The sequence below is a fragment of the Microcaecilia unicolor genome, chromosome 3 (genome assembly GCF_901765095.1).
Source record: "Microcaecilia unicolor chromosome 3, aMicUni1.1, whole genome shotgun sequence".
NCBI lineage: Eukaryota > Metazoa > Chordata > Amphibia > Gymnophiona > Siphonopidae > Microcaecilia > Microcaecilia unicolor.
The window spans coordinates 371082726-371217714 of NC_044033.1; the positions used below are offsets into that span (position 1 = coordinate 371082726).

A 134989-nucleotide genomic window follows, 5' to 3' on the forward strand; every position below is an offset into this window, starting at 1 on the left:
TTTAAATGCTCCCAGGTTCCAATCTAATTCATGTTTGATGTGGAATAAATTAGTAAATTTATTTATTTATTGCATTTGTACCCCACATTATCCCACCTTTTTGCAGGTTCAATGTGGCTTACAGAGTGTTGTAATGATATAGTCGTTACATGGTTTGAAATACAGTCAGTAGTAAGCTGAAGGTAAAGAGGGTTTACATGGCAGGTGTTAGGTAAGGTCTTGCAAGAGGTGTTTTTTGATGTACGTAGGTGGTTTAAGGAATGATTTGTTTCATTAAGGATGTTTATTGTAGGCTTTATTGAAAAGATAGAAACTATGAATGTTGAGCACCTGATTCTCATAACATGATGTCTGTTTTAGAAGCCCTTTACCAGGAGAAAAAAAAATCTCTGCAGCACTATAACAGGGATAGGGTATCCCTATAACCAGCCCCTCCAAATGACACACTGATTACAATTTAAAACAAATTACTACTCTACCTATGAAAAGTTATTATACTTCCTCTGTGTACATCCATATGCACAAGCTGGCATGTTTGAAAATATATATTTTTTTAAACAGTATCCTTCCCACGGCCCCTACCCCACCCCATCCCACCTGTTCCAGGGCTCCTCCCCGGTCCCCCTGAGCCACAGGGTCCCAGCACATACCTGAACGCAGCCACGCTGGTGGTCTAGTGGATTCTTCAGGGCAGGAAAGATCCCCAGTCTTTCCTGCCTGCTGTCGACCCTCCCGCTGCCGCATCACTCTTTCAAATGGCTGCCGAGACTTACAAGGGCGGCCTTGCAAAACTTCAGCTGAAGTCTCGCGAGACCACTGCTGGAAGTCTCGGCAGCCATTTTTAAAGAGCAATGCGGCAGCGGGCAGGAAAGACTGGGGATCTTTCCTGCCCCGAAGAATCCACTAGACCACAAGGGTGGCTGCCTTCAGGTATGTGCTGGGACCCTGCGGCTCAGGGGGAGGAGAGGCAAACCGGCTTGTTCTGCCTCAACAACCGGCTCGCAAAATGTCACAAAAATTAACATCCGGCTGTTGCAAGCCGGTGTGAGCTGGCTCCAGCACACCACTGGCTGCAGCCCAAGGGCTCACTATCCCCGAATCTGTGACACTGGAATTACTAAATGAATTCTCATCTATGAACAAAAACATAGCTGTTACTTCATGGTACTTCCTTTTGTTCGTGCCATGAAAAAGCAGATCCCAGATCAAGGTCCCACAATAAAATTCTTTATTAAAAACAAAAAACTGACATGTTCCATGTTTCGCCTGCACATACTGCATCAGGGGTACATAACCAAAAACATCTATCAAAACAATATCACCATAAATATCCACATAAAATATATACCGATTAAAAACTTACAAAATATGAACTGTGAGAGATCCAGATAATATATGTACACATACAATAAAGTTTGTAAAATATATAAATCTTAGGTCCCTGTTTATTAAGCTGTGATGTTGGAGTGCTAACCTTTTAGCGGGCGCTAACACTTAAGACACCCACAGGAATATATGGGTGTCTCTAGCATTAGCATGCACTTTTTAGCATGTGCTAAAATGTTAGCGCTTCTACAGCGCAGCTTAGTAAACAGGTCCCTTAATATGCTAGCATAAAAACATCAATAATAGCGGAAGGGTGGGAGGGAGTTGGTTGGGGGAGGATGGGGGGGGATTTCTTTTTGGTATCTTGTACCTTGGTGTATTCTAGGGCGTTTTGGAAGGTGTTTATATTGGTTTGCATTTCTTGTTCAATTTTACAATAGAAATCTATTTTTAAAAAAACCGACATCAACAGTCATGCAATTAAAATGCAACACAAAAATATTAAACATTTAGACATGTCTGTGCAATAATATAAATAGAGATGTACATGACTCTCAATAAAAGCAGTGAGAAAATACAATGTATCGAGTGCAACATTACCAATTCAAGCTTTGTGTGTTATTCAGGTGCAAAGCCTTACTCAAAAAAGAAAAAAAAAGAAAATCAACAATGTACATACCAAAAGGTGAGAGCACTAAAGGCTCCCACTCAAGCTATACCAATGCTCACCAACACTAAAGGAACCAAAAGTAAACATGCTACTCAACTATTCATAATGTTGAGTAGCATTTGCCTATCTGGATTAAGATTTTATTTTGTGAAGTACATTTAACTAGTTCACAAAATAAAATCTTCATCCAGATAGGCAAATGCTACTCAACGTTATGAAAGGACAATCTATACATTAATCAGATTATCAAAAAGGACACTAATGCCTCCAAAAAAGTTAAATGCTTACTCATGCTGGCAGCAGCATGTCATAAGCTTCTTTCTCTCTGAACAGCAATGTAGAAACCGAACAGTGTTGGAGCAATTTTATATAACGCTCCCTGTTTGACTTCCCAAATAAATAATTTATAAAGACCAATATAAAATAACATTAAAATAATTATAAAACTCTATATAACCACCAAAGCAAATGATTAATTGAAGTTGCTCCATGACTCCAACACCGGAATGCATATGCATTCCACTGATGTCATATCGCGGACTGCTGAATCAGCAGGCTAAAAATGGCTAAAAACAGGAAAAAGATCTTAAGTTTTTTTGTTTTTTTTAACCACAATGTTTTAGTATCAGCTTGCACCTTGGATATCAATTGAACCACTCATGAAAAAATAAAAAAAAAATAAAGAGGACTAAAAACATTATGAATCCCTCACTGGCGCTATTTAAGCACTTGATAAATTCTAGCAGATATTCAGCATTATTTAACCAGCCAGGAATGGCTCCTGGACAGTTAAATAGCATTTAGCTGGCTAACAGCTAATATTCAGCAGGAAACAGCTAGCACACAGTGGCTCATCAGCTATATCATGTGATATAGCTGGCTATCCGCGAATATTCAAGCTCTAAGCTAAGATTAATGGCCAAATCAGAACACCTAAATAGCAGTCCTATCTTTGGCCACTAAAAACTTAACAGGCCAGTGCTGAATATTCATTTAGCCGGTTATTTTTGAGCCAGTCCAAAAAAAAAAACCCTAGATATTCAATACCAGTCACTGGAAACAGCCCAGCATTGACTATCCGGGTCAGCGCTGATTGCTGCACATGTAGGCTGCCTCCCACAGTCTGAGTATCGGTCCCATTGTATTTTCAGAGCAATATGTTCTCACTACATTTTATTGAGAGTCACGTATACCACTATTGATGTTGACTGTATTGCACAGACATGTCTAAATGTTTAATAATTTTATGGTGATATTGTTTTGATGGATGCGTTTAGTTATTTACCCCCTGATGCAGCCCATGTGCAGGCAAAACGTGGACCACGTCAGGTTTTTTTATTATAAAATAATTTTATCTTGGGTCCTTGATCTGGGATCTGCTTTTTCGTGCTATCTTTTCTGGTGCAGATCTGAAGAACTTCTCTGGTGTTTACTATTATTTTTAATACAGTTAACACACATTCCATTTACAGTTTCACTTTTATCAGTGTTCATTGGTTTAAATGGCTCTAATTTAAACCAAATTCATCTTGCTTTCTGGGATTCTTTCTTCCTCAGGAATACATTGGCATATCAGTTTTGCAGGCTTCATGGATTTTGAGACACTATTTTTGGATACCCCAGGAGTTGTTCTGTCCTGTAACTCTATGTAGTAATTACACATTGCCTTTCAAAAGAACACGCAGAAGCAGTCAAATATAAAATATATAGGTACATATATATTTTATTACAAACTACACAAATCAAAATTAGATGTCACAATGTCAAAGCAGGTTTGAAGGAACAGATCAGGTTACTGATGCACTCTGCTCAAAAGAGCACACCAAGAGCACAATCTTTTGCCTATTCCTGTGTCTGCCTGCCTGCCAGATCTTATATTCATATAGTGCTTTTCAATAACAATGAGTCAGCACATCTTTGGGCGGCACACAGCAAATGAGCAGCTCCGAGCAAGATACAGGCATTCTTCATTCTTGAGTTGACATACATAATGACTCTGGGTTGAATTTGTCCAAGAAATGAAGTCTATAAATATACCCAACCAATGAAAACCAGAAGCAAATGAAACTTGAAAGCAGACTACATTCAAGTTTCCACATGAATAATTTACAGAAAGACTCAACATGCAGAGACCTGCCAAGGTTCTTGAAACTTTTTCATATTTGCAACACACTGTACACCAGACACTGCCACCAGTGACTGGAAACACTCCAAGGTGTCCTTAAAAGAAGGCTGCTTGGTGCTCCTCCATCTACAGCTTGGTCATTTCCAGAACTAGCACATGCCAGAGAGCCTGAGTGTTCTACTGATTCTTCATTCAGCAAGACTTATCTGTTAGTCTGCCTTTCACTTCTTGCTGCTCCTGCTCTGGTATTGTATTTTGGTCTCCTGTAGAAAGTTCCTGAAGGCTGGTTCCTCATGGCTTTCCTCAGTTGCTGACATGAAAGAAAAAGGATAAATAGTCACAATAAGAAATTAAGAGGGAATCAAATTCTCAACAACAGGTTTCCTCAGCTATCAAGCATACACTCAGCAATAAGACACGTCACACAAGGAGTGTCACAAATCCTTGTTTTTTCAGTGCTCTCAGGTTCAGTAAACATCAAATTTGCTTGAATCACAGTATACCAAATCATCACATAAATATTGGAATAAAAATGCTTTAAGAAATAGAACCATAAAATTCCCTCAATACTGCCAACTCTTGGCAGTTGCCAAGTTTTCTGAAGACCATAATCTGCAAAATTCAAACCTGAAAACTACTAGTTCAACAACTGCTGTGTCTCAACATCAGTCCCTAAATCCTAGTCTGCCCAAATCTTTTGTAGTCTGCCATACAGTAGTCTTCACTCAAACAGTTTTGAGTAACAGTTCTACATTCCTGCCTACATAGTAACAAGTTGAATTTCTTTAACTCCACACAAACACATGCCAGCAATCATTGTCTCTATTTCATTTTTCTACTGATAGCACTTTTCTAGTACATGGGAAGGTACTCTAGAGGAAATGTGGAGAAAAAAAAATGGTAACTGAAATTTAAAAAAAAAAAAAAGAGCTAAACAACAATCATCTCTACTGGCAAAAGTATGATTATGAAGTGCTGGAATGACCTGCATATAATGGCAGTTACAATCCTACATAGCAATGATGTAATAAAATCAAGCTTTCAAGAAAGTTAGGATGACATGTATGAAATGATCATGAATCAAACACCATCTTCAATTAGCATGGGGAAGCCTGATCTGTCCAAATGAAAACCTCACTAACTTTGGTAGATAGGAGGTTATAAAACTTGGTAATAGATAGCAAAGAGCCCTGGTGTTCACTTAAGTATTGGTCTTTTTAGAACCACGGTTGAAAGTGGCAAAGCTTAAAATAACCTAGCGGTAGAGGTGGTAGCGACTACAAGCTTGAAACAAATGCGGAAAGCAGTGGTAGGACAAGGTTAGAGCACCAGGCTAACAACCAGGGAAGCACAGTTCAAATCCCCTGCTGCTTCTTCTGATCTCGGGCAAGTCATTCACCCCTCCACTGCCTCAAGTACAAATTTATCTCCCTGTTTACTAAGCTACGCTAGCACACAGCCCATTCAAAGTGAATGGGCTGTCGGCATATGCGCATGGCAGCAGCTAGTGCAGCTTAGTAAAGGGGGGGGGGGGTTAGATTGCAAGCACTCCAAGGACAGGAAAACACCTCGTGTAAGAAGTTGTGCTGCATATGGTAAAATTATGTATCATACCTGATAATTTTCTTTCCATTAATCATAGCTGATCAATCCATAGACTGGTGGGTTGTGTCCATCTACCAGCAGGTGGCGATAGAGAGCAATCCTTTTGCCTCCCTATATGTGGTCATGTGCTGCCGGAAACTCCTCAGTATGTCGATATCAAAGCTCCATCCGCAGGACTCAGCACTTAGAGAATTACACCCACAAAGGGACACTCTGCCCAGCTCACCACCGCCGAAACGGGGGAGGGGAAGTAACCCAGCTCATCCCCACACAAGTGGGGGAGGGGAATCCGTCCAGCTCATCCCCGCGGAGCGGGGGAGGGACAACACACCCGCCGATGCGGGGGGATCTGGCTTAACCTGCAACCGCGGGAGGAGCTGACTGACCCTAACACCGCCGAAGCGGGAGGGGTACAAAGCTGCCCTACAGCCGCACGAAGCGGGAGGGAGTGCCGGCAGAATTTAAATCTCAATCCAGCCCCGTAAAACGGAGGGGAGAGGAATGCAGCAGCTCACTGTAACACAAACTCGTCTCAACTCTTGAAGAATCCAAGTGACAAAATAACTTGAACACGAAGTCTTCCTGAACAGGAACTGAAGACTAAACTTGAATCTGAAATGCAACCAGAATATAAACAGTACAGATATCTGGGAGGGACTATGGATTGATCAGCTATGATTAATGGAAAGAAAATTATCAGGTATGATACATAATTTTACCTTCCATATCATCAAGCTGATCAATCCATAGACTGGTGGGATGTACCGAAGCAGTACTCACCCAGGGCGGGACATAGAAATCCCTGACCGCAACACTGAAGCTCCAAACCGGGCCTCCGCCCGAGCAGCCACAGTCAAGCGGTAATGCTTGGAGAATGTATGGGCCGAAGCCCAAGTTGCCGCCTTGCATATCTCTTCCAAGGAGACGGAACCGGCCTCTGCCATCGAGGCCGCCTGAGCTCTTGTGGAGTGAGCCTTCAGCTGGATAGGCGGCACCTTCCCCGCGGCCACAAAGCCGCTGCAATGGCTTCCTTGACCCATCTTGCCACTGTAGGCTTAGCAGCCTGCAGACCCCTACGAGGACCTGCAAACAGGACAAACAGATGATCCGATTTCCGGAAATCATTGGTCACTTCCAAGTATCTGATGATGACTCGTCTCACATCCAGACATTTGAGAGCAGAGTATTCCTCTGGGTAGTCCTCCCTACGAAAGGAAGGGAGACAGAGCTGCTGATTCACATGGAAGCGAGAAACAATCTTGGGCAGGAAGGAAGGCACTGTGCGAATAGTCACTCCTGACTCAGTGAACTGCAGAAAAGGCTCTCGACATGAGAGCGCCTGGAGCTCGGAAACTCTTCTGGCTGAAGTGATAGCCACCAAAAAGACTGCTTTCAATGTCAGGTCTTTCAGAGATGCCCTCGACAAGGGTTCAAAAGGCGGCTTCTGCAATGCTCTTAGCACCAGATTGAGATTCCATGCAGGCACCACAGAGTGCAGAGGAGGGCGCAGGTGATTAACTCCTTTGAGAAAGCGCACCACATCTGGCTGTGAAGCCAGGGAAACACCCTTCAGGCGGCCCCTGAAGCAAGTCAGAGCCGCTACCTGGACTTTAAGGGAACTGAGCGACAGGCCTTTCTCCAGACCTTCTTGCAGGAACGCCAACACTGAAGAAATTGGAGCAGTGAAGGGAGAAAGTGAGCCTGCTTCACACCACGCTGCAAAGGTACGCCAAACCCTGGCGTAAGCAGTTGCCGCTCAATAGCCAGGCCGTAAGACCAAAGGGGGAGGGATCCTCCATCACCACGGGACCCTGATGTAACAGGCCCTGCTCCACTGGCAGCCGCAGAGGATCGTCGACTGAGAGCCTGATCAAGTCCGCATACCAGGGACGTCTGGGCCAGTCCGGACCCACCAGGATTATCCGGCCCGGATGCTTTGCCACCTGGTCTAGCACCCTGCCCAACATGGGCCAGGGCGGGAACACATAGAGAAGCTCTTGTGTTGGCCACTGTTGGAGAAGAGCATCTACTCCCAGGGATCGAGGGTCCCGTCCTCTGCTGAAAAAGCGCGGCACTTGGCAATTGGCCGATGACGCCATCAGATCTAGGCTCGGCTGGCCCCAGCGCTTCGTGATGTCCAAGAACGCCTGAGCAGATAGCTGCCACTCTCCGGGCTCCAAGGTATGGCGACTGAGAAAGTCCGCCTTGACATTCATGACTCCGGCAATGTGGGCCGCTGACAGCTGTTCCAGGTTCGCTTCCGCCCACTGGCATAGATTCATGGCCTCCTTGGCTAGAGGGGCGCTCTTGGTACCTCCCTGGCAGTTGACATAGGCCACAGCAGTGGCATTGTCCGACAGGACCCGTACTGGCTTCAACGCCAGTACCGGGATGAACTCCAAAAGCGCCAACCGAATGGCTCTGAGTTCCAGGAGGTTGATAGACCACTTTGCCTCTGCAGGAGACCAGAGCCCCTGCGCTGTCCTTCCCAAGCCATGGGCTCCCCAGCCCGTCAAAGAGGCGTCCGTCGTGACGACAATCCACTCTGGGGTCACCAGAGGCATTCCTGCAGACAACTTGTCTGTCTGCAGCCACCAGCTCAGCGCCTTGCGCACTGCTGGGTCCAAGGGAAGGCACACAGCATAATCCTCCGACATCGGAGTCCAGCGCTGCAACAGAGAGTGTTGTAGTGGTCTCATATGAGCCCTGGCCCAGGGCACTACTTCCATCGTGGCCGTCATAGAGCCCAACAGCTGCACATAGTCCCAAGCCTGAAGAGGAGAGGCTACTCGGAACTGGTCCACCTGAGCCTGAAGTTTGACAATCCGATTGTCTGGCAGGAACACTCTGCCCACTTGGGTGTCGAATCGAACTCCCAGATACTCCAGGGACTGAGTCGGGCGCAGCTGGCTCTTCTCCCAGTTGATGATCCACCCCAGGGAGCTCAAAAGAGCAACTACCCGGTTCACAGCTTTGCCGCACTCTGCATAAGAGGGGGCTCGGATCAACCAGTCGTCCAGATAAGGATGGACTTGTACTCCTTCCTTTCGCAGGAAGGCCGCGATGACCACCATTACTTTGGAAAAGGTCCGCGGAGCAGTAGCCAACCCGAAAGGGAGGGCTCTGAACTGGAAGTGTCGTCCCAGGACTGCAAAACGCAGGCAGCGTTGATGAGGAGGCCAGATGGGAATATGCAGGTACGCTTCCTTGATGTCCAAGGAAGCCAAGAACTCTCCTGCCTTCACTGCCGCTATAACAGAGCGGAGATTCTCCATGCGAAAGTGCCGCACTTTCAAGGCCCGATTGACCCCTTTGAGGTCGAGGATAGGCCGGACAGAACCTCCTTTCTTTGGTACCACAAAGTAAATGGAGTAACGTCCCTTGCCAATCTGATTTCCTGGCACCGGAACGACCGCACCCAGGCGGATCAGGTTGTCCAAGGTCTGCTGCACTGCCACAGCTTTGACCGGAGACTTGCAGGGAGAGAGTACAAACCCGTCTCTTAAGGGTCGGCAGAACTCTAGCTTGTAGCCGTCTCTGATGACTTCCAGCACCCAAGCGTCTGAAGTTATTGTGGTCCACTCGCCCCGAAACGAGGACAGCCGTCCTCCAATCTGCACTGGGGCGTGGACCAAGGCCCCGTCATTGGGTACGAGACCCTGGGGGAGGACCGGAGGGAGCACCTCCGGGACGGCGGTCTCTGCGAAAGGAATGCTGCTTGGGGGAGAAAGTCCTCTTGAAGGAAGAGGGGGCAGAGGAGCCCGACCTGCTCGGGCGGTACCGACGGGCTTCCTGAAACCGTCCTCTGGAGGTACCGGAACGAGTACTAGCCCGAGCCCTGACCTCTGGTAACTTCTTGCCCTTAGACGTGCCGAGATCGGTCACGATTTTGTCCAGCTCGACCCCAAAGAGCAGCTTGCCTTTAAAAGGCAATCTAGCCAGGCGGGATTTAGAGGCGTGGTCAGCAGACCAATGTTTCAGCCAAAGCCACCGCCGCGCAGAGACTGTCTGAGCCATGCCTTTAGCTGAGGCTCTCAAGACATCATACAGCAAGTCTGCCAAATAGGCTAAGCCCGATTCCAGGGCCGGCCAATCAGCCCTCAAGGAATGATCCGAGGGGGAAGCCCGCTGCACCATAGTCAGGCACGCCCTGGCCACATAGGAACCGCAAACCGAGGCCTGCAAACTTAAAGCAGTCGCCTCAAAGGACGACCTTAAGGCCGCCTCCAATCTTCTGTCTTGGGCGTCCTTTAGGGCCGTGCCACCTTCCACCGGCAAAGCCGTTTTCTTAGTCACCGCAGTGATTAAAGAATCCACGGTAGGCCACAGATAGGCCTCACGTTCACTTTCAGGCAAAGGATAGAGGCGGGACATAGCCCTAGCCACTTTGAGGCTCGCTTCCGGGACATCCCATTGAGCCGAAATTAAGGTGTGCATGGCATCATGCACGTGGAAGGTTCTAGGCGGGCGTTTCGTCCCCAGCATAATGGCAGAGCCAACAGGGGCTGAGGGAGAGACGTCCTCCGGAGAGGAAATCTTCAAAATGCCCATGGCCTGCACTAACAGGTTGGGCAAATCCTCTGAGCTAAAAAGCCGCGCTGCAGAGGGGTCATCCGCTCCAATCGAGCGGGGATCCGTCTCCTCCAAGGAATCCGCAAAGGACCGTTGGGAGAACTCAGATACGCTGCCCTCATTTACATCGGAGGAGACAAGGTCCTCCAAGGCCTGGGAATCAACCCGAGGGCGTTTACCTCCAGGGACCTCAACCTCTTTACCAAACGAGGGAGCAGGGGTAGCGTTTTGCATAAGGAAGGCCTGATGCAGCAGCAAAACAAACTCGGGGGAGAAACCCCCCAGACTGTGCACTTCCGCAGCCTGGGCTACAGCCCTAGACGCACCCTCAACCGGCGCTCGCAAGAGCGGGGGAGAGACATGCTGCGCATCCAAAATGGCGTCCGGCGCGACACTCCGTGAAGGAGCCGCGTGGGAAAAACGGCGCTTAACTTTAGCCGCTTTGGTGCTGTCGCCCAAATTAAGGGCGTCCATGGCATTAATGTCTCCCTCAAGGGCGGCCCACGAAGAAGCCGTCCGAGCCGCATGGCCGGCCAAGATGGCGGAGGCGAGCAGCGGGGGATGGGCGTTTATGGCGGGAAAAACCGCCACGCCGGAGGAAGGACCGGGACACTCATCGGTCACAAAACTGTCACCCAACAAGGGCGAATCAGATTTTAAGACCCCCGCATCCCCTCTAGAAGCGCCTAAGCGATCCGGGGAGCGACTCTTTGCGCCCTCGCCCTCCGACGCCATATGCCACGTGGAGATCAATCGGGGAACCCCCTGCCCGCTATAAAAAGGTAAAAATTACCTGCTTTCCGCTCCGAGCTGTAACGACCTGGTGTCCCAGTGAGTAGCTGCAATAAACGTTTAAATAAACGTCGAAATAAACGCCTTTAAGGACGTTCAAAATTTTTTTTTTTTAACGGAGCCAGCGGGAGGGGGGAGAAAAGGAGGGACCTGGCGCCACCAGGTTTGCACTTGCTCAAGAAGAGCCCTCAACCCCAGGCACTCAACAAAACCTAAAAATTAGGCTTGGAGGCCTAGCCAGAGCTGATGCTGTGTGTGACCACCACCTGCTGAGATAGAGAACATACTGGGGAGTTTCCGGCAGCACATGACCACATATAGGGAGGCAAAAGGATTGCTCTCTATCTCCACCTGCTGGTAGATGGACACAACCCACCAGTCTATGGATTGATCAGCTTGATGATATGGAAGGGAATTTATATGTGCATCTTTCCAGTGTGGATGAATTTCAATAAGATGGCTCATCCAGTCTATTCTGGTCTTTACCTATTGTCTGTTAGTATTTTACTATAAACTTGCTCTAACATGTTTTTTGTGAATAGATATCTTCCTTACTCTGATGATCGATATCATCTGTATCACTGTCTATTTCCTCTTCTTCCACATCTACATTTCCTCGTGTCAGGATGAGGTCAGAGGGGCCCAATTCTAGATCATCAGAGCCTAAAACAAGACAAAGAACACAAACTAAAGTCATAATACCCTCTACTTTCTTCTGCCTCTATACCCGTTGCCAGACCAGTACCACCATAGGAGGTGGGGAGGAGGAGGGAGAGGACAGCAAGTATACGCTAGACTACCCAACTTGCAAAATACAGAATTTGCCCATACATCTCCGCTCCCGATATATTAGGAGAAAGGATGAATGCAGGGGTTATCGGAGCCTAAAAGCAGAGATTGCAAACACAAGCAATGGCATATTGTAATTTCTTAACATCTCACTTTTCCCCAGTACCAGATACAAAAGGTTCAATTCAGAATCAGAAAAGTCAGTGGTGCCAGCAATTTCTATTCATCATATGAGACACTCCCCCCCTTAACAGACTTTGGTGTATCATACCCTCTCTCCCTCTCTACTCTGCATGTTTCCTGCTTCCACCAACCCCTTCCTTCACCACAGAACACCTGCCTATTGTTGAGGCAGTATAAGTCTCCTTCATGCTCACATGTCATTATCAACACCTTCTGCCTAGAATATGTACCTGTTGAATCAGGTTCTAGTGCAACAGAACCCATGTCTTTCCGCAGACGGTCCAGCTGCTCCTTCTGCTGCTTACTCTGAACTTCAGCCTACACAGGAATAAAGAAAAATTTTTGAATGCTGCAATGTGTAAGAATCCTGAGAAGCCAGTAGTACTGGACTGTGAACTGTACAAAGGGGCTACACGAAGCTCCATGGAAGGCCTTGAAACTTCAGGTGCAAGAAGCAATGTATCATGCTAAGTCAGTGAAACAAGACACGCACTTTAAGTAGTAAGACTCCCATAGAAAAGTCAAGCAGGAAGACGGGGACAGAAGGAGCCAAACTCCACAAGTCTATGTCAAAAGCAGGCTCAATTTATTTGCAAATAGACAATCTTCCACAAATACAAGTCTTTTTGATATGATTTATATATGTGCTCTCTCTTTCTCTCTGCACTTTTTATCACTCTTTACAGTTGTTATATTTTAAATACCATATTTTTATGCTTCTTTTCTAAGGTCCCCTGAAGAAGGCAATGTTTTTGCCGAAACACTGCAGTGTTGAGTCATCTATTTATTTTGAGAACCCATTGTACGCTGCTTGTCCTGTATTTGTGGAAGATTGTCTGTTTCTAAATAAATTGAGCCTGCTCTTGACATCCTGACTTGTGGAGTTTGGCTCTTTCTGTCCCCTGTCTTCGTCCAAGAAGTATGGCAGCAGGTGAAGCTCACCTCCCTGATAATCCTAATGTGCCTTCCCAATCATGACACAGCAGCAATAGTAGCATGGGCAACTCTGAGGAAACAAAGAATAGGGATACAGGGCTGCCAGGAAAGGAAGAAGTTCATGCCTTTTCTATGCATATAAACAACTTCTCTTATTAAATGAGGGGAGGGGAGTATGTGATGTGTGGCTCATGTAAATTCTCTCAGACATATTTTGAGAGTGTGTCTCTCTCTCTCTGATCTGAAGGGAAGGGGGATTGGATGGTTTGAATACGGTGGTATCCAAACATTTTGTTGGTTTGGAAAGAATAATGAAATAGAAACAAAGCATGGTAATATATCTAACCATTTGATGTTACCATAAACATATTTCAAAGGATAGATTTAACAGTTTAACCTTCTAATATAATTTACATTGAACTACACTGGGCCTCAGGTGTCCACAGTCATAACCTCAGACACTTTCTCCGTTTATCAGTATTAGGTCTAGTGCTGCCTTGCTAAGAGCGGACTCCCCAGCCAGTTGCTTGGGAAATGCCTCTTGGGAGTGCACCTATATTCCACCATGGGATGAGATGACTGATGAACACGTTTTGAGCCTCATATAATTTAAGCATGATTTATGCAGTTTATTTTTGCTGTATCCTTTGGATTTCTTCTAAGATTATGAAGTTTGTGCCCCTTTAAATCCAAATGGCTAACAGGCTGCCATGTGTTGCAGACTAACAGCACTTCAGAACTGCACTGTATACTTATAGCAAGTTTTAATAAGCTAGAAACTATACCGCCTCAGCTAACTGGAAGATCTAGGTGGTTTACAACTTTAAATTAAAAAACAGAAAGTAGGAAAACAATGCTTTTAGCAGCCTACAGCAATTTAAATATTGGTCACAAAAATCATCTATGAACAAGAACACAACTGCGTTTTTGAACCACAGCTAATGAAACAAGTGTGGTTTGTGCTACAAGGTGGACACTTTTACCTCATAAAACAGAGTCAGAGTCAGCTGCACTTTTACAGCTTATTTTAATTTTGTTATATTTACCTCCATGCTTTTGCTAGCAAGTCTGTGTAAAACTTGCTGGCAGAATTTGGACTGTGGTGGAGGACAGAGTCAATCTTGTGGTGCTACAGTGCTGACTCTCCAGTCACACTATCTTTTGCCACTTGGGTTACCAAAAAGGAAAAGGAACTCATAGTGTGGGAAAAAAAAGAAATCTGCATGCTTGAACCTGGCAGTTTAAGCACACTACAAGAATAAAGGGTATCATCTGATGGTTTCACTCAGGAATAACAGGTTTCTCCTGTGAGAAACCTACTGAGCAACAGGTTAACGCCCAGCAAATTTTAAGAGCAACTATGCAATTTTTTTCTTGGACTGTGATTAGTTATTCATTGTTGCATTGTTCCCTGAAAAACAGGATGCTATAGGGGAGGAAAGGGGTTCTAAATCCAACCTAATCTCAGTTTAGGTGTACCTTTCAATAGAAAAGCTGCCCTCCACACACATTACAAAACATTAGTATAAAAAGTACATTAAATAAATCGAAGAGATTCATAAGAGAATTCAGCAAATAGCAATTCAATACAAAATGCACAAATATCAAGTATATATATATATAAGATTACAAGTACAAATCAATATTGTTATGTCATATGTTTCTATGAGGACTGGTAGTGATTGGCAAATACAAATGTTTTTAAATAAATACATTAATCTGGCACAGGGACCCAAAACACCCCAATTTCACTCAGATGCAGATGACCTTGAGCCATTTCACAGACTGGAGGAGCAGCAAGATGAGAATGATGAAAGACAAATCCTGCTTCTCTTACTAACACTTCTTGTGACCCTGGGCAAGTCACTTCACCTTCCACCGCCTCAGGTACAACTTAGATTGTAAGTTCAATTGAACAGGAAAATAACTCATGCACCTGGCTCATAGTAACTCATCTTTAGCTTGGATTTGGAAAAGAGAAGCAATTCAATATAAAACCTGAATCCAAATCCAGTCAATAAAAAAAAAAGACAATACCACCCACTTGATATTTTATGGCCCAGTATGAGCCCTTTTCAGCTGCTTCTGAAGACCTACCTACCTACCTGAGAGGCCCTAAAAGCTTGGGTAGATTACATTAATATGTATGCGGTAAAATCTAGCCTTCTGTTAATTTCCTTTCCTCAAGTGCTACTAAACCAGTGCAGATGAATAGGTTTATACCTCCTTGTCAGCAGATGGTACAGACAAAGAACACAGCTTTGTAGTCACATCATCACTGCCTCTAAGAAGCTATATTACTAAGAGAATTGCCAGTATTCACTACCTCTACAAGATGGTGGCATGTGCTGTACTGGTGAAATAGGACTGAGCTCCCTGGTCCTGTCTCAGGTCTGCAAGTCTAGCAGTCCCTGGCCCTACCCCAACCAGTCAGGTTTTCATGATATCCATGAAAGAGATTTGCATGCACTGCCTCCATCTCATGCAAATCTATCTCATGAATATTCATTGTGGATATCCTAAAAACAAGACTGGCTGGGGTGCCTCCAGGATCAGGTTTGGGAACCACTACCCTTAATCCCTGAGCAGCAGTTTGACAGCCATTTCTCATGGTTGAGGACTCCCAGGGCACCAGTCTCTAAAACCATCTCCCCTGATGGAGCGGTGACCAAAGTTGACTGCGAATAGGCTGAAGATTTTGCTGTGATTCCATTCCCTCTGAAGTTTTGGTTGAGCCAGGGAGGGGGCCCAGCGTGAGACCTCTGTGTCTCTGGTGTGAAGCTTAGGACACATTGTGGATAGTTTCCCCGCTTTCACTAGTGTGTTCAATGAGTGTATGATTGTCTGTCAGCTCTTCCCCCCCACCCTTTACACATTCTGCATGAGACAAAGTTTGCAAACCAAAAATTAAACAAAGTAAACAGCATGTGAGAACTTACTCAGGGGAGACAGTGCAAGAGGCAGAGTAGGAGCTGCAGCCTGATTACTCCAGGCTGGTGGAGAGGAACCAAAGCCCAAAGCCTGATCAGTTCTTCTTCATCTTGATCCACTGTCATCTTCTACTGCTAAGGGCTTCACGCATATCTCCTTGAGCCGGTTAGGCCAGTGGTAGGCTATTTATGGCAGAGATAAATATTTCCGGTCAGGAAATATTTGAATAATCTGACAATAGTTTTTGTTCTTTCTAAAGTAATCTTTTACTACTATAATTTTATCCAGCTCGGAGAAGGTGACTGTAAGGGTGGCAACAAGTAGTGGTATCTTGAAATTTTTCCAAGCTGATGAGTCGTAGCAACTGAATGAAATCTCTATAAACCTGGTGGATGTAATGGGGCAATTTGACAAATTTGAAGAGTAGCAAATCTCCTGGACCGGATGGTACTCATTCCAGTGTACTGATAGAATTGAAAAATGAACTTGCTATCTTTAAAACTGAGCGTGGTACTGGAAGATTGGAGGGTGGCCAATGTAACGCCGATTTTTTAAAAAGGTTCCAAAGGCGATCCAGGAAATTATAAACCGGTGAGCCCGACATCGATGCTGGGCAAAATGGAAGAGACTATTATGAAGAACAAAATTACAAACCATATTCAAAAGCATGGATTAATGAGACAAAGCCAACATGGATTTAACATAACATAGTAACATAGTGAATGATGGCAGAAGGGAAATCTTGCCTCACTAATCTATTACATTTCTTTGAAGGAGTGAACAAACATGTGGATAAAGGTGAGCCAGTTCATATTGTGTATCTGGATTTTCACAAGGCATTTGACAAAGAACCTCATGAAAAACTCCAGAGGAAATTGGAGAGTCATGGGATAGGAAGTAATGTCCTATTGTGGAATAAAAACTGGTTAAAAGATAGAAAACAGAGAATAGGTTAATGGTCAGTATTCTCAATGGAGAACAGTAGTTAGTGGGGTTCCCCAGGCATCTGTGCTGGGACAGCTGCTTTTTAACATATTTATAAATGACCTAGAGATGGGAGTAACTAGTGAGGTAATTAAATTTGTTGACAACACAAAGTTATTCAAAGTTGTTAAATCACAAGAGGATTGTGAAAAATTACAAGAGGACCTAACGAGACTGAGAGATTGGGCGTCTAAATGGCAGATGACATTTAACGTGAACAAGTGCAAAGTGATGTATGTGGGAAACAGGAACCTGAATTATAGCTACGTAAGGCAAGGTTCCACGTTAGGAGTCACCGACCAAGAAATGGATCTAGGTGTCGTCACTGATGATAGGTTGAAACTCTCTGCTCAGTGTGCTGCGGAGGATAAGAAAGCAAATAGAATGTTAGGTATTATTAGGAAAGGAATGGAAAACAAAAATGAGGACATTGTAATGCCCTTCTATCGCTCCATGGTGCGACCGCACCTCAAATATTTTGTTCAATTGTGGTCACCGCATCTCAAAAAAAGATATAGTGGAATTAGAAAAGGTGCAGAGAAGGGCAACATAAATGATAAAGCGGATGGGACGACTTTCCTATGAGGAAAGGCTAAAGCAGCTAGGGCTCTTCAGCTTGGAGAAAAGACGGCTGAGGGGAGATATGATAGAGGTCTACAAAATAATGAGTGGAGTGGGATGGGTAGACGTGAAGCGTCTTGTTTACTCTTTCCAAAAATACTAGGACTAGGGGGCATGCAATGAAGCTACAAAGTAGTAAATTTAAAACGAATCTGAGAAAACATTTCTTCACTCAACATGTAATTAAACTCTGGAATTTGTTGACAGAGAATGTGGTAAAGGCGGTTAGCTTAGCGGGGTTTTAAAAAGGTCTGGACGGCTTCCTAAAGGAAAAGTCCATAGACCATTATTAAAATGGACTTGGGGAAAACCCACTGCTTATTTCTGGGATAAGCAGCATAAAATGTTTTGTACTTTTTGAGATCTTGCCAGGTATTTGTGACCTGGATTGGCCACTGTTGGAAACAGGATGCTGGGCTCCATGGACCTTTGGCTTTTTCCCAGTATGGCATTACTTATGTACTTATCTCTGAAGACTCCTTCTCAGGCAAAATCATGGCTCACAGTGCCCAGAGGAGTAAAAAAAAAAAAAAAAAAAAATCTTGGATAGCTTGTTAACCCCTTTCAAAATAGGATCTTCATCTACCAGCTACTGACCTGCTGGCTCAGAGATCCACAGGGCCTCTAAAATGTGAGAAGAGAGCACCACCTTATGAAATAGTGCAGCCGTCCTCCAGGAACCCTGATGGAAAGAAGTGGTGTTTCTGTGAAAAGTTGATCAGCCAGTCCAGGTCACCCCTTCCTGTTAGCCTCCAGCAAGGCTGGCCCTGAAAAAAGGGACCACTGCTTATGCACAAAGCCTCTGAATCTGACAAAAAGCCTGCTGCATGACCAGCACAAACTCAGGAGAGGCGCCCCACCTCCTGATCCCTGAAGGCACTAAACTACCCCTGTGCCAATGCCCCCCTCCCTCCCAATGTCCACAGTTTCTGTACCAACAATGGAAGACAAGAGAAAATATATAGCATCTCCAAGGAAGGGCTGACCTGATGAGAACCAGAAGTTCATGCCGGTCATACGAAAGGAAAGGGTTTCCTGCCTTTAAGGATTCCCCAGTGAGGGCAGTAAGCTCCACCTGCTTTGCCTGACTTCCACATGCAGGAGACGTCAAGGCTTGACCATCAAAAAGCATCAGTGCTACAGGTTCCACGCCCCAATCACACTCCAGGCATGCCCAGGCTCCGTTGATACCACCACAGTTCCTGCAGCACCTGCTGCATTCAGAGGCAGCTGACACTGTTTCAGCCCCAGATCACTACTTCAATCAGGCCTTGCTCCCCCCTCCAGTAGCCCAGAGCAATCGGGCAGCTGCTCCTATTGCCACTTCTTACAGTTACTCTCTCTCAGATCATCTCTCACTAATTCTTAGGGGTTTTGATTTGGGTTTGTGAAACTGTAAAACAGCACGTGCAAAGGAGGGAGGAAAGCTAACAAACATACTCACTAAACACAGTGGTGGATGCAAGTCAACCATCCAGAATCTGCCTCAAGCTGCTCACGAGACTGGTCTCTTTCCCTATTCAACTGAAACCCCAGAGGGAATGGAGGCACAGCAAAACCCTTGGCCCAACCCAAGGAAAATATCAGAAGAAAGGAGGTGATGCCCCTGTACAAGTCGTTGGTGAAGCCCCACTTGGAGTATTGTGTTCAGTTTTCAAGGTCGTATCTTGGTAAGGATGTAAAAAGACTTGAAGCAGTTCAGAGAAAAGCGAAGAAAATGGTATGGAATTTGCGCATGAGGAGAGACTTGAGGACCTGAACATGCATACCGTGGAGGAAAGGAGAAACGGGTGTGATATGATACAGATGTTCAAATATTTGAAAGGTATCCATCTACAAACAAACCTTTTCCAGAGACAGGAAGGTAGTAGAACTAGAGGACATGAATTGAGGTTGCAGGGGGCTGACTCAGGAATAATGTCAGGAAACAGTATTTCACTGAGAGGGTTGTAGATACCTGGAATGCCCTCCCGTAGGAGATGGTGGAGATCAAAACGGTAGCACAATTCAAAAATGCATGGGATAAACACAAATGAATCCCGTTTAGAAGGAATGAACCCATAGACGATTAGTAGTGATTAGATGGCAACACCAGTAACTGGGAAGCAAAGCCAGTGCTGACCACACTTCTAGGGTCTATGCCCTGATCTTGGCTGGAGGGATTCAGATGGGCTGGAGTGGGGCTTCGATGACAACTTCAGAAGTTAAATTGTTCCACCAAATGGAGAAGTCTGGAAACTGGTGCCCTGGGAACCCTTGAATAGAGGAGACAGCTCTCAAGCTGCTGCCCACTTGACCTGAAGTCCCGAGACAGGCCAAGAAAGCACAACCCTGCTTCACCAGCACAGAATGTGTCAACATCTGCTGGAAACAATACTGGCAAGACTTCTCTTATAGGCAGTGATGTCAGTTCTTTCTCTCCACTAACTCTTGGCAGGGAGGCATAAACCTATTGGTCTGGACTAGAGAATGACACAGGGAGAAAATTTGCCCCCATCCCCGCAGGCTCTGCCCTCATCTGCAGAAGCCTCAAACTTTTTATTAAGGTAAAAAAAGGAACAATAACAATGAGCAACTGTTTATAAATCACAAATGGAAAACAGTAACAATGAGCAACTATAATAACCCCCTCTACCCTTCCAACCCAACAATAGCTGACTTCTACTACCCCAAGGAACCCTAATCCACCCTGTTAAAATGTCCTGCACATAAAGATAACGCAAGAGGTAACCATCTTTCGAAAACTACTGAAAACTGACTTATTCAAGAAGGCATACAACAACCGTCCTAATTACCAAACAATAAGAATGAAGATTAAGATTGGCCCGACCCAATCACGCGACCGAGCAAATTCAATGACCTTAACGAACAAATAATACTACTTCTAATCTAATATCGTCTACTATGCAACCACAAAATGACGATTAACCTCACCGCCATACACTAACACTCTCACCCTAATGTCCTCACCTGAGCAACTACATAATGCCGACACCTACACAAGATCACAATGCATTCCTCTACCATGTATGTACGCACTTGATTGTAAAACCATGTACTAATATGTACGCAAGATCACAATGCATTCTTTCACCATGTTTGTACACACTTGATTGCAAAACCATGTGCATATTTGTAGTCCGGAATGGCAATCGCCATTACGGCAAATGTAAGCCACATTGAGCCTGCAAATAGGTGGGAAAATGTGGGATACAAATGCTACAAATAAATAAATAAATAAATATACCCTGGCAGGGGAGAAATATGCCAAAGAACTGTTATGATTTTTTGATCAGTGGATGAATAAAAAGTCATTATTCATCTCAGAATTCAATTTAGCTCTCCTGTCTTCCATAGAACTTCCTGCAATAGAAAATGTCTTCTCAGAAGATGTGCAAGTAGCAGGAATGCACGGGATCCCCCGTGCAAGTTTTGCAAGTACTTTTGCTTGTTTTTCTAAAAAATCTAAACATTGTCATGTGCATCACTCAAACATAACTGTCCAATTCATTAACAACTTTCAAAATAGAGAATGATATAGGGACAAAGTTTGTCCCCGTGGGCTCTGTCCCCACAGTTACCACGGGTCCCCGTACCTCTGCCATTCTCTAGTCTGGACTAGTCTACCAAAACAATAAAGAATATTTTTTTTTTAGTGCAACCCTGAAGAATGCTACCAAAACACTGCTCAAGCTTGACTCACAGGAATTGCCAGCACCTTCTCCAACTCCTTCTGGCTCTTACAGTGCCACTGCTCCAGTCTGACAAGGAATGAAGGGTAAAAAATATCTAGATATTGGGAACCTATCAAAATGTTTATGCACCAAGGCTTTTTGCTTATAACTGAAAAGCACTTTTCCAAAACTCACTCCATTTTTTGACAGATTAATTATGCAATTAATTTTGTTCACCAAGGCAAGATTACTATAGCTTATTCCTGTGCCAAAACTCATACACAGTGAATTTTGGCTCAGGATTAAGTTACAATAAATTAATCTTGCCTTTGTGAACAAATTAATTGCATAGCTCAAAACTGACAAAAAATGGAGTGAGTTTTGGAAAAGTGATCTTCAATTTGCTTTGTTTGTGTTCATTTTTTCCATTTATTTACTGTATATTGCTTGCTTTCTTTTGCTCCCCTTCCTCTCTTTAGCCTCTTTCCCTCTGCGCCCTTATTTGGCAGTCTGACCCTAGCACTAGTAGTGTGGGATCAAGTGCTGCAATTTTTGCAAAGACAAGTGCCATGGCAGGGACGCCTGCCACCACGCTCCCATGTACCTTTTGGGATGAGCCAGGGTCTTAAGATTGTGGACAGGATAACCTTCAGAATTACTTATGTAAGGGATCAGACTTTGGGGATGGCAGGGGCAGAATGATTTTTTTTGTGTTGAGGGGCCCAAGCTCCAACCTAACCCCTTCCCCAGTTCCCTGTCCCCTTCTCCCAGGTCTGGAATTAGATCCCTTCTCGAAAACCCTGTTCCATGTTACCTCTGAGCCCCCTTCTCTCAAGCCTTTGCACCAGGCCCCTTCTGCCACCTCCATGCAGCATCAGACTCCTTTCTGCAACCACATCTACTAGCACCTCCCCTGTCCATATCCATCCCCCCTTTGTCCAACATCACCTATGTCCTTATTCCCCCTCATGCATCCAGCATTGCCCCTCTATGTCCCTACCCCCTCCCCATGTCCACCTTCTTCTCTCACTCTTTCCTTCCTTTGCACCGCACCGCACCCCTCCTCATCTCAGGGCAAGCATCTGTTCATTTCTTTTCCTTCCCTCCTGTATTCCTCAAGCCAGCTTATCTTCCATTCTCTTCCCTCTCTCCTCATGGATCCCAACAAGTTTCTCTTTTCCCTCCCTTTTGTACCTATCCCCCACTCCCCATGAGACCTGCATCTCCCCTCTTTCTACTTTCCCTGCAGTTCCCGCCATCCCTCCCTCTGCCCCCCCCAACCTCCCCAGATAGTTCTTTAAACTTACCTTTATGTCCGCCCCTCCCCCCAAATGCCTATGGGAGAGGGAGTCTTACATCTGGGTTGGAGGCACCAGGGCCCTGTGTCACCAGGGATCAGATGTCCCCCTGGGGTAAAGTATCTCCAATGGGGATGGGGGTGGTCTTCAATTCAGGCCAGTGGGTCCTTTAATTTTATAGTGTTTCTGCATAAAGGGCCTTCTTCACTAAGTGGCAAGGCCTGAGCTTGCCACCTGCCACAGCACTCAGTAGGGGGGGGTGGGGGTCACTTTTGGCAGGCCAGGCCTATCTTCCCTGCCTACTTATCCTGTCCTCACTTCTGTTTTGGCCTGAAGCACCCCGCCAGCCCAAGTCTACTAACTGTGCACCACGGAAACTGCCACTTTTTATGCCAGCAGGTAATGAGGATCCTCAGTAGCTTGTAAATCATCAGGCTGAAGAGAGTTGTCTCTTCTTCTGGTGCTCATGAAGACTAGGCCTCTACTAGCAAACAAGTATCATTGCTTTGGCTCTTTTTTTTTTTGTGTCCTACAATTATTCTTTTTATTTAACTGGTATACACGTTTACTTGCATAAGCACAAACGCACATATGCTTAAGGATGGACAGACTGAGCCTCAACAATGGGTGTTTTCTCTCTTTTAAGAAATATACCAGAAAAGGGTGCTCCCCAACATATAGCTAGTTCTTCACTTCCAAGAAGAATCACTATTTTTACCCTTGTATTGTCCCAAACACTATCCTAACAGACAGAATTTTACAGACTTGCCAAGTGTTCCAGAACAGTCATCCCTGCTTCCTTTTCTCCGTTACTCAACAAAAGGCTGGTGTCATGCCACCACTCTGTGCTCCTCTGGCATCCTCTTAACTTCTACATCATTCCATCTTCTCCCTACCACACTTCCAGGTTTTTTTTTCTTTTTATTGCTCATTCTCCCACCATACTTGGCCCTCTACATTACCATTTACACCCTCTCCCAGCAAAACACAGCCACATACTTACTAGTGTCCTCCTCAGGCGCTCATATTCTGGACGATAGTCCCTAGAGAAAGAGAAAGAGAGATTGAAAAGAATCTCCAAAATATTTTAAAGTATCTCTCAAATTGTGGGTTATATCCCTCACAGAAGGATCATGGTACGTTGTCAAAAGCAAGCAAAAACATTTAAAATGTAGAGGGAAGAGAATTAGTCTGGTGACTCTGTGGCAGTACTGAGAAATGTCATACAGACAGACCTGGGGTGATTCCTGGGTCAGGTCATCTGTTCCTGACCAGCTTTCATACAAATTTACACCGGTTACAAAAGGAACCCTTGCTCTAGGCACTGCTGAGATCCCGAATGGAAGCACTCGGTACCAAGAGTGTTGAAGACGCAGTGTAAACATTACACATTTTCTTATAATTCAAGTGGAACACTAATGTGTGTAGACATCTTTCAAATCTGACAATCATAGTCAGTAATTCTGTTTAGATGAAAAACTGTTTGGTGGAAAAGTAAAGAAGACAAATGGGTTTTATAAAGGATCACTGCACCATTTCCCAGACTTCATAAGCAGTTACTGTAGTTCAATCTAGACATCAGAGATCTCAAGTAGTTATTGAAAAAGGCAAAATTCAAAACATATTCTTTTAGGACAATTATGCTTCTATAGACTATGGTCTATAATTGTCAGCCTTGAAAGATGCCTAAATATTCTGTAGTGGAACGCTCTCGGAGGCATCCTCATGCATACTAAGCAATTTGGGACGCCATGTGATGGGCCTAAGCAACGAATACAGACCATGTGGTAGTCTGTAACTGAAAACAAAACAAAAACAGACCACCACCATCCTTCCGCTGTACCACATAGGAGAAGAAGCAAGGATGGCCAAAAGGAGATAAGGATGTCACAGGAGCTACCCTACTGGAACCAGTTTATTTATGTGTAACATAAGGCTGGCTCCTCCGTGTATATCTCCAGAGTATTGCTTGTATTATATTTTATTTTTGTTACATTTGTACCCCGCACTTTCCTACTCATGGCAGGTCAATGCGGCTTACATATTGTATACAGGTACTTATTTGTACCTGGGGCAATGGAGGGTTAAGTGACTTGCCCAGAGTCACAAGGAGCTGCCTGTGCCTGAAGTGGGACTCGAACTCAGTTCCTCAGTTCCCCAGGACCAAAGTCCACCACCCTAACCATTAGGCCACTCCTCCACTCTATACTTTCCGTATGCCTGAAAGACAAGGAAAAGTAAGGGCAACCTAACCCAATACTCCACCACCGGGTCAAGTTTTGATTCGGCAAAATGTTTTTTTATTTTAGGAGCAAGCCAGAGGGATCCTTGCTGCCCTCCCAGTGCAGAGAGAGCCGGGGAGTGGGGGGTATGAGGACAGCGTTTCACTCAACCCACCTGCCCGAACACCTCCACAGCTGCTGGTGTGTAGTTCACCAACTTTTATGGAGGTACTGACTAACATAGAACAGGCATCAGTCAGTGTCCCAACTACAGCTGGAGTTGGTGAACCCTGGTTCGTTCTGGAGAGAGTGAGGAATTATTGAGAGGAGATAACATCAGAGTTCAGTCCAGTGGAGGGAACTCAAGCAGTTCTAGAGATTACCCTTGTCACAATTTGGAAAGCAACCACCAAACTGACTAGAACTGTGAGTAGTAAAATGGATCAAATGGAAAAATCTGCTGAGAGCATGTCGGCATAGGTTATGAAGACTGAGACAACTTTAGAAGATCATTCGAGGAGATTTGTTGAGATGGAAAGAAATGTGAAAGAAAAGCAAGGAGATTCAGTCAATTAAGAGTTTTACAGATACTCAGTGAAGGATCACATGAAGAGTTGAGGAGAGGTGACGTGTTTCTGTTCTTCTCTGGGGCTCCCGCTCCTTACCGGCGCACATTCCAGCAAAACACGCAAGCAGTCTACATCAAATTACAGCCCACTGATTCCTCAGTGTATGTATGGACTCATTTGTGACATGGTCCAAGGCAGCAATATAGGGGAAATCCACTAAAAAAGACCCTGAAAAAGCATAAAATGATGGAGAATCCAATATGGTGCAGGCTATAACTACCACTTTCATGCTTTTCACTGCTACTTATTAACATATTTATAAATGATCTAGAGATGGGAGTAACTAGTGAGGTAATTAAATTTGCTGACGACACAGAGGACCTTACGAGACAGAGACTAGGAGGCATATTTTCAAAGCACTTAGCCTTCCAAAGTTCCATATGGAACTTTGGAAGGCTAAGTGCTTTGAAAATATGCCTCTTAGTGTCTAAATGGCAGATGACGTTTAATGTGAGCAAGTGCAAAGTGATGCATGTGGGAAAGAGGAATCTGAATTATAGCTACGTAATGCAAGGTTCCACATTAAGAGTCACGGACCAAGAAAGGGATCTAGGCTTCATCGTTGATGATATGTTGAAACCCTCTGCTCAGTGTGCTGCAGCGGCTAAGAAAGCAAATAGAATGTTAGGTATTATTAGGAAAGGAATGGAAAACAAAAATGAGGACGTTATAATGCCTTTGTATCGCTCCATGGTGCGACTGCACCTTGCATATTGTGTTCTATTCTGGTCGCTCCATCTCAAAAAAGATATAGTGGAATTAGAAAAGGTACAGAGAAGGGCGACAAAAATGATAAAGGGGATGGGACAACTTCCCTATGAGGAAAGGCTGAAGCGTCTAGGGCTCTTCAGCTTAGAGAAAAGATGGCTGACGGGAGAAATGATAGAGGTCTATAAAATAATGAGTGGAGTGGAATGGGTAGATGTGAATCATTTGTTTATTGTTTCCAAAAATACTAGGACAAGGGGACATGTGATGAAGCTACAAAGTAGTAAATTTAATACGAATCTGAGAAAATTTTTCAAAATGTGGTAAAGGCAGTTAGCTTAGCGGGGTTTAAAAAAAGGTCTGGACAGCTTCCTAAAGGAAAAGTCCATAGACCATTATTAAAATGGACTTGGGGAAAATCCACTGCTTATTTGTTGGATAAGCAGCATAAAATGTTTTGAACTCCTCAAAACATTTTATGCTGCTTATCCCACTCTTTCAGGATCTTGCCAGGTATTTGTGATCTGAATTGGCCACTGTTGAAAACAGGATGCTGGGCTTAATGAACCTTCGGTCTTCCCACTTCTCCCGTCTCCGCTTTTGTGAAGAGGAACCATATCAGCTCGTCTCTAGTCCCGGGGAACTTCTCCCATCTTTAAAGATCTACTAAATAAATCCTTAAGAGGTTGCACCAGGACTTCTCTGAGCTCCCTCAGTATCCTGGGATTTATCTTATCCGGCCCAATAGTTTTTGTCTATGTTCTTTTTCTCAAGCTGTTTATAAACGCTTTCTTCCATGAATGATACAATATCCTCTCCATTTCCAGACACTTTCTTGGTAAACAACCATGGTCCTTCTCCAGGATTTTCTTCTGTGAACACCGAGGAGAATTGTTTGTTTAGCACGTTCACTTTACCATCATTATCCACTTGTAATTTTTCACAATCCTCTCGCGATTTAACAACTTTGTGTTGTCAACAAATTTAATTACCTCACTAGTTACTCCCATCTCTAGATCATTTATAAATATGTTAAAAAGCAGCGGTCACAGCACAGACCCCTGGGGAAACACTATCTACCCTTCTCCATTGAGAATATTGACCATTTAACCCTACTCTCTGTTTTCTATCCTTTAACCAGTTTTTAATCCGCAATAGGACACTACCTCCTATCCCATGGCTCTCCAATTACTACTGAGGTACTTTTGAAAATCCAGATACACAATAATCAACCAGGCTTGCCTTTATCCACGTTTGTTCACACCTTCAAAGAAATGTAATAGATTGGTGAGGCAAGATTTCCCTTCAGTAAATTCATGCTGGCTTTGTCTCATTAATCCATGCTTTTGAATATGCTCTGTAATTTTGTTCTTTATAAAAAAGTCTCTATCACTTTGCCCTGCACCGACGTCAAGCTCACCAGTCTATAATTTTCCGGATCACCTCTGGAACCTTTTTAAAATATTGGCGTTACATTGGCCACCCTCCAATCTTCCGGTACCACACTCCATATTAAAGATAAATTACATATTATTAACAATACTTCCGTCAGTTCATTTTTCAGTTCTATCAGTACTCTGGGATGAATACCATCCAGTCCAGTTGATTTGCCAAATTGCCCCATTACATCCTCCAGGTTTATAGAGATTTCATTCAGTTTCTCTGACTCGTCAGCTTTGAATACCATTTCTGGCACCAGTATTTCTCCCAAATCTTCCTCGGTGAAGACCGAAGCAAAGAATTCATTTAATCTCTCCGCTATGGCTTTGTCTTCCCTGATTGACCCTTTTACCCCTCGGTCATCGAGCAGTCAAACCGATTCTTTTGCCGGCTTCTTGCTTTTAATATATCTAAAAAATTTTTTACAATGTGTTTCTGCCTCCAATGCAATCTTTTTTTCAAAGTCCCTCTTTGCCTCCCTTATGCTGTTTCTTATTATTTTCAGTCGGTTCCTTCTTCCATTTTCTGAAGGATTTTCTTTTAGCTCTAATAGCTTCCTTCACCTCACTTTTTAACCATGCCAGCTGTCGTTTGGTCTTCCTTCCTCCTTTTTTAATACATGGAATACATTTGGCCTGGGCTTCCCGGCTGGTATTTTTGAACAGCATCCACGCTTGATGTAAATTTTTGACCCTCGCAGCCGCTCCTCTGTTTTTTTTTCACCATTCTTCTCATTTTATCATAGTCTCCTTTTTTAAAATTAAATGCTAACGTATTTGATTTCCTATGTATACTTACTTCAAAGCTAATATCAAATCCGATCATATTATGATCACTGTTATCAAGCAGCCCCATCACCATTACCTCCCGCACCAGATCATGCGCGCCACTAAGGATTAGGTCTAGAATTTTTCCTACTCTTGTTGGCTCCTGTACTAGCTCCTCCATAAAGGAGTCCTTGATTTCATCATGGAATTTTACCTCCCTAACATGCCCCGCTGTTGCATTTACCCAGTCAATATCAGGGTATCACCCATTATCATTATGTTGCCTAGATTGTTAGCGTCCCTAATTTCCGATAACATTTCTACATCCGTCTGTTCATCCTTGCCAGGCGGACAGTAGTACATTCCTATCACTATCCTTTTCTCCTCTACAAATGGAATTTCAATCCATAGGGATTCCAAGATGTGTTTTGTTTCCTGCAGAATTTTCAATCTATTTGATTCAAGGCCCTCTTTAACATACAATGCTACCCCTCCAACAATTCGATCCACCCTATCACTACGATATAATTTGTACTGCAGTATGACAGTGTCCCACTAGTTATCCATCTTCCACCAGGTCTCAGAGATGCCTATTATATCTAATTTTTCATTTAGTGCAATATATTCTACTCTCCTATCTTATGCCTTAGGCTTCTGGCATTCGCATATAGATATTTCAAACTGTTTGTTGTTCCTATTTACATCACACTCAGTACTTGACAGTATTCATTTGCAACCTTTTGTCTGATTTTTATTTAAGGACACCTGATGTACTATGGTCTCTTTTGCAACCTCACTATCGGGATATCCTATCTTCCCTGTGTTGGTGATATCTTTGAAAGATACCTTATTCCGAACCATGCGCTTTTGAGTGACTGTCGGCCATCCCCCAGTTTCTAATTTAAAAGCTGCTCTTTTTCCTTCAGATACGACTATGCAGACTCAAGCCACCCACAAAGCTCAACTAGGGATCAGCTGACCAACTGGACCAGGAGCAAATCACTCAGAACAAGAGGCTGAAAAGTGTGTCCTTCCACTTGCACCCTTCTCCTCCATCGCTAACTCCAGACTCCGCTCCTTTTATCTCGCCACACCTTATGCCTGGAATAGGCTTCCTGAGCCGTTATGTCAAGCTCCATCCCTGGCCGCCTTCAAATCTGGGCTAAAGGTCTACCTGTTTGATGCTGCTTTTGACTCCTAACTTGTCACTTGCTCGTAACCTTTATCTTGTCTTCCTCTCTTCAATAGTCCCTTTCCTTACGTGTCCTATCTGTCTGTCCTACCCTTATCCCTTATTTGTCCTGTCTGTCTGTCCTGATTTAGATTGTAAGCTCTTTTGAGCAGGGACTGTCTTTTCTTCATGTTCAATTGTGAAGCGCTGCGTACGACTGGCAGCGCTACAGAAATGATTTATAGTAGTTATAGTAAAGAGCTGGACTGGATAGTGAGACATATGTGTCAGCTCAGTTTTCAGTTCTCTATCTCCATCTGCTGGTTGATGGACACAACTATTCCACAGGTTCTGGAATACTGGGAAGCTACGTAATGGAAATTACAGTACAGTAAAACAATTGAATGTGCATGGGAGAGGGGAAGGAATGCTTAACGTACACAACAGACAGTAACTTTACAGTTCCCAGTGCAACAGAAGCTCTTAATTAAAAATCATACATAAGGTTCAACATGTGGGAAAATATTACATTTTCTCTTAATAATAATACTATTATATATTACTTAAATTAAAAACACAAAATGAAAGGTATTCCAGACTTGTAATGGAAAGTTAATTGAGAACTGTATACTTGTAATATTACCCCCTTCTCCTCCCCACTCCCCCCAATTTTTTTTTTTAAACTCTCACGTCAATACTTTTTAAAAGAGAATCACACAGCTTACAGGAAACATTGTTACAATTTAATAATGAGAGTGTCACCAGCTATGATTATTATTACAGCACCATCCTATGGACAGGACTGGAACAGTCAACTTAGGAAGGCACCAATCTCAGCTGCTAGCATGAGGCAAATAGCTGTTTCCCTGTGCTGCTTTCTAATAACTAATTAAAATATGTATTATATTTTATTGTGCTTTACTTTGCTGTTTGTGTAGGATTCATGCTCTGTATGGTGCACACATGTGCTTAGCTTAGAGAGAACCCAGAGCAAACTCCACTGCTTTTTTCACAGACCTGAGAAAGGTAAAATTATGTATCATACCTGATAATTTTCTTTCCATTAATCATAGCTGATCAATCCATAGACTGGTGGGTTGTGTCCATCTACCAGCAGGTGGAGATAGAGAGCAATCCTTTTGCCTCCCTATATGTGGTCATGTGCTGCCGGAAACTCCTCAGTATGTCGATATCCAAGCTCCATCCGCAGGACTCAGCACTTAGAGAATTACACCCACAAAGGGACACTCTGCCCAGCTCACCACCGCCGAAACGGGGGAGGGGAATTAACCCAGCTCAACCCCAAACAAGTGGGGGAGGGGAATCCGTCCAGCTCATCCCCGCGGAGCGGGGGAGGGACACCACCCCGCCGATGCGGGGGGGATCTGGCTTATCCTGCAACCGCGGGACGAGCTGACTGACCCTAACACCGCCGAAGCGGGAGGGGTAAAAAGCTGCCCTACAGCCGCACGAAGCGGGAGGGAGCGCCGGCAGAATTTATGTCTCAATCCAGCCCCGTAAAACGGAGGGGAGAGGAATGCAGCAGCTCACTGTAACACAAACTCGTCTCAACTCTTGAAGAATCCAATTGAAAAAACTTGAACACGAAGTCCTCCTGAACAGGAACTGAAGACTAAACTTGAACCTGAAATGCAACCAGAATATAAACAGTACAGATATCTGGGAGGGGCTATGGATTGATCAGCTATGATTAATGGAAAGAAAATTATCAGGTATGATACATAATTTTACCTTCCATATCATCATGCTGATCAATCCATAGACTGGTGGGATGTACCGAAGCAGTACTCACCCAGGGCGGGACATTGAAATCCCTGACCACAACACTGAAGCTCCAAACCGGGCCTCCGCCCGAGCAGCCAGTCAAGCGGTAATGCCTGGAGAAGGTATGGGCCGATGCCCAAGTTGCCGCCTTGCATATCTCCTCCAAGGAGACGGACCCGGCCTCTGCCATCGAGGCCGCCTGAGCTCTAGTGGAGTGAGCCTTCAGCTGAATAGGCGGCACCTTCCCCGCGGCCACATAAGCCGCTGCAATGGCTTCCTTGACCCATCTTGCCACTGTAGGCTTAGCAGCCTGCAGACCCTTACGAGGACCTGCAAACAGGACAAACAGATGATCCGATTTCCGGAAATCATTGGTCACTTCCAAGTATCTGATGATGACTCGTCTCACATCCAGAAATTTGAGAGCAGAGTATTCCTCTGGGTAGTCCTCCCTACGAAAGGAAGGGAGACAGAGCTGCTGATTCACATGGAAGCGAGAAACAATCTTGGGCAGGAAGGAAGGCACTGTGCGAATAGTCACTCCTGCCTCAGTGAACTGCAGAAAAGGCTCTCGACATGAGAGTGCCTGGAGCTCGGAAACTCTTCTGGCTGAAGTGATAGCCACCAAAAAGACTGCTTTCAACGTCAGGTCTTTCAGAGATGCCCTCGACAAGGGTTCAAAAGGCGGCTTCTGCAAGGCTCTTAGCACCAGGTTGAGATTCCACGCAGGCACCACTGAGTGCAGAGGAGGGCGCAGGTGATTAACTCCCTTGAGAAAACGTACCACATCTGGCTGCGAAGCCAGGGAAGCACCCTTCAGGCGGCCCCTGAAGCAAGCCAGAGCCGCTACCTGGACTTTAAGGGAACTGAGCAACAGGCCTTTCTCCAGACCTTCTTGCAAGAACGCCAGCACTGAAGAAACTGGAGCAGTGAAGGGAGAAAGTGAGCCTGCTTCACACCACGCTGCAAAGATACGCCAAACCCTGGCGTAAGCAGTAGAAGTAGAGCGCTTCCTCGCTCTCAGCATAGTGGCGATGACTTTGTCTGAGAAGCCCTTCTTCCTCAGACGCTGCTGCTCAATAGCCAGGCCGTAAGACCAAAGGGGGAGGGATCGTCCATCACCACGGGACCCTGATGCAACAGGCCCTGCTCCACTGGCAGCCGCAGAGGGTCGTCCACTGAGAGCCTGATCAATTCCGCATACCAGGGACGTCTGGGCCAGTCTGGACCCACCAGGATTATTCAGCCCGGATGCTTTGCCACCCGGTCTAGCACCCTGCCCAACATGGGCCAGGGCGGGAACACATAGAGAAGCTCCTGTGTCGGCCACAGTTGGAGAAGAGCATCTACTCCCAGAGATCGAGGGTCCCGTCCTCTGCTGAAAAAGCGCGGCACTTGGCAATTGGCCGATGACGCCATCAGATCTAGGCTCGGCTGGCCCCAGCGCTTCGTGATGTCCAAGAACGCCTGAGCCGATAACTGCCACTCTCCGGGATCCAAGGTATGGCGACTGAGAAAGTCCGCCTTGACATTCATGACTCCGGCAATGTGGGTCTCCGGCAATGTGGGCCGCTGACAGCTGTTCCAGGTTCGCTTCCGCCCACTGGCATAGATGCATGGCTTCCTTGGCTAGAGGGGCGCTCTTGGTACCTCCCTGGCGGTTGACATAGGCTACAGCCGTGGCGTTGTCCGACAGGACCCGTACTGGCTTCAACGCCAGTACCGGGAGGAACTCCAAAAGCGCCAACCGAATGGCTCTGAGTTCCAGGAGGTTGATAGACCACTTTGCCTCTGCAGGAGACCAGAGCCCCTGCGCTGTCCTTCCCAAGCAGTGGGCTCCTCAGCCCGTCAAAGAGGCGTCCGTCATGACGACAATCCACTCCGGGGTCACAAGAGGCATCCCTGCAGACAACTTGTCTGTCTTCAGCCACCAGCTCAGCGCCTTGCGCACTGCTGGGTCCAAGGGAAGGCGCACAGCATAATCCTCCGACACCAGAGTCCAGCGCTGCAGCAGAGAATGTTGTAGTGGTCTCATATGAGCCCTGGCCCAGGGCACTACTTCCATCGTGGCCGTCATAGAGCCCAACAGCTGCACATAGTCCCAAGCCCGAAGCGGAGAGGCTACTAGGAACTGGTCCACCTGAGCCTGAAGTTTGACAATCCGATTGTCCGGCAGGAACACTCTGCCCACTTGGGTGTCGAATCGAACTCCCAGATACTCCAGGGACTGAGTCGGGCGCAGCTGGCTTTTCTCCCAGTTGATGATCCACCCCAGGGAGCTCAAAAGAGCAATCACCCGGTCCACAGCTTTGCCGCACTCTGCATAAGAGGGGGCTCGGATCAACCAGTCGTCCAGATAAGGATAGACTTGTACTCCTTCCTTTCGCAGGAAGGCCGCGATGACCATCATTACTTTGGAGAAGGTCCGCGGAGCAGTAGCCAACCCGAACGGGAGGGCTCTGAACTGGAAGTGTCGGCCCAGGACTGCAAAACGCAGAAAGCGTTGATGAGGAGGCCAGATGGGAATATGCAAGTACGCTTCCTTGATGTCCAAGGATGCCAGGAACTCCCCTGCCTTCACTGCCGCTATAACAGAGCGGAGAGTCTCCATGCGAAAGTGCCGAACTTTCAAGGCCTGATTGACCCCTTTGAGGTCGAGGATAGGCCATACAGAACCTCCTTTCTTTGGTACCACAAAGTAAATGGAGTAACGTCCCTTGCCAAGCTGATTTTCTGGCACCGGAACGACCGCACCCAGGCGGATCAAATTGTCCAAGGTCTGCTGCACTGCCACAGCTTTGACCGGAGACTTGCAGGGAGAGAGTACAAACCCGTCTCTTAAGGGTCGGCAGAACTCTAGCTTGTGGCCGTCTCTGATGACTTCCAGCACCCAAGCGTCTGAAGTTACCCTGGTCCACTCGCCCAGAAACGAGGACAGGCGTCCTCCAATCTGCACTGGGCCATGGACCAGGACCCCGTCATTGGGTACGAGACCCTGGGGGAGGACCGGAGGGCGCACCTCCGGGACGGCGGTCTCTGCGAAAGAAATGCTGCTTGGGGGAGAAGTTCCTCTTGAAGGAAGAGGGGGCAGAGGAGCCCGACTTGCCCGGGCGGTACCGACGGGCTTCCTGAAACCGTCCTCTGGAGATACCGGGGCGAGCACTGGCCCGAGCCCTGACCTCTGGTAACCTCTTGCCCTTAGACGTGCCGAGATCGGTCACAATTTTGTCCAGCTCGACCCCAAAGAGCAGCTTGCCTTTAAAAGGCAACTTAGCCAGGCGGGACTTAGAGGCGTGGTCAGCAGACCAATGTTTCAGCCAAAGCCACCGCCGCGCAGAGACTGTCTGAGCCATACCTTTAGCCGAGGCTCTCAAGACATCATACAGTAAGTCTGCCAAATAAGCCAAGTCCGATTCCAGGGCCGGCCAATCAGCCCTCAAGGAAGGATCCGAGGGGGAAGCCCGCTGCACAATCGTCAGGCACGCCCTGGCCACGTAGGAGCCACAAACTGAGGCCTACAAACTTAAGGCAGCCGCCTCCAATCTTCTATCTTGGGCGTCCTTTAGGGCCGTGCCACCTTCCACCGGCAACGCCGTTTTCTTAGTCACCGCAGTGATTAAAGAATCCACGGTAGGACAAAGAAAGGCCTCCCGTTCACTTTCAGGCAAAGGATAGAGGCGGGACATAGCCCTAGCCACTTTCAGGCTCACTTCCGGGACATCCCATTGAGCCGAAATTAAGGTGTGCATGGCATCATGCACGTGGAATGTTCTAGGCGGGCGCTTCGTCCCCAGCATAATGGCGGAGCCAACAGGGGCTGAGGGAGAGACGTCCTCTGGAGAGGAAATCTTCAAAATGCTCATGGCCTGCACTAACAGGTTGGGCAAATCCTCTGAGCGAAAGATCCGCGCTGCAGAGGGGTCATCCGCTCCATCCGAGCGGGAATCCGTCTCCTCCAAGGAATCCCCAAAGGACCGTTGGGAGAACTCAGATACGCTGCCCTCATCTACATCAGAGGAAACAGAGTCCTCTAAGGCCTGGGAATCCACCCGAGGGCGTTTACTTCCGGGGGCCTCAACCCCTTTATCGGACAAGGGAGAAGGGGCAGCGTTTTGCATAAGGAAGGCCTGATGCAGCAGCAAAATAAACTCGGGGGAGAAACCCCCCAGACTGTGCACTTCAGCAGCCTGGGCCACAGCCCTAGACGCACCCTCAACCGGCGCTCGCAAGAGCGGGGGAGAAACATGCTGCGCATCCAAGATGGCGTCCGGCGCGACACTCCGCGAAGGAGCCGCGCGGGAAGAACGGCGCTTAACTTTAGCCGCTTTTTAACCGTCGCCCAAATCAAGGGCGGCCATGGCATGAACGTCTCCCAGCTCAAGGGCGGCCCAAGAAGAAGCCGTCCGAGCAGAGTGGCTGGCCAAGATGGCGGAGGCGAGCAGCGGGGGATGGGCGTTTATGGCGGGAAAAACCGCCGCACCGGAGGAAGACCCGGGACACTGACCGGCCTCCGAACTGACACCCGCCAAGGGCGAATCAGACTTTAAGACCCCCGCATCCCCGCTAGAGGCACACACGCGGTCCGGGGAGCGATTCTTCGCGCCCTCGCCCTCCGACGCCATAGGCCACGTGGAGATCGATCGGGGAACCCCCTGCCCGCTATAAAAAGGTAAAAATTACCTGCTTCTCGCTCCGAGCTGTAACGAACTGGTGTCCCAGTGAGTAGCTGCAATAAACGTTTAAATAAACGTTGAAATAAACACCCTTAAGGACGTCCAAAAAAAATTTTTTTTTTTTTTAACGGAGCCAGCGGGAGGGGGGAGAAAAGGAGGGACCTGGCGCCACCAGGTTTGCACTTGCTCAAGAAGAGCCCTCAACCCCAGGTACTCAACAAAACCTAAAAATTAGGCTTGGAGACCTAGCCAGAGCTGCTGCTGTGTGTGACCACCACCTGCTGAGATAGAGAACATACTGAGGAGTTTCCGGCAGCACATGACCACATATAGGGAGGCAAAAGGATTGCTCTCTATCTCCACCTGCTGGTAGATGGACACAACCCACCAGTCTATGGATTGATCAGCATGATGATATGGAAGGAAGTATTGCTGTTGAAAGCTTGTCACACCTAAGCCCCCATCAACTCCACTTCTTTCAGTACTTTTTTTTTATTTCTCACTTCTTTCTCTTTAATTTGTACTACATGTGCAAAGTTCTCATTCAGAAGGTTAGTTATGTGTGCAGCTGGGTTAGCAACACAGTTACTAAGTCCTACGGACCACACTGAGCATCTGCCCCACTCTAACTGGACGCTCATATTGCACTGTGGTTTGCCTGAACTGACACATGCACTCTATAGTCAATATACTGAACTGCAGGACTGCTGTGCACAGATCTTTTACTATCTGATATGCAACCTGCAACAATGTTTGGGTTTCCACTTGCAACATTGGGCTCACATCCTATGTAAAGTGTGGTAGCGTAAGTCTCAGCATAATACTTCAAAAGATACCTTTGATATTCTTCTGCTGCCTGAGACACTTGCACAAAAAAGTCATCCAACCCAGTCCCAGCCACTGCAGACACCCCCACCACCTGCAATATATGACAGATAAGAGAGGCATAGCATGAACATGGAGGACTTGTGATTCCATGAAGATGACCAACATCACTGCAGCACTTTTAATATACAGCAAGGGATAAACAGACAGATTCAGCATGTGCACCATGAGAATCTGTGATCCTCTGAAAAATCCAACTTCAAAGGGACAGTTCTAACATCTATATACCTGAAGACCTCCCAGTTTCATAACAAATCCTACTTTTTCAGTGCAGATACCCACTACAAGTCATGAATAAAATAATAAGATAGGCAAACCTAACAGGACTGTGAATTTGGTACAAAAAACCTTCGACTCCAAGTCCAACTCCTACTGATACTAGGCTTTAAATTTTTTGTTGTGGATCTGAAGTACTGGTAAATGTAAGTTATATTTCTCAGTATTTTATATCCAGGACAAAGATATACCCGTATATACTCTAAGTCAAGAAATTCTGACTAAAAAATGCCACTTTTTTTTCTTGTCAAGATTAGGAAGATATCTGTGATTGTATATATGATTTTACCATTTAGATATTATTTTCTATATTTTTCCTTAATTGCATATTTTTGTTACATTTTTTTTTTCATTTTTCAAAATGGTTACAATATCTTTAACCAAAACAACAAAAACAAAACAAAACAGGGTCATCTTTATCTGTGAGGCTGAAAAAAAATTAAGCACCCCAAACCCTTAGGCAGCACAATTCTGCATCTCTTCTCCACCAGCCCACAGGTTCAGCATCTCAATCCCCACCTCTCTTGCTGTATACCTTTAAAAGTATCTTCTGTAGAGCTGTAGTAGTGCAGTGATCCCCAGAGCAGGCCACAGTCAGCCTAGAAGGATCGCTGCACTGTCGTGGTTCTACAGAAATACTTTTCAAGGTACATAGCAAGAGAAGTAGGGACTGAGACTCTGAATCCACAGGCTGACAGAGGGAGGGGGGGAGCAATTCTGGATCCTGGGGGCAGAAGAAAGGGGTGGGGATTGAAACACTGAACCCATGGGTCTGACAGAAGGAGGGGAGGGAGAGAGGGGGAGCAATTCTGGACCCCTGAGGTGGAAGGGAAGGAGAGAGAGTTGCTGGCCTAGGTGAGGGAGGGCAGGCCTGGAGGGGAGCCTCGACTTATACTTGGGTCACAGCATTTTTGTCTATTTTTAGTTCTAAAACTGCCCTCGACATTCATGACATTGACTTGCAGTTGAGTATATACAGTATATATACAAATATAAAATGATACATTTACCATAACTTATGTCTCATTTTGAAGCTGGAATCAGAGTCTGTACAGTTTTACAGACTCCACCTAAAATTGATTCCAACTTCAACTCCACCTCCACAGCAATGTTCCCTCTAAGCGGAGCATATAAGCGATTGCTCATACGTGTTAGGAGTGTTGCACACAAAAATGTTTTTTTTTGTGCTATATACAGAAATGCATTGCTAATACTGGCACTTAAAAATTGTTGGTTTTTAAAATTTTTTGCTCTCACACACACACACAAAGGTTTGCACACACCAGGCCACTCCTTTGAGGAAACATTGCTCCACAGCCTGAATCTTAATGCATAATTAGTATAGGAAGACCCACCATCTGCAGCTGTAGAAAAAACTAAGTGTTATAGTAGCCACTGAAACTGGCCATTTTAATGTATACTAACAGAGAGTCCTAAAATGGATTCCAGTGTGATACAATACAGAGGGTGAGGATGGAACCAAGAACAAAGATCTCTAGAGCACTGTGCAACCTGATGGGGAGGGCAGAGCAAAAAAAAAAAAAAGCAAGCAGCGTCTGTTACGTAAAGCATAAATTTCACACGGGCATTATGGGTCACATAGTGAGAGGCAGGCAGGAAACAGGTGGCTGGCCTTGAGAAAACTTTGGAAGGGTATGTGAGAGCAGGAAGAAAGCAGGAGAAAAGCTAGGAGTGATAGCAAGATTAGAAGAAATACAGCTGTAGGATTCTGCACATACAGGACAAACTGTCCAAAATATAGGGTATAAAGGGAGGAGAGAATAGTTGGACGGTGGGAACTTGTAAGGCAGACTGACTAGCGTCTTGCGGCTGTCTGCTTTTACAACTTCCTCTCTTAGGAAAAAAAGAGGCCTGTATTTCTGCTTTAAACATTTTGTTTGTAACACAGAAAGAACTGTAAATTCTCCAATCGATTGATTAATAAATTTGGCTGCTGCCTTGCAGAATACATTGGTGGTCTATTTTTAAGTTTAAAGCTACATTTTTTCTTTCTAAAAGAGAACTAAAAGGAGTTAATCTTTTCCTGTGACACAGGATTTTATTTATTTATTTATTATTACATTTGTATCCCACATTTTCCCACTGATCGCAGGCTCAAAGTGGCTTACAAAGTCTGTAGTGCAAGCTACACTCCAAGAAAAACAATTATACAAATTGAGAATAAGATATCAAATAACAATTAAACATCAAAAGGCAAGTGATAATGACAGGTAATTATTGTCCTTGGATGGTGCAAGTGTGTCCAGAGCAGTGGAGAGAGTGGCATTGTAAGCAGAGACAGCCTTGTCCACAGACTCGGAGGACATGATGGAAGGGAGGAGATTAGAGATACAAGAGGATAAGGTGGGAGGGTCAACAGCCTGGAGATTCCTGAAAGTAGTGGTTAGTGTTGGGCAGGACTGAGGGGGAGGGTGATGAAGTGTGAAGGTGATCAGGTGATGATCTGAGAGAGGACATTGTAAATAGTATACCATACCATACTTTGTATCGTTTTTGAATATTTTTACTGCTGTAATTATCTATTGCTCATGCTTGATCTATTCTTACTGTACACCGCCTTGAGTGAATTCCTTCAAAAAGGCGGTAAATAAATCCTAATCATAATAATAATAAATCTTAACCCTAATGGGTATATGAAGGCAGACTTCCATGAGGCCCAACAAATTAAAAAATATCCCGTCAATGCCACCATCACCAGCCTTAGGGTTTCCTGTTGATCTCTCAAGTCCAAGGTGAACTGAAGACGTACCCTCTTTCTTAGGAACTAAAAACAGACAGAATATCTGTCCCAGCCACACTGCAACTGGGACTGGCACCACCACCTCAAGTCTCACTTTACCAGCAAAGACATTGGGACAACATAAATATGGTGGAGAGAGGCTACGAAATTTGTAGTGCGTATTCTTCCTGTACTACAATCAATACCTACCAGTCCAAAGTTATCTGGGCCTACCTCCAATGAAACTCTACCATGTGACTGCCTATGCAAAGCAGCAGAAGCTGGATCGTCAAAACTTCACTGGGTGCCTCAAATATCTCCTGTACCCCCATTTTGTCACCTTTTTTCCTAGGAAGCACCCTCTCTGGGACACCGGGCTCCTTTCCAGCTCATATCTCTGAAAATCTTTTGAATCGTCTCTTGGAAGGAAAAGACCAAGTAGATCCCCGCAGCCTAACCTTAGGCAGCCTGAGAACCTTGAATGCACATAGGTCTTTAACCAATTTCTTTTAAGTCCTCCTGAAACAGGAATTCATCCCCGAATGGGAGCTTGCTCAATATGAGTCACAGATGCTGAGCCCACTTCCAGTTTCGTGGCCAGAGGAGCCTTAGGATTGTGACCATCGTAGCTATATGCCTGACTGGCACACAACTAAGATCATAAAAGTCTTTGCCAGAAAAGCCAACCTGGACTCAAGCCATGATGCCTCAGTAACACTGGAGCTGGATTCCCCTAGGGAACCATCCAGTATTTGCTGCACCCCACACAAATAAGTTCTGGAATTCACTGCTGGAGCAAGTGGTAAAAACAATTAACGTAGCTGGGATTAAAAAAAAGGTTTGGACAAATTCCTGAAGGAAAAGTTCATAAACTGTTATAAAGTTGGAGCTCAGGAAAGCCACTACTTAACCCTGGAGTCGGTAATACGGGATCTTGCTACTTTAGGAGACTCTACCAGGTACTTATGACCTGGATTGGTCACTGCTGGAAAAAGGATACTGGGACGGATGGACCTCTGGTCTGTCCCAATAAGTTAACTCTTATATCCACTGTTGTCTAGAGAACCAAACCTGTGCTCTCTGGGCAACAGGCCTGTGATCTAAAGCCCTGTTTTAAGTGTGCATCCATATTCTTCTCATATTATCTTAAAAGTCACCAGGGCATCCACATTAGGGAACCACAGCTGCTCCTTCTCTCCTTCTATGGTACAAAGTCCATCCACTTTCAAGCCAGAATCCAGAACTTGGCTCATATAACAAGCTCACAGTGGGACCCTCTCTCCTATATTGCAGATTCAGCCTTCAACAGAGCACCAGTGCAGGCAATGCCAGAGAAATGCTGGGCCCCTACCCAGGCTTCATCATAGTGCTGCTTTCTGCTAATTTCCCCGTTACTTTATTAAATAGAATGTTTGATTTATATAAATATATATATATATTTTTTTTTGCAAGTACACATGCTCCTGCTCATCCTCATCTAGACTGGAGAGGAAAAAGGAACTTAGGATAGGAAAGGGTTAAAAGCATCCAAATAAGAATGGAGGAGTGGCCTAGTGGTTAGGGTGGTGGACTTTGGTCCTGGGGAACTGAGTTCGATTCCCACTTCAGGCACAGGCAGCTCCTTGTGACTCTGGGCAAGTCACTTAACCCTCCATTGCCCCATGTAAGCCGCATTGAACCTGCCATGAGTGGGAAAGCGCGGGGTACAAATGTAACAAAAAATAAAATAAGAGGTGTCCACTGCCTGGGACCAAAAATAACACAAGATTGACATCCAGTTCCCAACTCTAGGCCCTGCTCTGAAAAGGAAAAATAATTCCCCTTTGTCCCAGAGCCAACAGTCCTATCTTCTATGTCTCACCACATGCCCTCTGGTGGCACAGGTTTTCACCTTCCACCTGCTGGAAGCCAAGAAAAACTGAAGTTACTTCACAGGACCATATATTGGGTGATGTCAGCAAACCAGTAGTTCACTGCCTCCATCTGCTGGTAGGGGAGCATAACGCCAAGGACACTGTTAAAGAACTAGAGGAGGCGGGAGATGAAAACAGCTATTGTTCCAAATGGGAGGATAATGGACAAACTACTCAGGATACAAGAGGAGAAAAAAAGAAAAGAAAAAAGAGAACCCATAATCATTATCACCACTATTACGTCTTGAACTGTCTTTTCCCAAATTTAAAGCAGCCTTGAAGACCCATTTGGGCACATTTGGAGACACCCACTAACTGGTCATGTGGATATGTCTAGCACTAGGCATCTATGGCCTGTAAACTTTTATGAATGTTAAAATGCTTATGTTTGGTCTGTTTTCTTGAGCTAGTCCTCTTAGTAGGACTGCTACTTTTTCTATTTTAACTCTATCCTGTCCAGAATTGGAGTTCTTTACTGGTGTTTGCTTTACTTTGTTATTTTAATGAGTAATGTAAACCACTTTGTTGTACTTGTACGATTAATGGTATATCAAATAAATTTAAACCATTATATCAAATGCAGATGAGAGATTGTGAAGTGTGAGAAACAAAGACGTATCTGTTTAACAGAAGAATCTCTGAAGCAGCTACCATGCACACAACAGCCAAGCTTGGGAGTAAAAAGGAAAGGCAGAAGAGTAAGTCAACAATAAAGAGCTGTCTTGAGATATCTGGAGCAGATAGGGAGAAAAAAAGTTGATAACAGTTTCTGAAGCTTACTACTTTCTTTGCAAGAGATGAAATTAATAGCTTCGGGGGGGGGGGGGGGGGGGGGGGGAGGAGGAAGAAAGAAGCAGGACTTACCCTGAGCGAACTGTAGAATTCATCCAACACCAGGCTCATGGAACGTGTCAAGTTACTCACATATGTCGTCTCCTGATTCAGTGCGTCCTGGAAGGTCTCAAAATCCTGCATCCATTCTACTGCAAATCTGTGATCAATTATATCAGTCTGAAATATACCCAAGAAGAGTTATCTATGTGACAGAATTGAAGCAACAGACACATCCAAACCACTTTTGCACGTACTCCTTAGGAAGACTGGTTGTGTTTACTGGCAAAGCAAAGTTACTCACCTGTAGCAAGTGTTCTTCGAGGACAGCAGGACAAGCATTCTCACAGCTGGGTGACGTCATCTGATGGAGAAAAGTGTGGACGCTGACTAGCGAGATCAAGGACTTTCTAGTAGCGTCCCACGGCGCATGCGCTGGTGCCTTCCCACCCGACATATGAGTGTGGGTCCCTTAATCATTCTGATTAGCTAAAGATAACAATTCCAAAGGGAGGTGGGAGGGTATGTGAGACTACTTGGCCTGCCGTTCTTGGAGAACACCTGCTACAGGTGAGTAACTATTTATTTGTTGCATTTGTATCCCACATTTTCCCACCCATTTGCAGGCTCAATGTGGCTTAAAATATTCCATCACGGCGAGAGCCATTCAAGAGTAAAGAAACAATTGGTATTACAAAAAGTACATGTGTAACATAATAGATATAAGCTATTCGGTATATAAGAAAACAGTTAGAATATCAAGTAAATAATGATGTGTTAGGGTTCCTATTGTTGATTATTATGGTATGCCTTGTTGAAAAGGAAAGTCTTTAATGATTTTCGGAAGTTGATTAGGTTGTGAATAGTTTTCAGGTCAAGTGGCAATGCATTCCACAGCTGCGTGGCTATGCTTTCTCCGAGGACAAACAGGCTGTTGTATTCTCACAGCAGGGAATCCCTTGCTACCAGGTTCACTGAAACAATGCTAGGACAATAGGGACTCGAAACGCTGAGGCCTGCAATTCAACCTGAAACAATTTGTATACTAGTTGTGGAGGTGCAGCCTAGAACAGAAGAAAACTGGGCCTGGGGGGTGGGGGGTGGAGATGGATCCTACACACCGAACAAATTCTGCAAGACTGCTTGCCCAAACCAGCTATCATGTTGGGTATCCTACTCAAGGCAGTAATGAGATGTGAATGTGTGGGCAGATGACCACGTCACAGCTTTGCAAATCTGCTCTATGGAGGCTAACCTCAAGTAGGCTACCGATGTAGCCATGGCTCTGACATTATGAGCCTTAACATGACCCTCTAGTGGTTCCCAAACGTGGTCCTGGAGGCACACCAGCCAATCAGGGTTTTGGGATATCCACAATATTCATGAGATATTAATGCACTGTCTCCACTACATGCAAATCTCTCATGAATATTCACTGTGGATATCCCAAAAACCTGAATGGCTGGGGTGCCTCCAGGACCACGTTTGGGAACCACTGCTCTAGAGTCGGCCCAGCCTGGGCATAAATAAATAAGATTCAATCTGCTAGCCAATTGGAAATTGTACATTTGCCAATGTATACCCCCATATTGTTTGGGTCAAAAGAAACAAAAGGCTGGGTGGACTGTCTATGAGCTTTAGTACACTCCAGATAGAAAGCTAAGGCTCTTTTGCAATCCAAGGTATGCAGTACTCTCTCGCCAGGGTGGGCATGTGGTTTTGGGTAAAATGTTGGCAGAATGATTGACTGATTAAGATGTAACTCCAACAATACCTTAAAAAGGAACTTGGGGTGCATGCGAAGAAATATTCTATTGTGAAACTTTGTGTCAGGTGCATCAGCTACTATGGCCTGAAGTTCACAGACTCTGCAAGCTGAAGTGACTGCCACCAGAAACACAACTTTCCAGGTCAAATACTTCTGATGTCAAGAATCAAGCAACTCAAAAGGAGCTTTCATCAGCTGGGTGAGGACATCGTTGAGATCCCATGACACAGCTGGAGGTCTGACAGGTGCTTTGTCAATAACAAACCTCGCATAAAGCAAACCAAAGGCTGTACAGAAATGGGCTTACCTCCCACACAGTGATGACAGGCAATAATTGCACTGAGATGAATGAACCCTTACAGAGTTGCTTTCAAACTAGAGTCAGAGAAGTACAGGAGCTATTCAAGCAGTTTTTGTGTAGGACAAGTGAGGGGATCTAAGGCCTTCCCTCACACCAAACCTCCTCTACTTAAATGAGTAACACCCGTTAGTGGAGTCTTTCCTGGAAGCCAGTAAGATGCGGGAGACACCCGCCGGCTAATCCAAGGTTTCAAATTCTATGCTCTCAACATCCTACCAGTGAAGGCCAGGGATTGGAGGTTGGGATGTAGAAAAGACCCCTCGTTCTATATGATGAGGGTTGGAAAATAGTCTAATCTCCACAGATTTTTGAAGGATAACTCCAGAAGGGGGAACCAAATCTGCCTCGGCCAGTAACGCACAATTAGGATCATAGTTCCCTGGTCTTGCTTGAGTTTCAGCAAAGTCTTCTCTATGAGAGGTATTGAAGGATAAGCACACAGAATACCTTCCCCCCAACATAGGAGAAAGGCATTTGACACTAGTTTGCCGTGTGATCCGCGCCTGAAGCAGAACTGACGTCAAGCTAAGTATTATTTAGTTCCTTATATTTCACTTCTTCCTGACGCCCCACTGTATTTGCCCCTATCACTTCCTATATATTATTTTTATGATGTATTTTTTTAAATGTAGCTTTTATGTTTATATTGCAAGCCACATTGAACCTGAGTTTCTCTTGGGCTAATGTGAGACAGAAATGCAAAGCAATCAATCAATCTCTGGTTGTCTTCAAATCTAGGCTAAAAGCCCATCTTTTTGAGGATGCTTTTAACTCCTAACCTCTATTCACTTGTTCAGTACCCATGTCTGTTTTATCATTCCCATCTTAAGTATATCCCTTATTTGTCCTGTTTGTCTGTCCTGATTAGATTATAAGCTCTATATAGAAGGGACTGTCTCTTCATGTTCAAGTGTACAGTGCTGGATATGTCTAGCAGCGATACAGAAATGAAAATTAGTAGTAGTAATAGACAAACTTTGTTGAGATGAGTGGCAAAAAAGATTCACCATGGGGGTTCCCTGCTCTTGTAAGATCTTGGGGGCTATGACCATATTGAGAGACCACTCGTGCGGTTGCAAATTCCTGCTCAGTCCATCCACCAGGCAGTTGTCCTTTCCTGGGAGGTATGCTGCTCAAGTCCATCCCATGAAAGAGGGTCCACTGCCACATCCCCACTGCTTCCTGACACAAGGGGTAGCAACTCGTACCCCCTGCTTGTTTAGATAAAACATTGCAACCTGGTTGTCCATGTCAATGAGAATAATTTGGTTTTTCAGTCCATCTCTGAAAGCCTTTAGAGTGTTCCAAATGGCCCTGAGCTCAAGGAGATTGATATGGAGAAGTTTCCTGAACAGACCAAGTCCCTGGGTGTAAACAAATCTACATGAGCTCCCCATTCCAGGTTGGACGCATCTGTTGTAGGTAACTTCTGAGGTGGTGGAATTTGGAATGGTAGTCCCACTGTCAAATTGGTTTGAATTGTTCACCAGAGAAGGGATGAGATAACTCTGGAGGAATCTGGATGATATCTGCTATATTCCCAGCTGCCTAAGACTACTGGGAAGCTAGGGTCCACTGGGTGTCTCTCAAATGGGAGATGTGTCAAGGGAGTGACATGCACTGTTGAGGGAATTTGGCCCATTAATTCCAACATCTGTTGTGCTGTGATCTACTTGCTGACTCTGACCTGCGAGATGAGAACTATCAAGGCCTCTGCCCTTGCATATGGAAGAAAAGCCTGGCCTGCAATTTATCTAGCAGGGCTCCTATGTAGTTCAACAGGTGGACTGGGAGAAGGTGGGACTTGGGGTAGTTTATGGCAAACCCTAGTAACTCCAACACCCGAACAGTTAGGCGTACTGACTGTGATGCCCCCTCCTGTTATGTGCTTTTGACAGCCAATCATCTAGATAGAGAAACATGTACACTCCCAGCCTGTGTAGATATGCCACTACCACAGCTAGACATTTGGTGAATACCCTGGGAACTAACAAAAGGCCAAATGACAGTATGTGATACTGGTAAACGCGTTTCCCTATTCAAAATCTGAGATACTTCCCTGTGACTGGGAAGTATTGAAATGTGGGAACATGCATCCTTTAAGTCCAATCGTTTTCCTGAATCATGGGGAGAAGTGTGCCCAGGCAAATCATCCTGAACTTTTCTTTGATCAGGAATTTAACATAAGAATATAACATAAGGGTAGCCATACTGGGTCAGACCAATGGTCCATCTAGCCCAGTATCCCGTTTCCAAACAGTGGCCAAGCCAGGTCACAAGCACTTAGCAGAAACCCAGATATTAGAAACATTCCATGCTACTAAACCCTGGGCAAGCAGCTGCCTCCCCATTGTCTGTCTCAATAGCAAACTATGGACTTTTGATGCAGACCCTTAAGGTCTAGGATGGGACAAAATCCCCCAGTTTTCTTGGGCACAAGAAAGTACCTGGAATAGAATCCTTTCCAATATCCTCTGGCGGCTCGGGTTTGATCGCATTGGCCTGCAGAAGGGCAGATACTTCCTCTACAAGAACCTGCTCATGCTGAGAGCTGAAGAATGATGCTTTCGGCGGGCAATTTGGTGGTCTTTGATGCCAATGCAGGGTATAACCAAGACAGACTATTTGAAGAACCCACCAGTTGGAGGTTACAAGGGGCCAAGTACGTTGGAAAAAACTCAGTCTCCACTCTACCGATAGGCTGTCTGGGATGGTTACTTTTGAATGCAGCTATGCTCTCTTGGAGTCAGTCAAAAGCTTGTCCCTTATTTCAACTGGGATGCTGCCTGGGGCCTTTGAGGACAGGTTTGGCGAGGGCGTGAACACTGGGCCTGGGGCTGCTGGAAAAAAGTGAGAAGTCTAAGCCTACCCAAAAATCTCAGTGAGGAAAAGGATACAGCTGGATGGTGTCAAGACAGAGTTTGGATGGTTTCCATATGGTTTTTTTATGAGGACAGCAACCTCTTCCACCTTACCTCTAAATAAATTGTCACCTCGGCAATGAATGTCCACCAACCTCTCCTGAACCGCTGGTTCTAGGTCAGACACATACAGTCATGAGAGTTTGTGCATCCCTACACCCATAGCAGAGAGTATGGACACTATATCAAAAGTCATTCATGCCCCTGGCCACTTTCTATACTCCAGCTGCATATTGGCCAACTGGAGAAGCTCTGTGGCCTGCTTCTGTATGAGTGTATCCACAAGACTTAATGTGCTGCGGACCAAAGACCTCAAAGCAAAGGCTCATATATAGCTGGTAGGACTGGATGCGGGTAATGAGCATTGAGGACTGAAAAAGCTTTCCTACCAAATGAGTCTAGTGTCCTGAACTCTGTATCTGGAGGTGCCAAGGCATGGGTCCTGCAGCTCCTAGCTCATTTGAGAGTGTATTCGACCACCAGAGAGTGGTGTGGCAGTTGAGCTCTCTCACATTTGGAAGCCTTTTGGATATGGTACTGTGTATCCACCTTCTTAGGTACAACATGCACTGAGAGGGAAGATTCACAGTTCTTTGTCAGTGCATCTTTATGGATAGGGTACAATGGTACAGTGACCCTTTCCTTGGGAGGAGACTTATAGTCTGGGACAGTTAACATCTCCATCCTGGGCTCTTTCTCCATTTCTAATTTAAATGGGATGGCAGAAGTCATCTCCCTGATAAAACCGGTGAGAGATCCTCAAGTGGAAATTTACATCTCTCTTGAGGTGCGGAGGGATCAGAAGGTATCTTATAAGACTCCTTCTCCAAGAAGTAATGTGGGTCCTCCTCTGAATCCCATGAACAGTCCAATTGAGACTCCTCATCATACTCAGGCTGTACTGAGTGAATCTGTGCCTGCCTTGGCTCAGTGGATCCATGTCCACGCCCCAAAAAGCACTGAGGTATAGCCCTACCCTCAAGACTCTGGTGAAGCTTCCTCCCCCGACATCAAGAACAGTACTGTATGCATCGAGGTCAACACCCTTCGAGGACCACTGCACCGGCTTGGAAGGAGCTTCAGGAAGAATTGGGGGCTGATCCGCAGTTGGTGCAAGCACCCTCGAAGCTCGAGCGGTTCGCAACTGTAGCATCTGTCAGCTCCTCCCCGAGCATGGCTCGGAACTGTTCATCAAACAAAGGAATTGGCAAAGGTGGGGGAGCCGGAAGAGAGGAAGCCTGAGAAGGTGTCTGTGTCAAACCAGTAGTGGGGACATGGCTGCTCGGAGACATGCGCATCAGCACCTCTTCCAAGGAGGGGGAGCATTCCTCCTGGTGCCGTTGCTGCCAATGTCCCAGTGCTCCTGGTACTGTGCATCAAGGAGGACCAATGCTTACGCTTCTTGGGCTTCCCCGATACACAGTATCACAGTCGTTCAGTGCTGAAAAGGACGACGTCAAACCTGTACGTGTCTTTGGTGCCGAGTCCAATGCTGACCGGTTCTGGGCCTAGTCTCATCTCCCGATGTCAAGAGAGGTGGAGACTTCCACGATACCGGTGTACACCCAGTGGATGAAGCCTTGGCAGCCATCAAGGACAATGCCTCCAGTGCCAATGTCCATGTATCGGCCCTTTAAGGAGCCAAAATGTCCCTCTTGTTGAACCTGCCGTGCCCTCTGTGTCCTCAACTGCATTTGTAAACAGAGAGAACAAGAGTTAGGCTCATGGTCAGGTCCAAGGGAGCTGATGCACCAATTGTGCGGGTCCGTCACGGAAATCACTCAATTACATTAAGTGCACCTTTTAAAGCCACTGGGGGTCTTCTTGGAAAGAATCATGGTCAAATTAAACTCCTCAAATGTGAAACAGAAAAAGGGGACAAACTGAGGTTGGGGCTCCAGCCTAAGCAACAAGCAAAAAAATAAAGGTCCAAAAAAATTACAAGAAAATAAAAGGGAAAACTGAAGAAAGAGAGAAATCAAGAAAAAATTATCTGAAAGGACTACAAAACCCATACAGGACGGCATAAAAACAAAGCACGAATTGCACTGAGAGGAGAACACAATGATGTGTCCCCCCTGCTCTGCGGAACAAAGACTAAGGGACCCGCTCTCACACATCAAGAGGGAAGGCACCAGTGCATGTACGGTGGGATGCTACTAGAAAGTTCTTGATCTCGCTAGTCAGTGTCTGCACCGGGATCCATTAGATGATGTCACCCAGTTGTGAAAATACAACAGCCTGCTTGTCCTCGGAGAACACATACAAATTTTGAGAGAATCCATGTATTCTGTCAACTGGCAGGTTCTCAGTTCTCTCTGTCCTACAAATACCTGCACAGTCTGCTTTATTTATTTATTGCATTTGTATCCCACATTTTCCCACCTCTTTGCAGGCTCAATGTGGCTTACAATTCATCATGAATAGTGGAAATATATAATAAGATAGACAATTAGTATTATGGAAGGATCTTGGGTAACATGATAATGAAAAAGCATGATATTAGTATAACAAGCAAATATAATATAATAAGATACAATAATATTGTCTTTTGTACCTTACAAACGGCCTAAGCAAAGCCACCTGATAGCCATACTAATGAAAACCCTTTGGTGTAAACCTGCAGGGGGCACTCAGCTCAAAAATATTTAAAGTAATGCTTAATTAATATTAATCTTTTCAGTTGAGTATGGTGCTTCTAATTAGCTCTAGGAACACTGGGGGGAAAAGTCATAAGTTTTGAAAAGAGATATTTGAAGAAAAGAATGGATTTGGAAGAAAACACATGCTGAGAAATTTTGGACTGCTGGATACAGCTCTTCTCTAACTGGCTTGATTTTTTTTTCCTTGCTTTTTTTCCTCAGAAATAAGAGGAAGTTGTTTTTCCAGTAAAAAGTTCATAACAGAAATTCTTGATTTTTTTTTTTTTAATTTAAAGCATACAAGGTTGTCCTATATCGCTATCCACATCCCACAACAAGAGGAATCTGGTTAGGCGTGTCTCTAATATGATGCTTTAAAAACAAAAGTGTTAGCTTATTTTTTCTCCAGGTCTTCTTAGTAGGTTCCCTACCTTATTTTTGCAGAAGTGGATAGAAGTAAGTACAGAATACTAAAGAAAGCCTATCTAGAGCTGTGTCCCATATTCAAACATGACTGTTAAAAAGACACCCACCTTGTTCATGACCACAATGAAAGGCAGTTTGGTCTTGTATAGAATACTAAAAGAAAAGAAAAAAAATTACCAGTTACGCAATTAGCATTCTGCTCAACTCTAAAACAAAATAAATTATATCAATTTGAGGCTTAAAATACGTTCTATGTAGGAATATCTACATAGCAGGGACCTGCATCATATTCCCGTTAAGAACAAATGCTACTCAAGCCATTATTGCACTGTGAGAACTCAAAACACATTGATAAGACGCTTATCTGATGCCAAGCAAAGAATTTTCAAAGCAATTATATCAAGGTATTGTGGGTTTAGTGATAGTGTTTGTGAGAAGCTCTTCTTTACAAAATTTGTAAAAAATAAATAAATAAAAATACTGATTAAGAATTTGTTTATTACGGTCTGTCTCCTGATGATATTTATGGCGAAACATAGAGCCATGTAGAGAACAAAACATAAAAGCTTGATAAGATTGAGCACAAGATTAAAAAGGATTCCTACATGAATGTTTTGAGTGTCACTTGGTGAATTGGGAGTGTCTCAATGGACAAGGACATTTCGTAATTTTTATAAACTGATTTTGGATCTGTTGGAGTCCATTAATGAAGTACAGAGGAACAGCCATCTAACAAACCTGACTGGGAGAAAGTTGCATCAGATAAGCGTCTTGTCAATTTGTTTTGAGTTCTCACAGTGCATTTATTCTTAACAGGAATATGATGCAGACAATGAGCACCTCACACAATATAATTTACAATTTATACTACAATATATAAGCAACAGTAAGACTGAGTAGTCTTATTTTGAATAGATAATGTAATTCATATACTACATTCAGTGATTTACCCTACAAATTTTATTCTGAATTACCTAACAGGGAAAAGATCAATTAATTTTATGCCCCCTGTTTTTAGAGGAATACAATTTTTTAGACTATTAAATACACTTTTTCATGTTTTGACTGTCTCTATGTGGCATTCTTTTCCACTATATATTCATATTGAGCATAAATTACTTAAAATTTCAAAACATGTTGAAGACTTATTTGGGTACTCAGATGTGATTTGGCAACTTATTGTTGTATTTCCACTTTTATTATTCTTATGTTTGACTATTTTCTGATGTTGTACACTGTGTTGAAACCCATAAAACAGCGGTTTAGAAGACCTATATTGTCACTGAATAGAAAAACCTTGGAAACATATCAAGGGAAAGGTAGTGTACTGAATGCATGACCCCGACAAGGGCTGGTGGCCAGCTCAATGGCTCACATGTTAAGTACCTAGGTCAATTCCCAGGTCAAAACATCCACTCTCCAGGTCAGCTGAGGATGCTGTGAAGGCAGTGCTCAAAGCCCCAGGGGGTAGGGTGGAGGCAGTTATGGCCATTAAAAGGGGTGATGCCTGGAAAGCCAGTTCCAAAGCAAGCTAGGCTAGATGTTCAAGTGTACAGTGCTACGTACGTCTAGTAGCGCCGTAGAAATGATAAGTAGTAGTAGATGACACTGGCCCATTATTGTTGCTACAATGGTATAACTAAAGAATGAGTGTGGGGAGGGGGAATCCCTAGGTAGCATGAATAAAGGCTTATGGCACTAGATGGCAGCCTGGTTCCAGCTCAGCTAGAAAAAAAAAACCCCACATATGAGCAGGAGAGAACTGTTGGATCAAAAACAACAAAACAAACAAAAAAAAACCCAACAGTGTCTGGGAGAAAGGGAAAGGGAAATGGGACTTGATATACCGCCTTTTTGAGGTTTTTGCAACTACATTCAAAGCGGTTTACATATATTCAGGTACTTATTTTGTACCAGGGGCAATGGAGGGTTAAGTGACTTGCCCAGAGTCACAAGGATTCAGACATCACATGTGATATGAACTTCTTTTTTTTTTTACTCAATTCTGAAAAAAAGGTCTAATTTTCTCTAATACTCTCTGAACTGCTGTATACCCCTGTGCACTCAAACTATTTGAGTGCACAGGGGTATACAGCAGCATAGAGAAGTGGGAAGACTTTGTCAAACATACTTGATTGGATTCTGTGCTTCAGGGAGGTGCAGTCAGTGAGGTTTACATGCACTTCAGTAAAGCCTCTGCTTTACGAGCAAATTAACTAGTACGCGGGTACACCAGAAAGCTGTTAACTGGCAGGCAGATGATCAAAAGCAAACGCCGGCGCTAGAGGCTGTTAGTGCCATACTAGCGCCAGCATCTGCTACCACCCCATGATCAGAGCCCTCGCGTGCTCAAGGGCTCCTAGCGCAAGTAGCATACAAATGCATGCTAAACAGGGCTGTTAGCACAAGTAGCCTGCAAATGCACGCTAATCAGACATCTTTCTCATAGAAAGATCCAATTTTGGACGTCCTTAACTGCCCATTGCAGAAACGGTCAAATTTTGGACGTCCTCAACTGCCCCGTCGCTATACCTCCAACACTCCCTTGAAATTTGGCCGTCCCTGCAATAGGGCAGTTGAGGACGTCCATCTTCCAATTTAAAGATGGACGTCCTCTTTTCATTGGTCTCCAGCCCAGACCTGTCAAACAAGTGCGGGAGGATTCTCCCGCACTTCTACCCCATAATCAGAGATAATTGCGCTGCTTAAATTTGTATGCATTATCTCTGATCACAGATCTAATTGCGCCCCGCGCTGTTCTAGCGCTATTTTAGAGCGCTGTTTGGAACAGCGCAGGGCTTTTGATCATCTGCCTGTGAGTGAGAAGCTGGTTAAGAAACAGAATTCAAGAGGGTGGTAGTCAATGGAATTCATGGTTACTTTCACTGTTTTGTTAGAAATACTGCAGAAAGAATTAAGGAAAATATATTCATTTGCAGACGACACATAGCCTGTAACAGAATAGACACATCATGAGGAATGAAAAAAAGAAAAGACAACTTTGAAAGCTGTGCTTCCATGCAAACTAATGTGAAATCAATTATCTGCGGAAGAAAACCACACTTTATCCACTTAATCAACTAGGATAAGAATTGCTATCTGCCAAACAGGAAAGAGATATAGGGTACTCTTCTCAGATGTGCTGAATCTGACACGTCAGCATGATAAAGCAGCAGGGAAAGCCAATAATAGGGTCAACGCAGTAAGCTTGTTTTAGAGTCCTGCAGTGATGGCTTACGCAAGTTTAATGCCAAATTTGTGTATGCCAATGCAACAAACTATATACATTAGGAACTCTGCAGATCTTGAGAATTAACCTGGAAGGGCACAACAGCTCTGCATCAACAGCAGCTAGAGCTTGTACACAGGTCTGAGCAAGCACATGAAAAAAAAATTTGCTGGTCTTGTAAGTTAGCAATAAAGAGAATAAGCAGGCATGAAATCCCCACTAATTTGAGTGCAATCTAATCCTTTTAAGCCTCCCCAGACTAAAGCCCCGGTGTTGTGCTCAGCCTTTCAGCCTTCTGCAAACTTCTCTGCATCTGGGCAGAATAGATAACAACCTGTGTCTAACACAATGTTATGTGCATCTGTATGCTCACAAAAGTTTGTGCTAAAGGTGCGCTCACCTTGTACACTTTACTGCATTGGCCCCAGTACCTCCAGCATGAAAAAAGAGAAATTAGATCTTATCTGACAATTTTCTTTCATTTAGTCCCATCAAAACAGTCCAAAACCTGTGTCCATAGACAAGAAGGTAGAGACAGAGAAACAGACTGTGAACACTGCCATATTACAGCAGCAGGCAACTGAAACCACTTAGTATTTTGTTACAAAGCAAGCCTTCCTTTAAGTCTGTATTGGATGAAACCTAATTTTTTTCTTTCATTATATCCATCTTAAATATATAAACAGTAAGACGAAAAGAAAAACTTTGGAGAATGTATCAAAAGTAACCCACTTAGTTGATAGGTGGGCTATAAATCAATGACTCAAATCAAGGAAGAACTCAAACTCCAAACAGAAGAGTACAGTAACAGTAAAACACTCCATAGCTAATTACCAAATAAGGGAGGGAAACTGGATTGATCTTGTGGGACTAAAGGAAAAAAGATTATAAGGTAAGGCCTGATTTCTCCTTCCTTAACATCCTCAACAGACCAGTCCAAAACCTGTGGGATATACCAAAGCATTTCTAGATCTTTGTAGGTCCTTAGCATTGTGTCTTCTTCCGCTCGAGTCAGCTGTCCCTAGGGATCCTATTATGGAAAGAATCTGAAAGCCTTCCAAAGCCTTTCCAATGCAGAATGGGATTATCTGAAAGTTAGGAGAGATTCAGAAACCTTACTGTCCTTGCAGCCTGTGGTGCTTTGTGAAAGCATGCAGCATAGACCAAGTCACTGCTCTCTATATGTGCTGCCAGAGAATCAGCTTGTAATTCCACCCCTCACGTAGAATGGGCCTTTAACTTGGAAGGAACGTACTTGCCTGCAAGAATGTAAGCTGATTAAATGGCTACTTTGATTCAACAACAAATATCAGTCTTAGAAGCTGCTTCACCTTTCCTAGAGCCTCTAAAAAGAACAAACAACTTGTCAGAAGTACGGCGTTGATTAGAGACTTCCAAATACCTCATCAAAACCCTCCTGACATCCAGAAACTTCAAGGTATTATAACTCTCACCATAATGTTTGCTCCTAAAAGATGAAAGAATAAGAGCTTGACTGAGATGAAATGGAGAGACCACTTTCAAAGAAAGGAAAGCACTGTTCATATGGAGAATCCAATTTTGTAAAATGAAAGGGAAAGGATCTTTACAAGAGTCTGCAGCTCCAAAACTCTTCTGGTGAACGCCATGGCTACTAGAAAGTCTGCTTTTAAGGTGAGATCTTTAACTACCTCTTTATTGGCACATATGGTGCCCGCTGAAATGATTTGAGATCCAAATTAAGATTCCACTGTGGACATTTGGCTCATACAGGAGGACTCAGATGACTTGACTCCATTCAGAAAACAAACTATATCAAGATGTGTGGTCAAGGAAGAGTTTTGTAAACAACCTCTGTAACATGTAACGGCTAATACCTGAACCCTTAAAGAAGCAGGCACTCTTTCTTCAGACATTTCTGAAGAAAAGCTAAAATATGAACGATAGAAAAGGAGAAGGAAGAAATAAATCATTCTAAACACAAGCACAGAAAAAAGTATCCACACACTAGCATATGCCACGGAGGTGAGCATTTTCTGGCTTGTAGTAACGTAGAGATAACCTGTTCCAAGTAATCTTTATTCCTCAATCTAGATCTCTCAAAAGATAAGACGCAAGACCAAAGGGGGATGGATCTATAAGAACGGGGCTTTGAGCTAGGAAATGATAAAGGGGATGGGACGATTTCCCTATGAGGAAAGGCTAAAGCAGCTAGGGCTCTTCAGCTTGGAGAAAAGACGGCTGAGGGAAGACATGATAGAGGTCTATAAAATAATGAGTGAAGTGGAATGTGTGCGTCTGTTTACGCTTTCCAAAAATACTAGGACTAGGGGGCATGCGATGAAGCTACAATGTAGTAAATTTAAAACGAAACAGAGAAAATATTTCTTCACTCAACGTGTAATTAAACTCTGGAATTTGTTGCCAGAGAATGTGGTAAAGGCAGTTAGTTTAGCGGAGTTTAAAAAAGGTTTGGACGGCTTCCTAAAGAAAAAGTTCATAGACAATTATTAAATGGACTTAGGGAGAATCCACTATTTCTGGGATTAGCAGTATAGAATGTTTTGTACTTTTTTGGGATCTGCCAGGTATTTTTGACCGGGATTGGCTATTGTTGGAAACAGGATGATGGGCTTGATGGACCTTTGGTCTTTCCCAGTATGGCAATACCTATGTACTTATTTAAGTCCTTGCACCGAGTAAGATACAATGGTTGATCTGCCTGGAGTTGCACTACGTCTGTATACCAGATTCTAGGAAGTTCACTCTCTTTTCATTCTGCAGAGTTTCCATTAGTTTCCAACCACCAAAGCGAGACCTACAAGCCTGTATTTTCCCACCTCTTCCCTGTCCCAACTTTTGTGAAGCGGGACCACATCTGCTCTTCTCCAATCCCGTGGTACCTCTCCCGTCTCCAAGGATCTATTAAATAAATCCTTAAGAGGTCCCGCCCTCAAAATTCTTTGATGTTATCTCATTCGGCACCATGGCTTTTGTTTTTTCAGTCCTCTGGCTGCTACCTTCATGGTCGAAACTACTTGCCTGCTGAACCCAGCAAAGACCTGCTCTTGGCACATAAGTACTACACACTGAAGTTTGGCAAGCCAATGTAGCTTCATCAAAGGATTGTTTCAGTGAAGACTATCTTGCAATCCTGAAGATGGAATTGCAGTCTTCTTAGTGTCCGCAATAAACAAAGCATCCACCTTCAGCTGTTTGAACTTCTCTTTTGACTTGGGCACCAAAGGATAAAGCTTAGATGTGACTTAAGCTACTCGGAGACCTCCTTCCAGATAAGGAGGATACGCTTTTTCTTTGTTTGTTGCTTTGCTCTGTATTACCTTTTTCCCCTCTCTACTGACAATGTGTTTCTTTCTTTTTTTTCCTGCTCTTTGCGTCCTTTCCTGATAGCGTTCCTTTTAACTTTCTTATTATTTTATTGTACACTGCTTTGTTATGCTATGCAAGAGAGATGGTTTATCAAAGTTTTTAATAAACCATAAACCATAACCCCATTCTGCACCAATAAGAGCCTGCATGGATTGATGGATTGGAAAGACTTTAGAATAGGATCCCTAGGAGGAGCCAACTTCTGAGCGGACAAAGGCGTAATGCTAAGGACCTCCAGAGATCTAGAAATAAGGGTAGGAGTTCTTCCTTCATCTAAATTACACATTTGTATTCCACTTAACCAAGAGTTCTAGGCACATAACAATAAGAAAAATGAGGTACATTTAAAAACAAGTATCAATATAATAGCAAACATAACATACAATAATAAAAACACAAAGTACAAAAGCATGAGAATCAAACCTAACCAATGGTCCACCAGTAAACTAGAGAACATCCAGAAGGTAGACAGTTGAAGCAAACATGTCCGTTAAGTGACTGAGTGTAAGGTATCTCCAAAATATTTGTGAAATAGCAAAATTTTAACTTGGCATCAGAATTATACATATTTAAAAGTGGTCCTAGTTTCCAAAGGCAGGGAGTACCATAATTCTAGACCTTTACCCAATATAGTCATGTTACGAGTTATTCTCAAACAAGATGTCTTAGATGGAATTGTCAATCTAATATTGTGGGTGGATCTTAAAAGCTGTTAGGCTGATATAATCTCACATAATCTAGTAGATGGCCAGGGCCCAACCCATATAATGATTTAAAAACCAGGGTTAATAATTTGAGTTCAATTTTTGCTTTACAAGGAAGCCAGTGGAGCTTGATCAAAAATGGAGAGAAATATTCAAACCAAGCACCTCCAAAAATTAGTTTAGCAGCTACATTTTTCACAATCTGTAGTCTTTTTAACTGGTTATTGGGCAGACCCAAATAAACAATATTACAGTAGTCAATAGGACCACAGATTGAATGACTACTTGAAAGACTAGGATCTAAAAATGGTTTAATCCAACAAAGCATCTTAAGTTTGAAAACTGATTTATGAATCACACTATTGATCTGTTGAGTCATTGTGAGACCTAAGTCAATCAAAATTCCCAATAATTTGATTTCATTTTGAATAGGAACCTCTAATCCAGCCAATTTCAGTAAAGTTTGCGATGGGAGGTGCAGCAAGTTCCCAAGCCAAAGATGTTTGACTTGTTGAGATTGATTTTCAAGTTAAGCAACACATTCATACATATAATTTAATCAAAGACAGTGCTCATAAGAGAATAAAATCATTGCACATCAGAAGATGAAAACAAAATCACAATGTCAACAGCATAAGAAAAATACTTAATCATCAGTGGTTTTAACATCCTACCCATGTCACTCAAGAAAAGAATTTAAAAGGATGGGGAAAAAGAGAGAAAACTTTCGGACCCTATGTTTCATAGACCAAATGGTCGATAAGTTCTTCTGCCAGGAAAGCTGGAGAGATCTATTTTTCAAGAATATTGTAAACTAATCCAAAACCCTATCTGATAAACCAATATCTGATAACTTGACAAGCAAAGTATCATAGTTTACCAGATCAAATGCAGCAGAAAGATCTAATTGCATCACAAAAGCTTGAAGTTCTTTGTCCAGTATCAGTCTTAGCTCCTTCTTCCAACTACTTCCCGAGACAAGACATTCTGGAAGTCAGGGAAAGGACATAGACAGAAGGAGCTGCAGAGGCAAATGACTCCAAATCCCTACCATCCCATTATTCTAGTTTAACCTGCACAGGAGCTGGAGGGTCTAGGACAACCCCAGAAGAAGAAGTGGCCTCTTGAGAGATTTGAGTGGTCTACAACAATTAAGCTTGATGCAGTAGGGAACTGAAGCTACAAGCATTGTATGAAGCAAATGTTTGCTGCAGATACAGAAGTGTGAGAATCTAAAACGGCTGATGTTCCTGCAGTGTGCAGGAACCACAGCCCAATAGTGAAACCACCAAAACTTCCCTCTGCAAATCATCAAGAGTCCCATGAGAGAGCTGCCATTGTGCCGTCAGTGAGATTTTCTGCATGCTTCAGTTGAGGCAACAGAGAAGACTAGCAACATGCACAGCAGTGTTCCAAACACGTCCAGTAAAAACCGCAATGGGAGCACAGCTTGATGGCCTCTGTCAGTGCTGCAATAGCAGGCAATAGAGATGCCACAATTGATTAGAGCCAAGTTCTGCTAGGCAACCCTGCCAAAAACACAGGCTTAGGGCATAAGACCCCTCCTCCAGACTGCCCACAGCGGGGAAGATGTTATTATCGTATACTAGTAAATAAGGCCCGTTTCCGACACAAATGAAACGGGCGCTAGCAAGGTTTTCCTCAGAGTGTGTATGTTTGAGAGAGTGTGTGTGTGAGAGTGACTTTGTGAGAGAGACAGATTGAATGTGTGTGGCTGCAAGTGTGTCTGTTAGAGAGTGTGTGTGTGAGATTGACAGTGTGTTTGAGTGGGTATGTGAGCGAGAGCGAGAGTGTATGAGAGTGATAGAGTGTTTGACAGTGACTGTGTGACACATAGAGAGTGAATGTGATCGAGTGTGAGACATAGCGTGTGTTGTAGACAGTGTTAGAGAGTGAGAGAGACAGTCAGTGTGTGAGAGAGAGAGAGAGTGTGTGTGAGAGATAGTGTGTGTGACGGAGATACATCCCCCCCCTCCCTATGTTGGCTGGAAGGACCCCCCTCCGTCTGCGTCTGCCACTGTGTTGTCGCAGGACCCCTCATCTCCCTGTCTGGTCAGTCTCCCCCCCTCCTTTCAGGTCTCCCTACAGCCCTTCTCTCAGGACTGTGGGTCGCCCCTCCCCCCTTCACCTGTGCTGTCAGGACCCCCTCCTCCGCCTCCATCTGTGGTCTGTGTACCTGTTCTGGCCCTCATCCTCCCCTCCTTGTGCCTGAACTGTTGCTTAGCCTGTGGCAACAGTGGAGAGAGCTGTGCAGGACCTCCTGTTCCAACCCCCTTGTCATGTTTGTAGAGAAAGAAAAGAGGGAAAAAGAGGAAAAGTGGCATAATGTTTGTAAAAAGGAAGAGGGGCACGGCAGGCAGCGACCAGCTATCAGCTGTGCAAGTGTAAACAAAAGAAAACAAAAAGGAGTTTTGTGCTGCCTGTTCAGTCCCAGCTCCTATTCTCTCGTATTCGCTGCTTGAAAGGACAGGAGGGGAGGGTGCACAGCAGAAGCTGACTTACTTTGCCAGATGCGAAGCAAAAGCTCCTGCCCTTGTTAAACAAAACAAAACAAAAAGGAGTTTTGTGCTGCCTGTTCAGTCCCAGCTCGTATTCTCTCGTATTCGCTGCTTGAAAGGACAGGAGGGGAGGGTGCACAGCAGAAGCTGACTTAGTTTGCCAGATGCGAAGCAACAGCTCTTGCCCTCGTTAGTTCCACATTCAGCTGCCAAGGCCACCGGAGAAAACAGAGGGAGGAGAAACGGGTGCAGAACTCCTCCAGCACATGTGCACAGCAAAGCGAGTGACGCTCCTCCCGAGTGACCCCTTCGCCTCTGACGCTCCTCCCTTCTTCTATTTGACTTCCCTGATAGGTCCCTCATTGGTGTGATGCTCTTCCCTTTTCCTGTTTCAGTTCCCTTTGATAGGTCAGAGCGGTGCAGCTGTGACGCTCCTCCCTTCTCTGATAGGTCAGGGCAGGGCAGAGATGTACTCTGATAGGTCAGGGCGGGGCAGAGATGTAGTGTGCTTCAAAATGGTTACAGAGCTTCGAACATACGAACTATTGAAGCCTCAGAGTGTACTTTAGAACGTTGAGGGTGCTTTTATGTGCAGATGGGGCGTGGCCTAGGGAGCAGATGGGCGTGGCTGAGTACTGAGGGTGAGTAGTCCCAATAGCCTAGCCTACCAGGAGGACAGGAGTTCAGGGCTTCACTGCCACAGATGGAGTGAGCTTCAGAACTCTGAGGGGGGATTTTATTTATATAGATACTCAACTACAATCCAAGATTTTGGGGTCCAAAAAAAAAGTCCAAAAATTGGGGTCTTGGCTTATAGTCGAGTTGGAATGTTTCCCCCCCTCCACACGCAGTGACCGGCATTTCTCTTACCGGTAATCCTGGACACTGACAGCTGACAAGGAAGTAACTGCACGCTAGGCCGGTCAGGGCCTTGAGCATCTGCACATGTTCAAGGCCTGCCGCTCAGGGGAGCCAGCGGGCCTCAAGTATTTGCAGATGCTCAAGGTCCCAGACAGGCTCTAGTTGCACTTACCACCAGTAAGAGAAATGCCAGTCACTTCGGGGAGGGGGTTGTGGGGGAAGGAAGAAAGACGTATCGGTCACTGAGGAAGGAGGTAGGACAGGGAGAGAAATGCCAGTCACTGTGGGAGGAGGAGGGACAGGGAAGAGGGAGAGAAATGCCGGTCACTATGGGAGGGGGAGGAGGAGGAGGGAGAGAAATGCCAGTCAGTATGGGAGAGGAATACTTGAATATAAGACCTCAGCTTATATTCGATTTAACATTTTTCCTCCCTTTTAGGGGAAAAATGTTTTTGGCTTATGTTTGAGTAAATACAGTAGTCCTACCACCAAGCCTCTGTCTCCCTCTGTAAGAATCACCTTTTTTAAACCCTTTTTTATCCTCTTGAGCTGTTCAATGGCTCACAGCTGTAAGGAGAGGAAAGGGGAAAGGGGAAGGGAACCAGACTCCTCTGGGTATACCTCTTCTAGCTAGGGCTCTCTAAATAGCTACCTCCGTACTCTACTGGAACTAGAGAGTTGCATGAGGACAGAAACCCAACCCATCCCCACTGGAATCCAATCCGTCCCCACAGGGAATCTAATCCATCCCCGTGGGGAACCTAACCCATCCCCGCCCGTTCCCACTGGGAATCTATCCCGTCCCCACAAGAATTTAACCTGTCCTCACCCAGTCCCGCAAGAATTTAATAGTACATTTTAAAAAATTGCTGTCAGCTCTGTCTCTCTCTGGGTTTGAGCCGCAGCACTGCAGGCAAGGAAGGAATGGAAGTTGGAACACTCTGGTATGCACATGTAAGACTTCTCTGATTCACTGGCACTGTGTGCTAAGAGATCGCCACATGCATGCGGAAGTAGGTCAGGTGACATCTAATACTCGTGCCTAAGTCAGAGCTGAGGATTCCCGCGAACCCGGTACCCGTGCAGGTCTCTAACTGGAACTCAGCTAATTTACTGGTCCAGGAGCAGACCTAAGCCAACCAGCCCAGAATCTACATAGAGCCATCCAGTACCTGCTGGAAACAGAGAAATACTGGGTAGTTTACAGCTGCATAGTACCCTGGTACAGAAAAGTTTACAACCAGTATGCTCTACCTTTACCTGCTGGTCGATGGACACAACACACAGGTTTTGGACTGGTTTGGAAATGATGCTAAGGAAGGGGCAATACAGTTCTTATCAATCATATAGCCAACCAATGCTAAAAGGTGAAGGGATCATGAAAAGAAATTAAAGGCAAAAATTTGAAGAAATATGAGTTAATATTTAATTTAATGAAAGCATATAATAAAATGTTTAGAATTGCTTTCCAGTCAAGGAGTTAACCAAACGTGAGAGCATTCAAACATTACAACAGATAAGGAGAGCAGTAATTAGCATAAAGGAAAGGAGATGAGAAATAAGTTAGCATCTGCAGTGACAGCTGAGCAGGCAAGATGGGTCTTTTTTTTCCCCAACCACATAACATAGCAACATTCTAAATGGGATACATACATTAGATATAAACCATGAAATAAAAGATGTGGAGGGAGTGGGCATATGCACTTATAAGAGAGTCATACTGTACAGCTATTCATATTGTCGAGGCTGTGAGTGGGGGGTCTTTAGTCAATCTCCTCTACAGTCCTTCCTTCATAGCAAAGAATTTTCACACACTATAACCACTTAGGTAGGGGCTCTCACAAGGCTGCAGTTACTTGTGTACCCCTGGAATCAGAGCCCAAGCACTGCACAGCTCCTAAGCTCTCCTTCTCCAGTGCGTCTCAACCTTCTCCTGGAAGCCTCCTAGCTAGTCACATTTTCAAGATTACCCTATTGAATATACAAGAAGTCAATCTGAATTCAAAACAAACATACTTCTTGCCTATCATTGTCACCCTATGCTTGGAATAAACTCCCTGAGCCCATACGCCAAGCCCCCTCCCTGCCCATCTTCAAATCCTTGCTCAAAGCCCACCTCTTCAATGTCGCTTTCGGCACCTAACCATTGTACCTCTTATCCAGGAAATCTAGACTGCCCCCAATTTGATTGACCACACTTTTTTGTCCTTTAGATTGTAAGCTCCTTTGAACAGGGACTGTCATTCTTTGTTAGATTGTACAGCACTGCATAACCCTGGAAGCGCTTTAGAAATGTTAAATAGTAGTAGTACTAGTAGTTGTAGTAATCCTGAAAACCCAGCTGGCTAGGTGTGGCTCCAAAAGAGGGTTTAGAAACATTTTCCTAATTATATGCAGGAACTTAGGGATCAATATTCAAAGTGATTTAAATCACTTGTCTGGGGCTAACTGGGTATATTCAGCAGCATTTAACCAGATAATGCCGCTGAATATACTCAGTTAGCACCTAAGCCAAAATTGGCTATTTTGTGGGTGGTCTGGGGTCAGAATCTGCACTTTGACGGTTAAGTTAACTGTATAAATAGGACCCCATAAAACACAATCCAATCTTTATCTGGTTTAACTTATTCAGTTAAGTTCTGAATATCACACTTAACTAAATTACGCGTTATCCCACTATGTATAACTGGATATTCAATGCTGGGGCCCCAGACATGGCCTGGCAATGAATATGTGAGGATACTGCCAGTGGTAGCCAAAAAAATGCTGACTGCTGAATATGGACCCCTTAAAATTTAGGGTGAATATGTAACCCTGATAGCATGGGCTGAGATAGCATTCACTCACCTGCAGGCATACAGCATGTTGGACATGAAAGTGACTGGGTTGGTGCTGCGGGATGTATCCATAACATAAATCACTACGGAAGGGAAAGACGAGGCCTACGAAAAAGAAACTATGGATTATGCAGTGCTCTGTATCCACAGGAAAAGTGCAATCTCCTGGTCCCTTCCCCACTGTTTCTTAGTAAAAGACTGGTTATTACTTGATCTCCAAATACTCCCTAAAACTGTACATCACAAAATCAAGTCACCCACAAGATAAAAGGGGGCACTGCTCTGTCACCTTCCTGCAGTTAGAAAAAGGCTCTTTTTCTTATGCTAGTTCTAGCCCCATCCTATTCTGTACAATGGAAAGACACGTGTCAACTAATTCCCCTAACACCTCCTGATCATTCAAGCGTGATACAAAGGCATTACCAGAGCTTCTGTGATGATTGTCCCAGATGCTGACCAAGTAAAAACCTCGATCTGTCCTGGAGTATCGATCAGCACATACCTGGATAAAAAAAAAAAGAGCAGGGATTCAGATATCTCAGTGTGAGCTTTAAGGACAACAGTGGTCATTTGAATCAACTACAAGGTCAAAAAGTAAATTTGCATGATGGTATGTATCTTGTCATAGATTACAAGCACTTATAAGACCATTTGATATTATCCTGTTATGTTAAGCCACTGTTGCACTTTCTAAAGACCAAGTCACGGGCACTGCATCCAGAAGTGTGTGTACAGTACCACAGGCTCCAGGGATCTTCCTCAATGCAAGTGTGTACATGGTCCAAGGGACCTAATTTCTTGAGACTAATGTCAACCCAAAAAAGCTGATGCCCAGAAAAATAGATGATTGAAATGAGAGACTGAATAATTACAGAAATACTGCTCATGATGGCAGATAAAGATCACAAGCTCTTCCCATGTGAATCTCTTCATAAAGGTGGTTAATAAATTTCAATAAATAAATACATTAATTAATGCATTGCCAAAGAGCTTGTTCACTGATACCTATGAGGCATCTGAAGGTCTTTAGAACATCTCCCCACCCCCACCAAAAAAATAAAAAATCAACTTTAAGACAGGGATCCTCAAATCCAGTCCTCGAGGTCCACAACCCAGCCTGGTTTTCAGGATTTCCATAATGAATATCAGATCTATTTACATTCACTGCATCCATTGCATGCAGATAGATCTTATATAATATTAATTGTAAAAATCCTGACAACCAGGCTGGGATGCAGACCTTGGGGACTAGATTTGAGGACCCCTGCTTTAAGGAATTCAAATTTAGGTCCTTCAGTCTTATCTCATGGCATTTGGTGTAGACCCCAGATTATTTTGGTTGCTTCTCTCTGGATCTCCTTTAGCCTTTCTACACCTTTGAAGGAAATGGCTTTCAGAATTGAACACAATATTCCAGGGTTTGTTGTTATAATTGTTAGTACACTCTACATCACTTTCCTGTCAAACAACTAAAACTAATAAGGAGAAATTAGACCTTACCTGTTAATTTACTATCTTTTAGTCCTTCCAGACTAGCACAGACGAATGGATTATGCACGCTGACCAGCAGATGGAGACTGAGAACAACTGATTTCTGAGTTCACCTATAACCATACTGTGCAGTCCCCAGAGAATCAGTAATCGAACAGCCAAGCAGAATGATCCCAAACAAACCTAACTATGGAATTCCCTCTCAGGACACGTAGTCGCTTGAAAATGAACTAAACATGCTGCACTTAACCTTCCCCACCAAATCCATTCAACATTCATCCACATATTTATTTTTTTTTACTTGAAAAAGAAAACCACCAACACCTCACAGCCATCAAAGACTGTTGCACACCAACGAATCCAGAAGTACAGTGACCTAATGCAAATCAACAATAGATCAGGGTGAGTCCTGTCCCAGTCTGGAGGGACTAAAGGAAAGTAAATTAGCATGTAAGGTTTAATTTCTCCTTCCATAGTATCCCTCCAAACTGGCACAGATGAAAGGAAAGTACCAAAGAAGTGACCTTAAGGGTGGGTCCCCCTCAGCCCTGCTTCCAAGTCCCAAGCTCCAAAGGCCGCATCCTAACAAGACTGAACATCTATTCAATAATGGCAAGCAAAAGTACAAAGACAACCACACAGCTGCCTTACAAACCTCCAGAGGCAGAACTAGAGAGACTTCAGCCCATGACACCCCAAGGCCCCTCGTGGAGTGAGCCTTGAGAAGGTATAGGCTTTCCTTTGTGCAAGTATGCCAACACAATAGCCTCCGTAATCCATATGGCTAGCATGTCTTTAGAAGCCACTTCTGCTTTCCAACAATCACCAATCGGGACAAACAAACTGAGTGCCGAAACTCCTGAGTCTTGCTCCCATAAACATGCAATGACTGCCAAGCATCCAGCCAGTACAACTGGCACTGCTCCTCCAAGCCTTTAGCCTCCCCAAAACAGGCAAAGCCACAGATTAACATGAAATGGAAACACCACTTTAGGAAGGAAAGAAGGCACCTCGCAGAAGACTAACTTTTCCTAGTAAAGATCAGAAATGGCTCTCTACATGTCAAGGCTTGCAACTCAGAAATCTGCCACACTGAAGAAATTGCTACTAGAACCACCATCTTAAAAGAAAGGTCCTTAAGCATACAGGCCACAGGAGGCTCAAAAGGGGCTGACAACAAAGCAGACAACATGAACTGCCCAAGCCTGAAAACACACAGCCTAATCAGCTCTGTGAGAGGAAGGCAGGAACCTTTTTTTTTTTTTTTTTTAATCTTTTCATGGAAGCAGACCCCAACAGCTGTTAAGGTTGGCTGGCTGCCACTAGGCAGAGAAGAACAGCCGAGGTGCACACCAAACTGTGCTAAAAAAAAGATGTGGGAGTAAGGGGTGACTCAGCCCCTGTCCAGTACGACCAAACCAACTGGTAAACCCTGAAAGGGAATAAAGAAAGAAAGATTAGAACCCTTCTAATCACTTTATTTAAAAAAAACTCCCGAACGACTCCCAAAGGCCTAGAACCAATACTTGACCGGGACTGTACAGACTAAGCACGCTCACCACTTGCTGGAGACTACATAGCATAGTTATAGGTGAACTCAGAAGTCAGTTGTTCTCAGTCTCCACCTGCTGGTTGGAATGCATAACCCATCTGTGCCGGTCTGGCTTTTGCAGACTACCTTTCGTTCACCGTTACTAGTCCGCAGCGAGCCTTACTCCATTTGCTCTCTGTCCCGGATGAATTTAGTTTTTTCTCTGGGTTTCGTTTGAACCTCCAAAAGTCTATGGCCCTTCCCATTCAGTCTTCTATTCAGGAGCTGTGGAGAGGCACTTAAAGTGGGCGCCTGGAAAGCTTAAATACCTACGGATCTATCTCTCCCCGGACCTTTCCCATTTATACTCCCTGAATATTGGCCCCTTGCCAGTCGCCACTCAGTGGATCTTGATGAGCTGGAGGGCTCTCCCAATCTCATCTGGCAGAGTAGCTCTTTACAATATGATCCTGGTACCCAAATAGACCTATGTCTTTCAGGTCTTGCCTTTGTTTTTACAGTACAGAGATGATCAGTTCCTACAGAGGGCACCGTCTTCCTTCCTTTGGCAAGGTAAGTGTGAGCTGTCTTATCTCTCACCTTATGTTGACCTGAGCCCAAGGGGGTATAGGCCTCCTTAATGTCAAGCTGTCTTCAGTTGCTTGTTGCATGTGCCACCTCACAGGTTGATTTCAGGGAACACAACTTTTTCTTGCACAAACAATGGAGTTTTCTTTTATGCAACTGCATCATTTTAACTACTGGCTCCAGGCACCAGTTTGCAAGGTGAGTACTTTACTATTTTTGTTTTTCTGTCTGTCCCCCTTTGCAAAGCATGGCGCTCGCTCTGCAGATTGCATGGTTTGTCTGGGAAGGTGTGTCCCCCCCCCCCCACTACCCATTGCTGGAAACACAGCTTTTCCTGTGGGGAATACCTCTCCAGTTTTCTGGCGGTGGGTCACCGTTGAGACCCATTACTTATATCACGTACTGACTGACTATCTCAACACCCTGCAAGACCTTTGTGAGGGACATGTAACTTTACAGGATCATTCTGCATATTTACAATTACAACATTATGTGGGGGACCTTGTCCTATAGCCTCCTTGACCACTAAGGTGTGAGAATACTTTAATTCTATGTTTGGCTTGGAAACCCAACTCTCGATTCCAGTCAACTATTATCATTGGTATTTGCGAGAGCACCGGCCAGAGACTGATTATGCCTCTACAGCACAGAAGTGGTCAGCGGATTTTCCACTGCCTGTGCAGGACCATCTGTTTAAAACATGTTTGGCCCAGATTTATGCTCTCACAGAAAATTAGCTATTTTATGGGAACTGCAATTTAAGTTTGTTTATCGACTGTTTCCCCCCATAGGGCCTATAGAGCAACTTTGCGCTCGGACAACCATTGTCCTAAGTGTGGGGTTGCAGGCGCACATCTCGAACATATGTTTTTGTCCTGTTTGCACATTCAGGCCTTTTTGACTCAGCTGGCACTGCACGTATCCCAGTTTTGGAACACCAGTTGAACTCCCTCTTCTACTCCTCTATTTGATGTTTTTCTATGTACGAGGATCTCGCCCAGCAGGCTTTCATGATTTTTTGTGGAGGACTATCTTGCAACTCTGGCTCTCCCACGCTTTCCCACTGGCAGTCTTACTATGACTCTGCTTAGTGCTCTGGAACGCAAGGGTATCCTGGTTTTTGCAGGCCTGGTCACCGTTCTGGGACATTAACTCCTGTGGAACATAGACATATCCTGAATGCATAAGGAGCACCACACAGAGCGGTAGGGGGGGGTGGGTTAGACTAGGTTGGGCAGGAAGGAGGGTGGGGATGGTACTGGCCAGGTTAGATTATTATACATTCTGGCATGTTGTTGTTGGTTTATTGCATTGTTGTTTCTCTTTTGATTGCCAATAAATATGATTTTGAAAAAAAAAAAATAAAGATGGGGATCTAGAAAACAGCATGAGCTAATTAAAATCACTGATCTGTGTTAGTTAACATGACTAAGTTTAGCTTTTCAGCTTTGAACAGAACTAGGTTTATAGCTCCATGGTCTGGCTGATCCATGAGGCCCAACCCATTTATTTCACTTATTCAGACAGCCTTAAAAGAAAGAAAGATTCATCTTTTGGAGCAAAACTGGAGAAGTGGAAAATGCACAACTGTACTCACTGACAATTCTTCTGTCGCTTCTCAATAAACTTCATCACCTAGTGAAGAGAGAGAGAAAACAATCAGGGATAGATATGCACTAATCATTTGACAGCGTTCTGTTTATAAGCACAGTGTCCTTGTACTTAAGCATGATGGTGGATTCCTTGCAGAACCGCTCACCAACTCACCCTGGGGATCCATCAACAAAAAGGACCGATAAAAACTGCCTCTCGGGTCCTCACCTCCCCCTCATCTAAATTTCTAGCTAATGAAGAAATCCAGAGAATGGAGATTCAATTTAGTAATAGACTGAAGCACATATCCACAGAATCTCCACCACAATACCCTGCCCATAATGTTTCCTCTAAAGTATCTGTCCTGCAATTCCACATGTTCTCATGACACTTAGAAGTATTCACTTTTCCACAATCGTCATCCATAGGCAAAATGAACAGATCTACATACCTGATCAAATCTAGTGGCAAACAGATTTAGAGATGTCACAATTCCGCCATTTGGGCCAAGGCCATATCTATGCTTTCATTGAGGAAGACAAAAGTACATCCTAGCAGTCACAGTAAAACATATCCATAGCAAACTTGGCAAAACATATACCAGAAATCACACCCAGAACCCAGCCCACCACCAAACATCCTAGGGCTCAACTCACGGTCAACCTCAAAATCCAAATACATCAGAACCCAACCCTTTGATCCAATTCATATCAGAATTTAACTCCTGAACCAACCCAAAACATAATAAAATTCTGCTTGCTATCAGTCATTCAATCATTCTTTCAGCAGTGCATCGAAGAACATTTTACATGTACCCGTTCACCCCCCCCCCCCCCCCCAATGCAGCCCAGCAAAGCAGATTTCAGAAGAGCCATGGTAGTGACAGTGGTTCTGATTTGATGAGGGATTCATATTAGTTCATAACAGAACTGGACACAGGAAGCCAGCCAATTAGTTGGTGGCCACTTTGCCACTGGAATACCCAAGTCTGTTTGTGGTTAAAGGAGACGAACAGTTGATAAACTTTCTGATGGATTCCGCTTTTTTAAAAATTAAAAAGAGTCCATATGGAACTACTTCTAGCATGGATGTTTTTGTCGCTCAGGATACATTGTGGGCATCATCATTTCTTGGAACACACAGAAAGATATGGAATACACCGACCATACCCAATTACTTCCCCAACCACAGCAACATAGCATATACCTAACTTTTTCAATGGTCAGTTGGGCTATTGTTAAAAAGGGACTAGGGCATCATAGTCTAAAAACTGAGCCCATCCTTGGAAGCAGGGCTGTGGAGTCGGTACACCAAACCTTCGACTCCTACTGATATTAGGCTTGAAAGTTTTTGTTCTGGATCTAAAAGTACTGTACTGGTAAATATAATGCAGATCCAGGAGAAAGATATGCATATAAGTAATATATGGTATATTTATCATTTTATAATTTATTTTTTTTTTTTAAGCTGGAGGTCGAGTCAGTATATTTTTTTTTATCAACTCCGACTCCACCTAAAATTGCTTCCAATTCCGACTCCACAGCCCTGCTCAGAAGCACCTTGATTGGACCTCACAATTTAAATGATGCATCATGATTTTTAACCCAACTCTGGTCCACTCAAATGCACCTTTCTACATGCTCATTTACAAAGGTGACAGATGTTAACTGCAATGCCAGGACTGAACTGGAAAGGATACTGCTTCATAACTTCTTTGTAGTTGACTGTGTCTCGGATATCTACAAAATACAAAGAGGAGGCAATAGTGTTGTACCCCAAGAAAGAGAATTAAGCAAGCAAATTTCAGCGAGACTACTGCATCTTGGACATCAGTAGCAATGTACCTACTTCTGAGACAAAGAGAGACCACACAAAAAATTGTTTGTAGGGAAAGAAGTAACCAGTGTTTCCAATAGCAATGTAAACCCCGTCTGTGCTATCAGAATGCACAACCCTTCCCCACCTCTAATAAACCTTGTGGCTGCTCCTTACTCCTAGGCTGACCTCTGCAACAGATCCAAATTAAAGGGGCTTGTATTCTGTCCATTCTTGCTATTTTCTAGACTGTATGAAATGCACTACAACCAGTTTTTCATCTCAGGAGCAATTACAGAATTTCTGTTGCATGACTGCCTTTTTAAAAAAAAATTCTCATTGAGACAAAACCACAATAAATAATACACCGCTAAAAAGATGAACACCAGAAAATGGATCTCTTTGCAATGAGAAAACGTGGAAGGGCAGATCTGCACTCACCAATGTTTGCTGGAAACGGGATCTCATGAACAGCTGGATCAAGATTGATGACATAAGGTGGAGAATTCTTCTTGTGCAGGTACGCTGTCAGCCTCTGTTGAAAAATGGAGGAGATTTTCTTCAGGTGAGGAAGAACGGCTTAGACACATCAGTAGAATTTGAGCAATAACAAATGGAGAAATGTATTCCTTGAACCCTGCCAGCATAGTCTAAACATATGAGAAAGGGAGATGAAGACGGAGAAAAGAGAGAAATGGAAGCAAGATCAGAGAGTTTGTGGTTGCCCTGCACAGGTAGGGTGGGTGATAGTTGATTTGGAGGGTCAGGATTGAGAATGATATCCCCAGCACAGAGCAGGAGGAGTAAGAGTATTGAGAAGAAGAAAGGGATCCAAGATGGCACCACAGTAAGACAATTTTTCTTAGAGGGCAGAGGGATTTCAATGTCTACTCCTTTGGCTTTTCAAGTCACTTAATAGAACCATCTGATTATGTTACAGGTCGACTACACTGAGATTTCCTTGTTTTATTTTTCTTAGTTTGCCCAGCTTGCTCTGGTGGTAATGGTTGGATCTCCTCTTTCTAATGTGGTCTGTTCTAGATATGATTATTTTTATATTCCTAAGACTAATGTTGAAATTCTGTTTATTTTCTTCATCATGCTTGATGTGTTACAAGATTTTCTTGATGTACATTACAAAATTATAAATAAAAAAAAATACAAGAGTATGGAGAAAAGTAGGGGAGCCATGACTGTGACAAAGATGAGATGCAGTCAGACAGAATGGAAATAGCTGAATGGAAGGAAGAAAATAGTGAAAAGCTGAGAAGATAGAAGACAAAATGGTGAGCTGATGAAAATAGAAACTGGGCAGTATGGTCTTGAGGAATGTAAAGGTTTGAGATGGGAAATAACAATAGGAAGAGTTAGTATCAGGAAGAAAAAGTGTAGTGGAGCCATAGGAAATAGAAGAGAAGAAAGCACAAACTTGTAGAGTTAGAACGTGACACACGCCTGCCACCTGACAGGAGGACGAAAGGAGCCCGAGGTAGCAAGAGCAGAGGCCTGAGCAGTTTAGGGTGGACTTGGGAGTCACCCAGGAGGACACAAGAAGGAATATGCAAATAGGCTGCAAAAGGTGCACAAGCCCCATAAGGGGAGTCAAGTCAGTTCTGAGTCCCCCCCCCCAACTCTATCTATTGGTGGTGGGACATAACCAACTCAGGAAGAATTGTTTCACATGTTTGAGTTTCCACACTGAGTAGAACATTTTCTTTGTTGTTGATTTTATTTGGCTCTCTAGCATAAGGTTGCGGTCCAACGTGATGCCGAGTATTTTCAGGCTGTCTGAGATGGGGAGGGAGTGATCTGGGGTGTTGATGGTTTTGGGGTCACGTGTGTTGTGTTGGGATGAGAGGATGAGAGAATGAGTTTTTCCATCCTCTCATCCCAACACAACACATATAATGTGTGAGAAGGAGGCCAAAAAAGCAAACAGGATACTAGTAATTATTAGGAAAGTGATGGTGAATAAGACCAAAAATACTATAATGCCTTTGTATTGCTCCATGGTGCGTCCGCAAATTGCGTTCAGTTCTGGTCGCCGTATCTCAAAAAAGATATAAAGGAATTAGAAGAGGTTCAAAGAGCGACTAAAATGATAAAGGGGATGGAACTCCTCTCATATGAGGAAAGGCTTGGAATAAAAACGGATGAGGGGAGATATGATTGAGGTCTACAAAATCCTGAGTGGTGTACAACAAGTAGAAGTAAATCGATTTTATTTTACTCGTTCCAAAAATACAAAGACTAGGGGACATTCGAGGAAGTTACATGGAAATATTTTTAAAACAAATAGGAGGAAATATTTTTTCACTCAACGAATAGTTAAGCTCTGAAACTCTTTGCCGGAGGAGCTGGTAACAGCGGTTAGCGTACCTGGGTTTAAAAAAGGTTTGGACAAATTCCTGGAGGAAAAGTCCATAGTCTGCTATTGAGACAGACATGGGAAGCAACTGCTTGCCCTGGGATTTGTAGTATGGAGTGTTGCCATGATTTGGGTTTCTGCCAGGTACTTGTGACCTGGCTTGGCCACTGTTTGGAAAACAGGATACTGGGCTAGATGGACCATTGGCCTGACCAAGTATGGCTACTCTTATGTTATGATATGTTCTTAGTCTGTTTTTTCACATGAATTTCTGAGAGCTCTGTATTGTCTTCTTATTCTTTATTCTTCTGAGTCCTCAAGATTCACCAATATAATCTTTTATTTATACAACCTCCATTTAGAATTTGCTTTTTACTACTACTACTACTAATCATTTCTATAGTGTTACTAGACATATGCAGCACTGTACACATTATATGCAGGTACTTTTTCTGTCCCTAGAGGGCTCACAATCTAAGTTTTTGTACCCAGGGCAATGGAGGGTTAAGTGACTTGCCCAAGGTCACAAGGAGGTGCAGTGGGAATCAACCCCAGGTCACCAGGATCAAAGCCCACTACACTAACCATTAGGCCACTCCTCAACTTATTTTATACCCATGTTACAGAACTGAATTCCTCTCTATTAAAGGGCTGCATGTTTACCTCCATTCCAAGTCTGGACTGTGTTTCAGGAAAGGCAATATAGTAAATTAATTCCTATATAATAAGTAGCACAGGTTTCCCACCTCCCCCCAGGCCAACCTAACACAGTTGGCAGTTTTGATATTCTTAGAGAAGTCAACAGGAAAGTCAGAGCTACAAATCTATTCATGCAATGGGTCAAAATCATGACTAGATCAGCCTATCTAGTTGACCTTGGATGAGTGGGCAAACCTAAAGCCTGATGACTCAACATCTGTGCAATGCTATATAGGATATCTAAGCTTTGCGAGTCACCAGACATCTCCTTGCTAAAAATCATGCCAATAATGCTGCCAATCCTCCATCTCTTCTCCTCTCTGTATCAGGGAAGAGGCAGCAAGTGAGAGGTACTGCAAAAGGGTGACATCTAGTAGCTGAATTCAAGGCTTAGGAAGGAGCCCTGGCACAAGACCATCACACAAATGAGCATGACAGGGGCTGGGGTATAAAACAGTTCTCTGCCCCAGTTTCAACTGAACTGGAAACACAAAGAAGTAGAAGGAAACTGCCTGGTGAATAAAAATGAAGGGGCAAGATAGGAATCATAAAACACAGAGATATGAGGACAGGTAACAATCCCACTACAGCCTGCCCAATTTCATTCCTGGTGAAGTGCCATAGACTACAGCTGATCTCTGGTTTTCCTTTCACATCTTCACAACAAAGGATCTCTCTGCTTATTGTAAGCTTTCTTGAATTTCACACATTACCACCTTTCCAGAGGTTGCTTCTATGTCTACGGTGATTGCTTGTTCTAGAACATTTCTTCTGGAGAAAATAATTGGCGGCATTTGACTATCTCTGCTATATTCTCCATTTCTTCTACAGTATATTTAGGCTTCAAGTATTATCTGACTTTCGCTTTAGACTGCACCATTTTGGCGGCCTCTTTCTGGATTACCTTCAGCTTGTCTATACCCTTTGGAGGTTTGGCCTCCAGAACTAAAAACAATACCCTGATTGCTCTGTTTTAGCTGATTGGGTCTCCCAGCCTTGTCTTTGCTCTCCTCACAGCAAGTTTTATACCCCATTCACCTTAGGAGAGAGCCCTTTCTGCTATCCAACCATCCTCTTCCTCTTTAGACCCTCGGTTTGTTTCTTATCCATATACTGCTGCCTAGTATTGTTTACTTATTACAAGCTAGTTTCTCTCTTTGCTATGTTACTGCAGTTGGAAACATAAAGGTTTCCCCTCCTTAAAAAAAAAAAAACTCTAGGCCCCCAGGTTCTGTCCATTTTTAGACCAATTACTAACTTAGCTTTTCTTTCCTACTGAAAAGCCAGTGTTGACTCTTTGTGGATTAAAAAAAAAAAACTTTTGCCCTTCATCCTCTGGCTTTCGAGCTTGCCATAATACTGAATCCGCCTTCTTACTGCAATGCTCAATCAACTTAAACTGGTAGTTCTTATTTCTCTTGATCAATTAGATCAAAAGTGGACGAAGATCATTCTAATATTTTTTAGTGTTTTTGTTATCTGGGTCTTCAGGGTACTGTCCCGAAGTGGTCCTCTTCTTACCTCTAGAAAGCGCAGACGGCCAGGGGGATAGTGAAGTCACAGGAACCACTCTGGTTATAAATTTATTGCTGACCCAACACAGCCGTGTTTTGCCAAGTGCCTGCGTCAGGGCTCCTTGTTTTTCAATGTAAGTAAACACTAGGTGTTCACAAACTTAGCCTCTCATATAGGGGGTCTTTTACAAAGCCGCACTAGTGTTTTTAGCTCGCACCTCCATGTGGAAGCGCTGCAGGCAGCAGCAGAGCGAACTGCTGCTGCCTGCAGCGCTTTCACACGGAGGTGAGAGGCGCTCTCATGTCAGTGCAGGGGGCCCGGCGAGGACGGTAGCTGGACATGGGGGGAAGGCAGGGGGGAGAGAGGAGGGTTGCTGGGCATGGGGAGAGAGCAGGGCAGAGAGGAGGGTCGGTGGACGGGATGAGGCCAGGGGAGACAGGAGGGCTGCTGGACATGGGGGGGAGGGCAGGGGAGAGAGCAGGGTTGCTGGACATGGATCGATGGAGGGCAGGGGAGAGAGGAGGGTTGCTGGACATAGGGGGGAGGGCAGGGGAGAGAGCAGGGTTGCTGGACATGGATCGATGGAGGGCAGGGGAGAGAGGAGGGTTGCTGGACATAGGGGGGAGGGCAGGGGAGAGAGCAGGGTTGCTGGACATGGATCGGGGAGAGGGCAGGGGAGAGAACAGGGTGGGGGGGGAGGCCAAGGGAAAGAGGAGGGTTGCTGGATATGGGGGGAGGGCAGGGGAGAGAGCAGGATTGCTGGACATGGATCGATGGAGGGCAGGGGAGAGAGGAGGGTTGCTGGACATAGGGGGGAGGGCAGGGGAGAGAGGAGGGTTGCTGGACATAGGGGGGAGGGCAGGGGAGAGAGCAGGGTTGCTGGACATGGATCAGGGGAGGGGAGGGCAGGGGAGAGAGGAGGTTTGCTGGACATGGAGATGAGAATTACAAATCTCGCCCATTTTAACGGGCTTAACGGCTAGTACATATATATATATATATAAAAGATCAAAAAAAGATTTCAGATTGATGAAGACATAAGGTGAAACACCTACTTGCATTATCTCAAAAGCCAATGGGTTAAGTGGAAGGTCACTTCTGACGATCCATTTTCTATATTTTTCTTTATATGTTAGATTTTTTACAACAGTGATCATTATATAGTACTATGATGTCAGAATAGCATTCCAGCACATACAACTCCGGGTGCCCATGTGTGCAAAATATAGCTACTGCTAGTAAGGACCCGCACACGCATAAATCCAGTGTGCTTTGACTGGGGAGCAAAACTCTGACATTACTTTTACTCTAGGAAGCTGCTCTATCAGCACACGACTAACACAAGGTTTTTGCATCAGCCCCTCAGAACGCATGCTGCATGCCTTAGGAAAACCATGAGCATTACGTCTGCAATCCAGCGAAGAAGTGTTTATACCCTGCTAACATATGCACCTTGTGGTAGTTCAAAACTAGTACAAGTTGTTTCGGTAAAGTAAATATTGTAAACTTTGCAATATCAGTATGAATGAGGCCTCAGCAGTTATGCATAGAGATTCACCCATATATTTTCAAGAGGGAGACTTTTAATACATAGGCTCAGTACTTTAACTTCCAACTTGAATACAACAGTGTGGTTGCCATGTTACCTCAATATAAAAAGTAAGCAAAAACAAATCAAAATGAGTATAATTTGATAGCATTTTTAATTAGACTAACAATACATTTTTTGACTATTGAAAATTAAAAAAAAAAAAATAAACTCCTCAGGTTAGGGCAGAATTGTCAGTCAAAAAACATATTGTTAACCCAATATAAAGATATCCCTACATATTCTACTTGTTTTGTTTTTATTTGACATCCAACAACAAAAAAATAACACATGATTAACTTAGACCAGTTTCTCATACCTTATTCAAATGAACATATCTTTCCTTCATTTTAGCCACCCATCTATTTATCCTAATTGGCTTTCTTCTACCCATCTTGCCCAGTCTATATGGTAAAGGGTAAAATGGTAATGGGATTTGATATACCGCCTTTCTGTGATACAATGACAGTGGTTTACATTATATGCAGGTACTTTATGAGGTGTATATATATTTCAACTACACTTGGCTCCTCAGCTACCTAACAGCATTAGGATCTTATCTCTATGATTGGTCAATCTGCCTCCCTGGATGGCAGGCTGGGTTCATAACCGTATGCTAATGAGGTTACGTCAGCTCGCCTCCAGCGTTCCCTTCCCTCTCAGTGTCCTGCCCTCGCGGAAAGATGAAATGACATCGGAGGAGGGCAGGACACTGAGAGAGAAGGAAAGGGAAGGCTGGATGCGACGCGAGCCGAGCCTGCCGCCGCCGCGACCTGAGGTAACATGAAAGGTTTAAAGGTAGGGCGGCAGGAAGGACAAGAGGGCTGTTGTGGGAGACGACGGCGGCCAGGTGAGGGCTGGGGTTCAACTTGACCTTGGGTGCTTAAAAGGGAGGCAGGTGGGGGCTGGGGCCCCTCACTGGACATGGATTGGATGGGAGGGAAATTGCTGGACATCGATGGGATGGAAGGGGAGACTCCCTCGACATGGAGAGGAGGGCAGGGGACAGTGGAGAAATCGCTGAGACGAGTCACTGGTCATGGATTGGATGGGAGGGGAGAATCGTTGGGCATGGATGGGATCGGATGGGAGGGCAGAGGAGAATCACTGGACATGGAGGGGATGGGATGGGAGAAACGCTGGCCATGGAGGGGAGAGCAGGGGAAATTGCTTAGACGATAGCCTTCCTAGTGCCAGTTTCATTTTTCGCGAAATGGGCTTTGTTGCTTGTCTATAATATTTGAATGTTCTACTACCTATTAGGTATTTCATTGCTAATATGCTGACATCGTATCATATCTATGTTATTTGAATGTTCTTCCATGCTGTCTATTAAGGTATCATTTGTATTGTACTAATATTTATCATATTTCTGCTACACAATGTTCTATGGTGCTGTAACATGTTTATATTTCTGATACTGTTTCATGTCAGTCCTATTTGTACTAGGTTCAATTTACTGTTTGCAAGTTTACCTTATCTATTGTATTTGTGTTTATATTTGGTCACTTTACTATTGATGTACTGAAAACAAAGTTATAAGTTTTATGTCAAACTGTAACTGGTGTACACCGCCTTGGCTGAATCGCTTCATAAAGGTGCTTTAATAAAACCCAATAAATAAACAAACATCCGTCCCGATGTGGTGGTGTCTCTGTACCCATAGGAGCCACCATGACTAGGGGTGTTAAACCCAATGAAAATTACCCCTCCCTGGATGCAGTCAAAGAGTTTTCTCAATAGTGGAAATGCTGAAGCATCCGAACAGCTGGCTCTGATTCCCGCACTCCCAATCAGCAGCACCAGGAAAGTGGTTCGGCGAAAGCGTGCAACCGCCAGTAGCCTCTCTCCTGGCTTAAGTGTCAACAATTTGGCGCCCACTTATCTCGTCTCCAGCGCGCGATCTCCTCACTCACCTGCACGAAAGTGGTTTTCCCGGACCCCGCCATGCCCAGCACGATCAGACACACCGGCTCTGGACAGTCTTTGGGCAGCGCCATCCCTCCCGGCTCCTCACTTCCCGCGGCCGCCATGCTGCATCAGGACGCCTCTGCTGCCAAGAGAAGCGATTGGAGGAGATTCAGGAAGTTACTGGAGAAAAACGTCACATTACACGCGCGAGCCACGAACGGAAGTGAACCCGACGAGGAGCGCTATTGACGGACAGAGAATACCAAGGGGGAGGGTGAAGAAAACAAGAGTCGGGGTGTTCCTATCTAGTCCATTATACAGGCTGAAGCCAGTAGGCGGAGCTTTAGTTCACCCAAAACAATAGCAGACGCTACTACTACTACTACTACTACTACTTAACATTTCTAGAGCGCTACTAGGGTTACGCAGCGCTGTACAAATTAACAATAAGGACGGTCCCTGCTCGGAAGAGCTTACAATCTACTGCTACTGCTACTGAAAACAGTAGTAAAAGATTGTTAAAAATAAATGTATGGTCCATCTGTAAAGAGTCTAAAGCTGTCCCGCTTGGATAGGCAGTGCCTTAAAAGGTGGATGGAAAAAATTTGTTTTTTCACTTAGTTGACAGCTTTTTAATTTATTTGAAAGCTTCCCATATTTAGATAGGTTATCAATAGAAATCAAACAAAATAAAACATGGAAAAGAAAATAAGCTGATACCTTTTTTTATTGGACATAACTTAATACATTTCTTGATTAACATCAAGACTGGATTACTGCAATGCACTATACAATGGTCTGACTACAAAGGGCCTGCACCAGCTCCAGTTGATTCAGAATGCAGCAGCAAGATTCATAGAAGGTTGCAAGCGACGTGACCATATCACACCATTTTTGCAAAAACTGCATTGGCTACCAGTACAATACAAGGCTAAATTTAAAACTCTATGTCTGATCTTCAAGGCCCTGAAAGGAAATGGCCCTGAGTACCTGAAAAATAGGATGATCCTCCACACACTACTACTACTACTATTTAGCATTTCTATAGCGCTACAAAGCACACACACCGCCAAGGACACTAAGATCTTCCCAAGGACTTTCACTTAACACACCCTCTCCAAAAGACATTACACGATGTGATACCCGCAACGAGCCTTCTCCAGAATAGCCCCCACAGTCTGGAATGCACTGCCTGAAAGGCTGCGCTTAACACAAGACTATCTCTACTTCAGGAAGCGGGTGAAAGCTTGGCTCTTCAACCAGGCCTTTACTGGAAGAAGTAACTAACTCGTTAGTCTCACTTACACACACAAGGAGTACTCAAGCTGCCTATACTGCACCAGTTCCAGGGTTCTCCTCTAGAGGAGGACTACCTCTGCTCTTCTCAGCCCTAGACACCGATAGTGCCCCAACAGGCCATTTTCTTTTGCCCTGAGCTGCTCTCAAAGGCTTCTTTGCCTTGAGACTGCTCCCAAAGGGCTGCTGCTCCTTCTTCTGCCCTGAGCTGCTCCCAAAAGCTTCTCGTGCCTTGATCGTTGCTCCCTGCTCCCAATGGCTTCTGCTCTTCTTGTCTTCAACAGAGCCTTAGGAGTATTCTCTCCGCTTTGGTTCAGAGTTTCCAGCTCTTAATAAGACTCTGTAACCACCAGTAGCAGGATTTCCCCACTAGATGATCATCACCCATTCCAGCCAGAACCATCAGAGATAGCTCAGCATGAGATGAATACCCCCCAAAGGCATGAACTCTTTCAGTGAATTCTCAATGCAATCTCCCTCTCCCCTAAGCTCATGGGCAACAGGTTTTCAATTCCCTCATTTTGATTCAGCTCTCTCTCGATACAGTGTGTAGGCATAGTTTGACCCACAAGCTTTATTCCCTTCAGTGAGTTAATCCCCTCAAAGTGTGTGGAAATGCTCCCATGCCCCTGTCTGTTTGTCCCTATTTGCATGCAGGCAGAGCTGTGGGACCCATCCCCTCTCCTGCAACATGTAACAAAGTCCAGCAAATTCTGGGCAGATCTACTAAGGCAAGCAAACTGACAGTTATGAACTCAGAAAGAATAAACCTGTTTGTGTTTTAAAAGCACTTTACCCAGATTTCTTCTCTCTCCTTATTTCCCATTAAAACCCATCCACAGGGGAGGCTTCAAGTATATATCAATCATTAACCAGCCAAAATTATCTGTCCAAAAAAGGGGTGGGATTTGAGGCAATTCAGGGCAGTGCCACTAAGACATCTAACTAAGCAATGATATTCACCTATTAAAGCCCTTATTTTAGAAGCATCCCCATATTGTAACGGGTCCGAAAATCAGGAGACGAAAGACAAATTGGTTCCAAAACAAAACAGCTTTTATTGCTAGCAATTCACACAGCACCGAGTACAATAATCTCAGAATACTGTGTGTCCGAAATCATCTGACACTCACATTTATACTTCCCTACTGGGCCTGCGCATTAGGCCCCTTACACATCACATTTGGCATGCGCAGTAAACAGTTGTAGTTCTCACAGTGCATAATTGTAGTTCTCAGTACATACACACGTCATAATACTGAAAAGATACTGGCACGAGAAACGAAACTTAGCAGCTTATTCTACACACACAATGCTCCTTTCTAGCTCAGGAGATAAGATTCATCGGCTCAGAGATGCAGGGCGGGGGTGTTAGCACCCTCCAAGGCCACCTATTCATGTGGCTCCTACGTGCAAGCTGATCTCGTATAGGCCTTGCTACTACAGTTACAGTTACAAGCTATATGTCTAATAGCCCTGCATTCTGTCTTACATTAGTAAACAATAAAACTGGGTAAGGCACAAAGGTCCAGTGCATTAATAAAGTATGGCTAAAAGGCCAAAAGCAGAGGTAGAGTACATAAGTATAAGTCCATCAGTAGGCACAAAACATGAGGTTGTTCTGGTGGTCAGCAGTATGCGTAGTATTCGAGTAGTATCCGGTGGTCCACTCCTACAATTCCCCCCTTTTGATACTAGAACATTCATTCTGATGGAGAGTATCACTCCCAGAACCCTGAAAGGGAAAAGAAAGAGAAGAATCATTAGCAGAGAGGCAACAAGGAGCCCTAAGCCCTTGCGCAGCCGCTGGTTACTTCACCGGGGTTGAGACGGAGGGCCCCTAGTGGAATCCCCCCCCCTTTGTATCCGGTCTTATGCTGGCACAAGGGTACTGGCCCATTAATTGATTCAGGAGGACAGAAGTGCGCGTCAGCCACAAGGTGCTTCATCGTCAGCTTCATCAGACTGGGGAATGGGGGAGTACATCTGGAGAGCCATAAGTTGGGCAGCAGCTCGGCGGTCAGCGATGCTTTCCATGGTGGAGCGGAGACACCTGAAAACTAAGGGGAGAGACAAAGGAATTAATAGGCAGGACAGCAAAAACAGGCCCCCCATAACGAGGAGGCCCTTTAGGCTCCCGGAGGTCGGCAACCAGCTGGCTAGGGAGGAGGTCCAATCCCAAGCGCTGTTCCAGGTTTGGACGGGGACGTGGGCCAATTTGACCATCCGGTCAGTTATCTCGCTGATGACTTGGCTTTGGTCATCAATCTGTAAGCAGCAATTACTAAGGTTAAACTTGCCACACACCCCGCCTTCCTGGGCCAAGAAGTAGTCCAGAGCCAAGCGATTTTGGTAAACTGCGGTAATAAGCTTAGTGTTCTGTCGGGCTAGAATGTTGAGGGCAAAGGCCGAATCATTGGTAAGGATCTCGAGCACTGCCTGCAAGCGGATAATGCGATTCAGCATGTAGATAGGAGTACGGTACCCGTATGTACCATCTTCAGCCCATGTGGCCGGTCCATAGTAATGAATGATACGTTCTGGCGGCCACTCGTTGTCTTTCCAGTCTCCTATCTGGACTTTGGGTTTGATGCTTGGGAGGGACCGTTTACGTCTGCCAATGTTATCAGGCCCCTTTTCCATGTAAAGGGGAATGCCCAACGTCTCGCCGACTCGCAGGGGCAGAAGGAAGAAACTAGGTCGGACGGTGCCCAAGAGACAGGTACCGTACCAGCGGGCCGGGAGCTGTTCATAAGCCCTGCGCCCGCAAATATAGTAGTAGCCCTCCGGGGCCACCCACTTAAGGGAGGCATTCCCTCCATGTGTCCACGTTGTGTTCAAGCTGGGTTCAGTCCAGATGGGCTCCGGGGCCGGCAGGCGGTCCGTCTGCCACCAGGTGTGTCGACTGCCGTTAAACTGAAGGACCCCCGTGCAAACGGAATCTCCCACGGGTACAGAATAACGCTTTGATGGCGCTCGACTAGCGCAGAGGGTACCTATGATATTGGTTCTCAGGGCCCATTCGTACGGCTTCGGGCGCTGGGGAAAGGTAATGTTCGTGGTGTTGAGCGCATCCCATGTCTGCTGTCGGATCTCCCTCGCTTCCCAAGGCCATTGCTCACCCATATCGGTGCCTCCACAGACGAAACAGTTGGTAATTCCCAGGGAGAAGGCGATGTTTTCGGCCAGGTTGAGGAACATATTCCGAGCTTCTGGGGAGATGGGGAACTTAGTCGCTGCCTCTTCAGCGCGAGCGATTTCATCGAATACCTCTTGGTACCCAACGACAGTAGTCTGGTAGTGCGTGGGAGGCTTTGTTTCAAGGCTTTGATATATGGTAATATACATCAGCGGATCCATTCCTCCGCCGTCAATGCCAAGGCCCCACGTTCCTCTCCAAGGCATGTCGTGGCCTCGGATGGGCCAGTCTAGGGACACATAGTTACCAGAACCTCGACGAAATTCGCCCAGGCCGGTGCATCCGGTATATCCTCCTCCCGTGTAAGCGCATACTCGTTCCCAGCCCGAGGCTCGAGTGTCGCCGGCACATGGGAGCCAAACCCAAGGGGAGCAGCATCTCATGTCTGGACTGAAGGGGCAGACATACTTGTGGTCGTTCACATATGCCTTACGCCAACTTTGGCTTCCACACTTACGGGACCAAGGGTGTTTGTCCATGGCGGCGCAAACGTCGAAGGTGAGTGTAGCCACAGTTTGGGTACCGCCAGCAAGGATGCGAGTGGAATTAACGTAATACAGAATGCCATCTCCTTCAACTCCCGGGGGCCCGGCCACATACGCAGGGAGTCCTACACTGAGGGTGACATTGTAGTATCTTGGCTTGGTAGGGCTATGGCAGACGGTGAGGTTGCCGTGGAGGCATCTGTGGAACTGTTGGAGGCCAGCCGAGGTGATGATGGCACAGGTCGGGAGGAGCCGACAATCGCTGTCCGGGGGCTGCGACTGGTGGATGAGGGTGGTGACTAGGTGATACCCTCCTTCTATACGATGGCGCACCAGGCGCAAACATTCAGTACAGTTCTGGCTCAGAGGGCAATGGCTCGGGACTGAGCAAAGGAGGAGTAGTAGGCTCAGCATCATATATGTGGTGGAAGGTATCCGAGCTTTTGCAACAAGAAGATGATAAGGCCCAGGATAAAGGCTGCAATAAACACAGAGCCAAAGACGCAGTGGGTCCAAAAGCTGAGCTCCTGTTGCTGGGCAGGCATGAATCTATCGGTTCACGTTTTTCTGAGGGTCAGCCGTAGTGGAGCATCAGGATGTTGATGCGCAGTCCAACGCTTCGGGGTGCTGCTAGTAGGAGCAGCAGGCTTCAGTCGGGTCCAATGTATCCACACTGGGTTTCCTGCAATTTTAACAGCGGTTGGGGTCGTTAGGAGAACAAGGGAGGGCCCTTTCCATTTGGGTTTCAGACAGTCCGATTCATCCCACTCCTTTACCCAAACCTCATCCCCCACCCTAAACTGGTGTGTAGGACTGGTAAGGACTAAGGGACCTACACTCTCAGTATATTGTTGGATGTCCTGCACTACCTCGCGTAAGGCCTTCATCTGTCTCACTAAGGAATTCTCGCCCTGTATCTGCAAGGAGTCGGGAAAAGAGGGTAGTGGTGGTGGCCTAGCGTACATCATCTCGTAAGGAGTAAGGCCGGTAGCTTTGGGGGTACACCTAAGATGTAGCAAGGCCAGTGGAAGCAGGTCGGGCCATTTGGCTTTAGCTTCTTGGCATAGCTTGGCCAGCTGGTTCTTCAGGGAACGGTTAGCCCTCTCTACCACTCCACTGCTTTGGGGTCTCCAGGCACAATGCAACTTCCAATCGAGGCCCAATCTGGTACTGAGCTGTTGGGTTACTTCACTGGCAAAGGCAGGTCCGTTGTCGGAGTTTATCTGCTTGGGGAGTCCGTATCTGGGTAGGATATGATGGATCAATAAGGAGGTAACTTCCTTCGCCATTTCCGTTCTGGTGGGCTGAGCTTCAATCCATCCAGTGTAGGTACATACAGCGACGAGGATAGCTTTATATCCCCGTGCTGGGGGCATATGCGTGAAATCAATCTGACAAACGTGGAATGGGCTAGTGCCCCGGAGAACGTGTCCTGGCATAGGACCGGGCCCCGTTCTTGGGTTATTCCGAGCACAAGTTGCGCATTGGCTGGAAGCATTTTTGGTCCACAGGGACAGTTTGTTGATGTAGTAGGTTTTCTCGAGTAGGCGTCCCAGAGCTTCCTTGCCCAGGTGTGTGCGGTCGTGGGCCTCCTTGGCCACAGTCCACGCCAGGGCTTCGGGTATCCATATGCGTCCGTCTTGTAACATCCACCAGCCATTGCGTGACTCCAGGCCCTCTTGCCGGGCCCACTCCGTCTCTTGTGGGGCATAGATAGGGATCTCGGTGGGGAGGTGAACGACAAGTACAGGGTCAGAGGAACAAGAAGGGTAAGGGAGTTGACTTGCTCTTTTTGCAGCGTCGTCTGCCCGCTGATTTCCCCGGGCGATAGGGTCCGTTCTCCCGGTGTGGGCCCTGCAGTGCATCACAGCCACCTTCTTCGGTTTCCATACTGACTCAAGTAACTGGCAGATCTCAGCGGCATTTGCAAGTCCTTTCCCCTCAGCTGTCAGAAATCCCCTCTCCTTGTACAAGGCTCCGTGCACCTGGAGGGTGAGGAAAGCATATTTGGAGTCGGTGTAAATGTTAACAACTTTTCCTGTAGCCCACAGGAGGGCTCTGGTGAGGGCGATTAGCTCCGCTTTCTGGGCTGATGTTCCGGGTGTCAGAGCCATAGCCTCGATCACATGGTCCTCAGACACCACCGCATAGCCTGCTCTTCGAATTCCCTCTATCACCTGGCTGCTTCCATCGGTAAAAAGGGTGATGCCCCCTTGCCAGGGTTGGTCCTTGAGGTCAGGTCTGCTAGAATGCACTGTGGCCATTACCTCCTCACAGTCGTGGAATGGTGGTTCAGGGGCCGGTAGGAGGGTGGCGGGATTAAGGTTAGCGGTGTCCAGGATCCGCACCTCCGGATTTTCGCACAGGAGGGCTTGGTATTTAACCAATCGGGAGTTAGTCATCCATCTGGGTCCGTGGTTCTCGAGTAGGCCACGGATGGTGTGAGGCGTCGTCACAAAGAGTGTTTGGCCAAACGTGAGTTTATTTGCCTCGTGTATCAGCAAACAGGCAGCCGCAATGCTTCGGAGGCAGCCCGGCCATCCTCGTGCCACATTGTCCATACTCTTGGAGAGGTATGCTACAGGGCGTTGCCAGGTGCCGACCAGTTGAGTAAGGACTCCAAGTGCCAATCCCTTCTTTTCGTCGATGAACAAGTGGAACGGCTTGGTCACATCTGGCAGTCCGAGCGCTGGTGGGGCCACAAGGGCCTCCTTGAGGTCCTGAAGGGCTTTCAGTTCGTGTTTCTCCCACTGGAGGGTTTGGCCCTCGAGTTCAGGTCCTTTCAGTTTGGCATACAAACTGTGGGACAGGATGGCAAAGTTGATGATCCAAATGCGGCAATATCCAGCGGCTCCGAGGAGTGCCCGTAGTTCCTTCTTATTTGCAGGAGTGGGTTGGTTGCGGATGGCTTGGGTTCGGGGGGTACCGAGCCTCCGGGTTCCTTCTCGTAGGCGGAACCCCAGGTACTCGACTTCGATCTCGCATATCTGGGCCTTCTTCCGGCTGGCCCGGTACCCCTGGGCTTCCAGGGTTCTCAAGAGGTAGAGGGTGGCGTCGGCACATTCCGTGAACGTTTCACGGGCCACCAACAGGTCATCCACGTACTGGACGACCGGCCCATATTCGTCCTGATACGTCTTCAGGTCCTGGGCGAGTTGGTCGCCGAAGAGGGTGGGGGAGTTCTTGAATCCCTGGGGAAGTCGGGTCCATGTAAACTGCTGCTTATTACCAGTCTGTAAATCTTCCCACGTGAAGGCAAACAATTTCTGGCTGTCGGCGGCAAGGGGAATGGAGAAGAAGGCGTCCTTTAGATCAATGACACTGTACCACTTGGTCTGGGCTGGCACTTGGGCGAGAATGGAATAGGGGTTCGGTACGAGGGCAACTATGTCGGCTACCTGGTTGTTGACCTTCCTCAAGTCTTGGACGGGCCTATACTCCGACGTTCCTGGCTTCTTCACGGGCAATAATGGGGTGTTCCAAGCAGATCTGACAGGTCTAAGGACCCCTTGCTGAAAGAGTTTCTGTAGGTGTGTTTGCATGCTATGCCTGGCTGCATAAGGGATGTGATATTGTCCTTGGTTGACAACTTGGGCATTTGGTTTGAGTTCAATCCAGATGGGGATAGCGTTGACGGCTAGTCCACCGGGGTTCACTTCTGCCCATACGTTGGGCACCCTTGCCATTAGGTTCCTTCTCTGTTGTGCGAAAGGGGTGTCCTGGTAATAGCGGCCGTCGTCAGGGCCTGCAATAAGGGGGGCGTGTAGTCTCCATTCTTCCCGCACCGGGCAGAGGAGCGTCACCGGTTGGTCTTCGAAATGGGCTTCCACTTCGCCCGTTGGTTTAAACTTCAGGGTGGCTTGGAGTTTGCACAGTAGGTCGCGGCCAATCAGGGGAACGGGGCACTCGGGGATATGGATGAACTGGTGAGACACCATCGTTCCACCGATCTGAACTTGGCGTTCCCTGAGGAGGGGGGCTGTGAGCGATTTTCCAGATGCACCTATAATTGGTATGGTTTCTTTTGTGGCCGGGGCGATGGCAGTGGTGATGACGGAATGTTGGGCCCCCGTGTCTAGGAGGGCCTTCATCAATTGCGTCCCCACGCGGATCTCCACCAGAGGGTCAGTGGGGACTCTGCCCTCCCGGTCCCTTCATGCCGTATGGTCCCGGGTGGCGTCCAGAGCCATCTGCCATTCCTGCTGTTCGGCCCGTTCCCGGCCGCGGCCCCGTCCTCGTTGTCCTTGTCTGGGGCCCCTTGGGCGGTCGGTGTCTTCCCCCTCTCTCTTCTGGTCACGCGGTTTCTCCGGGCAGTCCGCCCACCAGTGCCCTTCCTCTCGACAGTTTGCGCATTGGTTGCGTCCTATGGGGGACCGTGTTCCTCTCCCCCCTCGGCCTCTGCCTCTGCCCCGTGGCCTGGACCCCAGACGTTCTTCCAGCACCGTGGCCAACACATCCGCATTCTCGCGCATCCGCCTGGTTGACTCCTTCCGGGCTTCGGCCTTCTCTTCTTGGTCACGGTATCCGAACACGCGATCAGCTATGGCCTTCAGTTGGCTGATGCCCATCCCTTCAAATCCTTCCGTTCTCTGGAGTTTTCTCCGTATGTCGGGTGCTGACTGGCTAACAAAGCTCATGACCACTGTGGGGACGTTTTTGGGGTCCTCGGGGTTTATCGGACTATGTCTCCTGAATGCGTCCATAAGGCGCTCGAGGAAATCCCCCGGGCTTTCGTTCTTCTGTTGGACTACATTATGAATTTTTCCCATATTGGTAATTTTCTGCTTTCCCTTTTTAAGGGCCGCCAGGTATGCCTGTTGATACCGGCGAATGACGGCCTGTCCCTCCTCGGTCCGGTAGTCCCATGCAGGGACCGCGGTAGGGGCTTCTGTGTCTACAATGGCCTGTACGTTAGCATTTCCTGGGTTGGCGTCTCGGATCGCTTGCTCCATATTTTGCTGTAGGAGGCGGCGTTCTTCGGTGGTCAGGATGTGGGCGCTCAACTGCCTGAGGTCGGCCCACGTGGGATTATAACTGTAAATGATGCCTTCCACCAGTTCTATCAGTTGTTCGGGTTTCTGATCATAAGAAGGTCCGTGCAGCTTCCAGTTATATAGGTCAGCGCTGGAGAAGGGAACGTGGCTGTAGACGGTCGACTGAATGGGCTGGGCATCGGCCACTGGGTTAGGGGTGTAGGTCGTAGACTGCCGGACCGGGTATAGGTTAGTCACTTCAGTCCTCCGGGGAGCCGGAAGTGTACTCCTCGGACTCGACTGGGGGTATCGGGTAACGGCCTTTACTACTCTGCGACTCTTCCTGTAAGTTGTGGGGTCCGGGATTATAGCGTCTCCAGTGTCCGACTCGGACTCGGAGGCCTCAGCGTCGTCCGGGCCATCCGACAAGTCCGCGAGGTCGGGGTATAGGGGGACGTATGGAGGGGGCGCCACATCCTCCTCGTAGACTTCTGTGGTAGCAAGAATTGGGGCCTTTGGGGGTACCCTTTCGGGCGGACCCTGAACTTTCCCTCGGCCCTTCATGGGTGGTCTAGGTTTGGAAAGCGCACTGGTAGCACGGGGCGTGGCCTTCTTGGTGGTAGTACGGGGCGTGGCCTCTGGGGCTTCAACGGAAGGGGCGGTAGGCGTTATAGGGGCGGTTCCCCTGGCCTTCGGAACGGCAGCGGCTGCCGGAGTTTGGAGAGCGAAGGCCGGGGTTCGTTTGGCTCCCCGCCCCTTCCTCTGTTTTATCACCATAAGGGCGGCCTTCTCTACCTTATGTTGGGCCCAGTCGGGCGGGTCTCGGACAACGTTTAACCACGCCTCAATGTAGGGGATGTCCTCTGGGCAACCGGGGTTTCCCCCGACTATAACAATATTCATGACCGCCGCCACCTTTTCGTACTCAAATGACCCTTCCGGGGGCCATTCAGCAATTCCTAACCCGGGCCACATAAATTGACATCGCTGTATCATCCCAGCCCTACTGCATTTATCTTGGTCGAACACTTCGCTAAAGTGTTCCGTCATTAAGTCTAGCGGTGTGGAACCACCCCCGCCCATCCTAACCTGAGTGCCAAAGGATAGGAGACAGACGAAGGGGAGAGGGATGGTGGAGGAGTAAGGGGTCTCGTTCCACCGGACACGGAAGGGTCAACACTCGGCCTGACCAGGACGTGGTCGCCCAGCCTGGAACTGCAGGCCCAATCACTCAACTTTCACACACAACAAGAAACCCTCCCGTACGGTTTCTTCGCCCAAGCCTAGTGAGGTTCCGGGACCTAGTCCGTATTAGTCACTGGCTAAGAGGGTGATCAATCCTCTTCTTCGGCCCTTTACCGAGCCGGTCACTACGTTGAGTATACTCGCCTGTCCGTCGTCCCAGCAGGCCGCGCCGTCGTACGCGTCTCTCCGGAGAGAAAAAAGAAAAAATGAGAAAGCTGCTTTGTCGGAGCCACACAATCCCACTTTCAGCCGGCCGGAATTGATCGGCCCTCCCGCCGTGAGGTGGACGCTGAAGTCAGCGGTGGCCACTAACCACCTTCCCGGCCGGGGGAGTCGGTGAACCGATCCGCCTGCAGTGGGGAGGGGAAAGAATATAATCCGATTTCCCTTTCTACTCCTGTCCCATCTGGGTCGCCAATGTAACGGGTCCGAAAATCAGGAGACGAAAGACAAATTGGTTCCAAAACAAAACAGCTTTTATTGCTAGCAATTCACACAGCACCGAGTACAATAATCTCAGAATACTGTGTGTCCGAAATCATCTGACACTCACATTTATACTTCCCTACTGGGCCTGCGCATTAGGCCCCTTACACATCACATTTGGCATGCGCAGTAAACAGTTGTAGTTCTCACAGTGCATAATTGTAGTTCTCAGTACATACACACGTCATAATACTGAAAAGATACTGGCACGAGAAACGAAACTTAGCAGCTTATTCTACACACACAATGCTCCTTTCTAGCTCAGGAGATAAGATTCATCGGCTCAGAGATGCAGGGCGGGGGTGTTAGCACCCTCCAAGGCCACCTATTCATGTGGCTCCTACGTGCAAGCTGATCTCGTATAGGCCTTGCTACTACAGTTACAGTTACAAGCTATATGTCTAATAGCCCTGCATTCTGTCTTACATTAGTAAACAATAAAACTGGGTAAGGCACAAAGGTCCAGTGCATTAATAAAGTATGGCTAAAAGGCCAAAAGCAGAGGTAGAGTACATACTGTAAGTATAAGTCCATCAGTAGGCACAAAACATGAGGTTGTTCTGGTGGTCAGCAGTATGCGTAGTATTCGAGTAGTATCCGGTGGTCCACTCCTACAATATGTCAATCCCTACACCTGCAAACAGCCATTTTAGAAAGCCACTATTTACATATGGTAATCCATACATGCAGAGATTTCAAGCAGAGAGCTGCACAGGAATGGGGATTGTGGGATTCCCGTGGGGATGGAAGAAGTTGCCATTAGATTCTCACAGGAGTGTAGTCAAAATCTCTGGTGACTCCAGAATGAGGCTTGGAATGCACTGAGAGAGGCAATTGGAGCACTACAATGAAGCTTGGAACGTATGGAGAGAGGCAGCCAGAACACCAGACTGAGGCTTGGAACACTCATTGGATGAATAGTGAATGCTATCCAAAAAAACACAGGTAGATGTTGTGGTTGGGAGGAAACAGAGGGCTGCAAACAAGTAAATAATAGCGTCAACTTCTGGGTACAGATGGGGATGGAGGAGATTAATTGTAGAGATGGAATGGATCTTAGCGGGTATGGATGGGTATTAGAGATTCCATTGGGGGTGAGCACAGATGAGTGAAATTTCTGTCCATGTGAAACTCTCTAATTTCAAGTAGGCATGGCAAGGGCATGGAGAGGTTCTATTTGTCAGCATTTACACCAGTCCCGGAGCAAACATAAATGCCTGCTTGTAAGAAGGTCCAAAGGACAAAGCCAATCCCCCAGGGGCGTAGCCAGAAAACAGATTTTGGGTTGGCCTAGGCAAGAAGTGGGTGGGCACTAAGTGTTCTCTCCCCCCACTACCAAAAAAATGATCTCAGCTGGTGGAAAAATGCTTCTTTCCACCTTGGCAATCTGCAGCAGGCATGCGCTGAAAACTGAGCATGCGCAGGTGCTGGTAACATGGAGAGTAGCGTTTTCGTTACCACCAGGGGGAAGTTTTCAGCTGGCAGAGCTTGGGATCCCCACCAGCTACCGCTAAACGTGTGCTACTGTTAGGTGGGCCTGAGCCCTAAGTGGTTTGGCCCCCGGCCCACCCAGGCCCACCTGTGGCTACACCACTGCACTCCCCACCCCATCTCAATAGCAAGGAATCCTCCTCCTGGCAACCCCCAAGAAAGCAATAACCTCTCTTCCCCCATGACAATCCCCTACACCCCATCCTGATGCTTACCAGGGTCCCTGCTATCTAGTGGGGAATAGGAGTGGAGTCCTAGGCTCATAATGATATCCAGACCCTCTAGCGGTAGTCTCGTGGTACTACCACTAAGGTTCAGGCCACCATGTGAAAACTAAGACTCCGAGGGTACAGAATGACCGAGAATCATTCCTACTCCCCACTAGATACCAGGGACCCCCAGGAAGAGCCAGGGGTGGGAACGAATGGGTGAGGGGGCTTGTCTTAGAGGCAGTGATCAGGGGGTTATTGGCAGGAGGTTTTCTTGCTGTCAGTGGGGTTGAGGGTAGACAGACGTACTGCTGGTATTGGTGGGGATCCCTTGTTAAGGGGACACTGTTGTCAGGAATAGCAATTTTAAACAGCTGCTCCCACAAACATTTTGGAGAAAACTGTATGCTCTTTTTTCCCACATGGAGCTTTTTAAAATCTTTGCTCCATTGGACAGGGTGAGATATTGGCATGCACTCCTGCATGTCCTTATACGTATTTTACAAAAGGTTGTGCATTTGGCAGAGCCTTTATAAAATACTGTGGGAATTTTCCATGTCCTGACCTGGCCATCTTAAGTTCCCTCTCTTTGACCTATCTAAAATGGACCTTTTAATCTATAAAATAGAGAGCTAAGTGGATTGCACAAACAACTATAGCTTGAAATGTTTAATTTGGATGGTTCAGGTTATATGTGTGGTGTCCTATGTGCTCATTTTGATTTTGCAATTATTGTTTTTGCAAAGTTACAGGGTTGTGGGACCACAGAAATATCAGAATTATGGAACCAGAGGCAAGCACAGTGGCTGCCAGGGCCGTGGAGAGGCTAGAAAATGCCCAGTCATTATTTTATATGGGTAAAAGAAGAGTGCCTGGCTCGATCTGTGGCAGGGAGAGAATTCTAGGCTGAGCAGGAATGGCATCACTGCTTTGCATGTTATATTGATGTCAACCAGTGGCGTAGCTGCGTAGGGCCACGGGGGCCTGGGCCCCCCCAAATTTCCTGTGGCGCCCTGGTTTTACTAGTGGGGGTCCCCAACCCCCGCTAGCTGACGCATTGTCCAGCGCCGGTCTCCCATGCAGGACGTGAAGGGAAGACAGAGCAGGACAGGCAATGCGGCGGCACCAGAGACTGGCGCTGGACAACGCTTCAGCTGGTGAAGGTTGGGGACCCTCGCCAGCCAAGGTATTTGCTGCAGCAGTGGATGGGAAGTAGCAGGGCGGCAAGGCGGCGGGGGGGGGGAGGGCGGTGGCGGTATGGCAGACCAAAATGTGCCCCCCCCCACCTCGGGCTCTGGCTCCCTCCCACCATGAGGTCTGGCTACGGCCCTGGTGTCAACTAGCAGTGATTATTAATATTATTATTGTTGTTGTTTGCTTGATAACCAGCTTTGCCACTACCCATTTTTCCCTGAGACACTGAGAATTAGGGAACAAGCAGGGAGAACAGAGCTAGCTAATATTAAAACACCACCTTTTATGCACATGTTTTACCATGGCCCTTGTTTCAAAAGCTCTATTCATGTTTTGGACATCTGAAAACCTGCATTTAGACATCTATATTGCATGGGCATCCAAATCCCAATTTTATAAATCTGGGATATAGACGTCTAAAACTACAGGATATCCTTATGGCAAGGGTCATGGTCTGTGCATGTTTTGAGCAGAACTAGGGAGTGGTCAAAATATGGACATCCATCTCTGATTTTTCAGAAGAGAAAGGGAAGCCAATGTTCAAAAAGAAATGGACATTGGTATTTAGACCTGGTACCTGGCACATTCAGGTTACAGAAAGGTGGTCCAACTGTGCAGTTCTCCACTGGAGGGAGTAAGGGAAGCTGCAAAAGGTATTTTTCTGTCCCTGAAGAGCTCACAAAAAAATAAAATAAAATAAATTGAACCAAGGTCCTGCTATGCTATGCTATGCATATCTAATACATTGAAACTAAAAATAGCATCTTTCTCATCAATTGCACATCTCAAATATTAATTACAGTTGCATATCTAATAAATTGAAACTAAAAAGCATCTTTCTCAGGGCGTTTTTTGAGGGGGTACTGCGTACCGGTACCTTTTCCATTGTCTGCTAAAATGGACCCATGGTCCCCAAGTTTTAATAAAAGAGCTCAGGCTCTACACAACAGTTCTGCATTTGTCATAGATTCTGTGACTGGTTGCAGGGGGCCTGGCTATTGTGGGGTGGGTCCCTCAGTGATCACCCCACCCCTGAAGGGTGGCCCGGCATTTGAGTACCAGCACCTTTTTCTGTAGAAAAAATGCACTGATCATTCTCAACTAGTTCTCTGCCAGCTGCTGTAACCATTACACTGCTTTTCCACATGGATATCTTTATCCCGTTCATAGTCTAAATGTTTCAGTTTGTAAAATAGATGTTCATATTAGATGTAGCCAGCACTTAGATGCCCATTTCTCATGTATTTAAGAACAAGAGTATATTGGCTGATACCATTCTAAAATACATGAGAAATGGACCTCCATATGCGACATACTGACTCAGACATCCATATTCTGAACTGGATGTGTTTTCTAAAATCTGCCTCCATGTGTTCAATTTTGTAACATTAAATGTAACCAGTTGCATATGATGGAAAAGTAAAATTTGGTATTCCAAGCAGTGGTGTAGGGAGAAATAAGGGTGGGGTGGCTAAGAAATCTGGGGGGGGGGGGGGGGAGGAATGCCCCCCCCCCACATCCATATTTCCACTAGCTTTCAGAAAGACGTTTAAGTAGAGGTGTGGTAGCCGTGTTATGCTTATTCAGAGACCCATAGCTTATATTCATAAGAAGTCTATACATATATTTTGTTTTTATATAGTTCATTCATGCGGTTAATTCCCTCTGCTTTGATTGCCTTAGCCCAGTAAACCAGGAGACCTCTGAGATCCCAGTGGTGTGTGGACACCATATGAAAAATGCCAATACTAATAAACAATTGTGAATCCTCTATATAGATCCAGAATTATCGTATATTATTTGCTTGTTATTCTAATATCATGCTTTTTCATTATCATGTTACCAAGATCCTTCTGTAATTACTAAAAGCTATTTCTTGTATACCTCCACTACTCATGATAATTGAAAGCCACATTGAGCCTGCAAAGAGGTGGGAAAATGTGGGATACAAATGCAATAAATAAATAAATAAATAAAATAAATAAAGATGTCACGCCTGTGGGACAGCACTTTACAAAACCAGAACACTGTACCAGTGACTTCATGGTAAGAATCTTAAAAGGGAACTTTAAAACAATACAGGAACGTAAGACCTTTGAAGTCAAAATGATTAAATATTTTGACACCCCCCAGACAGGACTTAGCAAAGATCTGGGTTTTCTAGCCCATTATAAACCATAAAATTGTACTGCTTTGTCACCCTCCTGTCTCCATGCATATCCCCCTGTCCCTCTTCCTGTCTCTCACCTATCCACCCCCATCCTGTTAGACTGTCACTGAAATGCTTTGATGTTTCACTTACATATACTGTCATTTTTTTTTTGTTACATTTGTACCCCGTGCTTTCCCACTCATGGCAGGCTCAATGTGGTGGGCAATGGAGGGTTAAGTGACTTGCCCAGAGTCACAAGGAGCTGCCTGTGCCTGAAGTGGGAATCAAACTCAGTTCCTCAGTTCCCCAGGACCAAAGTCCACCACCCTAACCACTAGGCCACTCCTCCTCTATCTACCAACATTTGCTTATTTCCGATCTGATGAAGAACAGAAGGGCAGCCTTTGAAAGCTAATCAAGAAATGTATTAAGTTATGTCCAATAAAAAAGGTATCATCTCATTTTCTGTTCCATGTTTTATTTTGTTTTATTTCTAGAGAGAAGTTTACAAATTAGGGATATGCTTAGTGTAGTGAACTTGTGTTGATCCTCACAAACACATCGGGAAAACAAAGCTGCCTGTTTACAGCCAGAGCAGTGATTCTGAATAAAAACCCAAGAGTTCAGCCTAAAGGGCTACTGCAAGAGTACCAGTGCCCAGTTGTCAGTAGGAATAGCTCCTCCCACTGTAGTCAGCCAATCAAAGCCAAGGGAAAGTAAAAAGCCACCCAAAAGTGCTGTGGTATATAGTGACAGGCAGAGAGATAAATTAAACAGCTGGAAGGTGTCCTCTATGTCAGTTCTGTCTGAAGATGGAGGAGCCCTGGATCAGAACTGTGCAACGACTGTTCTATCCCATCATGTCAGTGTTTGGGCTGCCTGGTGAGTGAGCTTGTGCACATCCTTGCAAACAAACATAAGCCCTTTTTTTGTATTCTTTGTACAATAACTAAGGTTTGTTTGCTTTTTTAAACAATTGAAAGCTTATGCCTCAAACTTTTTCTGTCAGTCGCCAGAATTCTATGTCATTTGTGCTACTTCTAACTGGGCCATTTCTCTAAAAGTTGGAGAGGCATATACGGAGGTACTGCCTAAAATTAAAATCCTGTCTTCCAGTTATCTTAATTTCTGGTGCATCAAGGAAACCAGAGGTATCCTCACCTCTTCATGAACCTTGACAAAGGCATATTCTTGTCATGCAAAATAGTAGGTCATGTCTGTAAGTTCCCCTTTTCAAGACTCAGATGACATATTCAAACCTTCAGGTTTTGCTGTATGCTGTGCAAAGTGCCTATGTTTGTTGTAACTTCAAACATCTTGAAAGTTTTGCATGTCCAGCGGGCAAACACTGGGCATTTTGTTTGTGAAGGGTGTCACTACAAGTACAGACTGTAATCACTTATCACAGAAGGCTGGGATTTTGGAAATATCTGTTTAAAAAAAAAACACCTGTGCCCCCTTTATTGTACTTTTAACATGATGCTTGTAAGTGATGCCTGCAGAAGTGCAGTAGTGGGAACTAGGTGACAGATGTCCTTTCAGGAATGCAGTACTTATACGGAATTGAGATGATGATGATGATGTTACTAAAAAAGTATCATGTCTCCTGGATCATTAGCCATTAACCCCCTGGATTCTATATAATGTGCCTAGAGTTACATGCGATTCTGTGAGTAAATCTAGGTGTATTTTATAACTACACGTGTAGATTAATTGTTTTAACAAGCTGTTAAGCGTTGTTAACAGCTCTTAACAAGCAATAACGAGCCTAATTGGCAAAAATTAGAATTTGCTTGCCTATATTGCTAAGTGTATTCTGTAATGTATTGCACCTATATTATAATTCACGCAGGCAAAAAGGTGCATAGTTAGGGAGGTGGAAATGGGCATTTCATGGGTGTTCCAAAATCTACACAGGTTGTTATAAAATATTGGCCCGTGCACATAAATCTACATGCAGGGATTTGCATCAGCTTTTCACTGGCTTAAATGGACACACGGAGATTTCAGACTCACAGAAACAGAAGCCTGCCCTTGCAGGTCAGCAACGCGGCCGTGCCAGAGAAGAGGACCTCGGCTGGCAGGGGTTGGGGACCCCCGCCAGCAAAGGTACCCGATGGCGGCGGGGGAGGGTTGGTGGCAGGAGGGGGTTGAAGGGGTTGGCGGCAGGGGGCCAAATCCATGGGGGCCCATGCCCCCGTGGTCCCACATAGCTACACCCCTGATGTAGAGTCTGCCATGCCTTTGTAAAAGGGCCTTTTAATTAGCCCCACAAGATTTAAATGTGTAATGCTACTTGAAGTCCTGTTCAGCATCTGAAAAGGAAAGAAACAATGTGAAAAGCAAAATATAAGATTATTCCCCATATAGGACCCAATTCTGTAGATGAAGCCCAATAGCTAAGCACTATTCTATAAATGGCATTTCAAGTTGGACGCCGTTTATAGAATCCCAGCACCGAGATCCACGTCCAGTTGTGGGAGCGAGGATTTACACCATGTGAAACCCTATGTAAATCCTTGTGCCTAATTTAGGCGCAGATCTTCCCAATTCTATAACACTGCGCAAAATTCCAGGAATGCCCTTGACCTGCCCATTTTGGATCCGCATGTAAACATTTGCGTACGCGTATTTATAGAATAGTGACTAAAAGATGTGCACGTAAATTTTAATTGTTGCCAATTTGCGCCAGTAATTGATTGGTGCCCAATTATTGGGGTTAATTGGCTTGTTGTTCAATTAAAATCGCACACGCAAACTGGGTGCATGACCACATTTATGGACGCAATTTTGAGTGTCATATATACAGTAGAATGAAGGGAATAGCGTTCATAGGCAGTGTGTAGATGCTCACAGCTATTACTTCTTCATCTACCCAACTGCAGAAACATAACCTACAAAACCATCTATGCAGCAGGATTAAGATACCTGGCTTCCAAATGGTGGAACTCAGTACCAAAAGCCACAAGAAACATCACTAACTATCTTCAATTCAGAAAAGAACTGAAAAACATTCTACAGTTAACTGCATAAGCTTCAGATGTCTCCTCCATGTTCTAATTGTAAAAAACGATTGTAACTTCACCAACATATAAATTGTAAGCCACTTTGAACTGAAACCTGTTTTTGGATAACAGTGGGATACAAGAATGCATTAGTTAATCAAGGACAAAGCAAAGACATACACACCACTAGGCAAGCAAGGAAAGAGTAGCTTATGTACACAGAGGCTTTTTCCAAATGTACAGTTTATATAAGCATTTTAGCAGTACATACAGTATTTTTTAAAAGTGCATAGTTTTCCTACTTTAAAAAATCAGAACTGCACTTTTTGTTCTTCAGAGCTAAGTAATATGTCCAATACTTTGACAAGGAAACTGTTGTAGTTTCTCCTGAAGTGAATGAGAAATTCCATTTAAACTCTACATCCCAAAAGTGTTCTTGAATTTTCATTGTGGAATAGTCTACAAGAGAACTTCCTGAGAATTTATCATCTCTTGCCATATCTACTGTATGCAGTCTGTGTGGGTTTGCATCTGTTTCCTCAAGATAGTGTCTGGCTTGTTTCATACCTTCCAAGGGATATTTATTAAAAATCACATTAAAAAAAACATACAGTCCATAGAGATCTATAAAATTCATTAAAAATATTTTATGAAGAGTCGACGCAGTCCTGTGTTTCTACGCACTGTACACCTGCCTCAGGAGTCTCAACTTCAACTGGACTTGAAAATCCCTTGTACTATTTAAAAACAAATATAAACACAACACCATCAAACAGCCAACCACAATATGGGCTGTGGCGGCAAAATGACACCAACTGCTGGGTGTAGTTTTTGGTTTCTGCTGCTAAAATGAAGTGCTCAGTTTGTACATCAGCTGTGTTACTTTCAACAGTTAGTGTCATATTGTGGTTGGCTGTTTGATGGTGTTGTGTTTATATCTGTTTCCAAACAGTACAAGGGATTTACAAGTCTAATTGAAATTGAGACTCCTGAGGCAGGCGCACTGCGTGCCAAAACTCAGGACTGCCTCGAGTCTTGATATTACATTTTTTATTACTTTTATAGATCTCTAAGGACTGTATGTTTAAGTGATTTTTAATCAATATTCTTTGGTTGGTACTTCTCTGGTCATTCCCCTTTTTGTTCTGCTGTTTCTCCTTGGTTGGATTTTGCAAAGAGGGTACTTCAGCTTTTTTGTGTTTTTGTTTGGCTTGTTTTATACCTTGACAGTGGTGGCAGGGTTCACCATAAAGCAGCTATTGGTACATGGCTGAAAAATTTGTGGTGCTGATAGGTACTCATATACCTCTAATGCTCACTGAGGTAGACAAACTTCCGAGAGTTGAATATTTTCCCAGTGTTTTGGAATTGTAACATAGGGCCCTGTTTACAAAGGTGCATTAGCATTTTTAACGCACCTACAATTAGCGTGCATGCTAACCGTGTAGGCACCTATAGGATTATTGTAGGCACATACACTGTTAACACGTGTACATGGTAACGCGGTTTAAAAATGTTAGCGCGCCTATAAAGCGGCTTAGTAAACAGGGCCCTTAGTCACACTGAAGAATACTTCCCTACCCTTTCCCCTGGCAAGTAGCTCAATTGTATTTCAGTAGCCAGTTACAGTATTTTCTCAGATCCATGCATAATTATTAAAACTGTGAATATAAATACCTTACAGAATAGGGATCAATATTCAGAAGATTTATTTGAATAACTTTAGGAGTTACTCAAACTAATTTGGTTTTCTAAATCTCCCATTGACTAGCTGGGTTGGACAAACTTTATGCAGGTAAACAAGAGGTGATGACTTGGGCATTCCAGGTTTGTAGTTTCAGTTGAGGTGGATATCTTTATCTGGTGTACTTTGTGTAAAAGTGCTGTTGTACATATTTGGCTAATCTGAACGATATTTAAAACCATTTTACCAGCCAGAAGCCAAATGGCACTTAACTGGCTATTTGGTGATATTCAGTGGGAGACAGCCAGCTATCTGCCGATATTCAGCGCATCGCTGGCTAAGTTTGGTGGCCAAATTATGCTGCCGAAATATCTCGCTTTGGCCAGTTTAAACTTAACTGGCCAGCACTGAATATCAACTTGGCCAGTTAAGTTGAAACCGGCCAAAACACCTGAATATTCAATGCTGGTCACCAGAAACAGCCCGGCATTGAATATCTAGGATCGTGCCAACTTCAGGAGGCAGCCCAGCTACCTACCGTAGTCTGAATATCAGCCCCAATATGTTTACTGCAAGGGTTCTCAACCCAGTACTCGGGACACACCTAGCCAGTCAGGTTTTGAGGAAATCTGCAATTATTATGCATGAGATAGATTTGCATAGAATGCAGGTAGGACATCATACATATTCATTGTGGTGCTTTATTTTATGAATTTTTATGCACAGTGAATGGTGGCACAGCAAAAATAATATTCAAAAAAGGAGTTTTGAGTCCGATGGTATAAACAGGACACCAGCTTAAATCATTGCTGGTTGTACCATAGGATATTTATCTTAAGGGTTTCTGAGTTCTCTTTTGCCTTCAAACAAAAACAACACGGGTGAAAGTGAGGGAAGTTCCAAATGACCAAGGCAAACAAGAAGCAAGAGCATCCATTTGCCAAAACAAGCTGACCCAAAAGACCCTACACGGGCCGTGTTTCGGCATAATGCCTTCCTCAGGGGTCATAGCGGTTCAGATAAGTGAGCTTGGTAGAGTGTATAAATGGGGAAAAAACCCATTAAAGCGCTGGTGCAATATGCGCTGCAAGGCGTAGCAACCAGACAGAATGGCCTTGGTAGAAATTTAGATATTTATCTGTAGTTTACCTGCTTACTTGTATTCCTTAAAGTATTTTGCACTAGCCTCCTGCCCCTCCCACTCCCACCCCCACCTTTTCTCTACCCATAGCCAGGGCTTTTTTTGAGGGGGTACTTGGGGGTACTGAGTACCGGCACCTCTTCCATTGTCTGCTAAAATTGACCCATGGTCCCCAAGTTTTAATGAAAAAGCTGAAGCTCTACACACCAATTCTGCCTTGTCATAGATTCTGTGACTGGTTGCTGGGGGCCTGGCTATTGTGGGGTGGGTCTCTTAGTGATCACCCCACCCCCTGAAGGGTGGCCTGGCATTTGAGTACCGGCACCTTTTTCGCTAGAAAATATGCACTGCCCATAGCTAAGCCACCTGGTCTCTTGTAGGCAGGTTTGAAAAGCAGAGGTGTGACTAGCCTTCTAAAATAGAGAAACTAAGGCCTAACGTGGTCTTTGAGACCTGCCTTTCTGTTGGAGCCTTACTATCTGGAGATAAGTCAAATTTCTGCATTCTCTCCGCCTTATCTTTGTGTTCTGATCTGTGCATTTCTGTTCTGTTTCTCTGTTATTGTTTCAAAAAGGAAAAAAAAATCTTTTTTCTTGCTCTGAACCTATGCACCTGTGCAGCCTCACCTTGAGTATTGCGTTCAATTCTGGTAACCATTTCTCAAAAAAAGATATAGCAGAATTAGAAAAGGTTCAAAGAAGAGCTTTACTTTACTTTACACTGGACTTATATCCCGGTAACACCATTACTACTTCTAAGAGGGTCACAAATTCAAGAGTGAGAGAGTACAAATCTGTCGCATTTACAAATACAATACACATAAACAGTGTGATTTTTCTAGCAAAAAAGGTGCCGGTACTCAAATGCTAGGCCACCCTTCAGTGGTGGGGTGATCACTGAGGGACCCATCCTACAATAGCCAGGCCCCCTGCAACCAGTCACAGAATCTATGACAAGGCAAACTTGGTGTATAGAGCCTGAGCTCTTTCACTAAAACTTGGGGTCCTTGGGTCAATTTTAGCAGACAATGGAAAAGGTGCCGGTACTCAGTAGCCCCTCAAAAAACACCCGCAACAAAAATGAATTTTAAAAACCCCCAGTAAATAATCATTAAAATATTTCTGAAATAAGACAGACAGTTTTTAACGATTTCCTGAAAAATAAATAATTATGTATCATTCGAAGTTCTACTAGTAATGAATTCCAGAAAGTTACTGCTTTATAAGAGATGGAAGTAGACAACTGTTTCTTATATCTGACATTGTGCATTGGCGGGTAATATAATAAATATTATTCCTTTAAGTGACCAGATTTATAAATAGTAGAGATATTTACCAGTTTCACTAGAGAGTAAGGAGCCTCACCGTGCAAGATCCTAAAAACTAAAATCCTTAATTTAAACTGTACCCGCAGCTCCCACCAGCAGACACTGTAACTCCAACAAATTTATTCAAACATTTTGTCAAAGAATAAATTAGTCTGGCAGCCGTGTTCTGAATTAATATTTGTAAACTTTGCAAAGAAGATTTAGAACAGACCAAAATGATAAAGGGGATGCAAATACTCTCATATGAGGAAAGGCTAAAGAGTTTAGAGCTCTTCAGGTTAGAAAAGAAATGGCTGAGGAGAGATATGATTGAGGTCTACAAAATCCTGAGTGCTGTAGAACAAGTAGAAGTGTCTCAATTTTTTTACTGTTTTTTTTTTTTGGCGGTTTTCAAATAGACAGCACTTGGCTTGCTTGATGAACGTTCAGCGGTAGCTCGTAATCTATCAGGATTGTTTGAAAATCCCAGTTTACACACCGTGAAGATATAATTTGACCCCTGAGGCAGGCGCTTGTGCGCCGAAACACGGCCCATGTCGGGTCATTTTCACAATAAAGGACGGCTATTATCTCTTTCTTGAAGGCCCAGTGTTACTTTTTTGTTTGTCAGGTAATCAATAGAAATAGAATAAAATAAAACATAGAAAAGAAAATAAGATGATACCTTTTTTATTGGACTAACAATACATTTTTTGATTAGCTTTCGAAGGTAGCCCTTCTTCGTCAGATCAGAAATAAGCAAAATTTGATAAGTAACAGCATATATAAGTGAAACATCAAAGTATTTCAGTGACAGTCTGAAAGGATGAGGAAGGGGTGGGTTAGGTGAGAAACAGGGAGGGCTGAGAGGATGAGGGACAGGGAGATATGAATGGTGATCAGCGGGTGACAAAGCAGTGGAAGTACAAAGACTAGGGGAGTAATGGTGAGATGCTCTAATAGGACTAGCTTACTCTCCTAGAGACTGGTATGTACTGTTTCTTTCACATCTTTGGGTGCTGGAAGGGGATCAGTGAACACTGGGGGAGTAAGGGGGAGGCCATGCCTTAATCCATCCAGTGGTCATTTATTGCACCTTTTTGTGACTTAGTTGTGATTAAAACAGGTCTAGACCAAAACATCTAACTTTTAGCCCTGGACGTCTTTGCTTTGTTCCATTATGGCAGAAAAACCTCCAAGTTTGGGGAACACCCAGATCCCGGCCCCAATACTTGTGATTTGGACACACTGCATACGAACTGCATAGAAAACTGCCTAAAGTGGGTTTTGAAAATAGCGATTTGGATGTTTTGGCAAAAAAAGGTCCATCTGCTGCTTTGTGCCGCTTTTTGGATGTTTTCCTGTTTTGAAAATGGGTCTCTTATGTGTACAAATGTGTCAAAAATCGTACCATCATTCACAGCATCAATAACATTTCAAAATAATTACAATACATTTACACTGCACTAGACAATACAGGAAAGGCCTCATTTTTACATTCAAGCTTTATATAGCAGAAGAACTTAAAGTACTGAGAAAAAACATCCATAATAGGACATCATGTGGAGGGGCATTTTCGATATGATATCTAAGTTCGACTTTGAATATTTTGCTCAAAATGTCCATAAAATCAAGCGATTGGGATATAAGAGGACCAAAATGCTTAATAGACTGGCCACACAGACATCCCAGAAGAGCAATGGGGCACTCTAGAGGGCACTTCAGTGGACTTCACGAAAAGGCTCCCAGGTACATATTTTACCATTGCTCCCTTAAATTGTATGGAAAGCCCCCCCCCCCCAAAACCCACCAAAAAGCTACTGTACCCAACTGTACACCACTACAGCCCTTATAGCTGCAGGTGTCACCTATATGTGGGTCCAGTAGCTTTTTGGTGGGTTTTGGAGGGCTCACACATTCCACCACAAGTGTAACAGTTGGATAGGCAATGCCTTAAAGGGTGGAGGATAAAGGGCTTTAAGTTGAATTTGTGTTCTTTTGCATTTTTTAAATACTATTTTAACATAGCAATAAAAAATGAATTTTTTTTAAACAAAATATAGGGGTGCGCTAACCTAACTTCAGCACAGTGCTGGCCCTGTGCTTTAAACTTCATGCACAATGGATTGCTGTTTTATGATTGGGAGCTTTACAGTCCTCCAGCAGTCAGTATTCCTTGACCCTTAACCTTCCTCTGGCAGGCCAGTATAACTCCTCTGGTTTCACATACAGTTTCCTATTCTTGCTTCTCTCTGCACCAGTTCCACTCTCAGGCCATGTTGATGTCAATAGCAAGTCTAGCAATTGGTCTGTACAGAAGAAGTGAGATATTCCTGTTCTCCATGAATCTTGGAGTCACATTTGCCAATATTATGGCCCTTTCTTCCCTCCATTTTTTCTTTGTGATTACCCTGGGATTTATTTATTTGTTTATTTCACATACTTGATATACCGCATGCAGCTTAACATAGGCTTCAATGTGATTTACAAAAAACAAACAAAAAAAAAACAATTTGAAAAAAGCCTAAAAACTTAGAAGAAAAAAAATAGAAGAGGAAGGAAAAAAAAGAAAAGGGATTGGGAGAAGGAAGGCACACCACGGAGTGAAGAAAGAACAGAGAGAAGGGAGAAAGAAGGGCAGAAAATCATGCCATGACCATAGTTATCCAGCTTTAAACAGAACAGATTTACCTTTCAAACTGTTTTAGGGGTCCTTTTACCAAGTGGTGGAAAAAGGGCCATGCATTGGCGTCAGTGTGTGGATTTGCTCCAGACCGAGGCTACCTGCAGCAAGTAAAATGCTTTTTTTTTTTTTTAAAGGAAAAGGCTGCACAGTAAGTTAAACACTTGCCATGCGGCTATTTCCTGGGGGAGCCCATACCACCTCCTATTTAGGAAGCGGTCAGAGAGCTCCTGCACTAACCTGGCGCTAAAAAAAAAAAAAAATTCCCAGCACTGGAAATGTTGCACGGCACATGCTTGAGCTACTGCCAGGCTCCTGCAATAGCCCAGCAGTAGGGCCAATTCCTACGTGCCTTTGCTGCAGTAGCCCTACCATGGCTTTGTAAAAGTGGCCCTTAATTTGCAGTGTCTTTCAGCTGGCCTTAGCCATGAAGAGCTCAGGACTACTCTCTTTCTGAAGTTCCAATGTAGTCTAATTAAGCTTTGCTGACTCATTACCACAGTATTTCTCCCTGAGGGAAGACCTATAGCTGATTCCTGCCAACACCTCTCTTCAATGCACTGGTTTCTAGCCCTGTCACACCTTACTGCTAAACAGTCAGATATTGCAAGTGAGGATTTCAAAGATCTGTTGGATGGTCACCCTGAGGTGTTCCTGCCCTTCAATAATCACACTTTCTGATGAACTGAGATTTGGAGAGAAAGAGGACAGCATACCAAAACCCTCATCCACACCCTTGTCACCTCTCGTTTAGACTACTGCAATCTGCTTCTTGCTGGCCTCCCACTTAGTCACCTCTCCCCTCTCCAGTCGGTTCAAAACTCTGCTGCCCGTCTCATCTTCCGCCAGGGTCGCTTTACTCATACTACCCCTCTCCTCAAGACCCTTCACTGGCTCCCTATCCGTTTTCGCATCCTGTTCAAACTTCTTCTACTGACCTATAAATGTATTCACTCTGCTGCTCCCCAGTATCTCTCCACACTCGTCCTTCCCTACACCCCTTCCCGTGCACTCCGCTCCATGGATAAATCCTTCTTATCTGTTCCCTTCTCCACTACTGCCAACTCCAGACTTCGCGCTTTCTGTCTCGCTGCACCCTACGCCTGGAATAAACTTCCTGAGCCCCTACGTCTTGCCCCATCCTTGGCCACCTTTAAATCTAGACTGAAAGCCCACCTCTTTAACATTGCTTTTGACTCGTAACCACTTGTAACCACTCGCCTCCACCTACCCTTCTCTCTTCCCTCCCGTTCACATTAATTGATTTGATTTACTTACTTTATTTTTTTTTTTCTATTAGATTGTAAGCTCTTTGAGCAGGGACTGTCTTTCGTCTATGTTTGCGCAGCGCTGCGTATGCCTTGTAGCGCTATAGAAATGCTAAATAGTAGTAGTAGTAGTAGGACCCACAAAAAATGGAGTCTTTGGCATTGGCAGGTCCAACATGGTGCTTGGACGTTTGGTCTTTTGCACCTGCTGTTCTTCTGGCTTCTCAGTGTAAGGCTCCTCATTCAGTTGCTGGTTTAACGTTAATGGCTGGTTCTCCTGTTCTTCACTTTCTGGATACTCCTCCTCTATCAGCTCCAAGACTGGTAGGATGGGGTTTACTCTCCTTCTGTTCCCTCTGGACAGTCAGGGTCTTCTGGGACATTTATTTTTCATGTTCTAGGAAGCTCAACACCACATTATCTTCCTCTGCTGTCAAAAGCTCTGGCAGCAACTCTGTAGCTGAAAAATACAAAGTAGAACCTAGCCAGGACAGAGCAGATAGCAGTCCTCTGTGGCCTTTTGGATGGAACTTTAAAGTAATTACAGATGACATAAAAAACCTGGAATGTTGCCTTCCTAACCTCTGCTTCAGTGACTAGGAAGCCACTGTATTGCTAGCCTAGGAAAGAGCCAGGTCTAAGTTTGTGGATGGCTCTCCATCTCCCTCTACAGCTGGGGCTCTGGCAGAGCAGAGATTCCCTGGTAGATAGAGTCTCAAGCTGATCTGGTCCATTAGGGGCCCTTTCACAAAGTTGCTGCAAAAAGTGGCCTTAGTGCACCCTTACGCGGGTCTTTCCTGCACACACCGTGGCTGGAAAATGGCCAATTTTCCATTTTCCGATTTAATGGCCATGTGCTAAAATGAGTGTGTGAGACCTTACTGCCACTTATTTTGTAGACGGTAAGGACTCATGCATTAATCCTGTGCCTATCAGTTAGCATGCGGTAATGTAAACGCTTACTCTCCATTCCCAGACACTCTCCACCCTCAGACACCCCCCCCTCAACTAACAAAATTTTTAAAATATTTTATCACACATGAGTAGCACACCCACATTTGCAACTCACCATGGGACACCTCATTGCACCCCACGATACATCATTTTAAGCTGCAGAAGAAATATTCTACAGTTTTAGTCTCTTACCAGTCATCTCAAGTTTGGAGTTCTTTACCTACTTTGGTGAAATGCCAACAAAATTACTTAATTTTCCGTAAAATGTTGAAGATAAATGTATTTAGAAGGTATGTACTTTCTAATTAAGATATCGGGCAGTCATTCATTGTGTTGCAATTTTTCTTGATATTGTAAGATCCCAGCCTGGTTGACTGGTTTTATCTTATATTGTAATCCACTCTGAACTTATTTAAAGGTGTTGAGGGGAATATAACACTAACAACATAAGTTTAGTGCTTATCACAGCTTGGTAAAAGAATCCCTTAGACATTTATCTGTTGCACTAATCTGAATAAATGGAGATTACTTTCTGATGTGTGAGGTATTTTCTTCATGAGTCAACAGTCCTGGAGATCCTCAAGCTACAAATGCTGATGGTGATCACCTTCCATATGGAGAACACCAAAGGGTTCAGTGTGAAGAATAATTATTTTTAATTGCCCACTTAATTCAAAAGTTCAAAAAATCTTCAAAAAAGACTCAAAAATAGCATATCCATTGGGCCCATAATGTTTATAGTCAAGAGCACAAGAGGTTTCTGTGGATAGTCAGAGTCATGCTGATCTTTACTGAAATATTTACATTCGTGCCACGCATCTCTGAGTCATGTTCTTCAAATATTATCTAGTTTAATCAGTAAGAACATCAAATCAAGTCCATCAATATTCAAAATGAGAACACTTATCTGTTAGTGCTTCCCGATAGCTGCAGACATCAAGCTGATATTCCCTGACACAGTATTTCACAACCACTGTTTCAAGAAGATCTTTCTATGCAGCAGCTTATTGCTGTGAATAAAAATAGAGCAATTAATAGAGTCCACAATAATGCATAGAGATGTCATGCAGTACACTTGAAAAGATTTTTTGGCATATAAGGGGCAATTCTATAAAATAAGCACCAACAGCTTTGTGCATTTATGCATGAATGTACACAAATGCCCACATAAATGCCAAAATTCTACCTTTGAGTCCCCAGGATCCTCTATGAAGCACTTCCCTCTGCCTCTCCCAAATAGCCCAACTTGACCCTCTCAGGATCCTTCAGCCACCCCAGGGGCTTACCTGGGAGTACTCCATGGTGGTGTGGTGTAGTGGACATATCTGAGATAGCTTATTTATTTATTTATTTATTTATTTATTGCATTTGTATCCCACATTTTCCCACCTATTTGCAGGCTCAATGTGGCTTACAGAGTTTTGTTATGACATAGAGGCATATTTTCAAAGCACTTAGCCTCCCAAAGTTCCATAGAAACCTATGGAACTTAGCCTCCCAAAGTGCTTTGAAAATATGCCTCATAGTCATTCCAGGATATCAGATACAATAGGTAATGTCCAAAGATTAAGTAAGAAGCGAGAAGGAAGGTGTTAGGTTGGTTCAGGGTTTTTTTTGAGGGGGTACTTGGGGGTACTGAGTACCGGCACCTTTTCCATTGTCTGCTAAAATTGACCCATGGACCCCATGTTTTAATGAAAGAGCTCAGGCTCTACACACCAATTCTGCCTTGTCATAGATTCTGTGACCGTTTGCAGGGGGCTTGAATATTGTGGGGTGGGTCCCTCAGTGATCACCCCACCCCTGAAGGGTGGCCCGGCATTTGAGTACCGGCACCTTTTTCGCAAGAAAAAATGCACTGGGTTGGTTAGTATAGAAGGTGGGCTTTTATAACTGGGTGGTTGGTGAGGTAGTTTTGTAAGGCTAAGGGTTAATTTCTGTGGTCCTTTTGCTCATCTCTGTACTGAGGAAAGGGGATGGGACTTGATATACTGCCTTTCTGTGGTTACAAGGTGGTTTACATATTATATGCAGGTACTTATTTTGTACCTGGGACAACAGAGGGTTAGGTGACTTGCCCAGAGTCACAAGGAGCTGCAGTGGGAATTGAACCCAGTTCCCCAGGATTAAGGTCTGCTGCACTAACCACTAGGCTACTCCTCCTCTTAATCCATTCTGTTCCTATCTCATGTGACTCCGAGTGTCAAAATGGCAGCACTGGTCCCCTAGTGGTATTCTCACAGTACTACTGCTTGGATTCAACCTTGCAAATAAGGGTGTTATATGTTTGGGCCTTTCCTGTGCTACCAGATTCACCAACACCTTAGTGAGTAGAGCTGCATTATTAGCAGTCCTGACAATTAGTGCACAGTACCAATCCATGTAATAGTCATCACAGACACCCACGGTGCTTTTTGACACCTTAGACGTCCCTGGGAGCAGATCTACCTCACAGCATTGATCTCAGGGGTCATAGATATACCCTCCTCTTCTGAAATGGGGGATGCATGTTTATGTTTTTGTCCTGCCCTAATCACATCCTAGTCCTGCCCAAACCATGCTCCCTCACAGATGGAGGTTTTAGCCATTTAGACATTTGAATTCTCTTATATAAACATTTTTTCATAGCTGGATTTTACATCTAAATCATGAATGGGACTTCTAAAACAAGCACCATATTATCCAGATGATATCCAAATTCTTGCTCTTTATTATAATACCAACACCATGTCTTTCATTAGCTCATGTGTCTCTGCAGTTCCTGACTGGCTTAGTAGAAGAGTTGCCTAGTGGTTAGAGGGGCTCAGTTGACAGCCAGAGAAGCCCAGTTTGAATCCTGCTCTGCTCCTTATGATCTTGGGCAAGTCACTTAGGGGTCCTTTTATGAAGCTGCGGTAAAAGGGGTCCTGCAATGGCATCGGCACATGGATTTGCCTTGCTCCAAGGCCCTCTTTTACCACAGCGGGTAAAAGGAGTTTAAACAAAAAAAAGGAAATGACCATGCGGCAAATTAAGAACTTGCTGTGTGGCCATTTCCTGGGGAAGCCCTTACCGCCTCTTATTTAGGAGGCGGTAAGGGCTCCTGTGCTAACCCGATTACCATCTGGTAAGCCCCAATGCTGAAAAAATAAAAATAATTTCCAAGCACTGGAAATGGCACATGGCACACAACGGAACTACTGCCAGGCTCCTCTGGCAGCCCAGCGGTAGGGCCAATTTTCCATGCACTATTGCCACACTAGCCCTACCATGGCTTTGTAAAAGGGCCCCTTAACCCTCCTCAGGTACAAACATAGATTGTAAGTTCTCAGAGAACAGGGAAAATACCTACTGAAGCTGAATATAACTAATCATGGACTTCTACTGGAAAGGCATGACCTAAATCCAAATAACATAAATTGGCTCTTAATCCTTCCAAATGTAACATAAATTGGCTCTTAATCCCATTTAAGGCCATGTGGATTTCTAGATATCAGTCTCCTCCATCTCTGATGCCTTATATTAAGGATGCTTCTATTTCTTTAACATCTTCAGTCAGTGCATGGGACTGGAGTGGGAGGCAAAGGATTGGGATAAGTGATATTAAGAGAACTAGGGAACCATATAGGGAATGGAGAGGGTTAGTAGGAAGGGTTCATAACCAAAAATGAAAAACAGTAGACTTGCTACTGCATCTTGTCCACAGGGGTATAGATTTATATCTCTAATGGATTCTTACTAGAATAGTTTGCTTTAGTTTAAAAAGAAAAATCTTTAGTTCCCCTTAGATTTCATAATGACAACAGCTCATCATATCATCTCAAATAACCTCAGTAGCCAAATCCTCTTTTTTAGCATTAAGAATTATATCTATCAAACATTACGTCAACCTTTGTGATCCTAAAATTCAGATAGACTACTGCAATTCTCTAAATAATAGTCTTCTTCATGTTTCCCTCAGATTGCAGTTAATACAAAACACCCCTGCAAAAATTATTCAAAGTACATTTTTTCCCAAGCTTTTTTCTGGAGGAGAAGTTGGTAGTATAATTGGGCAGTATACTCAGATGTATTTTATTTGATCTTGTTTGTACGTTTATTTTAGATTACGTATTATAATTTTCAGTATGTTTAGATGTATTGTAGTTGTGTTTTATTTATTTTAGATTTTGAAATCATGTTATTATTGTTTTATTCTACTGTGTATGTTTTGTTGTAACCCGCCCAAATTTGGAGATGGTGTGGGATATAAATGATATTTAAAAAGTAAATAAATAGACAAAGGGGTCCTTTTCCAAAGGCGTGTTAGACGCTACGCATGTGCAGTGTGCACAGAAATGAGACTACCACCAGGCTACCGCACCCCCCTGGCGGTAATTTTAGATTTGGCATGCACCCATAACGCCTGGATGATTTATTTAGTTATTTCCTCCCACGCACATCGTTTCCGGCTGTAATCGGCAGTGGGTGCATGCCGACTGCTCACCGTGTGTGTAGTGTGTGAGCCTTTACCACTAGATCAGTGGGTGGCGTTAAGGGCTTTGGCTGGTTTTGTACACACGCCGGTTTCAGTTTTACTGCATGCCCTTTTCCCATCCCATTAAAACAAAAGTCCTTTTTTGCAGATGCCGTCAAAACTGGCCCGGTGCGCACCCAATACACGCACCTACACTACCGCAGTCCACATTTTACTGCGGCTTAGTAAAAGGACCCCATAGTTACTTAGGGGCCCTTTTATCAAGCCGAAGTAGGGCTACCACAGCAATAGCACATGGCAAATCAGCTCTACTGCTGGGCTCACTCAGAAGGCTGGCGGTAGTTCTGGCTTCCACCGCATGCCATTTCTGGTACTAGGAACTTTTTTAAATTTTTCTAGCCCTGGGAGCTTACAGCCATTTACTCCCACAGTCGGTAAAAGGGGACCTTGGCACATAGCAGTCTATGTACCAACACGACCTCAGGCCCCCTTTTACCGCAGCTTGGTTAAAGGATCCCTTGTGTCTCTAAAAAATGCAACTCTAACCCATCTACTTATCAACCTTCATTGGCTGCTGATTAACAACCCAACAATGTTTAAAATCTTTGAACACCATGCCCTATCTACCAAACAACCCAACCATTTGGCAGATAAATTTATTCTATACAGTGAAACGTCGATAATCCGTCTGAAAACAATCGGCGAAAGCCGAAACCGATGAAAACCGAGGCAATTAGTGAGGACGGCCAAAATCGGGAGAAGGACGTCCATCTTCCGATACAAATTGGGGGATGGATGTCCTTCTTTTTCGATGAAATCCGAGGCAACCAACGAAAACCGAGACAAATTTCTCGTCGAAAAAATCAACGAAATCCGAAACCGACGAAAATCGACATCAACGAAAACCGAGGTACTACTGTATATATATTCCCTCTAGAGCTCTCATTCCTTCCCAAGCTCATCTTAGTGTTCTCTACCACCCTACCCCTTTATGCATTTGCCTAGGTCTGATTCATTGTTCAGTATTTGCTTATTTTGTTCCAGATCTCTGCAACTCCAGGTCTCTTGATCTGCATCTGGAGACTTGCCTTGCCAGTTTTAGAAGCAAACTTAGAATCTATTTTTTTCCTTTGACCAGGTTGACTAGGGGCACACTGGAGAGGTGAACTTATTTCTTCTTACCTTCCCCTCCTTTTATTGTGTTTTGTTTGTATATAAGTTTATCTCTAATCTGCTTCCATGTGCCTTATGACCCAAAAGCCAGTATAGGAAAAATATGGAAATAAGGGGGAGGATATTCTGCAAGCGATAAATGGTTTCAGTACTGGCTCAAGGAACTGTGGTGTCCTGAGATAACTGGCATGATCTGGTATCTCTCCTTCCACACCCTCCCTCTCTTAATTCCTCCCCCCACCCCCACCCACACTAATGGCAAAAGGCACTAAAACCCCAGTGTGTTATCTTTCCCCCTCTCTTCCCTCCTCACCACCAGGGTCTGGCAACTCCCCTCTCTGTCAACCCCAACCCTCTTCCCAATCTACCTTCAAACTCCTAGAGGCACTGGCATCAGCAGCCATTCCCACAAGCCACCTGCTCCCAGTCTGAAGCCTTCTTTCTTTCTGCCTTATACTGCCCCACTGGAAAAAGGAAGTTGTATCAGAGGGGGTGGGACGCGGAAGGCTTAGCATCCAGCACAGGAAGCATGTGTGACTTGCTGCTGCTGCCAGTGCCCTCTAAGTGAAGATAGACTGGGAGGGGGGAGGTTTTGAGAGGGGGGCTGCCAGACCAGGATTTTGGCAACTTTTATCACTAGCACCCTGAGTCAGTGCCTCACGTGGTCCATAGGTTAAGCCAGTCCTGACCAGGGAGGAGAGGCTCCTTCCCGGTTATCTCTCATTGACCAGGTAATACCCAGATTTTCAGCAGCACATAACCAGACTGTGTTTTCAATGTTGTATATCATTACATCTTATACCCAAAGACTGTATAAACTTGACTGTATAAACTTTTAGCCCATTCATAGGGTTTCACCATGAGAGGGCAGTATTTACCTTTTATTTAAGTTTTACAGACGATGCTTGTGTGGAGACTCACACAAAAAAATTACAAATGAATATGATATAAGTCCACCGCTTGCAAGTAAATCTCTCACTATGGTATCATGCGCACCAGAGGAAAAGACTTCAGATACTCGGTCCTCACTGTTACTTATCAAAGAGTGGACCGCTTTGCTCAGCATTTACTTTTGAAATTTAACTTTTTCTTTTGTAAATCAGCTGGCGAGCATCCTCATCTTCTAATATAATAAAACGCACCCTCAACGTTCTGAGGACAACGTTCTAAAGCCATCTGACGTCACTCCCAGGCTGAAGGGTTCGTGGATTCGTGGTGTGAAGCCTTCAAGCCAGCCAGCCGTCTCTGCCCCGCCCTCGCGTCAAACGTCATGACGTCGAGGGCGGAAAAAAAAAATCCGGCAGCGCAGCGTCAGGGAAGGAGGCGGCGCTCCCGACGTCTCTAGCCTTCCCTTCGCTGTGTTCCGCCTTCTTCTGACATCAAGGATGACGTCAGAAGAAGGCGGAACACAGCGAAGGGAAGGCTAGACGTCGAGAGCGCCGCCTCCTTCCCTGATGCTTCGCTGCCGGAACCGCCACGGAGGAAAATTTAAAAAGAAGAAAAAAAAAAAAGTTGGGGGAGAGAAGAGGGTGGCCAGTAAAGTTGAACAATGGGAGCGGGAGGGCAGGGGAGAAACGACAGCATGGATGCGAAGGGAGAGAGGGGACTTGCTGGAAAAGGTTGAATGGAGGCGGCAGGGGACAGAGGAGCATGGATGGGCATGGATTGGGAGGGCAGGGCTCAGGGAGAGAGGGGAATTGCTGGAAAGAGATGAATGGAGGGGGCAGGGGACAGAGGAGCATGGATTGGGAGGGCAGGGCTCAGGGAGAGAGGGGAATTGCTGGATAGGGATGAATGGAGGGGACAGATGGGCATGGATGGATATGGATCGCAGGGCAGGGCTCAGGGAGAGAGGGGAATTGCTGGATAGGGATGAAAGGAGGGGGCAGGTGACAGAGGAGCATGGATGGGCATGGATTGGGAGGGCAGGGCTCAGGGAGAGGGGAATTGCTGGATAGGGATGAATGGAGGGGACAGATGGGCATGGATGGATATGGATTGCAGGGCAGGGCTCAGGGAGAGAGGGGAATTGCTGGATAGGGATGAATGGAGGGGGCAGGTGACAGAGGAGCATGGATGGGCATGGATTGTGAGGGCAGGGCTCAGGGAGAGAGGGGAATTGCTGGAAAGGGATGAATGGAGGGGACAGAGGAGCATGGATGGGCATGGATTGGGAGGGCAGGGCTCAGGGAGAGAGGGGAATTGCTGGATAGGGATGAATGGAGGGGACAGATGGGCATGGATGGATATGGATTGCAGGGCAGGGCTCAGGGAGAAAGGGGAATTGCTGGATAGGGATGAATGGAGGGCGCAGGTGACAGAGGAGCATGGATTGGGAGGGCAGGGCACAGGGAGAGGGGAATTGCTGGATAGGGATGAATGGAGGGGACAGATGGCATGGATGGATATGGATTGCAGGGCAGGGCTCAGGGAGAGAGGGGAATTGCTGGATAGGGATGAATGGAGGGGACAGGTGACAGAGGAGCATGGATGGGCATGGATTAGGAGGGCAGGGCTCAGGGAGAGAGGGGAATTGCTGGAAAAGGATGAATGGAGGGGGCAGGTGACAGAGGAGCATGGATGGGCATGGATTGGGAGGGCAGGGCTCACACTCTCTCTCTCATATACAATGTCTTTCTGACTCTCACTCTCACACACTCTGTCTCACACTGTATCACATTCACTCTCTATGTGCCACACAGTCACTCACACACTCGCTTGGTCTCATACACTCACTCTCACAGAGAATCTGTGTCTCACACACACTCTCTCTCTCGCCCACACACACACACTCTCTCTCACACTGTGTCTCACATACACACTTGCACACACTCTCATTCTCACACACACACTCTCTCACAAACACACTCACACCCAGACTCACTCTCTCTCTCACACACACACACTCACACTTTCACTCTGACTCTCAAACAGCCACTCTCACATACACTCTCCAAAACATACACACTCCGAGGAAAACCTTGCTAGCGCCCGTTTCATTTGTGTCAGAAACGGGCCTTTTTTACTAGTAAGTCATAAACCTTGTTTATTTTCGCTCATTATTCAAAGCTTTTTTTTTCTTGTTGTTTCATATTTTATGATAAGAATAAACTGGTACTTAGCTGCTGTTTGCTGTGGAACTAATGGGTATGCCCGACAGGGAGCTCCTGTTTCTTTGGTGCTTCTTAAGGAGCTGAACCCAAAGTTTTCTACAACACCCTGTAATCAAGTAAACAGCATTAATTTTCCTGAGAGAACTCGGGGATCTGCTTATCTATAAATCCTTACCCATACCTGATATACATGTAGGCGTCCATCTTGTCAACCCTCTAAGATTGCACCTACGTTTTAAACCTAACGCCGACTTTGTCAACCAATCAGATTTCACTTAAATTTTAAAGGGGACTTTACCTCTTAATTGGTTACTCTCAAAATGCATCGTTAAACTACTCTCCTTGTATATATATATATAGAAAGGCAAATCCTTTATAAAAAGGCCTTCCATTCCACTTGATTGTTTAACCCGACTGGAATTAAAGATTTCATTTGTTTTGTGGGTGGATGGATGGATTATGAATTTTTTCTAATTATGATTATGATGATGATGCTGATTATGGATCTGATTGTGCTAATTATGATGCTGCTGATTATGATTATGCTGCTGATTATGATTATGCTGCTGATGATTACAATATTCATATTGACCTTCTTAATATTTATATTGTGCTATTTTTGGGCTACTTTTGGGTTGGAACATTTTTTGCCATCTGGCAGCACTGCTGGGGCTCTAGTCCAACAAAGCATCAGCACCTAGAGAGCTTGGGGGTGGGGCTAGAAGTTGGTTTGTTATACCCCTCCATCTAAAAAGGTGTTTCATTGCCCCTGGGAAACAGCATTTTGCACAGTCAAATAGATGCTTATAAAAATTGCCCCAGCTTCTACAAGATAAAATAAGTGTGTGGAACAGATAGTGCCTGCTTTTATGCAATATACATAGGCATCTTTTCTTTAGTGTTTATATATTTAGGTGTTTATAAATTTTCCAGCTAAATGTGACTTCTTTCAGGGTACAAAATATCAGTGTTTATCATTGTTTTCATGCAACAAGCACTGTTGCTTGGTACTTTTTCTAGAGGAATGAAATATGTACATTTGTGTCACTTATGAGGCATCAGCACAGAAAAGACACGAAAACTGAGTGGATGATACAAGAACAGCCAGGAGAGGGGTTACAGAGTACCAGAGGAAGTGGTGCTTTTCCAGTATTTATCCAACAAACTACTATTTTAATTTGTATTTATTTTTTTGCATTGGGAGTGTTTTATCTATCTTTATCAGTTAAAATCTAACATCAGAAGCCCTAAATATATGTGTAGGCACTCCTGGGGGAAAAGAGTGGATAGAACAGGGTGGGATTGGCACTTATAAAACACGTACATATGTGTTGATTCCTACTGGTACGGACGGTACATACACGTGCAATGTTACTTCTGTCTTGGAGCTGGCGGAACATTGGATGGTAGCTTTGGGGGAGTTAATTTTATACCAGCACAAAAATGCATATGCTACGTTTATTAAACAGATGCAACAAGCACATCAGTGCACCCTGATATCAAATTATTCTCCCTGTGTCTATGGGGAAGGAGCTTAGTTAATCAGGCCCTGGGTGTCACCATTGTATGATGCATGAGTATTTCTTACTTTGATTGACCCAGGAAGTGGAAGTATAGTCTGGGATTTGAACCCATATTTTTCTGCATAGCAACATGTGGGAAAGAGAAAGGGCCACTAAGCCTCTGAGCTGGCCAGCAAAGGGAAAGATTTAAAAATATATTTTTTAATTTCTCTCTCTTTGTTCTTCAGCTAGTTTAATTACAATTGCTGTATTCTGCAAGGGAAACCTGGGCTTGTCCAAATCCATCATCTACTACCTGGTGGCTCTGGCCATTGCAAACTTCCTCCTGCTTCTGGTGATCACAGTCTTCAGGGATATCTTCTTTTTCTATGTAGACCTCTCAACATGGTGGCCACCTCCTTCTTGTGGAATTAGCAACTGGATATACTTCACATGTGTCTATTCGGTCACCTGGCTCACCGTGGCTTTCACCTTTGACCGCTATGTCATTATCTGTGGTATGAAGCTGAAGTTCAGGTACTGTACTGTAAAGACTACCCAGCAAGTGATAGTTGGGGTCTACACTGCGGCCTTCCTCATAGCTATGCCCACTTTCTGGATCTATGTTCCTGTCCCTACCCAAGTTCAAGACCTCAATGGCACTTCCCTGGAAATTTGTTCAATCCGGAAAGATCTGAATGAGATTTTTATTCTGTCCATCTATGACCACTTCCAGACAACTGTGTGGATTATAATTCCCCTAGTTTTATTGGTGCTTACCAATAGCCTAACAGTATGGCATATCTTTGATACCACCAAACTGCGCCAGGGTCTAAAGAAGGGCAATACTGACCAGAATGACCTGGAAACCACCCGGCGTAGAAGGTCCATAATTCTTCTTTCTATAATCACAGCCTCCTTCCTGGCACACTGGTTACCTAAGATGATCATAAAGGTGGTGGAGAGGCTCACCATCCCCCCTGTGAACCGCTACGACTTCTTCCATCCGGTGAGCATAGTCCGAATGTTAGCCAACATGCTCATTGTTCTCAGCTCTGTAAGTAACATGTGCATGTATGCACTGGGTGTAGAGAAGTTCAGGCAGGAGCTGGCTCGGGGTATTAAAGCTAGTGCATTCACAGTCTGCAAGCCATTTATCCCTTTGTCACCACCATCCCAATCCCAATCCCAAAATATATCTGATTTAACGCAATAAGAGAAAGAAAGTTCAGGGAGACTAGACTTATTTATAATAGTGCATGTAACTTATTGTGTTATGAACACTTGTCAGAGGTAATGCTCAACTAATTTTGGCAAAAGAGATGCACAAATTTTCTGATTTGAGATTCAATAAATGTTCTATGTAACATAATTCTCTTTTTCAAGACATTCTTTCATGGCCACGATCTCTCATAGTATTACCTTAAAAGCTACACAAAATTATCTCTTCTAACAACTGTCATACCTCCTGCTTATTTCTCATAGTATGTGCTCTCCCATAGACCCTCATAGACCCTGAGAGTACGAAGAGTTATCATGTATAAGGAATGCAAAAAATATATTTAAGGCATCACCTCACTGATTATCTGTAACTTCTTAGTTCATGTCCCACACTTTAATACATAGGATAGCTATGTGCTGCCTTGGAGATCAAGGTTTAGTACCTAGGCCTGGAGCTGACTGAGAACGAATACCATTGCAGAGGCAGGGAGGGAGGGTATTGTAGGAACCGTAGCCTAGATCACTTTATAAGGAACTGTGCGTTATGTGAATCGAGAGCAGAGGATTCTGGATCTGATGCACTACAGTAAGACTAATATTGCTTTGAAAGCAGTTCTGTGTAATGAAATTGCTGACACTGCTGGAAATATAGGTATTTACATATAACTACTATGAGTTTTGTATCAAATGAAGAGGCTCAATATAGTCAACAAAGACTCCTTGCCAGCATTTTTCTCTTAACAGCTCGCCTCTGCTGTGAACCAGATTGGATGAGAATTTAAAACGTCTCACTCTATAGCAGTCTGCAATGCCACAGCCAATTGTGTGGCCTACCCTTTGGATCCTGTACATTCACGACCTGGAAAATGTCTTAACAGAGACTAGGACACAAAGAGCTTTTGAACCTCAAAATTTCCCTTGCCTGCCTTCCATCTGGGAATCATTTGTAACGTTGCCCGGTTCACTAACACAGCTGGAGCCTCTGGGCATTGCAAATACTCTCTGACACGAGCCTTGGATCTGCAGAACCGTTTCTGGCACAGGATTGAAGACCCAGCACTCTGAACAACGCACCCAGTTCAACAAATGATAAGCTGCTAGTGACCATGTAAGGCTGGTGTTTATTTATTTATCTTTTATGCTGACTGTGTTTGTGAAGTGCAAGCTGAAGCTAAAATGATTTAGTGATATTTTGTGGTCTATAGAAACCTGTTTTGCGTATAACGTAAGCTGGTACCTTTCATTGTAGTATGTGCCTGTTATACACTGTAATATATGACAATCACAACTCTTATAAGCTGAAATAAACTCAGGGTGGTCCTGTGCAACCTAAATTTGTATGGGGCACCTAGATCAGAAAGGGGGCCTCCAACTCGGAATGTTCAAAGAGACTTTTGTAAAATACATATAGGACTGCAGGAAAAATATGTACAAAAAGCAGTGGCATCATTTAGAGGTTTGCACATTGAAGTAGTATCACTTACATGTATAAGCAACAATTATGCTATTCACGTGTGTATGCACCATCACTTACATGTGTACAGGGCTGGCCTATTAGGCATGACTAGGTCGCCTGGCGCATCAGTTTTGAAGGTGTGTGTGTGTGTATGTGTGTGAAGCAAACAGCTGCAGTCAAACCAAAACAATGTGGTGGGCAATTTTCAAATAACTCATATACCTGGGTAAATGGCTTTTAGAAATTGCCCTCTTTATTTGTGTATGGGAGGGTGGAAGATTAGGGGCCTGAAAGTTAATTGAGCAGAGAAGTGTGGGTGTAAGGCTGGGGATTTGCATAGGGGTCCTTGCACCAGTCCTATGCATGTGACAGATTTTGCAAAATTGCCTGTATAAGGAGAGCACAGTAAGGAGCTAAGCTCTACAATTCAGGTTTTATCCATCTGAGGTCATTTTTTATCTCCATAGAGGTAAGCTCAGTTTCCCTTCAAGCTCTCTTCCAAGAGGTTAGCTAACAGTCATCCATAATTAAGAGCAAATGTTAATGCCGACAGAGAAATTTTTCCAGGTATATATACAGTATATTGCAAGGACCAAGCAAACCACAGCTAGAAAATACCTACCTTCTTGAAATCTGTGCACGCCTCCTGCATACACATATAAGTAGTGCTTCTTCTAAAATTGCTACCTATACATGTATGATAATTTAGATATGTAAATGGACTGTTTTACACATGTAGCTTTTTTGACACCTCTTTCAATCAGGGGCCCTTTTACTAAGCTGCGTAAGCGTCTACGCGCGCCAAAATGGAGTTACCGCCCAGCTACTGTGTGGCTCTTGTGGTAATTTAATTTTTGGCGTGCTTCCTATACATGCGTCCAAAAAATAATTTTTATTTTCAGACGCGCAAATTGGATGCACGCCAAGTGGCATTTGACACACGTAGGTCATTATCGCCTGGATACCGCGTGAGATTTTACCACTAGGTCAGTGGCTGGCAGTAAGGTCTCAGACCCAAAATGGACGCGCGGCAATTTTCATTTTGCCACATATCCATTTTCGGCAAAAATTTTAAAAAGGCCTTTTTTACAGGTGCGCTGAAAAATGATTCTGTGCACGCCCAAAACACGCATCTACACTAATGCAGGCCATTTTTTTGGTGCACCTTTGTAAAAGGGGCCTTCAGTGACTTGTGACTGGCCTGGCTACCCCAGAGAACATATGGAATTTCATACCGAGCTTCAAATAAGGAAGAGATTTTCCTTGGGCCCTTGGTGTAAAATAAAGTTTTAGGATGGCATCTGCTAAACAGGCTACTGATGTGACAAAAGAGCAGACTGCCTTGGAGAGAGTGGTCTCCTTGTACTGTGGAAAAGCAAATGTGTTAACAGGGCTGGTCTTAGACAGGAGCAACCTGTATCAGGGGCCCCACACTGCTGATTAGAGACCTGTTTTTCCCTCTCTTTTTCCTCTCCCGTGGCAGATCAAGCACCGATCCCTTCCCTCCTCTGATAGAGTCACATCCAGGATAGTTGGGTTAAGGCAGTTTCAGTCTGAAATACAAGTTCCAGAAGGCATTGCAGGCAAGGAGCCAGGGGGTGAGATGAAGAACCCGGACTGGACTCCTAGCTGCAATAGGGGAAGACATGGGTGTAAAGCTGGCAGGATGTGTAGATTGGCTGCCACTAGGGGGAAAGAGAGATAGGAAACCCTGTGTGCAGGAGCTCATCATTAGTCTAATGCTCAACTCAGCTGGTATGGGTGTGGGGGAAGCTAATGAGAGGAGAATGATTGGTTGTGGTAGCAGAAGCTAGGGATTGATTAGGCAGGTGGGAAGAAGAAAGAGGAGAGAAGCTGTTGCAGGCTAAAAACCCTTGGGTAAGAGAGGTCCCTAAAGTACTGAAGCAGGCTGAAATCCCTTGGGTAGGAGGAAGTCCCAAAAGTATTTGTAGGCTGAAAATCTTTGGGTAAGGTAAGGGAGGTCCCTAAAGTATTGAATTTACCAGTGAAGCTGATGCAGGGTGAAATCCCTTGGGTATGAGGAGTCCCTAAAGTATTAAACTCTCCTGAAGGTAAAGAGAGTAGAAGATAGAAATTGCTGCTTTGTGATTTAACTGTGATGATGAACTGAATGAATTGCTTCTGTTGGGAATTGAACTACTGTTTATTGTGCACTGGATAAAGAGCCCAGACTGAAGCTGACTGTGAGCCTGTATTGAATGCATTACCTACAGCCCTGAAAAATATTGATGAAATAACTAACTTTTGCAAATCTTTGAAGACACATCTTTTCAACAAGGCCTACAAAGAGAATCCATAGCCTTACAAACTACCTCACCAACCCATCCAGTTATTAAAGCCCACCTTCTATACTATCATGCCTAACACCTTCCTTCTCTCTTCCCTTACTCAACCATTATACATCACTAATTGTTTCTGATATCCTGGAATGACTATGTCATAACAAACTCTGTAAGCCACATTGAGCCTGCAAATAGGTGGGAAAATGTGGGATACAAATGCAATAAATAAATAAATCCTGGTATGTGCTGATAGCCTACTGCTTAAAGGGGACTATTTGCCACACACTTTCAGGTGGCTTATATGTGCTTAAGATTGAAGGTGAATGCTGCTGTTGGAACTGTGTATCAGGTCTGCTAGAAACCTGCATGGAATAAAGTCTTTAAGATAGAAGTTGCGGGTGGACATTTATTTCTTGACTGTACCAGGAGCCTGTAGCTGGAGATTGTTCTATCCTTGGCTACACCTAGAGGTACCTGGTTACACTCCCCATGAATCCAATGCCCCCCTTCCCCCGTCCACAAAACCCTGATTTTTTTGTTGTTGTTGTGCCTGCAGCGGTAACAGGAACAACTTGTCTGGACTGATCCGATCCTTCCCTCTGCAGCGTCCCGCCCGCGTGTAAACAGGAAGTTACAGCAAAGGGGTGGGATACTACAGAAGGAAGGACCTGGTTGGCCCAGACAGCTTTCTGTTTTGTTTTGGGTTTTTTTTTTGGGGGGGGGGGGGATGCAAGCCATGCGACAGAAGGAAGGCTTTTAGGTATTCACAGGCAACCTGTTTGAATTTCTGCTGCTGCTGCTAGGACCTCAAAGACAAGTTAAAGGTAGGACAGGGGTGGGGTAGGGGTTGAGAATGAGGGAGAGATGTGGAACCACGGACAGGGAGGAGAGGGGGAACGATGGTGAACTGGAGAGAGTGGAAGGGAGGGAGAGGTTGAGGTAAAGATGTCGTACTGGGGGTAATTCAACCGGTTCCTTGAATACCTGTGATGAGTTAATTGCGTGTGAGAGCAGCCAAAAGAAACCTTCCAACTGCCCCCTTTTTTTTTTAATAGTCCCAAGTGTGCTTAAATCTCTTAATTGGTTTCAGTTTACCACCTAACACTAAGCTATTTCAGATAGGGGTGGAACTTTAAAAAATATAGGTAGGTGCGCATTACGTTTTTAAGCATGACACTTTCCATGGCTTTTATTTTTTCCCCTTTGTTTCTTATTTCTAATCCTACTATATAAATGAAGAGTGACCGACGTGCCACAAGCACTGCTTCCACTGTATGCAAATTTATCTCATGCATATTCATTGTGGGTATCCTGAAAACCTGACTGACTAGGTGTGATCCAAGGACTGGGTTGAGAACCACTGGTTTAAAGTAATTAATTGATGAAAACTTGAGTTAGTCCATTTGAAAACAAAAGATTTTAACCATAAATTAGCATTTGCATAAACTGCACACTGTCTTTATGATCCTAGGGGTTACCAGAGAAGAAGGGATGATTGAATTAATCCTGTAGAGCTTTCACATAAATTGCCAGCAATATATTACTGCCATGACAGGGTGTGCCAAAATAAATGTATGGCTTATTTTCCAATTCAATCTGTGTTAAATGAGCCACTTATAGAACAAGTTGTAGCTGGGACCAGAGCCTCAGAAAATATATTAATAAATTGAAACACAGTTATTTTCCCCAGCATGAGCCTAGTCATAAAGAACTAGAACAGTGTTTTCAGGATATCCACAATGAATATGCATGTAGAGATTTGTGTATAATGGAGGCAGTGTATGCATATTCATTGTGGATATCCTGAAAACCTGACTGGCAAGGGGTACTCCAGGACTGGAGTTGGGAAACATTGAGCTACATAGAACATGCAAAAATGTCATCATTTATTTTACAAGCCCCCCCCCCCGGTGAAACCTTATCTAGCGGAAAAAAGGAGATTTTCACAAGCCTGGTTGAGAATGTGTAAAGAGAATTTTTAACCTTTTTGCATAATAACAATAATAAGACAAAGGGACCCTTTTAGTAAGGTGCAGTAAAAGGGGCCCTATGCTAGCGGCAGCAGCGTTTTTGTTGGGCACCAGGGCCCCTTTTACCGCAGCGGGTAAAAAAACCAAAAAAAGAGAAATGGCTGTGCAGTAAATTTGCACTTGCCACGTGGCTATTTTGGAGGAAGCACTTACCGCCACCCATAGTGCTAGCCCGGTGGTAACCGCTGCCCAGTTAATGCTGGGTAACCCCCTTCAGAAATATTTTTTATATATTTCCACTCGTGCCAGAAATGCCATGCTCTGGGGGTAGAACTACCACTGGCACCTGCTTTGGGCCAGTGGCAGTGCCAGATTGCCACAGGGCAAGCCTGTTGCTGCACGGCAACCCTTTAGTAAAAGGGCCCCTAAGTGGGGAAGTTATCAACAGCGGTTAGAGTATCTGGGTTTAAAAAAAGGTTTGGACAAGTTCCTGGAGGAAAAGTCCGTAGTCTGCTATTGAGACAGACATGGGGAAGCCACTGCATGCCCTGGGATTGGTAGCATGGAATGTTGCCACGATTTGGGTTTCTGCCAGGTACTTGTGACCTATCTTGGCCACTGTTGGAAACAGATACTGGGCTAGATGGACCATTGGTGTGACCCAGTATGGTTAATCATGTTCATGTTCTAATGTGGGCTACTGTTAAAGATGAGTTATTTTACCACTAAATAGTGCTTTTTTAGCACAAATCCCATTTTATGCAAAGAGACTTAGACCTGTGTTTACAAAAGTGCACTAGCATTTTTAACCTGCATTAATGATGGACGTGCGTCAAATGCTAATGCATGTATAGAAATGTATTGGCGCGTTAGCGTTTAATGTGCGCCATAGGTGCCCGGTATAAGAGGCTTGGGGAGGCTAAGCCTCCCCGTCTGCAACAGGATGGATCAGCTGTGGAGTCCCGCTGCTCTGGGGGGTTAAATTGATTTACCTCCATCCTCACAGCAGGAGCTGTCTCTAGCCTTGTGTAACCAGGTGTAGAAATTGGTTTATGGTTTAATTTGTTTACCTTACTGCTGGGAGAGCAGGGGTGTTGGCTGGAGGTGTCCTGGGTTGCCAGGGAGATATTTAACGAGGGTGACTTCCTGACCTGCACATGAGCAGTTCATACCAAAGAGAGAGACTTGCACTGACACCTGAGGACAGATAGCAGCAGAATCGGATACTGGGCCAGCATGATCAGAAAAAGTCACCAGACAACAAAGGTAGAAAAGATCATTTTATTTTCATTATGTTTCAATTATTTTTATTAGAGACAGGTAAATGAACAGTGTACAAATTTGCTCAGTTCTTTTACAAATTAACACATTAACGCTACTGACCAAGGTGTGCTTCAAACATATCAAACTACCCCATCCCTCTTCCCTACCCCCCTTCCCCCCTCTTAACCCCTTCCCTCCACCCTTCCCCGTTCCTATGAACCTACTAGTCAAACCACAGGTATTCAAGTCCTCTCATCTTCCTACACAATCTCTCAATTTAGAATTCTAATTCGTGCTGCTGGTTGTAAGGTGTCCCAAAAATTCGCCCAGGTTTTTACCAGCTTTTTCCCTCAGCAGAGGAGATATCTGTAATTCCACATCGTTCCAGTTTCAAAAGCTCAATCATATTTGTCCTCCAGGCCCCAAAAGAGGGGCCCGCGCTCTCTTTCCAGGTCAACAGGATGATCTTCTTTCCAACCAACACCGCTCTGTGAAGAAAGGAATTAAGTCCTGGGGGGGGGGGGGGGGGGCGAGCCCTGCGCACTTGTATCTGCCAAAAAGTAGCAGTGGTTGTCTCTGTATTGTGCTACAGCCCCAATACCGTTTGATTTCATCTAACATTTGAGACCAGAATCTCACAGCCCGAGGGCAAGACCAAAACATGTGCCCCAGTCACAGCGAGGGCAGGCTCCGGTGCCACCAAACTCCGCCTTGGACGCTCTGGCTGGTGATATATATAGCCGCAACGCGAACTTATATTGTAATTACCAGTGTCGAGTGTATACAGAGGTACGTAGAGCAAGGGCCAAAAAGGTCTGCAATATCTCGTCCGAGACGTCTGCTGCCAAGTCTGACGCCCATTTCTGCGCTCTGCCTCGATAATCAATGTCCTCTGTTGAGTCTTGAAGGTATCTGTGGTGAAACCGCAGGGGTACTGTATTCTGAGCCCCAGTGTCAATGCTGTATTTAGCGTGTCCTGCACATCTTCGCTCAAGTTAGTCCATCCCAACTCTGTCATGTAATGCTGGATCTGCAGGTGCGCAAATTGGTCTGTCCCGGGCAGATTAAATTCTCTTTGCAGTTCCTGAAAGGGTCGCACTTTACCTTCATCTGTCAGCAGTTGGTACAGGTAGTGTATTCCTTTCCTCCGCCATCGAGCAAATACCACTGAGGATGATCCTTCCAGGAAATCCGGATTGTGAAACTTATTTTCATTATAGTGTTTGGAATATGTCCACTTTGAGAATCAGGTGCTCAACATTAAAAGTTTATATTTATTTATTTACTTATTTATGGCATTTTATCCCACATTAAACATGAATTAGGGTGTTTTGTGGCTCTACAAGAGAATTGTGATGATAAGATCCCTTGTTTCATATTGTTGACGGTCTGCATTTTCTGTATGGGTGGTATATTGGTGTATTAGGTTCTGCCCACTGTAATATTTATGGTACAGTAAGGTTCTGAGTGTGTTTTTGCACAAAGTTGTGCATAGTGTTTTGCAGTTGAGCGATTGTGTTTAGAATATGCTTTAGAATATGCAAAGTTGAGCGATTGTGGTTAGAATATGCTTTGAGCAACCACTTTATTCTTCGACATATGATAGATATCTAATAAAAAGAGTGGCCTAGTGGTTAGGGTGGTGGACTTTGGTCCCAGGGAACTAAGTTCGATTCCCACTTCAGGCATAGGCAGCTCCTTGTGACTCTGGGCAAGTCATTTAACCCTCCATTGCCCCATGTAAGCCGCATTGAGCCTGCCATGAGTGGGAAAGCGCAGGGTACAAATGTAACAAAAATAAAAATTTATTTTTTCTGTGTGTTATCAGACAATTCTGGATTTAAGCTCCACCCCTGGCCCCACCCCTAACCCCACCCCCTTTAGCCTCCCCAAACAGTTGGGCCACCGACCGCCTATGAATCAGTGGCGTAGCCAGATCTGAGATTTTGGATGGGCCCAGAGCTAATATGGGTGGGCACGCACTGTCTATATAAGTATGAATAGTGTTTCTTGGGATCCTACAAAATAATGCCTTAGAATTCACTTGATGATGGATTTCTAAGTAGTCTGCCCAACAGCTGCCCTGCATCAGTATAGCCACATACATACTTAATGGGAAAATTGATATTTTTAAATATAATTACATTATCCCACAATCGCTCCACTGCAAAATGCTATACACAAACTTGTGCAAAAACACACTCATATCCTTACTAAACCATAACAGCACTAATTCCAAGGACAGAGCGAGCTACAACCTTATGCTTGAAAAGGCATAACTGTAATTACACTAGGCTCTAAAACACCAATACACTACCTCGTGAAAAAAAAGCAAAACAAAAAGGGCTGCAAGTACTACACGCTAGCAGAATACTGCACCTTGATCACACATGAAAAACACATGACACAACAGACATGACACAAGGAACTAGAAATCAAAAAATATGAAGGCAAAATACTGCACTGGAAAGTTAACTCAAGAAGTCAGACTCAGCATGCAGCAATACCAGAAAAATTGAAACTTACATGCAAAATATCACAGATGTACATTTCCAAAAGCTGACATATTCCAATTAATAAATTCTGAATAAAATACTTTTTTCTACCTTTGTTGTCTGATCTATTCGCTTTGGTCCCAGTGTCTTCTGTTTTATGCAGTGTCTTCTTTCCATCTGATATTTGTTTCTCTCACCATGTCCACCATCCTCTTGTGTCCTTATGTGTCCTGTTTACCATCTGTAGCCCTGTGCCTATCCTTCCTCAACTCAGCAGTTTTCCCTCCATCCATATCCAGCATTTCTCCTCATTTCCCTCCATCCATGTGCATCTACTTCCTCTGTCTTCCCTCCCCTCCATCCATGAGCATCTCCTTCCTTTGTCTTTCCTTCCCTCCATCCTTGTCCAACATTTTTCCTCTCTTACCTGCCCTCCACACCATCCACATCCAGCATTTCTCCTCTCCTCCCTCCCCTCCATCCATGCGCATCTCCTCCCTGACTTCTCTCCCCTCCCTCCCTCCCTCCCTCCATCCAGCAACTCTCCATTCTCCCCTGCCCTCTCCTCCATCCACCCATATCCAGCAAATGTCCTCTGTCCCCTGCCCCCTCCATTCATCCATCCATGTTCAGCAAGTCTCCTCTTTCCCCTGCCCTCCCCTCCATCCATCCATGTCCAGCAACTCCCCATTCTCTCCTGCCCTCTCCTCCATCCAGTTATCAAAAACAGCGAAGATGACACAAAATAAGAAAAAAAATATAGAAAAAAAAGTAGAAAAAAAGAAAAAACAACAAAACACAAAAAATTCAAGCAAATAAAGAGTAAAATCAAAAACAGACGACACAAAAATAATGATAAAACTATGAATTTATTAAGGTGATATGACTCGACACAGCTGTGTTTCGGCCCAACTGGCCTGCGTCAGGAGTCTGTTACACCATGTATCTGTTCTCTGGTTGTATCAATATTTCTGTGAAGAGTTTTCTGTCAAACGCTACCTTATTCTAATCGCTCTACCTTAAAAAAGGCTGTGTGCGCAATCTGGCAACGATCGCTATTGAAAACTGTAGCTAAAAACGTCTCACTGGAGTAGCTACAAATCAGCTTCACATTCACTGGCATATCCATCCATATCCAGCAAATTTCCTCTCTCCTGCCCTCTCCTCCATCCACCCATATCCAGCAAATTTCCTCTCTCCCCTTTCCTCTCCATCCATGCATGCCCAGCAATTCTCCTCCTTCCCCTGCCTTCCGCTCCATGTCCAGCAACTCTCCATTCCCCTGCCTTCTCCTCCATCCATCTCCAGCAAATTTCATCTCTCCCCTTTCCCCTCCATCCATGCATGCCCAGCAATTCTCCTCCTTCCCCTGCCCTCCGCCATGTCCAGCAACTCTCCATTCCCCTGCCTCCTGCTCCATCCATCTCCAGCAAATTTCCTCGCTCCCCTTTCCCCTCCATCCATGCATGCCCAGCAATTCTCCTCCTTCCCCTGCCCTCCGCTCCATGTCCAGCAACTCTCCATTCCCCTGCCTTCTCCTCCATCCATCTCCAGCAAATTTCCTCTCTCCCCTGTCCCCTCTATCAATCCCTGTTGTCCAGCAATTCTCCTCTCTCCCCTGCCAATCCTGTTTCTATCCATCCCCTTCCCCATTCTATCCAGCGTCTCCCCCCCCCCTTCGCAGCATCTCCCATCTGTCTCAATAAAGAACGACAACGTGGATGCAGCTTGCAGCAGCTCACAGGTTTGCCTGCTGTGTTTAATTTGAGTGAATGGTGACGGCTGCGCGGGGGAGTGGAAACAAAAATTTACGAAATGGCTTCCTTCCGCACATTGGACTAGAATAGATAGGCTGCTGGCTCACTTCCACTCCACTCCCCAAGTCGCAGCGGCGAACGGGCGGCCCTAAAAGCAGCAAGCAGCCAGGCTCGTCGACTCCTTCCTTCCTTCGCTTCCTGCCCTCTCTGCGTCCCACCTTCCTCTGATGTCATTTCCTTTTGAGCCGGCGGGACGCTGACACAGAGGGCAGGAAGCGAAGAAAGGATGGAGTCGACGAGCCTGGCTGCTTGCTGCTTTTAGGGCCGCCCGTTCGCTGCTGCAGGCAAGAAGATTGCAATTAACTGAAAAGATTAATCCGGAGCAGCTACAAGAGGCTCAGAGGCTCTGATGACTTTAGCGGTAAAAAACAAAAATAACATCAGAGCTGTGATTGGCTCGCAGACTAGGACTGGGTGGGCCTGAGCCAAGAATGGGTGGGCCCACCCGTAGCTACGCCCCTGCTATGAATGCGCCTTAACTTTAAAGGCGCATTAAAAACGCTAACGCACCTTATTAAACATACCCCTTAGTTACTAATAACACAACGAAGCCAAAACCATACTGGACATAACTAAACTCTTCCTCCTCCTTACGATCCCCCACTGTGTTTGTCACACATGAACTTTACCCTACTACAACATCACTCTGTATTTGTTCATACCGGAACTGGCAATCGCCTTAACGGTACTATGTAAGCCACATTAAGCCTGCAAATAGGTGGGAAAATGTGGGATACAAATGTAACAAATAAATAAAATAAATAACTGAGATTAACAGTAAAATAGCCCATATTAACGGAAGCCCATGTTGATAACCTCCCCCTAGGAGTCAGAATAAACAAAAAAAGCAGAAACATATCAGCACTGTGCAGTTTAGTAGCTCTCTAGAGAATAATGCTAACTCTTCTGATTTGCTGAGCAACCACTGAGACCACACAGAACAGGGAACTGCCTGCAACAACTGATGCTCAAAGTGCCAAACTAGAGAGCCATCACTTTAATAGGGAAAACTGGAACTGGAAGAGGAGGCAAGGCTAAGTAAGATATAAACCCTTGAGAATCAGATAAAAAGAAATACAAACTGCCTTCCAGGATTTGCCTGCCAAAGTTGGGTTCCCAGAAAAGTTAGGCAAAATGTAATACAGGCCCAGGCTGTACCCAGCACTTTGAAAGTGCTGACGGTCAGTTCTCCTCCCCCTTCTAGTGATGATGAATGACTCACCAATTTTCTTTTCTTGTTCGCAGGTACCTGCATCAAAAGTAAATAAATATCTCTGGCTTGGAAAATCTGGATTGACCACCCTAGTAGTTCCAAGTGATGCTGCACTGAAGAAGAACAATATTCCAACTTTTTACTCTTATCAAGAAGCATGCATACTTTTTTTTTGTAAATTTAAGCGGAACAAAAATATTCTTTTGTGAAGGTGTAATATTGATCACCCAAAGCCTCTTTAAGAGATTGATTATTTCTATAGAGGAACTGGTTAGACTGAAGGTAATTCCTTGTAATCATTCCCTAATAGTTTATGGGAAGAGTCCATTGACAATTGGGGAAAGGTGTGACTTACAATCCATACAGGAACATTCACAGTGAAACATCCAATTTCAGTTAAGCTCAAAGGTGATTGGAAGTAGTTTTCAGTATTTATTTATTTCTTTAAAAAATTGATAATCTGCACCATTCTAGGTGCCTCAACTTGCTAATTAGTGTAGCCGCATGACGATCCTTCAATCCATCTCTTATTGCTAGTTGCAGAGTATGAACAGCACAACGCATATGTTGAAAGGTAATAAGCTAAAGATGCTTCTTCAGCAATATCATCCAAACTTTCACAGCTTTCTTGAATTGCAGAACTGTCATCTTCTGATATTTGTATGCTGCTTTCTTCATCAACTTCCTTCATTTTTTCAATTGTGCTTAACATATTTGAAGCATTATCAGTTACAATACATAGAATGTGTTCCTTTTTAATTTCAAAATCTTCTAAAACACCTTCCACTAACTTCTGCAGATACTCACTGGTATGATGTGCCCGAGTGTCCTTTACTCCTAATGTCCGGGTTATTGTTTTTTTTGTTTTCATCAGCAAATCTAACATTGACTCTGTGACGTGTGCATGCATCCATTTTAATAAAGACAAAACGTCCCTTCAGACTTTTTCTTAGTTCTTCCTTCTTACATTTGGCCTCTTCAAGTATAAGTTTCCTTATACTTTCTCGTTCCAGAGAAACTCCAAGCTTTTTAGCCATTTCTCCATTTAAGCCTAAAAAGGCTGGTTGTGAAAAAAAAGATAGTGGTATACTTATTCTTTACTGCCATTTGAATGATGTGGTTTTTGAATTTTTCTGGTGTCATTGTTATAGTAACTTTGTCAGCTGTAAAATAAGCTCATTTTATTATCGACCATTTAGAAGAGATAAGAGCCTTCAGTTTTGGCATAGTATAAGTCAGCACAAGAACAAAATATAAGAAAATAAATGGACTACATTAAGGGCTTATAGCTCATTTAGGGCCCTGTTTACTAAGCTGTGCTGTAGGTACACTAACTTTTTAACGCACGCTAACGATAGAGACACCCATTATATTCCTATTTGGTAAAAGCATTACCAAATAGAGGCTTATTTTCAAAGCACTTAGCCTCCCAAAGTTCCATAGAAACATATGGAACTTAGCCTCCCAAAGTGCTTTGAAAATATGCCTCATAGTATCCCTGCAACTCACTCACACTGCCATCCACACCAGACTTATACCTTGATCACATATATAAATCCCACACAGAACATTGAACAAAAACCCTAAATTGCAGTTTCTTCAGCCTCTGTGTATCACCAGAGCACAATCTCAAAAACGATTTGATGAGCTGGAAGCTTAGAGGCGGGGCTGGGATTCCCTGCCTGGATGTTAGTCCTGTTGGTGATTAGGGGTGGTTCCCCCTGAGGAAGAGCTACGAAATGTGGTTTCGCATTGGGGAATTTTGGAGTATACCAACTATGTGGGTTTAATTTACCTATCCCTGGAAGCCTCCCACTGACCTAAAGCATTCTTTGGCTGCCTTTAATTTAAAGGTTTGACTGTGTGCAGGAGGATCACAGAAGATTTGTGTGACTCTGCAATTCCCAGTGTTTCCCTGTGGTTTTTTTTTTAATCACAGGGATAAGAACAGTGGCTTTATATTGCAGTGGAGTTTTTTTCTTCACTTGAGAACTTGTTGGATACAAAGATCAGTAACGTTCAATATCTGCTGTGATTATTAAGAACTGGGTTTTGTGTGCCCTTGTGGGGTTTTTTTAAGGCTCACTGACTGATCTTTTTTGAGATTGTGCTCTGGTGATACACAGAGGCTGAAGAAACTGCAATTTAGGGTTTTTGTTCAATGTTCTGTGTGGGATTTATATATGTGATCAGGGTATAAGTCTGGTGTGGATGGTAGTGTGAGTGAGTTGCAGGGATACTATTTGGTAATGCTTTTAATGCACTGGTTTGTAATTTATAGAACAGGAGTACTGTTTGTTGTTAACTTTGTAACTCTGCCAAGCTTCATTAGCTTAATCAGGCTGTCACATTTCTTCAGTGAAATATCAGGTCTGAGAGGTCCTATGATTTTACAAGCCTAGTATTCAATTTGTGACAATTATTTACAGAACTGAGCTGGATTCCCACTGCAGCTCCTTGTGACTCTGGCCAAGTCACTTAACCCTCCATTGCCCCTGGTACAAAATAAGTACCTGAATATATGTAAACTACTTTGAATGTAGTTGCAAAAACCTCAAAAAGGCGGTATATAAGTCCCATTTCCCTTTCTCCAAATGTGTTTTTCACATACTATGACATGGCATGTGAAATCTGATCTCACTCTGCCAAATTTATTGCTAACGCTCCCCGTGAAACTTGCTTGCAGTGTATGTGTTTGTTTTTTACCATACCCACATGATGTATTGCACTAGTAACACATATAAAACTGTTATGTCAATAAAGTTTTCTGATTCAGTGCTCTAATACATCATTCACCAGCCTCTTACGGCATTAAAAAGGAACGAACGAATCACACGATGCGAGAGCTAGGTGGGAACTGGCTGCCTACTGCAATCAACTGTGTCACATGACCTGTTATTCCTCTTTATCATGTAATAGGACTGTGACCCTTCCTATGATGTACAAATAAATCC

At 44.7% G+C, this 134989-nt stretch overlaps 2 protein-coding genes across 2 annotated transcripts; one reads left to right on the plus strand and one right to left on the minus strand.

Moving 5' to 3' along the window:
- Positions 1–3711: 3711 nt before the first annotated feature.
- On the minus strand, positions 3712–79498 carry GPN1 (GPN-loop GTPase 1). Its single transcript, XM_030198571.1, has 14 exons — positions 79288–79498; positions 71643–71736; positions 71086–71125; positions 69838–69904; positions 69391–69428; positions 64607–64685; positions 64194–64288; positions 50772–50817; positions 42580–42726; positions 36738–36820; positions 23510–23549; positions 12293–12380; positions 11646–11753; positions 3712–4431 (listed from the first exon to the last, which is right to left on the minus strand). Exons 1-14 carry the CDS (start codon positions 79402–79404, stop codon positions 4343–4345), a joined length of 1131 nt encoding a protein of 376 aa, XP_030054431.1. The 5' UTR covers positions 79405–79498; the 3' UTR covers positions 3712–4342.
- Positions 79499–96824: 17326 nt separating this feature from the next.
- Positions 96825–119513, plus strand: LOC115464766 (probable G-protein coupled receptor 139). The gene is made up of 2 exons (XM_030195119.1): positions 96825–96894; positions 118546–119513. The coding sequence occupies exons 1-2, from the start codon at positions 96825–96827 to the stop codon at positions 119511–119513; spliced, it is 1038 nt and encodes a 345-aa protein (XP_030050979.1).
- The last annotated feature ends 15476 nt before the right edge of the window (positions 119514–134989 follow it).

Bases quoted from the DNA above. Each gene is read 5' to 3' on its own strand.
- LOC115464766 (XM_030195119.1), top strand. From the start codon at position 96,825: ATGGAGGAGCCCTGGATCAGAACTGTGCAACGACTGTTCTATCCCATC. The intron at 96,895-118,545 runs GTGAGTGAGCTT...TTTGTTCTTCAG, and splicing joins GTCAGTGTTTGGGCTGCCTG to CTAGTTTAATTACAATTGCT.
- GPN1 (XM_030198571.1), bottom strand. From the start codon at position 79,404: ATGGCGGCCGCGGGAAGTGAGGAGCCGGGAGGGATGGCGCTGCCCAAA. The intron at 23,550-36,737 runs GTATCTTTTGAA...CTCTTTCTCTAG, and splicing joins GCAGCAGAAGAATATCAAAG to GGACTATCGTCCAGAATATG. The intron at 4,432-11,645 runs GTAAGGAAGATA...CTTTCATGTCAG, and splicing joins AGATGATATCGATCATCAGA to CAACTGAGGAAAGCCATGAG.